This window comes from Drosophila simulans, chromosome 2R (genome assembly GCF_016746395.2).
Source record: "Drosophila simulans strain w501 chromosome 2R, Prin_Dsim_3.1, whole genome shotgun sequence".
In the NCBI taxonomy this organism is placed as follows: Eukaryota; Metazoa; Arthropoda; class Insecta; order Diptera; family Drosophilidae; genus Drosophila; species Drosophila simulans.
Window position 1 is genome coordinate 465,195 of NC_052521.2, and position 101,310 is coordinate 566,504.

Genomic DNA, 101,310 nt, shown 5'->3' on the forward strand with positions numbered 1-101,310 from the left:
TATTGATGGCTTCCCAGGCCGTTGATGCTCTCGGTGATTGCCTCTATTCTTGTATACAGGATACGTTCGAACAGTTTTCGTACTATATCCAGTAGGCATAGAGGGCGGTAGCTGGTTGCAGCAGGTGCTGGTCCCTTGCTTTTCGGCAACTGGACTAGCTTCTGGCTTTTCCACCTTGTTGGGAAGAGCTGGCCACCTCTGCTGGCCTCCAGTGTGGTCTGCTTTGGAAATAGCTCCCCTACTATGTTAGCCAGGACCCCCGGGTCGGATGGGGTTGCCGCTCTCCTCCTTAGCTTGTTGGTAACAAGCTTGAAGGCGAGGCCCCCGGTATCGCTGTCTACGCCATCCTGCAGCTCCTTAAACGACCGCGCTTTGGCAGCCGCGATGCCGAGCTTGAGCTCTAGGCGTTTCCTTCTGAAAGGCTCCAAGAGTTCCGCGTGGTGGGTACTGCCTCTGGCTCGTTGCCCCGTTCTCCTAGCCCTGAGGCAATCAGACCGTAGTTGGCTTAGGGAGGCACACCACCAGTAAACGGGTGGTTTGCGCTGTGCCTTATTTTTCCTTGGCTAATAAGATTCTACCCAAAATATTCATGAGGCCTGCCGCCATACTCTCTGCGTCCCCATTTGGGATTTCCAGGGAATTGATCTGATAGGCCAGCATGGCCTCATCGATCTTCCTGGTGTCCCATGCTTTCCCGGCTGTTCTACTCTGCCGTCTCCTGGGCATGCCCTCCGGGGAAAGACTGAAGGAGATCAGGGCGTGGTCGCTCAGCCTCATGACTTCATGGACCATCCAGTTGTTGTTGTCCACTAGCCCTCTGCTGACAAAGGTAACGTCAATAAAGGACATACCCCTATCGTTGTTAAACGTCGGCGGCTTCCGTCCGTCGTTAGCAGTATAAGCTCCAGCATTCCCATGGCGTCAATCACAGCTCGGCCTCTGGCGTTGGATGTCCTGCTGCCACATTCCACTGCCCAGGCATTAAAGTCGCCGGCAATGACCTTTGAACTTCGCCCTCTCGCATGGTCCACGAGCGCCTCCAGAAACTCCTCGAACTGATCGGTGGTGTCGTTCGGCGGAGCGTAGCAGCTGTACATGTGCACGTGGTTTAGCTTCGCATAAGCGATACCCCGCATAGGTAAAGCAGCCAGTTCCTGGACGTGGAGAGGGCTGCAGCATTTGATAGCTGCTTTACCTGTCTCGTCAAGGATCATGGATGATTGTCCACTACCTGAGACGTAGGGTTCGCTTAGGAGCATGATGTCTACATTGCGCTCAGCCGCAGTCTGGGCCAGGAGGCTCTGAGCTGCTGCGCAATGATTGACATTGAGATCAGATCAGATCAGGCATTTTGGTGCTGCAACGCACCCCTTTGCCTTGTGCCCACGCTCACCGCATCTAAGACAGCAGTCTGCCCTGTCAGTGTCCTTGCAGGTTGCTGATCGATCACCATAGCCCAGACACCTGTAGCATCTCGTGGGTCGGACGTCCTGGGTGAAACGACATCTTGACTATCCAACGATTAAGGTGCCCTGTTTAAGGACTGGTATCGCAACGTTCGCGTTCAGCGGCACTGAAGATATCTGCGTACCATCCCGCATTCTGCGAAGGAGTTACCACTTTCAGTGTTCCCCTGCAGACTTCCCGTACTACGCCTATGCCATCAACCGGGACTCTGAGCACCACCAACACACACAACTTACAGAAGTATGCGAGACAGGGACAGAGAGTTACCACTTTCAGTGTTCCCCTGCAGACTTCCCGTACTACGCCTATGCCATCAACCGGGACTCTGAGCAGCACCAACACACACAACTTACAGAAGTATGCGAGACAGGGACAGAGCGATCTACTTGCGGAACTATGTAGCAAAACACACACATATATATATAAGAGCTGCCTGTGAGCAGCACAATTATCACTATTAAAAAACATTCGTTTTGTTCACTTCAACCAACGAAGACGTGTTTAATTAGAACAGTTTATACATTCCATAACCAATACTACTATGAAACATAGTTACCCTAACCCACGACTGGTAACTGGCGCAGCCGGACTCGTCATTGGACTAGAAGAAGAGCCGAGGACGAAGACCCCACGCAATGCAGATTGGAATAATATTATTAGCAAAATGTATACAAGTTAAGTGCATCGCATAAGAACCAACTAGGTTCCCGAGTGAAACAGGCGCCTATGCCCACTCGCAACGATCAACAAAGGGCCACCTAGGCTCACGGATGAAACAGGCGCCTATGCCCATCCGCAACGAAATGTTCAATCAGCAAGTGTATTCGTTAGCCGTGTTCTATTTGTTCACACGCTATCCTCTATATGGCAGTGTGAGGTGCCGAATTCGTATCGGTCGAATAGTTCGCTTACATTACAGTAGCTGATGTGAACATACATACAAAACGTACAAAAAAATACTTATATACAAACACACATATAATACATACATACACATACATATAAGCATGTATATCAATTCGGCAGTTCTGCGCGACGACTCCGGCGCCTACCTAGCGTCGACGACGTCGCCTGGCTGGCGTTGCGAGTCGCCACCGCCGACTCACGACTAACAGCTAAATACAGCTAAGCCGAGAAACGGTAAATGTCGTCCGATCACGGGTATTACCTAACTACTACCACAGGGTTTGCAACGGAAAAAATTAAAAAAAAATATATATTAAAAATTTTCGTCGCGACATCTATGGCGCCTAAGCCAGCGTCGTCGACGTCGCTGCCACAGACCACAGCTATGGTAAGGCAATATTAAAATTCTTTAGATCATTCAAGAGTTGTCCTCCAGTGAAGCAAGATCGTTGTGAAAATTTCAATTTTGTAGGTAAAAACGCAAATCATATATAAAAATATATAGTAACATTAATTGTGACACAAATATCTATACGCAAAAGACGTGAAAGTGGCATTTGTAAATGCATTTAAGTGTTTACGCTAACAGTGAAACAAAGTGCACAAAGAAACTAAATCGTAAAATCGATACAAAATTCTTCGCCATTTATCACAACCAAACAACAAACCATATTACAATAAGTTAAAATCAAAATATACCATATTCGTGAAAAGGTAATAGCAATAAGTGTACAAATATTCAGACAAAAATTAATAATTTTTATTTTTTATTTTAATAAAGATATACGTTTACTTGTCACACACAAAAATATATATATATTATAAAAATAAGCACACGCATAAATCTATATATATATATATATATAATCCCATATATATAAATCCCTAAATATACTCATATATATATATCCACATGTATAGACATACATACATATAAATTTAACGCACATATATAGATACAAATATTATATTAAGCATAGTACACTAAACACATACACATTTATTTGAAAAACGCATATACATACACACATATATAAACACATATATTCATACATATACATACATATATATATATATATATATATATATAAATAAATATATATTCACACGTACACATAGTTTAAAAAAAAAAAAAAAAAAAAAAAAAAAAAAAACATATACATACACACACATATCCACACACATACACATATATAATATTTCACTACATCCGCATTACGATATCTACTTTTATCAATCTCATATAGTAATACATGTCAGCTAAACAAGGAAGAACCATACCTTTAACGAGAAACCTAGTTAGGGCAGCAGAAAGAGAAAGAGCAATTAGAAACTTGCAACTTACAGAACAAGAGGAAGAAGAAAACAATTTATCCCTAATAAACCAAACCACTATGAACCAATAGAGATGTGATGGACGAACTACAAATACCCGACGCAATAAAACTATTACCCACTTATGACGGAGACAAAGAATTACTAAACAAATTCATTACAAGTGTAGAACGAGTATTGAAGCTGATCACGAATATAGAGAAGACAGCATATGGGGAATTACTATTAGGAGTAATTAGAGACAAAGTTATTGGACATGCAGACAAAATATTAATTCGAGAGAGATTGCCGTTAAACTGGGATGACATTAAACAAGCCTTAACGGATAATTTTGATGAATCGAGAAGCGAGGAAAATTTAATGGATGATCTCCGCGAGATTCCTTATAAAAAACCAGCTATTAAGAATCTATATCAGGAGATTGCAGGAATAAGAGTCGCAATGTTAGAAGTTTTAGAGAGAGATGAAACTAATATTGAAATAAGAAAAATAAAAGAAAGTTCGTATGAAAAAACTTACATACAAAAATTCATCGCAGGCTTAAAGAATCCTTTGAGATGGACAGTAAAGGCACAAAACCCTAAGACTCTCAGACAGGCTAACGAAATAGCAAAGGAGTTGAGAGATGACTACATAAGAGACAGAAATAGAGATGAGTACCACAACCCTGGAGGACGGGGACGTGGATGAGGACAATATAATAATAGTAATAGATATAATTCAGAACAACAACAATACAATAACACAACTAATAACGATGAACAACGAAACAATAATTACAAGAGAGGACGGGACAGGTCAAATGACGATAGTAATAGTAACAGAGGACAACACCAAAAGAGAGGAAGGTTTTCAGGTTCTTCGGACAGAGGACGGAATTATCAAGGATCAACTAGATCTGGAAATGGTACTAATTTTGACAGGAGCCAACAATCTGGCAGTAGTGGACACAACAATATGTTTCACACAGAAGCTAGCAACACTAATCAAACTGAAAATTTTTCAGTAAATGCCTCGGAACCACAGACTATACCGAACAATCAAGATTCGGAAAGGAACTCTCTTATGTCCAGATAAATTCACCATTTGGTAGACAGGTGAGATTCTTGATTGATACGGGATCCACTATATCTATAATTAGCCCCGAATTCGTTCAGAAAGGTACTCAACAATCACTTAGAAACCCAGTACAAATTCGAACAGTACTGAATACACACGATATTCAGAAAAAAATTACGTATAAGATTTTTAATGAATTTAAACAAGAGGGAGACTTTACATTTCTTATATTTAAATTTCATCCATTTTTTGACGGAATATTAGGAATGGATTTCCTAACGAAAGTAGGAGCTAAAATCGATATTGAGGAAGAAAAGTTAGAAACGATAAACGCAACGATTAAGTTATTTAAAAAGGAGAAGAAATCACAAACGTCGACGTTAATACAGGGTCAAACAAAAACCTTGATAGAAATACCAGTGATAAATAAAGAAGGAGATATATACATAAACGAAATATATATACAAGACGGATTGTCCATTACGGAAGGAATTTATAGAGCAGAAAACTACAAGGCAAAAGTCGAAATAATTAACGCATCCGAACAAGATTTGACAATCACAATTAATAAACCAATAGTTGCACATCGGTATGACAGTGAAAACTTCTGTGAGTTTTTATTTATAAATGAGATAACTGAAAAGGAAGTAAATACAGAAAAAGCAACCAAGTTAAAATTAAGAATAGAACACCTAAATAAAGAAGAAAAATTCGCGGTGATAAAACTATGCAAACAATATAGGAATTTATTTTACCAAAAAGGGGACAAATTAACAGTAACAAAGGGCGCCAACCATACAATAAAACTAACGGACGAAAACCCAATTTATGTAAGACCCTTTAGATATTCGCTGAAAGAAAATCAAGAAATCAAAAGACAGATTACAGACCTATTAGACCAGGATATTATAAAAAATAGTTATTCACCATGGAGTGCACCTGTATGGCTAGTGCCTAAAAAGGAAGACGCTTCCGGAGAAAGAAAATGTATATTAGTTGTAGACTTCAGAAAAATCAATGAGAAAACTATTAAGGATAAGTATCCCTTACCACTTATCAGTGAGGTATTAGATTCTTTAGGCAAAGCTAAATACTTTTCTTCATTAGACTTAAAGAGCGGGTATCACCAGATAAAAATGAACCCGGAAGATATTCCAAAAACAGCGTTCACAGCGGTAGGGGGGCACTATGAGTTTATAAGAATGCCTTTCGGACTAACCAATGCCCCAGCCACCTTCCAAAGATTCATGAACAAGTTATTAGGCGAAATCATAGGAAAAAGTTGCTTAGTATAAATGGACGATATCATCGTTTATTCAGCATCGTTGCAGCAACATATGCAGGATTTAAAAGTTGTGTTCAATAAATTAAAATCAGCTAATCTTAAAATACAACAAGATAAATCAGAGTTTTTAAAGAAAGAGTTAGAATTCTTGGGACACATAGTGACACCCGAGGGTACAAAACCTAATCCAAAAAAAAAATAGAGGCAATACAAAATTTTGTCTTACCGACAACTAGGAGACAAATAAAATCATTTATAGGGCTGTTGAGTTATTATAGGAAATTTATAAAAGACTTAGCAAAAATAATAAAACCTTTGACTGTACAACTAAAAAAGAAAAACGGTGGAGATAACCCAAGAATTTAGAGAAGCTTTTCAGTACGCAAAAACATTACTATGCAACGACCCGATTTTACAATATCCAGATTATGACAAACCGTTCTTACTAACGACAGACGCTAGTAACTACGCACTAGGAGCAGTGTTGTCACAAGGAAAAGTAGGAAATGACAAACCAGTAGCATATGCAAGTCGGACGCTAAATAGGGCTGAAGTTAATTATTCCGCTTCAGAAAAAGAAATGCTAGCCATAGTCTGGGCGGTTAAACAATTTCGACAATACTTATACGGGACAAAGTTTACGATTTATACAGATCACCAGCCCTTAATTTATTTAAATAATATAAAAAATAACGCTAAACTAATAAGGTGGAGACTACAGTTAACGGAGTACGAATATGATATCGTTTATAAGAAAGGCAAATTTAATACTAACGCAGATGCATTAAGTAGAATGCAAGTCGAAACATTTGTAAATGAAAGTGAGTCAGTAGAAGCAGTCAACGGGGATGACCCTGGGGATTCAGGAGAAATCGCGAAAATAACGGCAAAACCAATAAACGATTTTAAGATGCAATTTATTTTGAAAATAGGAGAAATTGTAGACAAGATAACTGAAACACCTTTTAAAAACAAAATAAGGATAACATTCGTACAGCCACAATATACGGACGACAATATATTAAAAATACTTAAGGACACCTTAAAATCAGGAAGGCTTTGTGCGATTATGACAAGCAACGATATATTCAACAGAATATTTATGATATATAAGGATTACTTTAAAAAAAAGGGTTGTAAAATTATTCGTGCGACACTGTTCCTCAAAGAGGTGTTAAGCCCTGAAGAACAAAATTCCATATTAATAAAAGATCACGAAAATAGTAATCACAGGGGAATAGATGAGACCATATTGCATGTAAGAAGATTGTAATATTTCCCAAGAGTAAAAGAAGTTGTAACAAAAATAATTAATAATTGTGACATTTGTCAGACTATGAAATACGACAGAAACCCTCAGAAGCTTAAATTTCAATTTCAAGCACATAGATTTGTATTTTATTAACAGCGCAATTATGTTAACAATCATAGACAAGTTTTCTAAGTTTGCAGCAGCATACACAATCCAGAATAGAAATACCATTACTATTATTACGGAATTGGAAAAATTCGTTTTAAATTATGGGTTACCTCAACTAATTATTTGTGATCAGGGGGCAGAATTTAACTCTAAACTATTCAAAGATTTTTGTAAACAATATAACATGCAACTTCATTTTACTTCATTCCAGCAGTCTAGTAGTAATTCCACAGTAGAAAGACTACATTCCACTCTGACGGAAACGTACAGAATAATTTATAAAGTAAAAAAGACCATAAAATAAACTGTGACCACGAAGAAATACTAACCGAAACGTTAATAACCTACAACAATGCAATACATTCGGCAACAAAATTGACACCATTCGAATTATTTACAGGAAAGACCCATGTATTCAACAGAACAGTAGAGTATTCAGATGAACACGATTATTTACAGAAACTTAACGAATTTAAGACAAAATTATACACCCAAGTTCAAACAGAAATGACAGCAAAGGCCATAGAGAGAAATCAGAAACAGAATGAAACAAGGACAGACCCACTACCACTAAAAGCAGAAGATATAGTATTTAGAAAAGAAAATAGAAGAAATAAGATAACGCCAAGATTTTCTAAGCATATAGTTAGAACAGACCACGGAATAACTTTTGAAACGAAAAAAGGACAAAAAGTTCATAAAGAAAAAATAAAAAGAAAATTTAAAGATAGACAAACAGTTTAGAACAAAAATAAAATAAATAAAATAAAGATATAAAATACAAACAAAATAATAATAAATAAAAAAAAAAAAAAAAAAACTCATCACCCTGTTGCAAGAAGCAAATAGAACACACAACACGATAAGCATTATTAATGTAAATAATAATAATATTTATTACAAAAAACACACAAGAACATATATACATATAAGCACTACAATATTAATGTAAATTATAAGTACACTAGCTACACCGCAAGTCGTTCCGTCAAGCATTCCATCTCGCTGGCCGTCACGACATTCTAGGGGGGGAGGAGTTACCACTTTCAGTGTTCCCCTGCAGACTTCCCGTACTACGCCTATGCCATCAACCGGGACTCTGAGCAGCACCAACACACACAACTTACAGAAGTATGCGAGACAGGGACAGAGAGTTACCACTTTCAGTGTTCCCCTGCAGACTTCCCGTACTACGCCTATGCCATCAACCGGGACTCTGAGCAGCACCAACACACACAACTTACAGAAGTATGCGAGACAGGGACAGAGCGATCTACTTGCGGAACTATGTAGCAAAACACACACATATATATATAAGAGCTGCCTGTGAGCAGCACAATTATCACTATTAAAAAACATTCGTTTTGTTCACTTCAACCAACGAAGACGTGTTTAATTAGAACAGTTTAAACATTCCATAACCAATACTACTATGAAACATAGTTACCCTAACCCACGACTGGTAACTAAGGCACCTGATATCTTCAGGATTTATCTGCAGACCCTGGAATTCGGCGACCATGCAGCTGTGGAGCTCATCTGCTGTCGTAGCCTCGTCCAATCCGCTGCAAGATAGAGCTATTCTTTGCGCTCCCGTGCGCACAGAGGCCAGAGTCATTGAGCGCCGCTTCCAGGTCGCTCTTAAACTTGGGAACGCTTTCCGAAGCTTTCCCCTCTACCTCAAGAAACAGCTCACCTTTCTGCGTTCTCTGGATTTTTCGTACGTGACTGCCCAGTTCGCTAAGGCTCCACTCTGCACCCGTGCTAGCATTCTTGGCGACAGATGCGTAGCTGCCTGGCTTGGACTCGTTAGGTCTTTTCTTCACCGTTACCACCCAACGTAGGGTTGCTCGGCTTGGGCGCCTGGACTTTTGGCACTTGCACCTTGGGTACCTGCGCCTTTTGAGGAGCCTTTTTGGAAGGCTTTTGTACCTCCGTCTGGGTACCACTGCTCTTCAAGCGGTGCTCGCTAGAAGTACCTTCGTACAGCTCTATAGCCCTGTTGTTAAGGGCTGAGAGTTCGGAAGCTATGCCCTTTGTCTCTCGTGTCACGTGCCGTTGGGTCTCGAATGCGGATAGCAGGATGTTGATCTTGCCATTCATCCTGGTGAGAATGCCCCTCAGGTCCTCGTTCTGGAGAGCCGTGGTCAGGTCCAAAGATCGATGAGGGGCACCAGCCTTAGAAAGGGGTTCCCACGTAGGCCACGGATTCCCCCCTGGCTTTTACGGATGGAGGTTTATTCCGCCTCGACTCGGACACCAGAGCCTCTGCTTAGGCACCAACATGGTGAGATGATGATATTTGGTCTGTCCGCGACCTTTGTGCATTTTCTCCTTCTTAACGACTTGTGCGCTCCCAGTAACCAGTAACAAAATTAAATTAAATTAAATTTCAACGGTTTAATTTTAAATTTAATTTTGATTTTCGGGCCCTACTGTCGCAACACAACACTGATCACACGGTTGATCTGGCAACGCTCACCCGTTGCGCCAAGTTGGCAGCGCTATCAGCTGTTTTATCCGCTGCAACAATCGCAAACTAATAAATTACCTATTTACCTGAAACAGGCGCAGAATTAACTCGCGTGATTGCAGCGCGAAACTATGGCGCGACTCCACCGTGTGGTTTTGCCAGTTTGCCGCACACACCGGCCGACACAACTTCTATAATTTCGAGTATTTCGCGCAGCGTTAATTTAAGACGTCCGTCTACACGGCGATGTAGACTTGGTCTCTCATTACCAAGGGTGGGTAGGTTTGTTTGTTTAGGGTAAGTGTTACCTGTTTGTACTTTCCTTCGTTTGCTCGTATGAGCCAATTTGCAAGCCATTTTTCTACACAAGTTAGATGGCGTGCTGGTTGCATCGTAGCTTTTACTGGGCATCTGGATCGACTTAGTATTGCAGTGCCATCAGCGAATGTGGATATCGTTAGCTGGTAGTTTGTTGGGATGTCCGCCGTGTATAGGGTGTATATAATTGGTCCCAGAACACTACCTTGAGGCACTCCGGCATCTATAGTACAATCGCTTGAAGTGCTTGAACTGCATCTAACCGCGAAGACTCTATTATATAGGTAAGACTTTAAAAGCTTATGTATGTTTTGAGGAAGCAGTTTGATTATTTTAAGCATAAGTCCATCCAGAAAACTCTATCGAATGCTTAAGCAACGTTTAAGATTGAGCTGTGCAATATTCACGGTGTTCAAAGGCAGTGCGAATTTCTGTTGTGATGCGGTTAACCTGTTCAATGGCTCCATATTTTGCCCGAAAACCAAATTGGTGCGATGGGAGTGCGTTCTGTGTTTTGAGGTGGGGGCTGATGCATATCAGCAACCCTTTTTGAAATAACTTGGATAGACAAGTAAGTAAGCTTATTGGCCTGTATGATTATGGCTGTGTCTTTCCCAGGCTTAGGGATCAAAATTATAACTGATTTCTTCCACTTTTGAGGGAAGTATCCAATTTTAGTAATTGAGTTGAAGAGCAAGCAGATTCGTAGAACTGCACACACTGGGAGTTCGGGGTTATTAAGTCGTATCGGGTTTGTCGTGTGAGATAGTTCCCGCTTAAACCGGACGTGATTTTTAACGTTGCGTGAAATTTAGCTATTTCTAACGACGTCGCCGTCAGAAATAGCCGGAGAGTGTGCAAAGTTGCTTCCCGCGTTTGCTGTACGATCACAGGTAGAAAAAGACGTGAATTCCACTTCCACTTCCTTTTTCTTTTTTCGGTCAATTGTATAAATAAAAACAATTGTTGCAGGAGGCCCGGCTAACTAAACAGCTGATAGTGCTGCCAACCGATCGCACAAACCGAGTGGCGTTGCCACACCAACTGTGATGCCAGACTATGTTCGTTTCGCCCAAATCGTAAAAAATTCAAAATTCAAAATAAATCTCGTGCGAAAAGACGCTCACTACAAAAAAAAAAGGCCTAGTAATGCTCCCGGCAACAAATATCGTACAACTTTTCTTCTTTTTTATTATTAATTTATTCCAAACAAAAAAAAAAAAAAAAACGTTTATATTAATAATATCAAATAATATAAACTTTCGGGAACAGCGCCAGTTTGAGCAAGACAAACGTCGTCTCTCTTTGCAACGAAACAACGCGTACTTACTCGTACGGTCAATCACCCCCGACCCAATCAAAAACCACGACTTACCAACAACAAGCGAGAGAGCGCGGTCTTGCTCTCCATCAATCTCTTGCCCGAGCAAGCACCAAAAACAAATTCACTGTGTGCTGCACCCTCAGCAAAAAAAGTTCATCGACCATACAGACTGGTATAGATCGATACATACAAATAAAGCGAAAACTAAGCCCGTAAAATTCTTCAATGGGTAATAAATCAAAAATAAATTCTGACATAACAAGACAGAAAACTAAGAAACTAAACTAACTAATGCCCAACAATGAGAACCGATTTGCCATTTTGGCCGATGATTTAGACGATTTGCCAAATTCTGACAAAGCCATTAAGAAGACCCCTAAGCCGCCTCCAATCTACATCAGAGAAAAAAGTTCCAGCGCCCTCGTAAACAAAATAATGGACCTTATTGGGAAAGACAGTTTCCACATATTACCCCTGACCAAGGGCAACATTCATGAAACAAAAGTGCAAGTCAAAACGGTAGTAAACTTTAGAGCGTTTACCACATAGGTCAACGATGCCAAGAAAAACTTTTATACGTACCACCTAAAAAGCAGCAAGGGACTACAAATAGTTATTAAAGGCCTTGAGCCTGAAATAAATCCAGAGGAAATATCAGGAGCCCTAACTGAACAAGGTTTTAAGCCGAATCAGTTATCAACATATTTAACAAAGATAAAAAGCTACAACCTCTTTTCAGGGTCGAACTTGAACCATACTCTTGGGCATTGAAGAAAAATGAGAGTCACCTCATTTAGAAGCTGCAATATCTCTTACACCGTACAATCTCTGTTCAAGAGCAGCATAAGCACAAAGGACCTGTACAGTGTGCAAATAGCCAAGAATATGGTCATACAAAAATTATTGTACCCTTCGCAATGTATGTGTAGTTTGTGGTGAGCTTCATAGCTGTGTTAACTGCCCATCAAACAAAGCTGACCCCGGTATGAAAAACTACAGAGGTTGCCCTGTATATAAGGATCTAAAAAATCGGCTACACCAAAAAGTGGCTATGATGCGTGGCCAAAGCACGCCGAGCACAATTATACCCTCAAAACATACACCTGATGTCCACTTAAACAGTCTGACCAACAGGAACGTAACATTTGCAAGTGCGCTTAAATCAGGTCTTGCATCTACAAATCATACAACTCCATTCCCACTCGCTGAACAAAACAAGGTAAATGCTGATCAGCCAACAGGAGAGCCACAAGGCAATATTGAAACAATGATCTTTAACTTGCGGTATGAAAAAGTGTAGTAACTGCGGAGGTAACCAACCACACAGCAAACTACAGAGGTTGCCCTGTGCTACATCGCCGTGAAGACGGACGTCTTAAAGTAACGCTGCGCGAAAATCCGTAATTATAGAAGTTGTGTCGGCCGGTGTGTGCGGCATACTGACAAAACTACACAGTGGAGTCGCGCCACAGCTTTGCGCTGCAATCGCGCGAGTTAATTGCGCGCCTGTTTCAGGTAAATAGGTAATCTATTTGCTGGCGTTTGTTGCAGCGGAAAAAACAGCTGATAGGGCTGCCAACTAGGCGCAACTGGAAGAGGGCGGCGTTGCCAGATCAACCGTGCGATCAGTGTTGTGTTGCGACAGTAGGGCGCGAAATTCAAAATTAAATTTAAATTAAACCGTTGAAATTTAATTTTGTTACGGGATACTGGGAGAGCACAAGTCGTTAAGAAAGGGGAAGAGGCGCAAAGGTCGCGGACAGACCAAATATCAACCTCTCACCGTGTTGGTGCCTAAGCAGAGGCTCTGGTGACCGAGTCGAGGCGGTACAAACCTCCATCCGTATAAGCCAGGAGGAAATCCGTTGCCTACGTGGGAACCCCTTTCCAAGGCTGGTGCTTCGCCTAGGTAACCTTAGGCCATCCTTTAGTGGATGGACAGCTCAGTGGGGGCAGTCCCCCTGATCGCAACGACCCGTTCAGGAGGAGCTCCCGACTTTCGAGATCCCCCACCAGAGGAGTCAGTAACCCGACCCATGGTGACGGAATCTCAGTCCCGTCGGTGGCGAGGGGTGAGCACGCAGGCTCCCAGCCGCCGTTGACTAGCGACTGCAGCGATGCTGTAGAGGTGGAGAACTTGGCTCCTACAGCATCTACGACCGCGACAAGTCAGAAGACGATGGACCACATTGCCGTGCCATCGCAAAAGACGAGAGGGAAGTCCCCAGCTGGTTCCTCTCATCGGTCTTCGGACCTGACCACGGCTCTCCAGAACGAGGACCTGAGGGGCATTCTCGCCAGGATGAATGGCAAGATAAACATCCTGCTATCCGCTTTCGAGACCCAACGGCACGTGACACGAGAGACAAAGGGCATAGCTTCCGAACTCTCAGCCCTTAACAACAGGGCTATAGAGCTGTACGAAGGTACTTCTAGCGAGCACCGCTTGAAGAGCAGTGGTACCCAGACGGAGGTACAAAAGCCTTCCAAAAAGGCTCCTCAAAAGGCGCAGGTACCCAAGGTGCAAGTGCCAAACGCCCAGGCGCCCAAGCCGAGCAACGGTGATGAAAAGGCGCCCAGACCTAACGAGTCCAAGCCAGGCAGCTACGCATCTGTCGCCAAGAATGCTAGCACGGGTGCAGAGTGGACCAAGGTGAAGCCTACGCGCCTGCGTAAAAAACCTGAGGCACTCATCGTAAAAAAGACAGGAGAGGCTTCGTACGCAGAGATGCTTCGGAAGCTAAGATCGGACCCGAGCCTTAGCGAACTGGGCAGCCATGTACGAAAAATCCGGAGAACGCAGAAAGGTGAGCTGTTGCTTGAGGTAGAGGGGAAAGCTGCGGAAAGCGTCCCCAAGTTTAAGAGCGACCTGGAAGCGGCGCTCAATGACTTGGCCTCTGTGCGCACGGGAGCGCAAAGAATAGCCCTATCTTGCAGCGGCTTGGACGAGGCTACGACAGCAGCTGAGCTCCACAGCTGCATGGTCGCCCAATACCAGGGTCTGCAGATAAACCCTGAAGATATCAGGGGCCTTCGCAGAATGCGGGATGGCACGCAGATAGCCTCAGTGCTGCTGAACGCGAACGTGGCGATACCAGTCCTTAAACAGGGCACCGTAATCGTTGGATGGTCAAGATGTCGCTTCACCCAGGACGTCCGACCCACGAGATGCTACAGGTGTTTGGGATATGGACATCGTTCAGCAACCTGCAAGGACACCGACAGGGCAGACTGCTGTCTTAGATGCGTGGGCACAAAGCAAAGGGGTGCGTTGCAGCTCCAAAATGTCTGATCTGCAGCAGCGAGGTGGACAGAAACCACCCGACGGGTAGCTTTGCGTGCCCGACCTACAGAGCGACCCTGAAAGAAGCCAAGAGCCACCTTAATGCACGCCCACATTAGCGTAGTACAGCTCAATGTCAATCATTGCGCAGCAGCTCAGAGCCTCCTGGCCCAGACTGCGGCTGAGCGCAATGTAGACATCATGCTCCTAAGCGAACCCTACGTCTCAGGTAGTGGACAATCATCCATGATCCTTGACGAGACAGGTAAAGCAGCTATCAAATGCTGCAGCCCTCTCCACGTCCAGGAACTGGCTGCTTTACCTATGCGGGGTATCGCTTATGCGAAGCTAAACCACGTGCACATGTACAGCTGCTACGCTCCGCCGAGCGACACCCCCGATCAGTTCGAGGAGTTTCTGGAGGCGCTCGTGGACCATGCGAGAGGGCGAAGCCCGAAGGTCGTTGCCGGCGACTTTAATGCCTGGGCAGTGGAATGGGGCAGCAGGACATCCAACGCCAGAGGCCGAGCTGTGATTGACGCCATGGGAATGCTGGACCTTATACTGCTGAACGACGGACGGAAGCCGACGTTCAACAACGATAGGGGTACGTCCTTTATTGACGTTACCTTTGTCAGCAGAGGGCTAGTGGACATCAACAACTGGATGGTCCATGACGTCATGACGCTGAGCGACCACGCCCTGATCTCCTTCAGTCTCTCCCCGGAGGGCATGCCCAGGAGACGGCAGAGCAGAACAGCCGGGAAAGCATGGGACACCAGGAAGATCGATGAGGCCATGCTGGCCTATCAGATCAATTCCCTGGAAATCCCAAATGGGGACGCAGAGAGTATGGCGGCAGGCCTCATGAATATTTTGGGTAGAATCTTATTAGCCAAGGAAAAATAAGGCACAGCGCAAACCACCCGTTTACTGGTGGAGTGCCTCCCTAAGCCAATTAAGGTCTGACTGCCTCAGGGCTAGGAGAACGGCGCAACGAGCCAGAGGCAGTACCCACCACGCGGAACTCTTAGAGGTTTTCAGAAGGAAACGCCTAGAGTTCAAGCTCGGCATCGCGGCTGCCAAAGCTCGGTCGTTTAAGGAGCTGCAGGATGGCGTAGACAGCGATTCCTGGGGCCTCGCCTACAAACTTGTTACCAACAAGCTAAGGAGGAGAGCGGCAACCCCATCCGACCCGGGGGTCCTGGCTAACATAGTAGGGGAGCTATTCGCAAAGCAAACCACTCTATGGAGGCCAACAGAGGCAGCCCCTGCCCCAGATTTCCAGTGCGTCACAGAACTTGAAGTCGTCGAGGCAGCCAAGCGCATCAAACCTAACAAAGCCCCTGGACTAGACGGTATTCCTGGAGCTGTTATAAAAGCAGTGGCGCTGGGTAGACCTGAAATATTCAGGGCCACCTTCCAGCAATGCCTTCTGGACGGAATCTTCCCAACAAGGTGGAAAAGCCAGAAGCTAGTCCAGTTGCCGAAAAGCAAGGGACCAGCACATGCTGCAACCAGCTACCGCCCTCTATGCCTACTGGATATAGTACGAAAACTGTTCGAACGTATCCTGTATACAAGAATAGAGGCAATCACCGAGAGCATCAACGGCCTGGGAAGCCATCAATATGTCTTCCGGAAAGGAAAGAGCACACTGGACGCTGTTTCGGCCGTTAGTAACATCGCCAAGACCGCTCTATCTGGTGATAGATGGTTAGGGGGCAGGAAGGAATACTGCGCAATTGTGACTCTGGACGTAAGGAACGCTTTCAACACCGCCAGATGGCCCGTAATCCTCGCAGCCATGAACCGCATGGGGATCCCGGAGTACCTAAGGATAGTCGTTGGCAGCTACTTTAGGGACCGGGTCCTATGGTACGATACTGAAGATGGCCCAAAAAGATACCGAGTTTCGGCAGGTGTTCCCCAAGGATCGGTACTTGGACCAATCCTATGGAACATTATGTACGATGGGATCTTGGGCATCAACAGGCCCGTAGGAGTAGAGCTGCACTGCAAATCCTACAACTCCATTCCCACTCGATGAACAAAACAAGGTAAATGCTGATCAGCCAACAGGAGAGCCACAAGGCAATATTGAAACAATGATCTTTAACTTGCAACAAAGCATGACCGAATTCATGACATTTATGAGAACAACCATGGAAAATTTTATGCGTAATCAGGATCTATTAATACAGTTTCTGGTATCGCAGCAGTCAAAATAATCAATGGCTTCCTTACGTATAACTCTATGGAATGCCAACAGCGTTTCGCGACACAAGCTTGAAATGGCTCATTTTCTCCAAGACAAACATATCGATGTAATGCTCCTTTCTGAAAAACATTTTACACACAAGTACAAGTTTCAAATAAATGGTTATATATTCTACGGCACCAACCACCCTGATGGTAAAGCATATGGAGGCACTATAGTCCTGATTAGAAAACGCATAAAACATACTTTCCGCAACGACTTTGCGACAAACTACTTACAGGCAACATCTTTAAATATACAGCTGGGTAACGGACAAATAACACCTGCTGCTGTATACTGCCCAACTCGCTTTATGAAAGCCGAAAACCAATATTTTCAACACACTAGGGGATCGCTTCATAGCTGCTGGTGACAACAATGCATACGCACTGGGGATCTCGTCGTGTAACCCCTAAGAGAAAACAGTTGTACAATACAATTATTAAAGTAAGCAACAAGCTTAGTTGCGCCTTTCCGGGCACACCTACATATTGGCCAACTGACCCTAGAAAGATACCAGACTTGATTGACTTTGCTGTTACAGGAAACATCTCACATAATCATATAAACGCCGAATCCCTCCCAGACCTATCTTCTGATCACTCGCCGGTACTCCTTAATGATCTTCAATGTCCGGATATGAAAAATTCACCCTGTCGATTGATATCCAATATAACTAACTGGCCAAAATACAAGAAATTCGTAAGTTCGCACATTGAACTGAACCCAAGAATCATCAATAAGGCTGACATAGAAAGCACCGCTAAACTTTTGGATTCTGTCCTTGTTGCAGCAGCCCATGCCTCAACCCCAAAAAGACAAACTGTACAGTATATGCAGCGTAAGACAAATGTTCAAATTGAGCAGCTTGTCTTGGAAAAGCGCCGCCTACGACGAGAATAGCAATCTTATAGATCGCCCTTTGCAAAACAAAGGCTCAAAAACGCCACTCGTATATTAAGAAATGAGTTAATCAACGAGCAGGAATGCGCACAACGCCTCTACATAGATTAAATATCACCTTTTAGCACAAAATACCATTATGGAGTGCACACCCATATCTAAACCCCCCGGTAGAATCTGTTGTACCAATAAGAAATTCTGCATGTGAATGGGTCCGCAGCGATAAACTTAGGGCTTCTACTTTCGCGGACCACCTTCAAAACGTGTTTCAACCAAACCCATCAACGAATAATTTCGTATTACAAGAGCAAGCATTTGTAAGCCAAACGACACAGGATCCAATAGAATTTCGACCAACTGAAATTGCTAAAATCAATAAGGAATTAAAACCTAATAAGAGCCCCGGCAGGGATCTAATAAACCCTAAGATGATCATCGAACTTCCATTTTGTGCCGTCCAAACTATTTGCCAGCTCTTCAATGCAATAAATAAAATTGGTCACTTCCCTTCGTTATAGAAATAGTCGATCATCATTATGATACGGAAACCGGGAAAGGATCATACAGTTCCATCATCATACAGACCTGTAAGTTTATTACCGTTTTTGTCAAAACTCTCCGAAAAATATCTGCTGACCTTTATTATACCCTATCTGCGAACTTTTAACAAAATACCGGAGCATCAATTCGGTTTTCAGGAGGACCATGGAACAATCGAACAAGTCAATCGAATCACAACTGAAATTCGAACTGCATTCGAAAAGAGAGAGTACTGCACTGCCATTTTTCTCGACGTGGCCCAAGCATTTGACAGAGTCTGGTTAGATGCCCTAATGCATAAAATTATGTCAACGCTCTGAATGCAACCATAAGCTTTTAAAGTCGTACCTGCAAAATAGAGTGTTCTCAGTTAGATGCGGCACTGTTACGTCTGAGGTCACATCATAGAAACTGGGGTTACTCAAGGCAGCGTACTTGGCCCAACACTATATCTAATATATACAGCCGATATACCAACATCGAGGCAGCTAACAATATCTACATTTGCCAATGACACTGCAATCCTGAGCCGCTCTAAATGTCCACGGCAAGCTACTGCACAACTTGCTCTCTCTCTGGCATATATTGAGAAATGGCTTTCTGACTGGCGAATAACTGTCAATGTACAGAATTGTAAACACGTCACTTTTACCTTCAACAGACAAGATTGCCCTTCGCTCATACTAAATAACACTGTTATTCCAAAACCAAATGAAGTTACGTATCTAGGTATTCATCTTGACAGACGACTCACTTGGCGTAGACACATCGAGGCAAAAAGAACATAACTCAAACTAAAAGACAATAGTCTACATTGGCTTCTTAGTATACGCTCTCCCCTAAGACTAGATTAAGGTCTTACTCTACAACTCCGTCCTAAAACCGACCTGGACCTATGGCTCCCAGCTATGGGGAACGCCAGTAACAGCAGCGTAGAAATCATCCAACGAGCCCAATCGAAAATCTTGAGAACCATCATCGGCGCACCGTGGTACGTTCGAAGTGATAACTTACATAGGGATTTATTCATACTTCCGGTCAGAGATGAAATAGCCAAACAAATGGAAAACTATCGCAACAAACTAGGTGTCCATACGAACAGGCTTGCGAGAGACTTAACACGGCTATCTAGCAGAACCCGACTTCGTCGTATTGATATGCCTCATAATATGACTCATATCATTTGCAATAGTGACTGTTAGTTAAGTACTTTTTAAGATTTGTAAACTTATTGTTAGTCTCATACTGAGAAGCTTCAATAAACAAAGCAACGTATATAAAAAAAAAATATGTGGTAGCCAGGCGATTTTCCAGTCTTCAGTTGCTCTCTAATGACTTTCGTTATCTCGCTTGGCCGAAACTCTACAGGATCTTGTGGTGCTAAGTCAGATGCAGTTAAAGGCGGGAGAGTAAATGAGTTAGTGGCTGGATTTGGTTGAAATACTTTTTTAAGATGATCAGCGAAGACTCTTGCTCTGTCCGTGTCACTGCGAGAACAGTTTCCGGTAGAGTTACGGAGAGGTACAACCGTTTCTGTTGGTGCCTGTAGGTTCCTGTGGTCTTTGTGCCTGTGGGGGTAAGATTCTCGATGTACCTTAGTTGTGCGTCCGCTTCTTCTTTCTTAAGAGCTTTGGTAAGTCTGCGAGAAGCTGCTTTTAATTTACTCTTTGCGCCAGGTGATCTGTTAAAAGATAAAGTTAAGTTTGTGTTGCGGTTTGATGACCTGCAACAATCCTTTTACCAAACGAGTCAAAAAGTATTGTGAATTTTTCCTCAGAGATTGTGAAGCGAGGTGGGCAATAGACAGCAGCCAGAGTGAGAGCACCGTTATGGCATTGGAGGTTTATAGAGGTACTTTGTAAGCAGTCTTCTTGCCAATTACCAAGAAAGTGGTGCTTAAATCGCAATCGTATTAGGATGCCAGTACCTCCATGGGCCTTGCCATCCGGGTGATTCGTAAAGTAAAATTTATATTCTGGTATTTGGAAGTTGTACTTTTCGGTAAGTTGAGTCTCTGAGAGTTTCTGTCGGCTAAGAACTGAGCAAGTTCTAGCTTGTGCCGCGAAACGCCATTAGCGTTCCAGGTAGCTATTATTAAGGGAGTCATTATCCTGTTTTAGAAGAAACGAGCATTGGAATAAGGATGGTTTGGTTCCTCCTGAAGTCTTTCATGCTTTGCTGCATCGAAAACATAATCGCTTCAACGCCAATTGGATGCTGTTGCATGTTCTGTGTGTTTATTTATGTTTATTTGGTGAATTTTATGCTGGACGCTGGAGGTGACTGCTGTTGGTACTTGCATCCCTGATTTTAGTACACTTGCAAAGGAAGAATTTGGCATTGTTCGGTGGCTGGCACACGAAGGGATGTTAGTTGTAGGCGGTTCCATTACTTTGTGAGTTGTTGGTGTGATACGATCCCGAGCTGAATCCACTCGTTTGTTTAGGCGACTCATGAGTTTCTTGTAAACAATGCATCCTCGCCAGTTGGCTGTGTGTTTTTCGCCACAGTTGCTGCTTAGGACAGTTTACAGTACTGTGGGCATCGCCGCAGATGGATTTTAGGGTGCAGTACGCTTTGGTGTGACCATATTCTTGGCAGTTACAGGTTGCACAGGTTGCCTGCGCTTGTGTGGCTCTTCTACGGTTATTCTTCAGTTCAGTAAATACTGTAGCTTATATATAGGATGTACTTCATTTTTGTTGTTTAACTGACTCGATGGCTCCAGTTCGAATTTAAAGAGTGGCTGCGGCACTTTGTTCCTGTTGAGAATGTTGATCACCGTTTTGGCGTTGAAGTTCTTCTCCCTTAGTGCCGCGATAATTTCGGATGAGGTCACTGATGACTCTATTGCTTTAATGACAACCTGCAATCCTTTGGCACTTTTCAGCTGGTAGGTATAGTAACTCTTCCCAGCTTCGTCCAGGTACTTGGTCACTGATCGGTGTATAGGCTCATCCTGAGTCTCCACTTTCGATTCATGTATGTTACCCTTAGTAAGAGGTATAACATGGAACTTGTTTTCTCCGATAATTGCAGCTAATTTGTTAACCAGCGCACTTGATGTTTTCTCAAGTATATATATTGGTGGCGGCTTTATCTTCTTCTGCCCCTGCTCCTGCATTTCGCAGTCATTCAGTAGTGCAAACCTATTTGAGCCTGCTTCAGACACGACGGTGAGGTATGCACTGTTTCGATGTAAAGAGAGTCGGCGCTCGTCTTGCTCATTTTGCCGCTGAGCGCGCAATTCGCGTTGGTTCATTTTAAAACGATCGATTTGTTCGTTGTCCACACACAGAAAATTTTGTAGTTTGATTTATTTATTTATTTTATGTTATCAATTGTTTACTTCACTAAAATCAAGTGATTTTATACCGAGCTCGATGAAATCACGTCTTCACGAGTACACGAATCGAATTAGAAGTTAATTAGTAGTTCTTAGACTTAAAAAAAATTCTTGTTTTGCATTGCCTTAACGGTATTACTATTTAAATATAGCTTAGAAATAGTAATAGCCGAATCTATGTACATCACAAAATAAATTTCGAAAATGACTTTATATTAGAATACTTGTCATTAGGGTATTCAGCTTGCGACGTGTGAAAAATTAATAAGGCAATGATTGTCGAGTGCTTGTGTCCGCACTTCGTGCCTCAAGATATGACTTTTGTAATAAACAGTTTTTATATTTTTATTAATTTTATAAATTTTTATTCCACTACGTATTATTTTTATGAAGTATTTTTTTCTCAATGTAATGAATTCTTTTTGAAAAATTAATGTTTCATATAACAGTAGTTATAATAATTTCCTTTGCATTTGCTTTAATTATTTAGTATATTTATTAAGTCATTTGTATATAAATGATCCATTTTATTATTTTTGATATATACCAATATTCCAATTCCAAAACTCCTAGATTTTTTGAAATTTTCGCTTTAATCGAGTCTATATTCAATTAAAGTCGTTTTATTGCAATAGTAAAGTACGGAAATATAAGCGCGAATAGTAATTGCGATAAGTATTGAAAAATATACTTTAAGGTCATATAATTATAGGACCCCATTACAATTGCAATGGCCGCCCCGTGATGTTCCCTGGGTACCGATTATTGCACACATATATTATATAATAATTATCAACAAAAATATAAATATGTAAACGGTAGCTTATTCGAGCGGCGATTTTAACAAACGAATATTAAAAAACTTTAAAATTATAATAGTCAGTGCGTGAATTTTTAATTATTATTTTATTTCATAATATTGCTACAAAATTGGCCAAAACTCCAGATATGTAAATTCGTTTTATGGATCAGAATTTCGGCCCGAAAATCGTCTTCTTGCTTAATTACGTAAGCAAGCATATTCAATTTTTAGATTTCTTACGCTCTCAGCGTAAGCGAGCGGGGAGAGGGCAATTTTGGCCGTTACCGAAAAAGTGGCTACATAGTGCCAAACCAATTTATGGTCGTTTCGCATCTTGTTATTCTAGTGTCTTTGGCTTGACGGTCCCGTGGGTGATAGACACTTAGGCTAGGAATTACTTTTTTTTTTTATTTAATTTCTTTATTAAGGCATACGGGGAAGTCTTTGTGTCCTTCTTATCTATTAATTCAGCCCATTTGGGCTCGCCGGCTAACTATAGTTAGCTTTTTAAAATTTACAGTAATTTTACTACAATTACATAACAATCACATATAACAAATAGGATTTAAGATAAGCGTCAGCTTCTGCTGACCCTTGTCAAAGGAGATCGGGTAATGAGATCCCTCGGTTGCCTTCTATTGAGCCTCCTTGGTGGGCGAGATCTGTTTACCACTCGCAGCCGGTTATGAGTCTTGCGACCTTATTTTGGATAGATTCTGGATTCTTTTGATTTGGCTTTCGCATGCCAAGCCCCAGATTTGGCACCCATACTTCCAGTTTGGTGCTAAGATCTGTTTGTAAATTGTCAGCTTGTTGGATAGCGACAATTTACTGCGCCAACAAAGTAGCCAGTAGTGCTTCGTCACCTTAGCACGTAGGCGCGTTCTGATGTCGGTCACATGTTTGGAAAATGTGAGTCTGCGATCCAGAAGCACTCCAAAGTACTTTGCTGCGTTCGGCTGTGGCACGGGGGCTTCCTCGATGTAGACGGGCGGTGGCGTTCTCCGCTTTAAATTAAAGCAGACGTTGTTGGATTTACTGCTATTGATGCCAATGGTCCAACGTCTTGCTCATTCCGAGAAGCGGTATGCAAAGTCCTGGCTGCGTCGTGCTCGCATCGGGACCTGTAGGTGACGCACACGTCATCGGCAAATGTGGCCAACATTGATTTCCCGTAAAGGCTTACATCCGGCTGCGGCATGTCGTGGCTATACAGGAAGTAGAGCAGGGGGCCGAGGACACTACCTTGTGGAACACCAGCTGCCACGTTGTGCTCGGTGGAAATTGCTGAATGAAAGAGCACAGCAAACCTCCTTCCTTCCAGGTACGATTTTAGCAACCCAAAATATGGAGCAGGCAGCGTCTGCTTGATTTTCAGTTGAAGTCCAATGTGCCACACTCGATCAAACGCCTGTCGAATGTCCAAGAAGAGGCTGTTACAATATTCCTTAGTGTCGTAGGCAGTCAGAATTTGCTCTACGACTAGATGGAGCTGCTCGACAGTACAGTGGCCAGCACGAAAACCGAACTGGTGCTCAGGGGTAATCCCCTGGGCTTCCATAATCCTTACAATCCGAACAGCAATCAGTCTCTCAAACACCTTCGAAATTGAAGGGAGGAGACTGATCGGCCGGTAGGAGGCGGGCTCCCTTTCCGGCTTGTCAGGTTTGTGGATCATGGAGATTAACTCGGGCTTCCACTGATAAGGGAAGTATTGCAACCTCACAAAAGCGTTGAAAACCAATTGGAATTGCTGTCGACCCACGATAGCCAACTTACTTCTTTAGTTTATTCCTTTTATTACAGAAATCAAACTATTTTGTTTAGGCATTTTATTAAATAGTTTACATTATGGTAACATTAATTTAACACAACATTTAATCGAAATCAACTTTGTATTGAGAGAGAGGTTTTAACAAAAGAGCCCTTTTAAGAGAGAACGCCAACTCTATATCCTATTTTTAACTTCTGAGAGCAATTGTACTTAACGTATTATAAAGCATTAAATATAACGAACTCATCTGACGATTCTACACAAAATGATATGAATGTATTATTTCTATACGGTAGAAAATTTAAAGTCATAGTAATTACAAATAAAACTTATTAAATAGTTGTTGAACAACAGCGAAGACAATTAATTGTAAACCATGTTTATAAGGGCCCAAAGAGATTTACTGCTGGATGATTATCGGCTGTGTTTCCCAAAAATTGACCATATAGTTCCTTATAGCGATCTAGGGAGAGACCGCCACGTTTCCGATCCTCGTCCTGAAAAAGACAATTTCAGAACTTTTTATTTTGTTCTAATAAAAATTGCATTTAAATATAAAAGCCTTTTTCACAGTTTGTCTCGCAAGTTAGTTTCCCGCCCCATTAATAATTATTTCTTACCATTTATATGATATCTGGTCATAAAGAATGTAATTCATTCCTTAATCTAGCCTTTTACTCTGCTACTCTGATCATGAAAATACATACTTCATTACAGATAGATAAATAAGAAATCTTTTTGTTAGTAAATTAGAATCTACTAATTGTGACTAATGCAAATATATTAAAGTTAAAATGTGTTAATGGTTCGCAAAAAAAGTCATCTGACAACCTTAAATACTACATACTCAGAAACAAAACCAGGCAAATGCCCGGCAACAAAATCTTTCGATTACTTAGTCAAGTAGCGAATACTGTTTGAAATCTGCGTTAAAATGTCTTCTAAATGCCGATCACTGGATATGAAAGCACATTGGAAGCAATCCAAATAACACATGAACAGTAACTAATGCATAGTGGTTCCGCTTGTATGGAGCAGCGGCCATTAATACTTCCAGTATAGCTAGAAGCCTAAGATTTTGTTTCAGGCACCTATTAGAGCTTATGAAGACATACGAACAAGTTTTTTGAGATTGGGGCCCTCCAACCCCAAGCTTCTATCTAAAATCACTCCAAGATATTTGTATGATGACTTGTGGTCAATCACTCTTCCTTTAAGTGAGACAGAATGGCAACTACCTATGCGCTTTGTGACGTTTGCGCATTTGTCGGCATTGATGCAGATGTTCCACAGCTCTGCCCATTTCTAGAATGCGTCCGAGTACTCTTGCAGTGCGTCTGAGGCCTCGATAATGCTGTTGCTTTATGTCAGTACCGCTGTGTCGTCAGCATATGTTGCAATCAGCACATCTTTGCGATCTAAGCCAGTGACTGCTGTCCGGGTGGGCGTGTCCGCGGAGAAGATTGAGTATAGAGTGGGGCCTAACACACTTCCTTGAGGTACTCCAGCTTCAATGGCTTTAATAGACGAAGTGCATCCATTGGTCGTCACACAGAAGGTACGTCCTAGCAAAAAGCTCTTCACAAGCTGGAATAGCTGGGGTGTTAGAATTTCCTTTGCTTTATGTAGAAGTCCAGGATGCCACACTGTGTCGAAAGGTTCTTGAATATCCAGAAAAGCTGCTACCGCATACTCTTTCCTTTCTAGGGCTTCTAGTGCAAATTTGTCAACTCTATGGAGTTGCTCAGGTGTTCCATGTTGAGTCCGTCATCCTGTTGAGAATTATCCTTTCCATAATTTTACCATGGGAAGAGAGGAGGATGATTGGTCTATACGAGTCTACCTTTTGTTGGCTTTCCAATCACAAGTGAAATTCGAACTCCTGAGCCGCTCTAAATGTCCACGGCAAGCTACTGCACAAATTGCTCTCTCTCTGACACATATTGAGAAATGGCTTTCTGACTGGCGAATAACTGTCAATGTACAGAAATGTAAACACGTCACTTTTACCTTCAACAGACAAGATTGCCCTTCGCTCATACTAAATAACACTGTTATTCCAAAACCAAATGAAGTTACGTATCTAGGTATTCATTTTGACAGACGACTCACTTGGCGTAGACACATCGAGGCAAAAAGAACATAACTCAAACTAAAAGACAATAGTCTACATTGGCTTCTTAGTATACGCTCTCCCCTAAGACTAGATTAAGGTCTTACTCTACAACTCCGTCCTAAAACCGACCTGGACCTATGGCTCCCAGCTATGGGGAACGCCAGTAACAGCAGCGTAGAAATCATCCAACGAGCCCAATCGAAAATCTTGAGAACCATCACCGGCGCACCGTGGTACGTTCGAAGTGATAACTTACATAGGGATTTATTCATACTTCCGGTCAGAGATGAAATAGCCAAACAAATGGAAAACTATCGCAACAAACTAGGTGTCCATACGAACAGGCTTGCGAGAGACTTAACACGGCTATCTAGCAGAACCCGACTTCGTCGTATTGATATGCCTCATAATATGACTCATATCATTTGCAATAGTGACTGTTAGTTAAGTACTTTTTAAGATTTGTAAACTTATTGTTAGTCTCATACTGATAAGCTTCAATAAACAAAGCAACGTATATAAAAAAAAAATATGTGGTAGCCAGGCGATTTTCCAGTCTTCAGTTGCTCTCTAATGACTTTCGTTATCTCGCTTGGCCGAAACTCTACAGGATCTTGTGGTGCTAAGTCAGATGCAGTTAAAGGCGGGAGAGTAAATGAGTTAGTGGCTGGATTTGGTTGAAATACTTTTTTAAGATGATCAGCGAAGACTCTTGCTCTGTCCGTGTCACTGCGAGAACAGTTTCCGGTAGAGTTACGGAGAGGTACAACCGTTTCTGTTGGTGCCTGTAGGTTCCTGTAGTCTTTGTGCCTGTGGGGGTAAGATTCTCGATGTACCTTAGTTGTGCGTCCGCTTCTTCTTTCTTAAGAGCTTTGGTAAGTCTGCGAGAAGCTGCTTTTAATTTACTCTTTGCGCCAGGTGATCTGTTAAAAGTTAAAGTTAAGTTTGTGTTGCGGTTTGATGAACTCGTTGTACAGCTGTTTTCCTTTAGGGTTCGCTATCCGAGATCCCCAGTACATGTGCTTGGTATTCCAATCGCCACCTGCAACAATCCTTTTACCAAACGAGTCAAAAAGTATTGTGAATTTTTCCTCAGAGATTGTGAAGCGAGGTGGGCAATAGACAGCAGCCAGAGTGAGAGCACCGTTATGGCATTGGAGGTTTATAGAGGTACTTTGTAAGCAGTCTTCTTGCCAATTACCAAGAAAGTGGTGCTTAAATCGCAATCGTATTAGGATGCCAGTACCTCCATGGGCCTTGCCATCCGGGTGATTCGTAAAGTAAAATTTATATTCTGGTATTTGGAAGTTGTACTTTTCGGTAAGTTGAGTCTCTGAGAGTTTCTGTCGGCTAAGAACTGAGCAAGTTCTAGCTTGTGCCGCGAAACGCCATTAGCGTTCCAGGTAGCTATTATTAAGGGAGTCATTATCCTGTTTTAGAAGAAACGAGCATTGGAATAAGGATGGTTTGGTTCCTCCTGAAGTCTTTCATGCTTTGCTGCATCGAAAACATAATCGCTTCAACGCCAATTGGATGCTGTTGCATGTTCTGTGTGTTTATTTATGTTTATTTGGTGAATTTTATGCTGGACGCTGGAGGTGACTGCTGTTGGTACTTGCATCCCTGATTTTAGTACACTTGCAAAGGAAGAATTTGGCATTGTTCGGTGGCTGGCACACGAAGGGATGTTAGTTGTAGGCGGTTCCATTACTTTGTGAGTTGTTGGTGTGATACGATCCCGAGCTGAATCCACTCGTTTGTTTAGGCGACTCATCAGTTTCTTGTAAACAATGCATCCTCGCCAGTTGGCTGTGTGTTTTTCGCCACAGTTGCTGCTTAGGACAGTTTACAGTACTGTGGGCATCGCCGCAGATGGATTTTAGGGTGCAGTACGCTTTGGTGTGACCATATTCTTGGCAGTTACAGGTTGCACAGGTTGCCTGCGCTTGTGTGGCTCTTCTACGGTTATTCTTCAGTTCAGTAAATACTGTAGCTTATATATAGGATGTACTTCATTTTTGTTGTTTAACTGACTCGATGGCTCCAGTTCGAATTTAAAGAGTGGCTGCGGCACTTTGTTCCTGTTGAGAATGTTGATCACCGTTTTGGCGTTGAAGTTCTTCTCCCTTAGTGCCGCGATAATTTCGGATGAGGTCACTGATGACTCTATTGCTTTAATGACAACCTGCAATCCTTTGGCACTTTTCAGCTGGTAGGTATAGTAACTCTTCCCAGCTTCGTCCAGGTACTTGGTCACTGATCGGTGTATAGGCTCATCCTGAGTCTGCACTTTCGATTCATGTATGTTACCCTTAGTAAGAGGTATAACATGGAACTTGTTTTCTCCGATAATTGCAGCTAATTTGTTAACCAGCGCACTTGATGTTTTCTCAAGTATATATATTGGTGGCGGCTTTATCTTCTTCTGCCCCTGCTCCTGCATTTCGCAGTCATTCAGTAGTGCAAACCTATTTGAGCCTGCTTCAGACACGACGGTGAGGTATGCACTGTTTCGATGTAAAGAGAGTCGGCGCTCGTCTTGCTCATTTTGCCGCTGAGCGCGCAATTCGCGTTGGTTCATTTTAAAACGATCGATTTGTTCGTTGTCCACACACAGAAAATTTTGTAGTTTGATTTATTTATTTATTTTATGTTATCAATTGTTTACTTCACTAAAATCAAGTGATTTTATACCGAGCTCGATGAAATCACGTCTTCACGAGTACACGAATCGAATTAGAAGTTAATTAGTAGTTCTTAGACTTAAAAAAAATTCTTGTTTTGCATTGCCTTAACGGTATTACTATTTAAATATAGCTTAGAAATAGTAATAGCCGAATCTATGTACATCACAAAATAAATTTCGAAAATGACTTTATATTAGAATACTTGTCATTAGGGTATTCAGCTTGCGACGTGTGAAAAATTAATAAGGCAATGATTGTCGAGTGCTTGTGTCCGCACTTCGTGCCTCAAGATATGACTTTTGTAATAAACAGTTTTTATATTTTTATTAATTTTATAAATTTTTATTCCACTACGTATTATTTTTATGAAGTATTTTTTTCTCAATGTAATGAATTCTTTTTGAAAAATTAATGTTTCATATAACAGTAGTTATAATAATTTCCTTTGCATTTGCTTTAATTATTTAGTATATTTATTAAATCATTTGTATATAAATGATCCATTTTATTATTTTTGATATATACCAATATTCCAATTCCAAAACTCCTAGATTTTTTGAAATTTTCGCTTTAATCGAGTCTATATTCAATTAAAGTCGTTTTATTGCAATAGTAAAGTACGGAAATATAAGCGCGAATAGTAATTGCGATAAGTATTGAAAAATATACTTTAAGGTCATATAATTATAGGACCCCATTACAATTGCAATGGCCGCCCCGTGATGTTCCCTGGGTACCGATTATTGCACACATATATTATATAATAATTATCAACAAAAATATAAATATGTAAACGGTAGCTTATTCGAGCGGCGATTTTAACAAACGAATATTAAAAAACTTTAAAATTATAATAGTCAGTGCGTGAATTTTTAATTATTATTTTATTTCATAATATTGCTACAAAATTGGCCAAAACTCCAGATATGTAAATTCGTTTTATGGATCAGAATTTCGGCCCGAAAATCGTCTTCTTGCTTAATTACGTAAGCAAGCATATTCAATTTTTAGATTTCTTACGCTCTCAGCGTAAGCGAGCGGGGAGAGGGCAATTTTGGCCGTTACCGAAAAAGTGGCTACATAGTGCCAAACCAATGTATGGTCGTTTCGCATCTTGTTATTCTAGTGTCTTTGGCTTGACGGTCCCGTGGGTGATAGACACTTAGGCTAGGAATTACTTTTTTTTTTTATTTAATTTCTTTATTAAGGCATACGGGGAAGTCTTTGTGTCCTTCTTATCTATTAATTCAGCCCATTTGGGCTCGCCGGCTAACTATAGTTAGCTTTTTAAAATTTACAGTAATTTTACTACAATTACATAACAATCACATATAACAAATAGGATTTAAGATAAGCGTCAGCTTCTGCTGACCCTTGTCAAAGGAGATCGGGTAATGAGATCCCTCGGTTGCCTTCTATTGAGCCTCCTTGGTGGGCGAGATCTGTTTACCACTCGCAGCCGGTTATGAGTCTTGCGACCTTATTTTGGATAGATTCTGGATTCTTTTGATTTGGCTTTCGCATGCCAAGCCCCAGATTTGGCACCCATACTTCCAGTTTGGTGCTAAGATCTGTTTGTAAATTGTCAGCTTGTTGGATAGCGACAATTTACTGCGCCAACAAAGTAGCCAGTAGTGCTTCGTCACCTTAGCACGTAGGCGCGTTCTGATGTCGGTCACATGTTTGGAAAATGTGAGTCTGCGATCCAGAAGCACTCCAAAGTACTTTGCTGCGTTCGGCTGTGGCACGGGGGCTTCCTCGATGTAGACGGGCGGTGGCGTTCTCCGCTTTAAATTAAAGCAGACGTTGTTGGATTTACTGCTATTGATGCCAATGGTCCAACGTCTTGCTCATTCCGAGAAGCGGTATGCAAAGTCCTGGCTGCGTCGTGCTCGCATCGGGACCTGTAGGTGACGCACACGTCATCGGCAAATGTGGCCAACATTGATTTCCCGTAAAGGCTTACATCCGGCTGCGGCATGTCGTGGCTATACAGGAAGTAGAGCAGGGGGCCGAGGACACTACCTTGTGGAACACCAGCTGCCACGTTGTGCTCGGTGGAAATTGCTGAATGAAAGAGCACAGCAAACCTCCTTCCTTCCAGGTACGATTTTAGCAACCCAAAATATGGAGCAGGCAGCGTCTGCTTGATTTTCAGTTGAAGTCCAATGTGCCACACTCGATCAAACGCCTGTCGAATGTCCAAGAAGAGGCTGTTACAATATTCCTTAGTGTCGTAGGCAGTCAGAATTTGCTCTACGACTAGATGGAGCTGCTCGACAGTACAGTGGCCAGCACGAAAACCGAACTGGTGCTCAGGGGTAATCCCCTGGGCTTCCATAATCCTTACAATCCGAACAGCAATCAGTCTCTCAAACACCTTCGAAATTGAAGGGAGGAGACTGATCGGCCGGTAGGAGGCGGGCTCCCTTTCCGGCTTGTCAGGTTTGTGGATCATGGAGATTAACTCGGGCTTCCACTGATAAGGGAAGTATTGCAACCTCACAAAAGCGTTGAAAACCAATTGGAATTGCTGTCGACCCACGATAGCCAACTTACTTCTTTAGTTTATTCCTTTTATTACAGAAATCAAACTATTTTGTTTAGGCATTTTATTAAATAGTTTACATTATGGTAACATTAATTTAACACAACATTTAATCGAAATCAACTTTGTATTGAGAGAGAGGTTTTAACAAAAGAGCCCTTTTAAGAGAGAACGCCAACTCTATATCCTATTTTTAACTTCTGAGAGCAATTGTACTTAACGTATTATAAAGCATTAAATATAACGAACTCATCTGACGATTCTACACAAAATGATATGAATGTATTATTTCTATACGGTAGAAAATTTAAAGTCATAGTAATTACAAATAAAACTTATTAAATAGTTGTTGAACAACAGCGAAGACAATTAATTGTAAACCATGTTTATAAGGGCCCAAAGAGATTTACTGCTGGATGATTATCGGCTGTGTTTCCCAAAAATTGACCATATAGTTCCTTATAGCGATCTAGGGAGAGACCGCCACGTTTCCGATCCTCGTCCTGAAAAAGACAATTTCAGAACTTTTTATTTTGTTCTAATAAAAATTGCATTTAAATATAAAAGCCTTTTTCACAGTTTGTCTCGCAAGTTAGTTTCCCGCCCCATTAATAATTATTTCTTACCATTTATATGATATCTGGTCATAAAGAATGTAATTCATTCCTTAATCTAGCCTTTTACTCTGCTACTCTGATCATGAAAATACATACTTCATTACAGATAGATAAATAAGAAATCTTTTTGTTAGTAAATTAGAATCTACTAATTGTGACTAATGCAAATATATTAAAGTTAAAATGTGTTAATGGTTCGCAAAAAAAGTCATCTGACAACCTTAAATACTACATACTCAGAAACAAAACCAGGCAAATGCCCGGCAACAAAATCTTTCGATTACTTAGTCAAGTAGCGAATACTGTTTGAAATCTGCGTTAAAATGTCTTCTAAATGCCGATCACTGGATATGAAAGCACATTGGATGCAATCCAAATAACACATGAACAGTAACTAATGCACAGTGGTTCCGCTTGTATGGAGCAGCGGCCATTAATACTTCCAGTATAGCTAGAAGCCTAAGATTTTGTTTCAGGCATCTATTAGAGCTTATGAAGACATACGAACAAGTTTTTTGAGATTGGGGCCCTCCAACCCCAAGCTTCTATCTAAAATCACTCCAAGATATTTGTATGATGACTTGTGGTCAAGCACTCTTCCTTTAAGTGAGACAGAATGGCAACTACCTATGCGCTTTGTGACGTTTGCGCATTTGTCGGCATTGATGCAGATGTTCCACAGCTCTGCCCATTTCTAGAATGCGTCCGAGTACTCTTGCAGTGCGTCTGAGGCCTCGATAATGCTGTTGCTTTATGTCAGTACCGCTGTGTCGTCAGCATATGTTGCAATCAGCACATCTTTGCGATCTAAGCCAGTGACTGCTGTCCGGGTGGGCGTGTCCGCGGAGAAGATTGAGTATAGAGTAGGGCCTAACACACTTCCTTGAGGTACTCCAGCTTCAATGGCTTTAATAGACGAAGTGCATCCATTGGTCGTCACACAGAAGGTACGTCCTAGCAAAAAGCTCTTCACAAGCTGGAATAGCTGGGGTGTTAGAATTTCCTTTGCTTTATGTAGAAGTCCAGGATGCCACACTGTGTCGAAAGGTTGTTGAATATCCAGAAAAGCTGCTACCGCATACTCTTTCCTTTCTAGGGCTTCTAGTGCAAATTTGTCAACTCTATGGAGTTGCTCAGGTGTTCCATGTTGAGTCCGTCATCCTGTTGAGAATTATCCTTTCCATAATTTTACCAAGGGAAGAGAGGAGGATGATTGGTCTATACGAGTCTACCTCTGTTGGCTTTTTCGTCCTAGCAAAAAGCTCTTCACAAGCTGGAATAGCTTGGGTGTTAGAATTTCCTTTGCTTTATGTAGAAGTCCAGGAAGCCACACTGTGTCGTAAGGTTTTTGAATGTCCAGAAAAGCTTCTACCGCATACTCTTTCCTTTCTAGGGCTTCTAGTGGAAAATTGTCAACTCTATGGAGTTGCTCGGGTGTTTCATGTTGAGTCCGGAATCCGAATTGGAAATCAGGTATCGCCAATTCTAAAGGCTCAACGTCACGTATCCTGTTGAGAATTATCCTTTCCATAATTTTACCATGGGAAGAGAGGAGGATGATTGGTCTATACGAGTCTACCTCTGTTGGCTTTTTCCCTACTTTCAGTATCAGGATTATTTTTGCAGTCTTCCAGACTTTTGGGAAATAACCCTTAAGTAAAACTCTGTTAAAAATGAGTACCAGAAATCGCAGAGCTTGGTCTGGTGGGAGTTTTATAGTTCTGTTGTCGAGAAGGTCTTGACCCGGAACTTTTTTGACTTTAACAAGGAAACAAGTTGTTTCAGTTCTTCGATAGACAACCCATTTTTTCGGCAAACAAAATATTCTTCCCTCCGTAAAAGTATGCAGCATTTTTTTAAATCAATTATAACATGACCATACATCATAGAAGACTGATAAAATCGTAACTTATGGTCTAAAAAAATATTTTTAAAATGTGGTAAAAATATGAATATGATTTGGCGTTATATACCTCCCCCAGGGAACCACCAAACTCCAACACAACCAGAAAGAAATATAAACAAAGTGTGGAAATGTTAAATTGTTGCAATTATTATTAACTTAAGGTAATGATAATAAACAGTATGATAATAGTTAATTAATAATGAATTGGAGATAAACCAAATTCAAAATATTGAGTTTTTACGTCTTTACTCATATATTTTGCCAAGTTATTAATTTCTGTGGGACTTGCTCCACATAAGTAACATTTCATAGACGAAGAGTCACTTAAGGCGTTGCATATTTTCCCATCCACCATTTTTATTTCAACATTTATCTTTTTATCATTTTTAAATACTTTAGTTGGATTCAGTGGGTTTATTTTTTTAAAATCCATTTTAAATTATTTAAATCGAAGCTTCTCACTAAAAGTATGATGCCTTTGAAGTTTGCTTGCTTGAAGTTTTTGCAGAAATTACAATGCATGCAATTTCGCTTCACAAATGAACACGTTTGAATAACTTTAATTCTATTTTTAGAAAGTACCGTTAGGTTTGAAGCAAAAACTGGGGTTGGCTGGAAATATTTTGACTATTTGGAGACAATTTGGTTACTTTATGCGTAAATATATTTAGATGTTTTTTTTTTTATTTTTGGCCTCTGACGGAACCACAGTGGAATGTGACTATTTTTGGGATCATAAATAGGTGCTCATGCAATTAAAGTCTTAATGAAAATTTTGAGGGGTTCCAGTAAACAGGGAAGTACTCCACTTTAAGCTTCATCTTGGAAAACAATTAAACAACCATCACCAAACTACTGATAAAACATGAAACAGCACAAATTTTCAAGCCATTAGGACTATTTGCCCCAATAAGGATATTGAAGGAGGCTGCACATACTGAAATGTAATTAAATTCTTAAATCATTAAATTGTAAAAAGAAATAATTTTGTTATAGAAAACTAAATTTTTAATATACATAATACAATATGTATATAATATAATACAAATCTAATTAAGCTGACAAAACCTTCTCCATATTAAAGCAAAATAAAAGCCAATAATAGGGAGTACGCTACAATCGGTTTCCTTGACTATCTGATCCCTTCACTCATCAAGTGGTAGTTCTAGGAAGAAATATCAAAATTTGGTTCGCATATCGATAGAAATATTCATGACAGTAAAATAAAAATATTTGTCATACGACATGTAGACGAACCGTTATATTAATAATTTGTTTTGATCGAGACGGGAAATTTTGTGTGGGGCACCCACTTAAAACCTCCGCTCTTCGTCACTTCTTCTTCGTGACGTCGTCACTTTGGAAAAGCTTTTGTATTACTTCGAAGTGGGTCCCATGGTAAAATATTCACATTTCGCAATTCATGTCCTTGCTTTCCGCGTTTTTTACCTATAACCGTGTTCAAAATCTTTCGTCAACGATCTTTTTCTTTCTTTAAATTTCGAAATCAGGTTCCCTATTGTGTCCGATGGACTTCTACAGTGTGCAAATTGTACACTGTATGCTCAGCGTTGGATCCCAGACTACGCACTCATATAGGAGAATTGCGTTATTAACATTAATAAGCAGTTCCCGCCTAGGTGGAAGTGGATCGCCATCGTTTGCCATAAGTCTACTCAGTTTTTCTGTTGTCTCTGACATAATTAGCCCAAATGTTAATTTTGAGTCCAGCCTGAGAACAAGAGACATAATGGTCTCCAAAAGTTATGTCAATAGATTTTTCCCCTCTCTTGTCCTGTAAATCGGTTTCCGATTCTGTAAGTAAATGCGATTATGGCGCATTAGATATAGCACCTGAATCATGCCATTCGTCTAACACTTAAAAAAGCCCTTTTAAGTGTAGAGGCTCCTTTCATGACCTTTCCGGTCGATATCGGATCGCGTTTTTCTTAGCTTATCAAGACCAGCCTTCTTAGTTTCCACGGATCGGGGAAAAATATATGTTGCATTCACTATGTGCTTTTTTTTAGCGATGGCTCTAAAATTTTCGGCCTGGATATTTACGTATCTGTCCAACGAACAAACTTCTTGAGTTTGCGCATTTTCGGCCTTTTTCCAGAAAGTGTTTTTAACGCGGGAATGGTGTGATAGTCAACATTTTCTGCATTTTAAATTTTATTAGGATATGGATGCGGCTGCTGTCAAGTTTAAGGGCTATCGTTACTTTGTGCAATATTTGTTATTTGTTTAGGTCGGGTCTCTGCGAGAAATAAAGATATGTACTCGTCGTCGCATTATAATCTCCAATAAATCATATGGTTGTTTTCCTTCTAAATCCAAACTCTACGATCCATCTTAATAAATGCGATGAGATTGTCAAGAATATCGATACAACAAATTAGAAGACACGGAAAATGTTGTATTATGCAAAGAGTAGTGCATCTACAAGATAAGCAAGTTGAAGTTTTTTATTCATATTCTATTCGAAAATGGAAATGATTTCGGCACGACTGCGTCCTTCTGCGTCGTATGAACATATAGATACTCACGGAATAAAGAGAAAACACGGAGTTCATTCTGTTTATTCTGTACCTTGAAATTCATACGGTCACACTGAGAAAGGTTCTTAAACCCGAAAACATGTTCACCTGTGGTGAAGTCGACAGAAAGGCTTTCATTGGCTCGCTTCTGCTAAGGCGGACCGCAATTGGTCTCAACATCTTAAAAAGCAGAACAAGAAATAATGCTTTAGTCGACTTCCCCGACAGCTATTAGTTGAGAAACATGAGAGAATGCTAAAGTCGAGTTCTCCGATTACCAGATACCCGTAAGTCAGCTAGTGGGAATGTGAACACGAAATTTTATATTTTTTCTGGGATAGATATTGGAAAATAAAATTAACACAAATGTAAAAAATGTTTAAAAGTGTGTGTTGACCGTTTTGCGGGTTCTGTTGGTTTGGTATACCAATAGCATTGGCAAGACAAAGAATAAAACGAAAAAGAAGAGAGAATGCTAGTCGTTCCGTTATCCGTTATCCGTTACTCAGCTAGTGTGAAAGCGAACGCAACATTTTATCATTTTTCTGGGATATCAATAGATATAGCGGAATAAAATGAGAAAAATTTACAAATTTGCTTAAAAGTGAATGCATTACCGTTTTCGGCGTTTTGAATGTAAAAGGATTGGCGTGGCCACAGTGATTTTAGTAATTGGGGGCTTGTACACGCCACGGGTAGTCTTCACAGTAACGAAAGAATATCCAAAAATTTTTCAAAAATGCGTTAAAGTGGGCGTAGCAAAAAGTTATTAAGCAAATCGATAGAATTTTAAAAGACTAATAAAGTTATTAAAAAAAATCCAACAAAAATTTCAAAAAATTGTGTGTGCCAGTTTGGGCATATTTAGGGCGTTAGAGTGGGCGTGGCAAACTTTTTATTTGGAAAATAGAAAGAAATTTACAAAACTAATAAAATTATTTAATAAATATCAAAAACAAAACAGAAATGTAGGCGTGGCAGCTTTGGGCTGTTTTGGGGCGTTGTAGAGGTCGTGTCAAAAAGTTTTTTGGCAAACCAATGGAAATTCACAAAACTAACAAAATTATGAAAAAATATCTAAAAATTGTTCAAAAATGTGGGCGTGGCAGTTTTGGGCGGTTTTAGGGCGTTAGAGAGGGCAAAATCGATAGAAATTTACAAGACTAATAAAACTATGAATAAAAAATATATAATTATGGAAGTATAATCCTGTTGTTGGTATTAAATCCAAATAATAAAGAACATAAATATCCACGGGGAAATAGTACTACTATACTGTAAATGTTTCAAAACGTCTTTTTACCTGATACATTGTTTCAACAATTAACACTTTTACTATTCGAGTAACGGGTATAAATTACTGATAATATCACACATCAAATATGAACTAATATACATGACGAGCAATAAATTAGTGTCAATCACGAAGGGTCACGAAAAAGTAATATAAAACGTTTTGGAATAACAAAAATTCTGCGTTATTAAAATTATAATACGTGTTTATTGTCACCAACACAATTTTATGGTCAATCGAATTAGACAAGGGTATTATATGTAACTTACATTCAACAATGTTTCAAAGGCTTTATCAATTGGAGTAATATCGTCGATGGCTACTCTAGTTATACAGTTATAACGGTATTCTTTAACTCCGACTACTCCATCGCTGTCTATGTCAAGAAGCTTGAAGTTTGATTCAATGAATGCTCTCATTGCCTATAAAATATAAAAAAGAAAATGGATAAATGTCATAACATTATACATTTTTATCATTTAATTTTAACTTAAGAACTATATTTGTCACTCTGAACGCTGAATTTTCCTTAAAAAATGAAAAATTAAGAAAAAGCCTTAAACATTCTTCTTTTGCGGAAAACTCTTTAAAAAGTTACATTTCCCAAACAACTTAAACACTTGTAAAAGCTATAACGATAGTTTAAATAGACAACATATAATATATAATAAAACACAAATAAACAAGAAAGACCCGGAATTTAATTATTGGAAGTAAGAGGGAGTATTTTCTTGGGATATCGATAGGAACTAGCAAGACAGATAGGTATGACCAGAAGAACTTGGCTAGTGATACCGATGAAAAACACATTTACATTTTGTGGTAAAAATGCTTCTTTTTGTGTGTCAAAGTGTAAGAAATAAATAAAGTAAAAGATAGATCTACTCTTCGATCAGATCCCTGTTTATTTTTTTACAAGCCCAATAAAAATATGAACAATTAAAAAACAATTTGCAAAAGTGTCGGAGTGTCAATTTTGGCCGCGGTGTGGACGTTAGAGTGGGCAAGGAAAAAGTTTTTTGGTTAATCGATAAGACAAGACTAATAAAAATATGAAAAAATATCAAAACATTTTTCAATATTGTGGGCGTTACAGTTTTGGAAGGTATGTGGGCGTGGCAAAAATTTTTTTTGGCAAATCGATAAAAATTTACAAAACTAAGAAAAATAAGACAAAATATTACAACATTTTTGAAAAGTGTGAGTGTGACAGTTGGAAGGCGTTTGAGAAAACGTGGCAACATGGGTCAAAAAACTTGGGCCAAGAAACGCTCTTAGTGAATCTGTTTTATTGGTTCGAACCTAGAACAGTTGGACTTCGGAGACCGCGATGTGTTGTACATCAAGAATGAGTCGACGTCGTGCTTCTATCAACTCTTCTGAGGTAAGGAATGATTATCTGTTCCTTTGACGAGAGCGAAGAGTCAGAATAACAGTAGCAAAATACGCGTATGAGACACTTCCATGATCTTGTTTATGCTCTATAACGTTCGGTGTTTACGTCGAGATTAGATAGCACCTCTAACTTACTTGTTGGCGGTAGCTAATCGTAAACTAGTTTGGCCAGCCGTAACGGAACGTTCTACCAGAGTTGATGGTCCAGAAGCTTGTATGGACGCAGTTCTCAAGGCTCAATCCGCAAGATTGTCTTCCCTGCGAACATGGTTCCATCTTGGCTCCCATCTTCTTCTGGCAAGTAATCTTAAAGGCGAGAACTCAATTTTCGAATTTTAAATTTCGCTCTCTCTAGCAGACCAATTAGCTCGTCCTTTAATAGCAAGCGTTCTTAAAACGAATCGCATCCTGTAGGGACATCGTCGACATAGGCACCATGCGTGAGCGCGCTTGCTATTGGATATGGTCGTCGGCCAGTTGATTTAAAACTCTAACCGCCAGAAAAGGCGATGGCGTCAAGACGTAGGTAAGCGTCAAAAGGCGAAAATTAAGTTGATCCGATCCAACGATGCCATCGATCGATCCCGTCGTGCAGATCTGCCTCTACGTAGATGAAGATGTATCAATCAGGAAGCTCAGCTTAAAGTTTGCGCGTCCTCGGGTAACGCCAGAGCTGTTGGCTGCAAGACCAAGAACGGAAGGCCTTGCGTGTACTCGACTCACGCCTATCCTCTAAACAAATGATTCTGATGCCAGTGTAAATATAGATCCAGTATCCAGTAGCATCCTGCACCTCGTGATATTTCCCCAGGCGTGGACGTCTGCAAGAATGGTTGAAAAGAGTACCTGCGATCGTACGAGTTTCCATTGTGTGATTAGTATAATTATTGTCAGTAGCCGAAACGTTTCTCTTATAGTGATCTTGTTGTAAAGACGGGTTGTGTGTATTTGAAGTTTCAACTCCTGAAGTGGGAGTGCGGTCGACGTTGTCTGCGCATATATCATATGGCTGCGTTGAACCATAAACCAGCGTGTGAAGCTAGTGGCGACAGATTTGACATGTGTGTTTTGATGTATAATTACCAGCCAGCGTGGAACTGAGACAATTGCAACTGAGCTTCTTTAATTTGAGAAATTCCGGCCGTGATGCCATCCAGTGCGATTAATTGTTGGCACCTAAACAGTGGATGATTCTGTGTGCACAAAGGATATTTTAGCTGAATTGTGCGTACAAGTTGAAAAGCCTCAAAAGTATCGCAACGAGATGCAACAAATTTTAAAAATTGGTCGATGATCACACCCTTTTTCTTGGAGACCGCTCACTGAGCCCAGGCATCGCGAGTATTGAAAATTAACCAGGCATTTTGTTCCTTAGTCCTGTGCCCGTAACCCCCGAATAACTTCATCAGCGCCGTCAGCCACATTACGCAAGTGGCTGGTGGTGGGGTTGCTAGCAACAGGAAGCGTAATATATATCAGTAGCCGCTCACAAGCTTAACAATAGTTTTCATTGGTGACAGAAATTTGTTTTACTAATGAGAGCGCTTCGTCGTCATTAGCAGTCAGTAAGGCTCACATTGGTGTCAATAGATGCCGTAAACATGCCAAAAAATTTTTTTCAATCCTCATAATTCCAGAAAAAGGTAGGAAGTTTAATTCGCTCAAACTGAAAGTCCATCTTGCTTCTTAGGGTAGTATTTGTAAATTGAACAACGGTCGGGGTACTATGGATCGTACCCTCAGCCCATAATTCTTCGAGGGTATTCCTAAGAATGGCGTATGTAAAGTAATGCTTATCCTTATACGCATCAAGGTCGTCGTCAGGGTTTTTACCAATCATGTTCATCGTGGAAGGCATACAGCTCTTGCGAGTGCCGCACAACCGCATATTATTGTCTTGTAGTTGCGCCAAACGAACTCCTAATTCTTGGACAGATTGAATGTCCTCCACAAACTTGATGGCATTATTATAAGTAAACTGGCTTTAGCATATGCCCCGATGTTGAATTACACTCCGCATGGCGACCGAGAATAGGAGTCTATAGATCACTGTCTACAAAACTTCAATTAGTCAAGCTGTCGAAAATCAAACGCGATGCTGGCAATCCGGCTCGAAAGACCAAAAAAAGTTTATGTTTATAAATAAAACGCCCCTAATGCGTCTGGTTTTATAATATTTATTGGTTCAAACTTCGCAGAGTTGGACTTCGGATACCGCGATGCGCGTGATTGCATTGAAATCAAAAATGTGACTGAAGCGGTGAATGGATCATACTTCAGTTACCGTTTAGTGGTCGTGGAAAAAGTACTGGGAAAGCTCGGAATCTACATGTTAATCGATACATCTGACAATGAGGCAGGCCCACTCAAAATTTGTAGGGAAATAAGTCGTAGCTAATAATTTTCACATCGATTTTTTTAATAATAAATTACTATTCACCACATTGAGAATTGCTGATTAAGAGAGACACTCTAAGCAACCAAAGAAAAGCAAAAAAAAAGTTTTAAGGCCGAGTACGCATCACAAGCTCTTAAGAGAGACGCTGAGTAATCTTGTACTATTAGTACATAGCATATTAGGAATAACAAAATAAAGATTTTTAAGGCCAAGTCCGCATTACAAGCTCTAAAGAGAGGAGCTGAGTAGTGGTAACAGACAAAACATATTAACAAATAATTATAATACATAACAAATAAAAATAAACAAACAAAAGAGAGAGTAAATTATTACAAGCTTTTAAGAAAAGAACTAGGTAATTAATCAGAGTTGCAACCAAAAAAAATAAATTAAAGCTCGGGTGGAGCAGGCTGCCCTCCACAAGCCATAGAAGAAAAAACAAACAAGCGAAAATAACTAAACCCCAAATGTAAATTGGGGATATTATTGAACTGAAGCTCGGTGCAAGCCAAATTATAAATGTGCAAATTGGTTCGAGTAAGATTACTCGCAGTGGTAATAGGTATTAGATCTTTCGATACTTCTACATTGCAGCCCTGATTAAAATGTAGTTCCACGGGAAACAATTGCAACTTGAACCCCAATAAAATTCTGGTATTTATACAGTGCATTGGACTTCAGGGGGATCTTTGAATCATGAAGGGAATCATCTTTGAATAGATCCGACTGGGTCGCAGTACACCTTCAAAGCTACTTAATAATAATAATGGTCTGCGCAACAAGCGCGAAGTGTGGCGGGTCAGGTACGCCGTGGCCAATATCCGTAAGGCCGCTCGTAAGCTGCTGACCCTCGACGAGAAGCGTCTGTTCCAGGGTAATGCCCTGCTGCGCCGTCTGGTCCGTATCGGTCCCGCAGGAAGCTCGATTGCGTGTTGGGTCTGAAGATTGAGGACTTCTTGGAGCGTCGTCTGCAGACGCAAGTGTTCAAGCTGGGACTTGCCAAGTCCATCCATCATGTCCGCGTCCTGATCCGTCATTCATGTCCGCAAGCCGTAGTTCGTCATGCGCCTGGACTCCCAGAAGCACATCGACTTCTCCCTGAAGTCGCCCCTCGGCGGCGGCCGTCCCAGTCGCGTCAAGAGGAAGAACCTAAAGAATAACCAGGGCGGTGGCGGTGGAGCTGCTGAAGAGGAGGAGGACTAAGCAGTGGTAACCAGCTGTAGCCAAGAGAAATACATGGCGCAGACTTTTGATAGAAATCCGTTACTTTTTCACAAGTATGTAAAAGGCAAAATAGAGCATTTCCGACTATATAAAGTATATATATATTTGAATCGTCGATTTGCTCGCGCTTATATCACTTTTTTCTTTAGCGGAGGAGTCGTGGGAATTGGAAGCAATTCGAAGTATGGACCTGCAATCTGCCGCGGTAACGACACGGCTAATAAAAACATATAAAAAATTATATATAGTTTCTTATTATATGAAATACCTAAATATTCCATTGGGCACCATTGGCGCAGACAGTAGGATACCGAAAAGAAAATCATAGTTAAACCGTGGTCCCTTGACAATCAAGTGAAAAGATCACCTGCATGTTATCCTTTAGATTATGCACGCGAATTTGTCACAACAATTTGAATCAGTAGATTTTACAATTAAATTTTTTGGATTTACAAGTCATTAGTCGTTTGTATTGTACACCCTACAAAGGTAATTTACGACAATTTTATGAAGAATTAGAAGATAAGTCAACTATTGTAATTATTAAGTTAGACTTAGAAAACAACCAAATAATTCATCATCATTTAAAAGCAATGGCAACTACAAAAACTGTTCAAAAATTATGACAAATTGCCTAGAAAGAAGGTCCTTATGAAGACCCAATTCCAAAAACTCCAATTATATTCCAAAGCTATTTAAAAACAAAAACTTTCACTCCAATTAAAAATTTGTGTGTTTAATCCATTCATAAATCCCACGCAGATCTAAAAACCAAATATACACAACCAAACCCCCTTATTAACCACATTTCTGTCCAGACAACAGCAATTTGATCAAGCATCATACTTCAAAGCGAACGGTCGTGTTTTTTTTGTTGAGCTCCGATTCTTTTTTTTTTGTCAAACCAGCCGAGGTATTTAATAAATATCTTTTAGTATCATATATTGTAAACATAATTATTAAAGATAAGTTCGCTTCGCGAGTGATTGTTTTTGATTTGTGCAGTAGTTTAAACAAATATACATAGTCTTTTGCATTTTTCGTCTTTGTGTTTTGTTTACTCTCCCTTTTGTGCGTTGTTCGTAGTGCTGTTTGGTGTTGTTTTTTTTTTTTACATGCACATAAACTGCACTTTTCGCTCTCACTCTCTCTCTCTCTCTCCTTCGCTCTCCCTCACAAAATCTAAATTTCTCAGCGTGCAGACTGCTCTCGTGCGGTTCTTTTAACAGCTGGTTTGAATGTTTTGGTTTTGTGTTTTCGTGCACGCACAGTGGTCTGATTTCAGTTAAACATGGAAACCGTAAATGTTGTCTGCTTTTATAAAAATTGTTGCCAGGTTATAAAACCTGAGCAGCCAAAAATGACTTGCATACTAAGTGCGCTGGTTTTAATGGCCGTACAAGTGATGATCTAGCAAAGGGTAAAAATCTAAATTACTGTTGTGATGCTTGCCTTGTGGTTGCGAACGAGATGAAATCGTTTATGCGCCAAACTAAAGGTGGCTTGAAAGAACTGATCAACAGTTTTGGAGTAGCTAGAGATAGTTTTCGTCGAGCTGATGATCTTCTTTCCGCGCTTAATTCACAGTTTAATGGCCTTAAGCTATTAGATGAATCTCCAAAGCGCAAAAAAACCGCTGGTGGTAGGCTGCCTAAGGCCCCGCAACCACGAGCAAATGATCAACAGGACTCCACAACTGATCAGCTGTCAATCGCAGCAAATCCACTTATGCTGCTAAGATCGGCAGCTAAAAAAGATTCGGAGCAATCCTATCAATCCGCTGTGGAGGGGGCCCACCCCGGGATTGCTAAAGATTCCCAAGTGTTTGCAGCTTTTTTCGTCCATATGTTCGGGTGATTTTTGGCCGGATAGTATGGTGGTAAAAGAGTTCGAAGCTAAGATCAAAAATAAAAAAAAATGGGTCCGTGAGAATTAAACTTCCATCACGTGGCCAGACCACTGCACCATCCGCCTCTTCATCTTCTTCCTCTTCTTAAAAAAACTAACAACGAATCTTACTATTTCCTATCAAAATCCAAGAGGCTTGCGTAGCAAATTAAAGAAATTGTATTGTGATAGCCTTTCTTGTGCATCCCATATAATAGTGCTCACAGAGACTTGGTTAAAGCCGGAGTTACTTAACTCCGAAGTCTTCCCAGGTATGTACAATATATATAGGTTTGACCGTCCCTCCAGACGGGGAGGTGGAGTCTTAATTGCGGTTAGATCTACCCTCGCGTCGGAGGAGTTACTTTTGGACGATTCCCGTAACTCGGAATTCGTATGTGTAAAGCTGTCTTTTTCCGACAGATCAGTTTATTTTACGTGCTCCTATATTCCGCCATCTTCTGAATTCCCAGAATATCAGAATCATCTGTCCTCTATCCAGTCCATCTTGAATAAACTTTCTGACAGGGACCAATTGGTAGTTCTAGGTGATTTTAATATAGCTGGCACAATGTGGTCCCCAGAAAAACAATCGAATATCCTTCTCCCTTTAGCACAACATGACTTTATTGACGGCTTGCTCGACTTATCGCTGTCGCAAGTTAATTATATTCCTAATTCTCTTGGTCGACTTTTGGATCTATGTTTTGTAACAAGTCCTGAAAGTGTGTTTCTGTCCAGGGTAGTACCACTTACTCAACCTGAAGATCCATATCATCCTACTTTCGAGGTGGCAATCGACATAGGTACGGTATTAAAAGTAAATTCAGAGAAGTCAACAAAGCGAATTCCCTGTTTTCGCAAGTCAAATTTTCGGAGGCTAAACAATTTTATAGCTGGCTTTAATTGGTCCGATCTTTACTCCTGCAGCATAATGACATTAATGCGGATGCGATTAATATGTTTTATACCGCAATTAAATCATTTTTTGACTCTTGTGTTCCGATGTACTATCCGTCAATCTCTAAACCTCCTTGGTTTAATAAAGAGTTGACACACCTAAGAAATGTAAAGTCCAGACTCTATATGAAATTTAAAAATACCGGTTCTCAGTCCATCCTTTGTAAATATTTAAGCGCTCGGTGAAACTTTACCGTGCTTAATGCTCAGTGCTACAAAAATTATTTAAACCGTTGTAAGTTCCAATTTGCACAGGATCCGAAACAGTTTTATAATTTCGTTAGCACTAAGCGAAAAACAAGTTCTTACCCTTCCTCGCTATTTTTTGAAAACACTACGGTTACATCGGATCAGTCAATAGCCGATCTATTCGCCAAGTTTTTTCAAACAACATATTCAACTTTACCTCATTCCGAACAGCCATACTCTTATGCGGTATCTAAGTCGAATCTAATATTTTGCCCCACTATAAACGAAAGCTCACTGCTTAACGATCTTCAGCGTGTTAAACCGGTCTATTCGCCAGGTCCCGATGGAATCCCCGGCTGTGTGCTCACATTCTGTGCGGAAGCCTTGTTCAAGCCTCTACAGAAACTGTTTACCTTATCTTTGGAATCTTCACAATTCCTTCATATATGGAAGGAGTCCTTTGTGATTCCTCTTCACAAAAAAGGTAGCAAACTGGATGCAAGCAATTACAGAGGAATCTCTAAATTGTCGGCTATCCCAAAACTTTTCGAAAATGTTATCACTCCTCATTTGCAGCACCTTTGTAGATCAATCATATCACCGTGTCAGCACGGTTTTATTAAACGCAGATCGCCAACCACTAACCTCTTGGAGCTAACTTCTTTCGTAATACAGGGCTTCAAAAATAATCTTCAAACAGATGTCATCTACACTGACTTTGGTTAAGCATTTGACTCTGTTAATCATTACCTTCCAGTAAGGAAACTTGATCTATAAGGTTTCCCTGTTGATCTTCTAAATTGGATTTCAAGCTATCTGAATGGCAGGACGCAAAAGGTCCTCTTTAAAAATTCTCTGTCTTGTATTCTCCGAGTCACATGCGGTGTCCCACAAGGGAGCCATCTTGGTCCGCTTCTTTTTACCTTATTCATTAACGACCTCCCCTTAATAATAAAACATTCGCGTGTACTTATGTACGCAGACGATGTTAAATTATGCCTCCAGTACAAGGACACCTCTTGCCATTTGGACTTACAATCCGATCTTGACAGCTTTCAAATATGGTGCCGTGATAACATATTAAACTTAAATGGCTCCAAGTGTAAAGTTATGACTTTTTGTCGTGCCAACCCAATACGCACGACTTACGCTCTAAGTGGGTGCTCTTTGGACAGAATAACACGAGTTGATGATCTTGGTGTTCTTCTGGACCCAAAACTAAAATTTTCTGACCATATTTCGTCTATTGTCAATAAGGCCAGGGGTGTGCTTGGTTTTATAAAAAGATGGTCTAAGGAATTTGATGACCCTTACTTGACTAAAACCTTATTTATTTCGTTAGTCCGTCCGATTCTCGAGTACGGATCACCTGTTTGGAGTCCACAATACGCAGTCCACTCGGATCGCATTGAATCGGTCCAAAAAAACTTCTTACTTTTTGCCTTGCGGCGCCTAAATTGGGATGCAAACCGTACATTACCTCCTTATTCCAGTAGACTACTTTTAATTAATGTACCTTCCCTAGCTAACCGTAGAACTATGCTTGGAACAGTCTTTATATGTAAGCTTATTCGTGGGGATGTTGAGAGTCCCGACATGATTAGTCGGCTTAACTTCTCGGTTCCAAATGGATTCACTAGAAACTATATACCGCTTATCTTAAACCATTGTAGATCTAACTATGAGTTGCATGTATTATGTTCTGACTATAATAGACTCTATCCTATTATCTGTAATCTTGACTTTCTGTGAGTGAGAACGATGAACAGTTCCTCGATGATCAATTACAGCATAAACAAAACGAGACGTATACAAATCAGCAAGATCACCAAGCCGAAAATTTTCAATAGCAGCCTGGAAACCCACAATTACATAGAGATCATGTTCAAAAATCACAGATACCGATGTGTAGTTGAGACTGGATCATCAATAAACATGATGAACTTAAACTTTTTCAATCTTCAAGTTTACCATAAACAAATAATTGTCCGAAGTATGAGGCTATTCAAGATTAAAAAAATTTGTAAATCTAGCAGTCTTTCAGCAAACACAGAAATTCTATATTCATTCGTTTTCCCCATTTATGATATTCTATTAGGAAGAAAAGCATTAATAGAAAATAAGGGTTGTATTGATTATTTTTGATAATCAGCAGTTATTAGTGGACAAATATTCCTCCACAAAAGAACTTGAGCCATGTCATGTAAATTCATCAGAAAATTTTGAAGCATTTATAGAGGAAAACCAATTTACAACAGCATTTGTACAAAAAAACCAATTTACAACTGAAATAAACTACTCAATGAACATTGACAATGACTAGACTCAATGACTAGACCATTTAAACAATGAAGAAAAAATATACACAATTATTAAAATAATTTAAAGATATCCAGTATTCCGAAAAATAAGACCTAAATTTTGCAAGCATAATACGTCACGAAATAAAAACCCAGTTACCAAAGACCCTACTTATATCCTTTTGCTTGTGAAACAGAAGTTAATAAGCAAATTGAGATAATTCTACAACAAGGCAATATATATATATATCCCGAACATGGATGAAATTTTATTAGTAGTGTAAATTCCACTCTAACGCCCTAAAGCCGTCATATCGCCCCCTCCCCAAACAAACTTTTGAACAATTTAAAAAGTTTTCCTCATTTTATTCCCCAATTTCTATCAATATCCCAGTAAAATGATAAAATTTCGAGTTCGCGTTCACACTAGCTGAGTAACGTGTATATCTGATAGTCCGGGAACTCGACTGTGGCATTCTCTCTTGCTTAAATTTACATTAATTTTAACAATAACCGTTTTTTTCTTAGTTACTATATTGATTATATTCCCATATGAGAGCTCACATGCTGAACTTTCGAAAAAATGTCTCCACATTTTCATTGAACCATCATTGTTCAAACGGATGTGGAATATGAATTTATATACCTAATACGGTCGGATGTTCTGGTATATCTTTCTGGTATATATTCTTACTCCTGGAAATCAAACCCGTAAAAACAAAGATATTGGTCTTACCTGTGGAAATTCTTCGTACTTTTTACCCACACATGTTTTTTTTACAGCATCCTTAAATTCTTGATTGGATATTTTGCCATCCTAGAAAGTATTTAAATTGAAAATACAGTTATATATAATGTACTTTATTGCACCAATATAATACATTTTTATCAAATAAAATGATGAAATGAAATGATGAATGAAATGATAATTATCTCTTATTGAGATACCTAAATAATACTTTAAGCAACGTCCCAAATATGGATCTTAAATTCAATACATCTTGCTAACTGCAAGGAGGTTGAGATTAAGAATACGGATTCTTAAGACATAGAGTATAACGAGTAACGAATCATGTATACCCATTTACTCTACGTAAGTAAGTAACGGGTATAAAAAATTAGTATATAAATCAGCAAATTCGCCAATCCGAAAATTTTGCAATGGAATCCACACTTACATAGAAATCATGTTCAACAATCACATTTACCGATGTATACTCGATACTGGATCATCAATAAACACGTTGAATTCAAATAGTTTTCCGAAGTATGACTGGCTAATCAAAATAAAACCAATTTGTAAGTTTCCCCCATTTTATGACATTATATTAGAAAGAAAATGATCAATGTATAATAAGAAAATCAAAAAAGGGTTTAACATGGAAAAGTCCTTTTCTGACCATATAGAGTAAAGTTATTCTTTATCAGGATTAATAGCTGAGTCAATCGGGCCCGAACAGACGGACAGTTCGTCCGTCTCAGGAAACATAAAAGCTGGGAGGTTGAGATTAAGCGTAAAGATTCTTAAGACATAGAGTATAACGTCTGACGAATCAAGTATACCCTTTTACTCTACGTTAGTAAGTAAGTAACGGGTATACAAAATGAATATACAAATCTGCAAATTCGCCAATCCGAAAATTTTCCAATGGAACCCACCATCACTGATACTGAAATCAACAGTAATGAGTGGAGGATGTACGAAGCAAGTATACAGGAAACAAATTTACTGATGAAATAATTAACGCATTGCACAATGACATTAACTCAGAAATTAACCCAAATTCAGTTTGGTCGTCGACCATCGAATATAAAATAAAAAAACTATTAACAATAAATTCCCGATTTTGATTTTTTTTTTTTAACTTTGCTATTATTTATTAAATCTTCTTGAGTAAGAACTAACACTAAGTTTAAAAATCTTAACTATTACACATTTTTTCTAAACAGTTGTTTTATTTTTTCAACTGTTCTGAGATTAAACGTCCCTAAAAATTTCTTCGCTGGGTTGGTAGGTCCTATCGTCGGAGACGGGAACGACTGCTGAGCTGGGTTAGATTTCTCGCTAGGTGGTTGGGGTGCAAGGAAGGCTTGCTATGATATTTTTCCATAAGTTCTGTGATTGCATTAATGACTGGTGGAATATTTAAGTCTCTTTGGATGTTTTCGTTCCGAACGAACCACGGTGCCCCAGTGATGGTTCTCAGAATCGTTGATTGTGCTCGCTGTATGATGTCATTATTGCTGTTGCTGGCGTTGCCCCATAGCGGTGCGCCATAGGTCCAGATGAGTTTCAATACAGAATTATAGAGTAAGACCTTGTGGTCCAGGCTGAGGGGAGAGCCATCGTTGATGAGCCAGTTTAAGTTGATGGCTTTGAGTTTGAGATGGGTTTTGTAGCTTCAATGTGCCTGAGCCATGTGAGTGTTCTGTCAAGGTGTACTCCTAGGTAAGTTACTGCTTTTGTTGTTCAACAAAAGTGGTGGGCAATCCTTAGGCCCAAGAACGCTGCCTTAGGGGAATCCAGCCCTTATTTCGTGGTCAGTGGAAGTGGCAGTATTGCACCGCACTGCAAACTTTCTGTCATATAGGTATGGCTTTAAAAGTTTGTGTGTGCTTTCGGGTAAAAAGGACTTAACTTTAAACATTAGGCCGTCTAGCCAGACTCTGTCGAATGCTTGGGATACGTCTAGAAATACGGCTGTACAGTATTCTCGACTTGCAAATGCAGTTCTTATCAGCGTTGTTATTTGATTCACCTGTTGAATGGTTCCGTGGCTTTCGCGAAAGCCAAATTTATGGGCTGGGATTATATTGTGGGCTCTCAGGTGTGGATTCAGTCGGATTAGTAGGCATTTTTCGAATAGTCCCGATATACATAAGAGTAGACTTATTGGTCTGTAGGATGAGGGAACTGTGTGGTCCTTACCAGGCTTTGGAATCATTGTAATGATCGATCTCTTCCATCGTTGTGGAAAGTAGCCAAGTTTTGTGATGGCTTAAAGAGCTGCTTTAGGTAGTGAACTGCGGAATGTGGCAGCTCGATGATCATTTGTGGGGAAAAAAGTCGTAGCCGGGGGACTTTTTCGGGCTGAGATTTTCATTATTTATGTTAGATATTTCTTTTGGACGAAACACAATTGGGGTGTATTGCTGGTGGCAGTTTGCGGTTGAAAACGGTAGCGCAAACGTGCTAGTAGCCTCGTTTGGCGTAAATACAATTTGTAGGTGAGCGGCAAATGTGGTGGAGCTCCGTCTGCATCACTACGTGCCCAGCCACCTGAGGAATTTCTTATGGGCAAAACGGTTTCAGTCGGTTGGCGAAGAGTTGGGTGGGCTCTCCACAGTGACTTATGTTTAGTACCTGCTGGTAAAAGTTGCTCTATATATCGGATGTGAGCGTATTCTTCTTCTTGTTTTAGAGCGCTGGTCAGCTTCCGTGTGGCTATTTTTAGCTTTTGTTTTGGAGATGGTGATCTTGAAGATTGCCATTTTTTACGTAAGCGTCGTTTTGCGTGGACGAGTTGTTCGATTTGTGCGTTAGTCTTATTTGGATTAATTGTATCGTTTGTGATTTTAGTTGTTGCATTACAAGCTGCTTCCGTAAGAATGGATTCCAGTGTACTGGGGATTATATATTTTTTATACCTGAGCCAGTTTGTTTTGTGCGAAGTCAGTCTGTAAGGTGGTTTTACGATTTCTGCGTACCGGCTGAGATGAATTAGTACAGGCGAGTGATCAGATGACAGATCTGGCAGACATTCAGCTCTAACCAGTATACGGCCGCTGGTGTGAGGTGAGTGTTGTCCTCCAGCTGTATATTGATAGATATGGCCTGAAGATGAATTTCAACAAACTCTTTGTAAAAGTGGTGCTTCATACGGTTAATAATGTTAATACCGGTCCCATCGTGTGCTCCACCGTCGGGGTGATATTTACCATAGAAGTGGTAATCTCTTATTTGAAAATTTTATTTGCTTGTATGTAAGATCAGTTTTCGAAAGAAGCATTACGTCGATATGCTTCTCGTGTAGGAATTGAGCTAGCTCAAGTTTGTGCTGTGAAAGGTAAGGTAGCCGTTATTTATTTTGATTGCTGGGATACAAGCATTTGTATCAAAGGATTTTAATTACTTATCGTGTCTTGAATAACAACCATTCATAAATGTCATAAATTCCATCATGCTCTGTTGTAAATCTTGCATCATAGCTTCAGTTTTCGTTTTTTGCTGCTCAGATGGCCTATAGTTTTGTTGTGTGTCCAATTTTGTGTGTTCTTCATGTGAGGCTTGAGAGTTTTGGGTTGGAGGCGTCATACCTGATTTTAAAACGTTTGCGAAACTTATATTGTTAGTGGTTGGTATAGGCCAAGGAGCGATACTTGTTGGTTTCGAAAAAAGTACTTCTGGATTTGTTTGGATGGTGTTTCTTGGCGTACCTGTACCGTGTTCATTATTTTGTGGAGAGTGGTTTTCAGCTCTTTGTAGATTGGACAGCTTCCGTTGTTTGCTGTGTGATTACCGCCATAGTTACCGCTTTTTATCGCGCTTTCATTTTCTTTATTAGCTTGGCAGTGTGTGGAGACGTGTAGATCTCCACAGACTACACACACTGGGAGATCTCGTATGGCCGTATTCTTGGCAGTTCATAAATTGTACATTATGTGGCTCTTCTACTGTAATCCTACGGTGCATAAGTAGCTGGAGTTTATGAATTGGATGAACCTTGTTATTTTTTAGATGCTTGTTTTCTGGTTCAAGCTCAATCTTAAATAGTTCTTGCGGCTGCCTGTTTCTGTTTTTGATATTGTGTACGCTTTTGGCGCTAAATCCCTTTTCCTTTAGCGCTTCAGCTATCTCTTCGGGCTTTACATCAGGCTCAATGCCCTTTAGTACTACTTGTAGACCCGATCTACTTTTAAGCTTGTAGGTGTAAAAACATGTTTTGTTTGCTAAAATTCGCACAGCGAATCTGTTGTTATTTGCGGGCGCTTCATTGTTGAACAAGGTAGTATTGTCGCATATATTTTTCGGCTTGTTTTCTGTTTTGGAATTTTTAGGGCTAGGCTTCCGCTTTATGGTATTGTAGCGGTCCATTCCAGTCTGCCGACACAACTTTTTTGTTTGCGTTTTGTTTTGTTAGTTGTGCAGCAGTAGCGTTTGGCTCTTGCGCTTTTGTTTTCGCTGACTCAGTAAGAGCGTGAACGGGTGCAGCCAACGGCGAAGTAGAGCGGGCTGTCGGTATTGCTCCAGTTGTTGTTGTTACAGATAGCGGGTCTTGTTTTGGACCTAGAAGTGCGGGAGAGTAAGAGCGCGCTCTTTCTTGACTTTTTGGTACAAGAAGGTTCGTTGGGTTATGCGTTATTGTCCGCTCGTTGCCTGCGTTTTCAGTTGTCGCGGAGACATAAGAAAAGCAGGCGTTGTTACGTTGAATTGAGAGCCGGCTTTCGTCTTGCTCGCGCTGAAGCTGAGCGCGAGTGTCGTTCTGGCTCATATTTAGATTATTTAAGAATTATTTAAGTAATTTTTTTTTTTAGATAAAGAATTATAATATATATATGAGCGACCTTGCATCGCATAGAGCGTTTCGGACTATTTAATCGCTTTCGGATTAAATATTTATTTTATCTTATTAACCGTTCACTGACAAGGGGTTTTTTATATGCTGATCCCGTTCGCAGTTTCACAGAACCTTTGCTAAAAACTGCGTCACACATGGGGACGTAACACAAAAGCAATTTTTGACAGTGATCACGCTTTGCACGCGGAATTGTCGAAAAATAACGGTGGGAAAAAACGGGTCAAGCTCGATGATCGATCGATCGAGCTGCGCGCACGTCTGTCGGGTTCAACAATAATTTCTCAATGACACGAACTTTTCACGACTTGACTCCACGACACGAAACTCAAGCTGGGGTCTAGGCCATCGGCGGAAATCACGATCAGGTGGATTCCGAACATGGAAAAAATTTTAGGCAAGTTATAAAAATGCCAATACTTAACAACAATTGACTTCCCGCAAGGCTTTTACCAAATCGAAATGAGAAACTTTTCTTCTTGCACGGTCACTATGATTACATCCGCATGCAAACTCGAAATTTCTTAATTATTCTGGAATATCGGGGATAAAATGAGAAAAAATTTAAAAATTGTTCAGATATGTGGCCGTGGCAGTTTTGCTCGGTTTTAGGGCGTGTCAAAACGTCAATAGAAATTTACACGACTAATAAAATTTAAAAATTGTGGGCGTGGCAGTTTTGGGAAGTTTTAGGGCATTAAAAGTTTTTGGCAAATCGATAGAATTTACAAAACTAATAATACTATGAAAAAATGTCGAAAAGTTTTTATAAAATGTGGGCGTGGCAGTTTTCGGTGGTTTCAGTGGTGTGCGTGGCAAAATTTTAATTTGCAAATTTGCAACCTTTTGCATCTCGTAGTTCATACGGACAGACGGGCATGGCTAGATCGACTCCGCCGATGATCCTAATTAAGAATATATACTTTATATAGTCGGAAACTCTTCTGCACGTTACATACTTTTCAATGAAACTAGTATACCCTTCTACTCTACGTGTAAAGGGTATACAGCCCTATTTCATCTACTCATTATCTCTTACTGAGCACTTAGCCTCACTAAAGAAAGCTTTTCAGAAGCTTACAGAATCGCCAGTTAGACAATTTCGAATTTTTGTAAACGCAAAAAAATTCTTAGGTCGTGTCAAAGACACTAGAATTACAAGATGCGTAACGCCATACGATTTTTTGGCACACGATTTTTTCGGCGTGGCTCTAGATGTCACTCTAGGCTCTCTCGAATTTTTGTACAAGAGTGAGCGGAGAGCTCTGTAGCGAACAGCTCTTTTCTACGCATACAGTGACAGCCGACAACTGTATGTGTGTACACATATGATCGTGCATGGTAAATTTGACAAAATATGCCCTTCACTTTACAAGTTCTTAGGCTTAAAATCTATATTTTTGATCAATTGGCTCCATTACTTTTTAAATATAGCTTAGAAATAGTAATAGCCGAGTCTATGTACATAATATCACAAAATAAATTTTAAAAATGACTTTATATTAGAATATTTGTCATAAGAGTATTCACCTTGCGACGTGTCAAAAATTAATAAGCCAATGATTGTTGAGTGCTTGTGTCCGCACTTCATGTTCAAAATATGACTTTTGCAATAAACAGTATTCATATTTTGATTTATTTTATAAATTTTTATTTTCTACTACGGCCGCCACGCCAGTAGGTATCACAAGGGGATCAACGCGCCACCAACGGTGGTACGCGCCGTAATTGTGACACACTACTGGAAGTGCAACTACACTCTCCACGCGAGGGCGGCTGGAAACAGGCTCTTAGTTAGGTCATGTCTCTGCTAAGAGTGCTGGCTAATCGTAGTTGGGCTGGAGCTGGTAACTCTCAAAAATTTCCACACCTCCGGGCCGGACTAAGGTGTCATTCGACCCGTACCGAAAGTCTGCCAGGCTAGGGGCCCGTGTAATAACTAGCCCAGTCGATAACGGAGAGTCCGGGCAAGTGGCGTCCGCCCGGTCTAGTTAGCCTTACCCGGGTACTGCGGATCTCTGCCCAGGCGGACTTTTTATTTCTCTGCAACTCATGGGTACTATGAGCAATAGACCAAATAATTTTAAAATACCGCAGGCCTTGACTGCGGGAAATGTCGCAAGACATTACGAGGAGCGTCTCCTTGACGTAGAGCGGCCTACTTCGGTGGTAACACCAAAAAATGCTCCTAAACGGAGCGCGAACGGCACAAGCACGCCCAGTTGCGGGAGGGAAGTATCGGGCAGCCACACCGAGTTACTCGAATGTGGTTCAAGCTGGCCAAGCGGGACGGCCCGGGATGACCCTAACCGTAAGGGGCTAAGCGGGGCCAGAACGAAGTGGTATCTTCGTTACCTTCAGCAGGGCAAGTCAACGTCATCTCTGGCCAAGACACCGCAGCCGCTAGAGCAAAGGCCCAACTCTGCTTCGAAGCGGGCAAACTTCACTCTGACGCCTCCGACGGAATCGCCTAAGAGGCAGAAGGTGGAGAAGAGCAGGCCACTGACTGCTACCTTCGATGGCCCAAGTACCTCAAGGGCTGCAAAGGCAACTGAGGTACGCAAGCCATCGTATGCGACCGTAACTGGGGCTATTAAGGTTGCGGTCGTACCAGAGGGGTACCCCAAAGTCATCCTCAGCAGTGAGAACCTCTCACAGCTCGAGGACGCACTACTGGAGGAAACAGTCCTAGTTTGGAGGAATCCACTTCAGGGTGGGCCACCTGATAGTGGACTGCCGCAACGCAACCATTGCTGAGTGGCTGCAATCAGCAGTCCCCAGCCTCAGTAAGTGGAGCGGTGTCTCCCTGGAGGTAAGGATGGGCGACGATCTGCCATTGTCACACAACATCACCATCTTCTGCCCCAGGACAGGGGGCAAAACAACAAAGTGGATCATAGAATTGACGTCTCATATCAAGGAAGAATGAGGGTGGTGGCTCTGGGGTCGGGGATCTGGCGGATGATGAGGATGCGACCATCATCGAGATGGGGGATCAGACCCCGATATCCTCTCAGGAGCTAGGCATGGAACTAGACCTGCTGAGTAAGGAAGAAGCGATACCGGTGGATGGTGATCTGGGTATCTCCAGATCAGCAACGCCGACGATGGAGACTATCATCTAATGGTCGGAAGTACAGGGATAGCTCAGGTGAACATCCATCGCGCCAAGGCGGCCTCGGCTGTGCTGGCAAGGATGTTCACCAAACAACATCTTGGGCTAGCCCTGGTACAGGAACCCTGGTATAACCAGGGCTGTACGTTAAGAACGCCAAGGTAATTTGGGATCAACGGGCCCAGGAATACGAACTGGGAAGGGTTCAATGCCTCCTTACTGCGGAATCCAGCTTCTGGGGTAACCGGGAAACTCCGTACCACTCTAGAATTGGAGGCCGCCGTAGAAGATATTAACTCGTGTCTTACTAACGCGTTTAGAGAAAACTGCTCCCTTGGTCGAGCCAAGAGGGAAAAAGATGCTCCATGGTGGAACGACCAAAGAGAAGGGAACTGGGATGCCTACCGGAATAAACTGACTATGTACAACCATGAGATCAGGAAAGCCAAACGAAGGAACTATAGAACCTTCTGTGAGGTAATAGTAAACACATGTAAAGGCGCAAGACTTCACAGAGCAATCTCCAAAGGAGTGCCAGAATCAAATCAGGCACTACGTACGGAGGATAACTCCTATATATATATACTATAGGAGAAACTTGAGCTACTACTGGCAACTCACTTTCCGGGAAGCACGCTTCAAACGGATGGGAATATCCCGGTAACGGCTCAAAGTAGACCGTGTGCTACTGATTGTGCCAAAGCAAAATCAATACTAACAACGGAGAGATTAAGATGGGCAATTGGTACATTCCCTACAAATCTCTTGGTCCAGATGGTATTCAGCCAATCCTGCTACAACGAGCGCTAAATCAGCTCGCAGTGCCGATCAGGAAAATACTGATCAGCAGCCTAGTTTTAGGACACATACCTACTGCCTGGAGTATAGCAAAAGTGGTCTTTAGTCCAAAAGCTGGAAAGAAAGACATCACTCAGCACTCTGCTTGTAGAGCATCCGCTCCAACGGACGCAGCATGCCTACAGGGCGGGCAGATCAACTGATACTGCCCTATATCACCTGAAAAGCCTTATTGAGGATTCACTTACTCATAAGGAAGTAGCGCTATGTGCCTTCTTAGACATACAGGGTGCATTCGACAATACCTCTCATGAGGCGGTCAACGCATCCCTGGCAAGAAGAGGACTAGATGCAACAACCAGTAGATGGATCAAATCACTACTGGCATCTAGGCGAGCCATGGCCACTATAGGAGGACAGTCGTCCACAGTATCTACCACAAGGGGATGCCCCCAAGGGGGTGTCCTCTCGCCTCTCTTGTGGAGCTTGCTGGTAGATTGCTGGACAGACTGACCCGCAGAGGTACACTTTGCCAAGGCTATACTGACGATATTGTCATTATAGCCAGAGGTAAATATAAGGAAACACTCTGCGATATCATTCAACTGGGCCTCAACATGACCAGCGAATGGTGCAAGGAAGTAGGCCTGAGCCTAAATCCTATCAAAACTGTTATTGTTCCTTTCACAAATAGGTACAAGCTACAGAGAATGAAGGCAATAACCCTGTCAGAATGTCACATAGAGGCCAGCAAAGAAGTTAAGTATCTTGGGATAAGCCTCGACTCCAAACTTAGCTTCAAAACTCATGCCGATAACACAATTGATAAGTGCACCAGAGCACTTTTCACGTGTAGGAAAATTGCTGGAAAATCGTGGGGAACCTCACCACGCATAATAAGATGGCTGTACCTCATGGTAGTCAAACCCATACTAACCTATGGAGTAATAGCGTGGGGTGATAGAGCACGCCTTAGTACCACTAAGGTGAAACTTCATAAGCTCCAAAGAATGGCCCCATTCCGTATGGTCGCTGACGTGTGAAGACGTGTTTTCATCGAGCTCCGCATAAAATCGGCTGTTTTTAGTGAAGTGAATGGTTATAAACATAATACAAACAAATAAATCGAAAGCGAAAGAGACGCTCTGTGCGATGCACCATCGCTCGAATACATATTCTGTGTTTGAAATAGTATAAGCAAGTAGTTTTACACTATGAGCCAAAACGACACTCGAGTTCAGCGACAACGCGAGCAAGACGACCGCCGGCTCTCATTGCAACGAAACAACGCGTACTTCTCTTACGTCTCCGCGACTTCTGCAGACAGCGAGCGGTCAATCACCCATAACCCGACACGTTTACCATTGCCAACAACTCAAGAAAAAGCGCGTTCTTGCTCTCCCTCCCTACTGTCACAAAACCCCCAATCTCCAAACACTTGCGAAATTTCTTTACGCTTACCTACGGTGACTAGTACTGTGACAACAACAACCACTGCAACTGCAATCACAACAACAACTGGAACGGTATCGTCAGCTCGCTCAATTTCGTCGACGCAAGCACTTGCTCCTACTGAGCCAGCGATCAAAACAAAAACACAATTTAACGGTTCTGCTGCGCTATCAGCAAGCCAAAACGTAAACAAGAATGCCGGGTCCACCATACAAACTGGAATGGATCGCTACATAACAATAAAAAGAAAACTTAGCCCTCAAAATTACAAAAGTCAACAAACAGAAAACAAACCAAAAATTTCACGCGACAATGCTAACATGCTCACTAACAAAACGCCAGAAAACACCAACAGATTTGAGCTGCTGGCTAATTCTACTGATGAAAGTATACAACCGGCAAAGTCACCTAAGAAGGTCAAGCCTCCTCCAATATACATTCGCGAAAAAAGCTCAAGTGCATTAGTGAACAAAATAGCCACACTTATAGGAGAAAACTCATTTTACGTAATACCCTTAAGAAAAGGGAACATAAATGAAACAAAGGTTCAAACTGAAACCGAGGATAGCCATCGTCTACTAACCAAATTCTTGGATGAAGCAGGAAAAAACTTTTATACGTACCAACTAAAAAGCGCAAGGGGCCTACAGGTTGTTCTCAAAGGGATTGAGGCAACTGTTTCGACCACTGAAATCGTAGAAGCGCTCAAGGAAAAGAACTTTAGTGCGAAAATGGTCATGAACATATTAAACAAAAATAAGGAACCACAACCAATGTTCAAAATCGAGTTGGAGCCAGAGCGCCAGACCCTGAAAAAAAATGAAGTTCATCCAATCTACAAGTTACAGCTCCTACTGCATCGGCGTATCACAGTGGAAGAGCCACACAAGCGCAATCGCCCAGTGCAGTGCACTAACTGCCAAGAATATGGCCACACTAAGGCGTACTGTACGCTGAAATCTATTTGCGTAGTCTGTAGTGAAGCTCATAGCACAGCGAACTGCCATAAGAACAAGGAAGACATCTCTGTTAAAATGTGCAGCAACTGCGGTGAAAGTCACACAGCGAACTGGCGTGGCTGTGTAGTATACAAGGAACTAAAGAACCGCCTTAACAAACGCGGAGAATCAATACGCGCTCAGACCACCCACATCGCTCACACCCCGCCACAATCGGGCCCGTCCTACACTGCACCCCCCCCTACACATCATACCAGTCCTAGCATTTCCTTCGCTAGTGCCTTAAAATCGGGAATTAAATCCGTGAATCCGCTAACACAAAAGTCGACTTCTACTCGGGAAGAACAGAAAATAACTACCTCGAACGAACAAACGCAGCATATATCAACTGGCATTGAAACGATGATGATCTCACTCCAGCAAACCCTAAAAGAGTTTATGACATTCACGCAAACCACAATGCAAGAGCTTATGCGAAACCAAAATATGCTGATACAGCATCTTCTGTCATTCAAATCAATATAATGTCTCCACTTCAAATATCTATGTGGAACGCGAATGGCGTTTCACGGCATAAAAACGAACTTGCCTAGTTCTTATTCGAAAAAAATATTGACGTCATGCTCCTCTCCGAGACACATCTAACAGACAAGCACAACTTCCATATCCCAGGATACTTATTCTACGCCACAAACCATCCGGACGGCAAAGCCCATGGGGGCACTGGTATACTTATCAGAGGTCGCATCAAACACCACCTTTATAACAGAACTGAAATGGACTACCTGCAATCCACTTCCATAAGCATGCAATCCAGCAGCGGCCCCGTCACTCTGGCCGCAGTCTACTGCCCACCTCGTTTTGTAGTTTCTGAGGACCAATTCACGGAATTTTTCAACTCACTCGGTGAGCGATTCATAGCGGCCGGTGACTACAATGCCAAGCATACGCACTGGGGATCACGTCTTCTGACCCCAAAGGGCAAACAACTTTACAACGCGCTCATTAAGCCGCGAAACAAGCTCGATCATGTGACTCCGGGTAGGCCTACATACTGGCCAGCAGATCCAAATAAGCTACCGGATCTCATTGACTTCGCAATAACAAGAAAGATTCCAAGAAATAATATTACGGCCGAGTCACTTGCAGAACTATCATCTGATCACTCTCCAGTTCTACTTACTCTCTGGCACCGACCACATATAACTGAGCGGCCCTACAGGCTGACAGGCAACAGGACCAACTGGGCAAGGTACGCGAAATATGTTTGTACTCACATGGAACCAACTCAAACAGTATTCACCGACGAGGATGTTGATCGCCTGGTCAAATCGATAGAGGAAACACTTGTTGCTGCAGCCAAGGCCTCTACACTTCCAGACACACACAAAATGACAAATCATAGCAAGACAAATCGTGAAATCGAACAGCTAGTAATTGAAAAACGAAGACTAAGAAGAGAATGGCAGAATCATAGATCCCCAACGGCTAAAGAACATCTAAAAATAGCAACACGTAAACTAACCAGGGCACTTAAGCTTGAGGAAGCCAACGCTCAGCATCTATATATCAAACAACTATCGCCCACCAGTAAAAGGAACCCTTTGTGGAAAGCACACAAAAGCATACAGCCACCGGCAGAAACAGTCGTTCCACTGCGAGGTCCCTCTGGAAGCTGGATACGCAGCGACGAAGATAGAGCTAATGCGTTCGCCGATCACCTCCAGAAAGTTTTCCAACCAAATCCTGCTAGCAACTCATTTGTACTCCCTGTAGTAACTAAAAGCTTGCCCCCTATAAATCCAGTTACATTCAGCCAAAGTGAGATAGCATCTATCATAAAAGATCTTAATCCCAAAAAATCACCTGGACATGACTTGGTGGCTCCTAAAATGATCATAGAACTCCCACCGTGTGCGGTTCTGACCTTATGCCATCTCTTCAACGCTATTACGAAACTTGGATACTACCCCCAAAGGTGGAAAAAGGCGGTTATAGTAATGATTCCCAAGCCAGGCAAAGACAAAACGCAACCCTCATCCTACAGACCAATCAGTCTCCTAACGTGTCTCTCGAAACTGTTTGAAAAGGCATTTTTAAAACAAATAGCTCCCTACTTAAGAAGGCGAAATACAATACCATCGCATCAGTTTGGCTTTCGCAAAAATCACGGAACGATCGAAGAGGTCAATCGCATCACAAACGAAATCCGTACCGCTTTTGAGCACCGGGAATACTGTTCAGCTATATTCTTAGATGTTGCACAAGCATTTGACCGAGTCTGGCTGGAAGGACTAATGTACAAGATAACAAAACTGCTTCCCCAGAACACGCACAAAGTGTTCGAATCTTATCTCTTCAAAAGAGTGTTCTCAACCAGGTGTAACAGTTCGACTTCACACGACCGCGTTATCAATGCTGGAGTCCCCCAAGGTAGTGTACTGGGCCCCGTTCTTTACACCCTATTCACAGCAGACATGCCTACAAACTATCAGCTCACAACCTCTACTTTTGCTGACGATACCGCAATACTTAGCCGATCTAGATGCCCAGCAAAGGCAACAGAGCAACTTGCCTGCCATCTTAAAATAGTGGAAAGATGGTTTGCGGACTGGCGCATTAAGATAAACGAGACCAAAAGCAGACATGTAACCTTCACACTGAACAGACAAACCTGCCCACCCTGTACCCTGAACAATACACTTATCCCACAAGCAGACGTTGTAACATATCTCGGCGTTCACCTAGATAGACGCCTCACCTGGCGGCGACATATAGAATCTAAGAGGACTCATATGAAGCTTAAAGCAGCCAATCTTCACTGGCTTATTAACTACAACTCTCCCCTTAGTCTGGAATACAAAGTACTCCTCTACAATACCGTGCTGAAACCCATCTGGACATACGGCTGTGAACTATGGGGAAACGCTTCAAAAACCAACATTGAAATCATACAGCGAGCTCAGTCCACGATTCTGCGAACTATCACTGGGGCACCATGGTACCTACGCAGCGAAAGCATCCATAGAGACCTCCACATAAACCTGGTCAATGAGGAAATTCAGTTGAAAAAAAGTAAACATCAAGCAAAGCTCGCCGCACACGAAAATCCTCTCGCGAAGTCGCTTACGCGAGTCTACAGTCAGAGCCGACTGAAGCGCAAAGATTCTCCAGCCCAGCAAAGAAATCCTAGGGCCGTCTCTAACTAATACAATTACTTCATACTGTAATTAATATAAGTTATATAATAAGATTTGAATAATTATTGTTAGTCTCACAAAAAGAGAAGATCCAATAAATAACGCAATAAGTTTAAAAAAAAAAAAAAAAAAGAATGGCCTGCATATGCATGACAGGAGCAATGCGCACCTGTCCCACTGCAGCCCTAGAAGTACTAATGGAGGTAACGCCGCTTCATATCGTCATTGAAATGAAACGGAAAGCCACCCTAATAAGAATTGAGGGAGCAGGAAATGACTGCAACCTTACAAGAAAGGATGCTGAAAGCCTAAAAGGGGATATCCCTTTGCTGATGCAACCAAGGGATGAGATGCCAGCTGAGCACAGGTTCGCTCAGAACTTCAGCACTCATCTCAGTAATAAAAACAGTTGGACAACCCTGGGGAAAGTACACCCTATGAAACCACAAACAATAAAGTGGTATACAGAAGGATCCCTCACCGACGAGGGAAGTAGGCTGGGGGTTGTAGGCCCCAGGTTAAAATACCACAAATCAATGGGCAGATACACCAGCATTTTTCAAGCTGAAGTCTGTGCTATTGGACGCTGTGCGGAGTTCAATCTGCAAAGGAACTATCGTGGCAAGGACATTGCTATACTGTCTGATAGTCAAGCAGCCATAAAGGCGCTCAGCAAAGCAAAGATAACATCTAAGCTAGTAAATGAAGTGAGGACAGCCCTAGACAAACTGGGAGCTGTCAACAAACTCACAATAAGGTGGGTCCCGGGACACAACAACATCCAGGGAAATGAGCTAGCGGACAACCTAGCCAGGAAAGGGGCAGAGAACCCTCTAATTGGGCCCGAACCATTCTGTGGTGTTGGTCACCACAGAGTACTGGGCTTACTTAAGCCAATAAAGGAAGGAAAACGTCTGTCCTTCTGGGAACACCTACCAGGACTTAGGCAGTCTAAGATTCTCCTTCGCGATTATAACCACAAAAGATTTAAGACCTTAATGACACACGGGAAAAACACCGTGCGCATTTTGACTGGCCTTCTTACGAGGCACTGCCGACTTCGCAGTCATTTGCATAAGATTGGCATTGCAGACAGTGAACTCTGTCGCTTCTGTTGCATGGAGGAGGGGAGCTCTGCACATATTATATGTGACTGCACGGCGCTTTCCATCAGGAGGAACAGACTCCTAGGAATGTATGTAGTCCCACGGGAAACAATTGCAGCCCTGAACCCCAATAAAATTCTGTCTTTTATACAGTGCATTGGACTTCAGGGAGATCTTTGAGTCATGGAGGGGTAGTACAATAGATCCTACTGGGTCGCAGTACACATAGAAACCCACTTAATAATAATAATAATATTTTCTACTACGTTTAATTTTTATGAAATATTCTCAATTTAATAACTTCTTTTTGGAAAATTTATGTTTTAAATTACAGTAGTTATAATAATTTTCCTGGTAATGGATCATTTACATACATTATTATTAAGTCAAATGACTGAATAAATATACTAAACAATTAATTTGCTTTAATTGTTTAGTATATTTATTAAGTCAATAACAATTAATTTTCTTTAATTGTTTAGTATATTTATTAAGTCATTTGACTTAATAATAATGTATGTAAATGATCCATTTTTATTATTTAAAATTCAAAAATTTGTTCCCTGGGTACCGATTATTACATATATTACACATAATTAATTATCAACATAAATAATTCGAGCGGCAATTTTAACAAACGAATTTAAAAAACTTTTAAATTATAATAGTCAGGGCGTGAATTTTTAATTATTATTTTATTTTATCATATTACTACGAAATTGGCCAAAAACCCCAAATATGTAAATTCGTTTTTTTGATCATAATTGATTTCGGCCCGAAAATCGTCTTGTTACACAAGTACGCACACATTTACACGTTCTCGTCTATTGTTTTTTCTCACAGAAACAAGCAAAGCTTAAGCGAGCGCACAGAGAGCAATTTTGGCCGTCGCCAAAAAAGTAGCTGCATAGTGCCAATCCAATGTATGGCTGTTACGCAACTTGTTATTCTAGTGTCTTTGATCATACTATAAATCCAAATTATACTCTGGCTAAATAACATGAAAGAACCAAATATGAAATTACAACTTTGGCAAACGAGGCTTAGTGAACACAACATTAAAATAAAATATTTGGAAAGAAACAAAAAAACATAGAGTATCTGAAAGTATTAAAAACTACATGAAAACCCTATATACCGTTTTAATAAACAAATAGAATTTATTAAAGATTCTATAAACCAAGTAGACATATCAAAATGTATCACTAAAACTAAAATCACTATAAAATACACTGAAATGACTCTACCAAATACTTTTAAACCAAACAGTACTGTAAAAAGAATAATTAAACTAAAGGCCATTAACCCTTACGCTAAATGCAAGTCAAAAATCATTATTACTCAACACATAAAGTTATTACACCCTGGTATGCTTTATGCTATTGACAATGAACACTATTTATCCTGTACACTATCCTGTATTGTATCCTAACACCATTAAACCACCCAAAACTGCCCACCGTTTTTAAAAATGTTTGGATATTTTTTCATAATTTTATTTGTCTTGTGAATTTTTATCGTTTTGCCAAAACTTTTTATCACGCCCCCTCTAACGCCCTAAAACACCCAATACTGCCACGCCCACAATTTCAAAGAATATTTAAATTTTTCTTCGTTTTATTGCTTGTCTTGCCAATTTTTATTGGTAGACCAATAAAACTGAGGCCACGCCCCTCCTTTCACATAGAAAACGGACAAAACGGTTACACCCACACTTTCAATTTATTATAATTTTATTCCCCAATATCGATATCCCAAAATGGTGAAATTTCGCGTTCGCATTGCCACCAGCTGAGTAACGGATATCTAATAGTCGGGGAAATCGACTATAGTATTCTCTAGTTTTTTAAATACATTCATACATATTTTCTAACCCACATACATATGTAGGCACATACATCGTACAAATAGGTCATCAGATATACTGTAGTGAACCAGTTCCACCAAATAGCACTATTTTTGCCCATCAATCCAAAGGATATTACGCCATTTGGAGACTGGCCATATTAGGTAGAGAAGCTTTAGAGAAGCTTAACCTTGCCTTAATATGCCTTAGGCTAAGTAGGGGAACCTTCCGTGGACTCCTTGCACTAAAATTTTTATTCAGTAGTCGTCTCCGAATAGTAACGTCGCTGATTCCCAATTTCAGCTCAGATTTTATATCCCCAAAGGAAGCAAAAGGATAGACGTTGCTGTAACGAAATATGCGTCGATCCTCTATATCTGTGATTTTACGTATGGTACCACGGATCTCGAGCTTCCATTCATAGTAAACGGCATTGGATACCAGAACATTCAAGGATTTTTTTAATATCCCCATATGTTTTCCTTCCTTTCTTAGCTTAAGAATTAACATTCTTTTCTCCTGGGAGCAGTGCTGTCCTCTACCCACTAAAATATAATTTTCTTTAATTTTTTTTTTTAATTTATTGCCTTTTTAAATATACGAATTAACTTAACCACACACTGTTATTCTTATGAACAGCCTAAAAGTGGTGAATTTGCTCAAGAATGTAAATAAAAAAAAAGGATAACATGAAAAACTAAACTAAACTATAAAAAGTGGATTCCAAAAAGGGATATGGAAAAATACCTTCGTGTTACTTTGTGTAACACAGTTGTATACCCCAGAAAATATCTATCGATTCCCCAGAAAATTATAAAATTTCCTGTTCACATTCTCACTAACTGACTGTTGGGTATCTGATAGTTGAGGGAATCCAACTCTTATTTTATTTTGTTATTATTATTAATTTTTCCAAATTTAGTTATACATATTTTGTCTTGCAGATGTTTATAAGCGTTTTATTTATTGTTTTGTGAAAGCGTTCTACATCTGTTATTGCTGTTTTCAGCCAAACTTTTAAAGACTTGCTCATAAGCGATAAATATTTGTCTGCTTTTATTATATTGCCACTTTCAACACCTATGTACGTAAATTACGCTAGAATGGTTTAGAAAGTATTTCATTAAGAGGTAATTCCTTGGAGCTTATAGTATTTTTTTAGTAATAGTGATTTCTTAGCTTGATATGTCTAGACCAAGTAGAACCTGGAATCTTTTACAACTTTTATTTGTCTAGCTGTTCAGCTAAAAATCTTTTTTATAGCTATTTTAAAGCAATGGTATATATATATAAAGCAATGGCGATATATTTTTTTGGTTTTAGCGAGCGAGTAGTATTAATTTAGGAATTGCTGGCGGCTGCGATATATGCTCCAGACCGCCGATGGGCCACTGGCACCCTGTCCCTAACCCTGTCCGCCCTGAAGCATTTGGGATTGCGGCAGCGCGTTGGTGGGTGGACCCATGTTGCCCTAGTCAGCATAGCCTCCAGCGAATCTTGGATGCTCAAGAGGGGAAAGCGACTGTGCCCTATTCCTAAAAGTACGCTGCTGATGGCCACAATCATGAGAAGCAATGCCGTCAGCAAAAGTTGATAATGGCATTAGACTTCTTAACCTAGTCACTTTCGACTTCATCCCAATCAAGTTGATTAAGCTCGTTAAGAATTTTTCTAAATGTTTGTTGAAGTTAATCGATCAGCTCCAACCTCATATTAGGAACGAACTCATTAAACAAAATTGCAGAGTTTCATAGGAAGTCCGCTAGACGTTCCACTCGATTATAAATTGCATCTGCCCCGCGCTTCAAAAATTTCATCCTGCTTGCATAATGTTATGTTTAATGTTTCCAGAATTTTCAGCAGGCATGGCAACAGCAACGAAACAGCAGAAACAGCGACTCGAAAGTCGGTTCAAGCGGGAAGATAAGCGCAAAGAAGAATTGGCGAAAGCTTCCGCTATATTTCGTATATATCTCGCTATTTCGTTATATCTCGTATATGTAATCTTCCGTGACCAACGGTTATATGTACTTTCAATGGTCATGCCTTTAACTTTGCTTGAATATTGCAGACACAAATTGTTGTCAACAACTCACTCAGCAACAACAGCGAGTTAAGTAAAGTTAAAGGTTAAATAGCTTTGAATGATTTGCACTATATATTGTTGATACACAAATCACACAGGGGTCACCGCATGCTAATAAGCTTTTCCATCAGCCATTTTAAATTAATGAAGAGACGAGTTTTACACAAAGAAAATGATAATGAGCGATTTAATTGCAGAGCGCACAGCAGAACGCAAAGCCAAAGGTGTAGGTGTGAGAGTACTAGAGAGAGCTCAAGAGATAGGAGCTTATACAGCGGAGAAATTACTGTACAGCGGGCATAGCCGGCGATAATACTACCACAGTCCGCTGTTGTTTGTCGTAATACGGCAATATGTTCCTCTAACCATGCTTGTCGGAGCAAAAGGAGGAGGCTGACCAAGCCTCTTTTATCGGTACCACGGGTTGAGCAGCTATCCAAGACTGCTTATTTTAGGTAGGAGTATCGTGGTTGCTCTGGTTGGTACCCATAACGCGGGTGTCCGACATTTGAGTTTCGGGGCTGGTTGCTCAAAACTCGGGAGCTGTGACCCAGAGATCAGTACAGATATTAGGGAAATCTCGTTTCTCAGCAAGGGGGAGTGTTTGCCGAGCAATAGCTTCTCGGGTCCCGACGTATGTATGCTTCTACGCTTTTATCGCGTATCCAGACACATGCATCATATGTTCACTTGTGGGTGGTGGTTGTAAAACACGTTCAGAGGGATCCGAAACTCAAACATACTGTACAGCTGAGATGCCGTAGAGTTTAACTATCTCCAAAGTTGGCATTTTTACAAAGTATAAATTAAGGAATTGCAGGCGGCTGGGTTACCCAACACTAGTAAAATAGGTTTTTCAGTAATAGTCACAGGGAACAAAACCCACGTCCTCTAGAGCATTATTCACCTTCTTGTTTCACGCTCTTGCTGACTGCTTCAAACCGATTATCGCTTTCTTGAGCGAGAATACCTTGTCTGGACTCTTTGAAATTAGGTACCCTTCAATGTGCCCCATGCAGACGGTCTCGCTTGGATCGCTATTGATGTACGCGCAAAGAACCATTTAATGAAGATTTTATCTATGCTCCCCCGCTAGTGCTATCATAAAACGCACACTCTCTAGTCGATAAGGCTGCGAAATACGGTCACTTGCAAGAGCGTCGTTCCAACACTGTAAACTCTTAGTAAAAACACCTAGAAAACAGCTTATGTATGGAAAGCGGATCGATAGAAGTGGATGCAGATTGACTAAGAGATTAAGAGTAGTACATATTGTAAATAAACAACGGGAAGTTACGTGATAGGCAAATAATGAAATTTCTTGAGCATTCCTTTAAGGTCCAGGGGTCCTACTAAGGTCCTACTAAATGCCGGTAAGGTCAGCCACCTAAGAACATCAGTATGGATCGTGGCGCAACGAGCCGAGAGAATTTACGAAATAGAAGAATCTAAAAGACATCACAAAAAAGGCCACACACAGAGCAGTGTTCAAGTGTTAGTGACGGAGATAACACAAAGATGATAAAAAGAAATGCTAAACGCTAAATGCTGGTGACTTCAGCGACTTAAGGAGATCAGTGTGGTTCGTGGCGCAACGTGTGTGTTGTTCAAATCGATAGAAATTTACAAGATCAATACAAATATAAAAAAATATCAAACATTTTTTTTCAAAAGTGTCGTCCTGGCAGTATTTTACGGTTTGGCGGCGTTAGAGTGGGCGTGGCAACATGAGTAAACAAACTTGGGTCTACGTTTTTTGGATCTGTATTCTTAATCTCAACTTCATAGGTTTTAAAGTTTTAAAGTCACCAGATCGACTAGGCTATGTCACTCTACGAGTAACGGGTATAAAATGGTTGGATATGTATTTCGTTATGTTTATTTTTCGATTACGACGGGATAAATTTAAGCTTTATTTGTAAAAATACCTTATCGTCGTCAGCAATAGCAGAGATTTCATCCCATAAATTTTTCATTAGCTTTTTATATTCATCCAATCGAGCAGTGCTGCAATCACCTTTTCCTTCTACGACACATGCTCTTACTGCCATACAAAGAAAATCATTTTGGTCCAGAAATCCATTGTTGTCAATATCTAAAAAAGATATAATTTTATCAACGTAGTATTATTAAAATAGGTAAGTAACGGGTATCTAATAGTCGATAAACTCGACTATAGCGGTCTCTCTTGTTAAGTCCGCAATATATAAATATTGTTCAAACAATTAGTGTGGTAAAGCTTTCGAACGGAAAATCAATAATTTTCGACTGTATTTTCTTTGAGAACTTTAATATCTCGCAGAAGTATCAATGACTTTTTAGAAAATAATTTAAAAGTTAAAAGTATGTTATAATTAAACACTGGACAAGGTTCTTGTAACAAAAATGGCCTATTATCTATTATATTATAGTATATAATTATATTTTTATAATATTATTATATATCTAGTATCTCTTGAGGAATTCAGAGTTTTGCCTGTATTGAGCTAATAATAAAAAAGTATTAGCTATTTTAAAGCAATGAAAAGACGAGGTTTATATAGTGATTTCTAACGATTTGTTTTTATTGGTTTTAGCGGACGAAGTTTTGCATCGATAAGATATGCACACGTTAACGAAAGCGAATGATAATAGGCGTCCTCATTGGAGAGCGAACAGCAGAACGCCGAGCCAAAGTTGTAGGTTCGAGCTTAGACGCTCACACAGCTCAAATTCATAGATAACAATGATATTGCTGCACAGCTGAGGTGCAGTAAAGTTGAACTGTGTCTCCCAAGTGGGCATGTAAGCAAACAAACATTTTAGGAATTGCTGGCGGCTGCTTGACCCGACAGCCTGATGATGACATGACAGATGACATTATTGTTATCGGTACCTTACTGGACGGGTACCTTACTGGGTTGAAAGTCATTTAGGGGTTTATACCAACGTTCTATGTAGCACTCGGAATTAAGTTAAAAGTTTTTAAATTGATATTTGCATAATTAGTTTTCAATGTACAAGTATCGGATATAAGACACAACCTCTTAAGTAAAGCAGGTATCTTGAATTGTAGCATAGAGGTGTCCTACAGAATACTTAGCTGTTGGGAAAATTTCAGCAGGTCACCGGTTCCCGAAAATTGGTAAAGTATTATGTAAAACTCCGTTAAAAGGATAGCTATAAGTATGGCTATAAAATGTAACACCAAAAATAGTTTAGCGATAAACCTGTAAATGTACGCCTTAGCTAAAATGCACAATTTTTGATATGGTAAGGTTGCCGAAGTAGCGGAAATTTAAAATATATATTCGAGTTCCCAACTTTCAGATACCCGTTACTCAGCTAGTGTGAATGCGAATTCGAAATTTCATAATTTTTCTCGGATACCGATAGATGTTGGAGAATAAAATAAGAAAACAATTGAAAATAATCAAAAGCGTGGGCGTGAACGGCTTGGCTGCTTTAGGGCGTTACAGTTGGCGTGGCAAATCGATAGAAATTTAAAAGACTAATAAAAATATGAAAATATATCAAAACATTTGTGGCAAACCTATAGAAATTTAACAGAATAATTAAAATATGAAAAAACATGGTCAACAATCTGGTCTAGAATCTGTATGCTTAATCTCAACCTTCCTGAGACGTTGACGTTCATGTTGTCACGCCCACTCTTACGACCACAAAGCGCTCAAAACTACCACGGCTACACTTTTGAAAAATGTGTTGATATTGTATTCACATTTTTATTAGTACTGAAAGCTTCTATCGATTTGAAAACAACAATTTTTGCTACGCCCACTCTAACGCCCTACATCCGCCCAAAACTGTCGCGCCCACATTTTTGAAAAATTAATGGATATTTTTACATAATTTTATTAGTCTTGTAAATTTGTATCGATTTCCCAAAAAACTTTATGGCACGGCCACTCTAACGCCCTAAAGCCGCCAAATCGGTCACGCCCACACATTTGATCGATTTAAAATTTTTTTTCATTTTATTCCAAAATATCTATCGACATTCTAGACAAATGATGAAATTTCGCGTTCGTATTCACACTATCTCAGTAACGCTTGGTTGATAATCTCTGGATGAGCTTCCTGTATTGTTTCAAAATCGGAGTCGCTATCAAAGTATAAAACACTGTGTTTATTTACAAAAAACTCTATCAAATACTGTTTGGTATTTTTATGAGTTGGCATTTCCTAAGATATGTTGGTGATCTGTTTTTTATAATAATTCTCCTGTTTTACCTTTTCTGATCCCTTAATGAAAATTACTTGTCTGGTGTAATTATTTACTGGCTTTTCCGTTAGTTTATTGTTACCTTCTTCGGCGCTGTGCTGCGTAGCTTCAGAAAAGAGCGCTTCCCCTATATTAATCCTGTATAGAGCATCTGCTACATAATTTTCTTTGCCTTTAAAGTGTTTAATATCAATATTAGGCTGTCTTAGATATGAACTCAGGGTCCATTTCTATTTGGTGAAACCCTTTAATTTTATCAATTGTAGAAAAAAATGTCCATATTCGCTATTGGATATTTTTCTGCTATTGTTCATATATCATAGTTCAGATAGATGCGTTTACTATGTTTGTTCACTTGTATCATACTCGAATTCTTTACTCCACAAATTGTATTAAAGATATATAGTCTTTCTTTGGAGTTCCCATTCGTATTACAGCGGATCAAGGCAGAAGTTATGCCAGCAACAAGTTCCGTGAATTTTCTTCAACAAACAGGATTGAGTTGCACTAAATAGCTACATATGCCTGTAGATCACATGGGCATGTTGAAAGGGTGATGAGCACTCTTAAGACTATGCTTACTGCTGTGGAAACGAGTCAGCGATCATGGCAGGATGCGTTTTCAGAAATCCAACTAGCCATGAATTGCACCACAAATCGAGTCACTAAAGCAAGTGCTTTGGAATTGCTGATAGGAAGAGAAGCCTGTCTTTTTGGGTTGCTGCAAGTCCATGTGGAAGAAAGTGCAGTCGAAAGAGGCAAAAGTAGTTCGGTATAGGCAAAGACACTAGAATAACAAGTTGCGTAACAGCCATACATTGGATTGGCACTATGCAGCTACTTTTTTGGTGACGGCCAAAATTGCTCTCTGTGCGCTCGCTTACGCTGAGAGCGTAAGAAATCTAAAAAATAAAATTTGCTTGTTTGTGTGAGTAAAAACAAGAGAAGAGAACGTGTAAATGTGTGCGTACTTGTGTAACAAGACGATTTTCGGGCCGAACTTGTAAAGTGAAGGGCATATTTTGTCAAATTTACCATGCATGATCATATGTGTACACACATACAGTTGTCGGCTGTCACTGTATGCGTAAAAAAAAGCTGTTCGCTATAGAGCTCTCCGCTCTCTCACTCTTGTACAAAAATTTTCGAACGTTACCTCGGAATTGGGTGTTCCGGAAGTTTTTGGATAGTAGATGATTTCGTCTCTAGGGCTTGTAGTTCAGGATCAGGTGAGTCCTGAGTTTCGTCCATCACCACCGATGTTGCGCTCAATATGTCCGAAGATTATGAGCTTTTATTATCATCTTTTATTATTTTTTGTTAAGCTTAGATGTTTTATTTTTATATTTATTATATATTTTCTTTGAGTTGCACATATTTTTTTGTTTTACGTGAACTTATTCAATATTTCGTCATACAAATATATTTAGTAGTATATAAAAATGTTTTGTTTTATATCCACTTATTCAATGGTTCGTCATTGACATATTTATAGTAGTATATAAAAATGTTTCTGATATAGTAATATAATTTTCTTAAAATTATTAGTTGAATTATTTTCTTGTTAAATTTTTTTTTCAATTTAAATTTTCACTTGTTTAATAGTTTCCTAATATATCTAGTTTTATGTTTATTTATATCCAGTTGTTCCGCTTCGTTCAGAGCAACCAAAGAAATTCTGGATTTATAGCTCCGTTAAATTCTGGAAATTGCCTGTTGCTTAAACAGCCGTGTGATGCACATTACGTTATCCTACCGACTGCGTCAGTTAAGTATTAGGATAATCGGGCATGCTCCGGTAATCGAATACGTAAGAATTTTACGATTACGATTTGAAATCGTAATCGTAAGAATTTTTCGAGTAAGAATTTTTCGATTTCGATTTGAAATCGTAATCGTAAGAATTTTTCGATTTGTAAAACGGGCACTTTTGTCTGGTCGAAATTAAAAGTAAATGTACTTTTTGGAATATTAAATGAGATCGTATTTACAAATGGAAAATATAGTTTACTCAGTGGTCTACTGATGTTTATTCCCCATCACCACAAGATCATTTTGCCACTTAGTTATTTTATAAAAAATGTATTTCTGACCCCACCTCATAACTTGAAAAACAAAATTTTGTCGCCGGCAACAAAAAGTTTAGATTTGGATTGGTATTAAACGTACGTCGACAAATGTAATCGGGAAGACTGTCAGACTGTTGGTGAAACGAAACAGGCAGGTATAAATGCTTATAAAATATAAAAAATGAATTAATTAATTTAAAGAAGAGCCAAATTGTTTTTTTTTTAAATAATGATATTTAATTCAAATATATAAATATTTAAAGTGGAGTGTAATTGGAATGTATTTGCGAATATCGAAATAAAAACTGTGAAAAAGTTTCCCGGTTTATTGTCTGGAAACAGCTGGAAACAGATTTTTGTTTACTATTTACAAAACATTCCGATACCAAAAATTTGCGAGTCGGAGCACCTAATAACGAAATCGAAAGATTTTGCCGAAATCTCAAAAAAAAGTTACGATTACCGTAGCATGCTTCCGATTTCAAGTCGCGTATACTGAATAAAAAATTAATCACGAAGATCATTTCTGTTAAACCGTTTTATTTGAAGTGTCCTTATATAGGTTAAGATAATTAATGAGTAAGCTTAAGTCTTGGGTGATTATTGGATCACCTATAATCTTTATATGCACATTTAGCATACACGCCGTTATATGGTGGAAAATGCTGTTTTTGCTAGTTTCCAGCACTTTGCTGGATGACCGGTCGGCTTTCTGGCCGCGGTTAGCTCTAGTACAGTTTGATACGTTTTTCAGTTTGCTTTGACCACTGATTCACTAAAGAGCTTATTATTATCACTCTATCTGAGTCTGTAGGCCAGAAGCTTTCGTAATCATCATAATTCTACATTTGGATCTACAACCTTCAATCCCGTGCAAAGACAGTTTCGTGGGAAACCATAATCGCCAGGCCTGCCGTTCACGGACTGCTGCGTGGGACCTCCAAGTGATTACATAATTGGTGCCCCACCAAACAGAACACAGCACAAAAAAAACATTTAAGTGGGCTGATAAAGTCTAAGACAACTTCAAATCACACAGGGAGAAAATAAGCAACTTATGTACCCAAAGTCATAACATATAAAATGTTCAATAAATTATTATCTGCCGTCTCTAAATAAAAATTTTCAGACGCCGGTTATTAATGTAAACATAACTTTCTGCCGAATTAAAATATTAAGTATTCGGCCTCTCAATAACTTGTGCTCAGTTTTAATCAATTAATGGCCTTATGAGTTTCCCAGGCCCAAATAAACCATATCGCAAAATGATAGTGAAGAAGAACTCTGATAGTTTCGCACAACACAGTGCTTAATTTTAAAGCCATTTTGGGTAGATTAGACTCTTCTCCTATGCAGATAAAACATCCTTACGCCTATTACGACCGGGACTTGAGTCGGTCCGTCAAGGCGACCAAACCCTAAAGCAGTACAACGATGAGGTCGAACGAAAATTAACCCTCGTTACAAACGAATTTGTCATGACATATGAAAGAGCCACATTGGTTGATACAGAGGTTAGGGCTGAAAAAATCCCAAAGGGCTGTTGTTTTTCCATCACAAGCACGAGAGGCAGAGGCCAGTATCGAACGAAGCATGTTCGCGACCACATATGCCAGGGCGGTGGAGCAAATAAACCAGAATATTGACTTCAACAAGAGCCAACACCTGAAAAACAGGCCAGCAAAAAACAAAGAAAAAATTCTGGTGCCGACCACGGTCCAGAAAAAAAACCCCCCTTGAAAAAAGCCAAACAAGAATCAAAATACTGGTTCATGGCGCAAACAGGACGACAGGGTCTCTAACCTACCCCAGCAAAATCAATCCCCAGAACCAATGGAGATCCATTCATCGTCTTTAAACCTTAGACATGCCTTGAACTTTAAGCAGGGAAGGAAGAAACATGCCCCTGAAAGACCAAACTACTTTGAGAGAAATTCTAGACAAAGACGCCAGGGGGTTTTCAATGTTGAGCAAGCCGCCAATGCGAAATAAGATGATGATTACGAAAACGCGAAAACGCGCGCGACTCATTGGACTCCTTATCAATTTTTTAGAGGAAGGTCCTGCTTTCTGTTTATTGAACGAATAAAAAAAAGAAAAAATTTATTAATTATTAAAATTTAAAATTTTCATAGATGATTGCACTACAAAAAATTATGTAAAGCCCATAAGGGAGCTAAAAAAAAGGATAACTCTTGTCGACTCCCCATTCACTGTGATAAAGTAAAGGAAAAGTGCTTAATGCACATACTTGGCATAACGTTTTTTTTACTCGATACTGTGAATTTCACAAATATCTATGACGTAGAAGTCCCAAGTTCGATGAAAGCAGAATTCAATAAAATGATACTTAAGAGTATCTACGTAGACGTAATGATAATTTTCTCCGAAAATGCTGCTGACTACGTCATACACATTGACACAGTACTTAAATGTGTGTGCCAAGCTAACATGAGAGTAGCACCTGAAAAAACCAAATTCTTCAAAGAAAGTGTTGAATTTTTTGGGTTTTATTGTTACATCAAAAGGGACCAAAACAGACCCGGAAAAGGTAAAAAGAATCTGATATCCTTCCTAGGCCTTTTCGAATATTATAAAAGGTTCAAATAATGCAAAATTGGCAAAGCCTTAGAGGCTTTAACATCACTTTTAAAAGGCGAAGATAAAAATTAATGAAATGAATTTGCAACCGGAACAAACAACAAATTAAAACAGAACTTAATTTAAAACCCCTGAAATTACAGAAAAATATAGTTTTCAAATTTACCTAAGCAGAACATCCTCACATCGAAAAAATTAATAATTTACTTATAATTATAGACCAATTCGGAATTAATTAGTGACTTAGAATCAATCTGTAACGTGAACTATTTTTATTTCAGAATCATTAGACTAGCTTATCCTTCAAAAATACATTTTCATATTAATGAATAAATATTTAACAGATTATATTTTATAGAGAAAACAAATAAATTAACAAATTTAAACAAATAATAATAGGTGTTAAGTCGAAAAATGCCGTAAGTTCGAAAATATTAATTCGACCCTGCGTCGAGCACTCGTAAGAAACTCGCAAACGTCGTGGACGTGCGAGCTGACGGGGAAAGCACAAATGTAGGATTAATATCGTAAACCAGTGAGTTGACTAATTAACAATGAATTAAGGTTTCGGTGATTTCATAGCTTTACGATCATTGGAGATCAAAGCGAACGCTCGAAATCCGTGTTCTCTGAACACTCTGAAATATTTTCCCTACGACCAAATGACGTTGAGGTCGTCATTTGGAGTCCAAAAGAGTCCCATAGGCATATGGCCACTGCCAAGAGCGCGTGGCCCTGAAGATCTTCACGACTAGCCGGGAACGGATTATCATCTATGCACATAGGCGCACGACAAGTCTGCACAGTCCAGAATTTCTTGATGTGTTCCGAAACTATCGTTGGGATTTTGTGAGATGCTGCCTGCCACACTCAGTTCAGAACTGCAGATCGAGAAAGAGTTGCGGAGTGGACGAATGTAGAAGAATTCACCACGCTTTGCTCTACTCTTATTTATCAAACGACCCCATAATTATATAGGCGCTTAGCCAGTTCTCCTTCACGGAAGGGGACCTTCAAAGGCGCTGTTTCGGTACATACCGGTACTGGTACTACATGGACTAAGACGTATGTTCTCGGAAGGTCTATAAAAGGAAGCGCTTCACTCGCATAATGGAGGCCAAGACCACACACGAAACCATGGCAAAGCGTTGGCAAACTGGCTTAATATCTTGAGGTACGACAAACTGGATCTCACCCTATGGCGGTAGGGCGACTCATACACAGCTCACGCTCCTGGTAAGGTACTATTTACAGTACCTACGATTCCGTGAACGCAATACGTGAAAAGTTTCACCAAGACCTGAGTAACATGACTCTTGTGTTTCTGTGGAGATGGGAAGGTCCAGGCCGTTAAGTTCTAAGCTTCATGCTCTCCAGCCTTGGCCAACTATATAACAAATCAAAATGCAGAACGATTCCAAAGGAGCAGCAGACGCAGCTCATTCACTGCTCGCTTCCTCAGTCCTGCCGCCTTATGATCCCTCGATACGCTGATTGGGCTTCGGTCACTGAATCCAACGAAGACTTCTCCAGCTGACCATATACTCGGCAAAGGCCATCTTGGTGAACAAAGGGTAAAAGCGAGGCACGTGAGCATCTAGACAGCCATCTAGTCCTGATCTTTTAGTGTGCGGAGATTTTTCAAGAGGGACTCTTTAATGATATTCTAGCACTGTCTTCTCCGTTAACGTCGTAGTTGGTCAATCAGTTATGGAGTGTGTGTAATCCGAGCGACTAAAACATCCGGAAACAACCCATCCCAGCCGTTTCTCTTGCGGCGGCAATCAGGGCATAAGCTTGATTTGACCGATGCACAGCAGTTCGTAAAAGAGACTGGCGCCAATCAGTAAATCAAAGCGTTGAGAGCAATAAAACTCTGGGTCCGCGAGCTTAAAGTTTTGGGGTATGTTCCAGCTGCAAATGTCAATATTCAATGACGCCTGACTTTCAATTACATTGGAGGCCATAACAGCAGTGATGTTGGTCAAGAACTAAGACGTTCGAGATCGCATTAAAATTTTTACTGACTGTGGCGACCGGCATTGCCAACAACCAAGCATCGAGAGAGCAGCGACGGGACAGGCGCTAACGATCGCCCAGCGTCGGAGTGAGAGAAGGGATTATTCTGGTGCGAACTGCGAAGCGGCGTGGGTGTGCGAATATCATTTATCCAAATAATCGAACTCAATATAAGCTATAAATCCTAACGTGTATTACTGTGATTAAGCGGGTCATTACATTGGCGACGAGTGGAAAAATCGGTAAATGATAATAATAATAACTAAAACCTTGGTAAATTTGATGAATTAGGGAAAAGGGCGCGAAATTACGGTAAACGACTGGCGTGATATAGGCTGTGCGTGAGTATGTGTGTGTGATTGAATGGGCCTACCGGCATATACATACATGAAAATGTTAAGAAAGAGGAGAGAAGGAATAAGCTGCGTGAGTGCAGATTGCACGTTGCCAACATAAACTGACTTTAAGCACAAAGCAGAATCAGTGATTCTGTATGCACAATTTTTCGCTCACTCTCATCCAACACACATGCACTCCGAAAGATAGGCTGAGTGAAGAGATTACTCTTCGCAAGCTTAAGAGAAGGTGAGTTAGAGAGACACTCTCTAGCAACCAGGAGATTAAGAAAAATAACTAATAAGGCCGAGTAAAGAGTAATACTCTTTACAAGCTTGAAAGATGAGAGAGAGAGAAATTTCTCTAGCAACCAAAGAGTTGCAAGGGCCGAGTACGCATTATAAGCTCTAAATAGAGGAGCTGAGTAGTGGTACAAGCCAAAGCATATTTAGAAAAAAATAAAAGAAACAGAACATTTAAATATATAAATAAAAAAAAATTTGTATAAAAGAATTTAATAAAAAAAAAGAGAAAAAAAAGAAAATATTACAAGCTTTTAAGTAAAGAGCTGGGTAATCGGTTTGAGTTGTAAACTGAAGGTTAAAGGTCGGGTGGAGCAGTATTCTCTCCACAAGCCAAAAGAATTTATAAAATTAAAAAGGAAAAACGTAAACAATTAAACCCCAAATGTAAATTGGAGGTATTATTGAACTGAGACTGGGTAATAATTACAAGCTCCTAAGAGGGCCGGGTATTAATTACAAGTCAAGTCATAAACCTAATAATGTATTTTGTTGTAAACCCCAAGTCTAGGTCCCGTATTTAAAATGACCGACAGTGTCATTAAACCGTTTCTGTGCGAGGTGATCGACAAGGCAATCCTCCGAAATGAATGGGAGAAGTGGTTGAGGGCGTTTACAATATACCTCGAGGCCGAGGGCATTGATACCGAGAAGCAGAAGAGGAGTAAGCTACTGCTTTTGGGAGGAGTCCAGCTACAGTCAGTAGTATACTCCCTACCTGGTGCGCTGGTTGAGACCAGCGACGGAAATAAAGAAGACATCTACAAAATCCTCATCGACCATCTAAATAAACACTTCTCACCGAAGCAGAACTCAACGTTTGAGAGACATCTATTCAGAGGCCTGACACCGTTGGACACAGAAAGCTTTGGGGATTTCTTGCTGCGACTCCGTCAACAAATGCAACGATGTGCATTCGGATCCTCAAAAGCGGAGATTGAGGATATATGTCTTAAGGATAAAATTATAGATGTGTGGGCACCTCTAGACCTCAAGAAAAGACTCCTGGGGAAGGAAAATTCACTAGAGGAAGTTATCGAAGTATGTCAGGTTGAGGAGCAGATCAACAAGGAATCAAAAGAAATGACATCAAGACCAATTGCGGAACCCATCTGTAAAATTGCACATCGTGGTTTCAAGCAGAGTGGGGAATGCCCCAGATGTGGAAAATTCGGACACACACATAATGACCCATCATGTCCGGCAAGAAATGTGACTTGCAATAAATGCTCGAAGCCTGGACACTATGCCAGGAAGTGCCGAACTAACTTGAACAGCCGATTCCCTAAGTCCCAAAGGAATAACCTGAAAAGGCCTCGCACGTATATACGATCTGTCAAAGAGGAGGCCACCAGCTCCAAACTGAAAAAGGGCGAGGCACATTGCTTTCGAGTGTCAAGCGAGGATGAAGAGGAGTTCATACGATGCCGAGTGGGAGGCCGTGAAATTCCTTTAATCATTGACTCGGGGTGCAAGTTTAACCTTATCAGCCACGCGGACTGGTCTCTGCTAGTGAAGAGAAAAGCCACAGTCTTTAACGTAAAGCAATTCCGAGCCTATGCCTCTAATAAATTACTTCGAGTAATGTGTATTTTCGAGGCCCCAATTTCCGTCGAGCCGGGTGCTGAAGGGATTGCTTCATTTTACGTGATTGAAAATGGAGAACAATCTCTGTTGGGCCGAGACACAGCTATCGAGTTCAAAGTCCTCCGACTGGGAAGAAACATTAACCGGATTGAAGAAATAAAGCCTTTCCCGAAATGGAAAAACATTGAAGTAAGGCTCTCTATCGATTATGACGTAAAACCCGTTCAACAACCGGTGAGACGAATCCCGGCAGCGCTCGAGGACAAAGTCATGGAAAAACTGGGGGAAGCCCTGAGTCGAGATATAATTGAACCAGTCAAGGGCCCGAGTGCTTGGATATCTCCCATCGTGCTTGCGTTTAAGGAGAACGGGGACATCCGCTTATGTGTCGGCATGCGACTGGCAAACAAAGCTATCCTACGGGAAAACTATCCATTACCAACTTTCGATTGCTTTATGACCAGACTCAAAGAGGCGAAATTCTTCGCACGCCTAGACCTCAAGGACGCCTATCACCAAGTGGCCCTTGATGAATCGAGCCGGGAGATAACAACGTTCATAACACCAAGGGGACTTTTCCGCTATAAGCGTTTGATGTTTGGAGTTAATTCTGCTCCCGAAATTTTTCAACGCCTTCTGGAGCAGATGTTATCTGCGGTACCTAACGCCATGAACTTCATCGATGACGTAATCATTTTTGGCGCAACTGACCTCAAAATCGACAGCGCCGTAAAAGAAGTATGCGAGATATTCCAGGAAAATAATGTCCTACTGAATAAAGAGAAATGCATCTGGAAGACAGGGAAACTAAAATTCCTCGGACATATTTTATCCGACAAGGGAACATAAGTCGACCCAGAGAAAATTGACGTCATCCGATCTTTCAGAGACCCGAAGAACAAAGAGGAAACACGGAGCTTCCTCGGTTTGGTAACCTACGTCGGGAAGTTAATTCCGGACCTTGCAAGTCACACAGATCCTCTAAGAAAACTGCTGAAAACTGAAAACAAATTCACCTGGGGCGAAGCCGAGAAAAATGCTTTCAACAACCTTAAGAATCTCCTATCCAAGGTACCCAAACTATCATATTTCGATCCAAGTCATCGAACTCGGGTGATTGCGGACGCTAGCCCGGTTGCCCTTGGGGCTGTGTTATTGCAATTCAAAGTCGACAACGAACCATTAATAATTACCTTTGCTAGCAAGGCCCTGTCGGAGGTGGAGAAACGCTACTCCCAAACGGAAAAGGAGAGCCTAGCACTGGTTTGGGCAGTGGAGAAATTTTATTACTTTCTGGCAGGCCTGCACTTCGAACTCGTAACCGATCACAAACCCTTGGAAGCCATTTTCAAACCAACATCCAAGCCCCCGGCCCGCATTGAAAGGTGGCTGCTGCGACTCCAGGCATATACGTTCACCGTTATCTATAAATCCGAAAGAGACAACATATCAGATGCGTTGTCTCGTCTCTGCCAACTACCTACGGTAGAACCAATCGATCTCAGGACGGAATACAGCATCCTACGCGTCGTACAGAGCTCCATCCCAAAATCTATGACAATCTCGGAAATAGCAGAATCTTCCAAGAGGGATGAAGAGATTATGGACGCAATCAGTTGCCTAGAGAACGACTCCTGAAAGCCTGATAGTTCAGTGAGCTTCTATCCATTTCGTAACGAGCTGTCAGCGGTTGGCTCGCTCCTTTGGAGGGGAAACCGCGTAGTCGTGCCAAGATCTCTAAGAATGAAAATACTGGAGTGAGCCCACGAAGGTCATCCCGGCGAGACAGCAATGAAACGCCGCCTGCGGTCCAAAGTATGGTGGCCACAAATAGACCGAGAGGCAGAAAAGTTTGTCAAAGCTTGCAGAGATTGTTGCCTGGTATCGCAAGACATCCGGACACCCCCTATGGATAGAAATCCTTTTTCCACTGGCCCGTGGATTTGGGTAGCGTCGGATTTGCTAGGTCCGTTACCTAACAATGAATATGTTCTAGTCTTTATTGACTATTTCTCACGATATATGGAGCATAAGTTTCTTAAAACCATATCTTCAACGACCCTGATAGAGGCAATGAAAGAAATCTTTTGTAGACTGGGATATCCTGAGTACCTACGAACTGATAATGGACGCCAGTATGTTAGCGAGGAGTTTCCTAACTACTGCAAAGCGTGCGGCATTGAACAGGTTAAGACCCCACCGTATTGGCCGCAAGCAAACGGGGAGGTTGAGAACATGAACAGAGACCTTGTGAAACGTCTAAAAATAGCATACGCAAATGGGAAAAACTACAAAAAGGAAATCCAAAAGTTTATTTTGATGTACAATGTAACCCCACATGGAACAACAGGGTCAGCGCCCACAAAGCTAATGTTCAGCAGAGTCATCCGTGACAAAATACCAGGCATTGGGGATATCTACGAGAAAACCTTAGACTCTGGGGAAAGAGATAAAGACATTATTGAAAAATATAAGTGAAACCAGGCAGCCGACAAAAGAAGAGGGGCAAAGGAAGTCGATATAGAAGTGGGCGACAAGGTACTTTTGAAAAACGTAGTGTTCCCAAACAAACTTACATCAAACTTCGACAAGACGGAATTTACGGTGTTAGAACGACACAATAACATTGTGGTGATCGAAGGGGGTGGTAGAAAACTAACAAGAAATGCCTCACATCTTAAGAAAGTCCCGGCTAGCCAGACGTATCCAGCCTCCTGCCCAACGCCGCAATCAGATGCCAGCCTACCGGAATCAACACCAACTTCGGAGGTCGCAGTACTTCAGCCCACAGAAGGAGGCCTCGGGATCCAGCCACCCCTGCCGCCATTAAAGCTAAAACTCGTCAATAAAGGAGGGATGTGGCGACCGGCATGGCCAACAACCAAGCATCGAGAGAGCAGCGACGGGACAGGCGCTAACGATCGCCCAGCGTCGGAGTGAGAGAAGGGATTATTCTGGTGCGAACTGCGAAGCGGCGTGGGTGTGCGAATATCATTTATCCAAATAAACGAACTCAATACAAGCTATAAATCCTAACGTGTATTACTGTGATTAAGCGGGTCATTACACTGACTCAAAACTAGAATTGCCTATTCCGGTGACACAAGCTGGCGAGATTTTGTTCTCTTAAGTTGAAGCTGATTTGCGAATCGGAATGTTATAAGGTGCAGTTAAGATCAAGAGAATAGAAGTCCAGCCAGTTAGCATAGCATATAGCAAATTTTGAAAGCTGAAGAGGGGAAGCGGCGGTGACCTACGCCGGAGTGAAAGCTGTTGATGGCCACAATCATACGGAGAAATACCGTCACCAAAAGTTGAATTGGAGTTGAGTTGCGAGATCCGCTTTTAAATCTCCCCCCGAACAGAGGAGTTACGATTTACGAGAATGTCATTTAGTTTCTCATTCAAATTACTTTCAATTTCCTCAAAATCTAGTTCTTCGAGCTCGTTGAGAATTTTTCTAAATGTTTGCTAACGCTTATCGATCAGCTCCAACCACACATAAAGAACGGACTAATCAAATGAAATTATTGCAGAACTTGATATATACCTGATATACCTGATATACTCGATTATAAATGATTATAAATGTCACCCTGATCGAATATCGGTAACTTTTCCAGAATTTTCTCGAAATTCGGTTCAAGCGGGAATATGAGCGCAAAGAAGAATTGGCGTAAGCTTCCGTTATATGGCTATGTACGCGCACGAATATAAATGTTAATTTACATATATGCAATCTTGCATAACCAACGGAGTTACTTTCAGTGTTTTCTGCCTTTAATTAGTCTGATTATTTAAGACCAAAATTGTTGTTCAACAACGCACTCAGCAACAATAGCGAATTAATTAAAGTTAATTAATGATTTAATCAGCTGTGCAAGATTTGCATAATTTATTCTTTACGCACAAATCACATCGGGGTAAACAAATGTTGTTTTTTTATTAGTGTTTTTAAGCAATGAAGACGTCTCTTTATTAGGTTTACTTAGAGATTTCAAACGATATGTTTATAATGGTTTTAGCGAACGAGATTTTGAATCAAGACAACGAAAGCGAATAATGAGCGACTTAAGTGCACAGCGAACAGCAGAACGCTGAACCAAAAGTGTATGTGCTACAATGCAAAAGAAAGAGCGAGAGAGGGAAGAGCTTAGATGCTCACGCAGCTGAACTGCATAGATAATGATAATATTGCTGCACATATAAGGTGCAGTAAAGTTTGATGGTGTGTACAAAGTTAGCATGTAAATAAAAAACAATATTAGGAATAGCAGGCGGCTGCCTGGCCCGATAGTCTTCGTGTACACGTTTTTGATTACATGTATTTTTTTAGGGTTTCATGAATTCATAATTTGATCGATAAAGTTATAATTTTTCTAGGATAGATATTGGCGAACAAAATTAATAAAAGAAATGAAATGTTGTTCATAAGAGGCGGCGTGGCAGTTTTGTGCTGTTTGTGGGCTTAAGAGTGGGCGTGGCCAACAATTTTTTGGCAACTCTATAGAAATTTAGAAGACTAATAAAAATTTGGAAAAATATTAACACACTTATTGAAATTGTGGGGGTCGCACTTTTGTGCGGCTTGTGGGCGTTAGAGTGCGCGTGGAAACATAAGCCAACAAACCTGCGCTGCCTCCTTGTCTCTAGAATAGTTCCTGATATCTCGACGTTCATACGGACAGACGGATCGACTCGGCTTTTGATCATGATCAAGAATATAAATACTTTATATAGTCGGAAACACTACCTTCTGCCTGTTACATACTTCTCAACGAATTTAGTATACCCTTTTACCAAAGACATTACAATAACAAGATGCGTAACGGCCATACATTGGTTTTGCACTATGCAGCCACTTATTTGGTGACTGCCAAAATTGCTCTCTGTCCGTTCGCTTACGCTGAGAGCGTAAGAAATCTAAAAATAGAATTTTCTTGCTTGTGTGGGTAAAACCAATAGGGTTCTTCCCACCCAAAATTGCGCGCTTTTTAAAAATATCAAATTGGAATTTAACAACATAATTCAACTGAATCTTATTTGAATTTTAATTAATAAAAATGGGTCGCATATGTACAGTATTATTAAGTCAAATGATTTAATTAATATACTTAATAATTAAAGCAAATCCAATAGAAATTATTATAGCTACTGTAATTTAAAACATAAATTTTCCCAAAAGCAGTCATTACATTGTGAAAAATATTTCATAAAAATAATATGTAGTGAAAAATACAAAATTTATAAAATATATATAAAAAAATGAAAACGTTTGTTTGCAAAAGTCATATCTTGAGGCAGTAAAGTCATTTTTAAAGTTTATTTTGTGATTTTATGTACATCGTTTCGACTATTACTATTTCTAAGCTACATTTAAATAATAATATCGTTAAGGCAATGAAAGACAAAAAAATTGTACATAAAGATATTATAGATTTAAAGTCTAAGAACTAGTAATGTGAAGGGCATATTTTGTCAAATTTACCAGGCATACCTTTACCATAATAATATCGTTATGTGTGCAGTTGTCGGCTGTCACTCTAGAGGAGCCAGCCCGACAAAATTGAGTGCACAAAATTGAATGGCGTTACGTATCTTGTTATTCTAATGTATTTGCCTTAACCTTATATAAGTCTTGCATGCCGGCTGCATTGACCACTTCACACGAAATAATTTGAGAGTGGTCCGCTTGGCCTAACATGACAGTTATCCATGTGACCTCATAATAATAATAATCCTTAACGGATTATAAGAATACATAAATATGGCACAACATTTAAGTTGCCCGATTTGCGATTGTTACATAAATTCGATCCGCAGCAATGGTAAATGTTATTTTTATTATATTTCGCAATTTGTGCTTTTTCAAACTGGAAAAATCCTATCCGATTACCCTAATTATAAAAACATATGTATATCTAATCAGAACCCATCGTGTATTTTGGTTAATTAATTTTGAAGCAGTTCCTAATGAGCTATATGATATTCGTCCCATATTTGATAAAATTAAAATAAAATTTATATATTGTTAAGAGGCAGACTATAGCAAGATATTTCAATTTTTTGTATTTTTCCTATGTCGTTATTATAATATATTCATAGGATTTCGATAAGCAAAATTAAGATTTCAACATGTTAATTGAAATTGTATTATTTATCATATAGTCGCCACTGGATAGTTCCGAAGATATGTATAATAATGCGTGTAATTGCTTTATGTGTTCAATGCAAAGGACTATAAACTTAAATTTTTTGTATAAAACATACTTATGTTTTAAGGAATTTTAGTTCACTAAGGGATGCGTTTATCCCAAGCCCTTTTCTACTCACCATACATATACCGAACGACAAAATCGACACGGTTATCCCAGGAATAAGCCATTATGACGGAATTTGTTTGGAGCTTATCCTCATAAAATTTATATGGCTAGAAATATATACATACCATTACTATCTGAACTAATAAATGTCTATAAATAAATTACATTTTTTTGGTATCTATAAATAGTAATTTAATGTATAGAGATCTTGAATAGTAAATATGAGCTCCTTACCTTCGGAATAGCTTACTTCAGACTAACTAAATTTGCTAAACCTTTTGCCAAAAGTCGTACACTTTGGCAACATTATGTATATGGTATGTATCTAAACATTATACAGACAAACGTGTATTGTATAGAAAGTGCATAAGTATATATTTGTTCCCTTTCAAAAGGTAGTTTATTTTTAATTAAGAGTTTTCATTGTACTAATGGTAATTATTATGTTAAGTAATCTATAATACTGTTTTTAAATCACAATCAATAACAATCCAGTTTTCTACTACCAAATATTTAGACTACCTGTTACGATGTTATTCATGAAAGTCCCCAGATAGATTAGGCTCTAATTAACTATTTTAAAAGGTATAAAATACTTATTAAATGAACAATTCACCTATATTTAATTTTGTATTTGAACACTAATAGTAAAATATATTTAAAATTATTTTATCATTTAAAAGGAATGTTAATTAATTGACATGATTATTAATAGAAATATATTTACTATTTTCACTAGCTTACACACAGGTATATTCACAAGTATATATTTATAGTACATGCATAACCTATTATAAAGCACACATTTTATAAAACTCACAATTCTTATTTTCGGTTTTATTTACATATACATATACATACATAGATAGGAAATACAATATTCAACATTTAAATGTACAATTTTAAGGCGTAATGCCGTTGTGATCGGAGGTCTATAGTTGTCGATTGCTGTTAAGTAATAATATTATATATATATAAATATATGTATGTTTTCTATGCCCGATACACGTAGAGTAAAATAAGATTCGTTGATTCTACGAGAGAATGCTATAGTCGAGCTCCCCGATTATCAGATACCCGTAACTCAGCTAGTGTGAATGCGAACGCGAAATTGCAACATTTTCTGGGATATTGATTGATATTGGGGAATCCAATGAGAAAATAATAACAAATTGTTCAAAAGTGTGGGCGGGACCGGTTCGTTGGCTTTAGGGAGTTAGAGTGGGCATGGCAAAATATTGTTTGGCAAATCGATATAAATATACACGCTTAATTACAATTTGAAAAATGTCAAAAAATTTTTTAAATTATGGGCGTGACCGGTTTGGCGGCTTTAGGGCGTGGCAATCATTTTTTTGTCAAATAGATACAAATTAGTATTGTAACTAATAAGAAAGTGAAAAAAAATATTAACACATTTTTCTAAAGTGTGGGCGTGGCAGTTATGTGTGGTTTGTGGGCGTTAGAGTGGGCGTGGCATGGGTCAAAAAACTTGCGCTGCGTCTTGTCTCTAGAATCTGTATTCTGAATCTCAACCTTCGAGCTTTTATAGGTTCCGAGATCTCGACGTTCATACGGACAGACGGACATGGCTAGATCAACTCGGCTATTGATCATCATCAAGAATATATATACTTAAATTAGTCTGAAACGCTTCCTTCTGCCTGTTATACACTTTTCAACGAATCTAGTATACCCTTTTACTCTACGAGTAACGGGTGTAAAAAATGTTGGACTTTAAATTGAAGTGAGAACAATGTCTTTATTTATGGTAATCCAATTAGCAACTGAACTACTAGGCAAATAGGCATACTAGGTAATAGGCAAAGATGAACTGCAATCTTGAATCACAAGCGCTGGTGGGAGCGGAAACAATTGCCAAACACATTCTGGGAACTCTGCTTGGTAGCTCGGCGTGTGCAGGAAATTACGCTGGCGCTGAGCTTGAATATTGGGTCTCGTTATTCTATTACATTCTGTTGTAGACCAATGTTGACATTATTGTTGTTAACTCTTCCCACTCTAATTTATGCTTGTCCAAGAATTCTCTAGAAGTAACGAATGTTGTTGAACTGAGGTAGCTGATGTTAACTTTTGTTTTCATTCCCGGCATAGGTCCAAGCTGCAAGGTTATGCTTCTTTTCCTTTGACTATAGGTATGAAGGCCCAGGATGATAATCAGAGTAATACCGAAGAGCGTCAGCAGGGTTATGCGGTTGGCCATTAAATGGGTTTTTATGTGCCTTTTATGTATATGCAACGCTTCAAGAGATATAACCAAAGTCTTTCTTTTTCCTCAGCTGTAAATTGTACATGAGGCGACCTAGGAGACAGGGCTGCCGGTTCCAAGTTGGTGAAACGTTGTTGTCGGTTATCATCGAGTCGTTTCATAGCTGAACAAGGTAAGTGAAGCTTCTATGTGAAGCTCTGTGAGGATCTAGGATATGATTCCATCGTAATCGGTTAATATGATGATTCCGTCGTCGACTTCTTCTATTCTGGATAAGTTGTCGGTTGTTGCTAAAACTACACAGATCTTTCTTTCCCAGAACTAACTTTGAAATGCAATTAAAATTTTTTATATTAAGAGTTGTTTTCTTTGGGGAATACTATAGGTAAGATTTTCGAAAACAAAGATTTGATAAAAGTCTAAGTGTATAGTTGTGTTGTTTTTAACTATTGGTTTTACAATTATATCATGGTATTGTGTTTCTTCTAAGCTTGGGACTTTTACGATGCACTAATGTGTTGTTATATTATGTAGAATAGAGACTTCGGAAAACTCCATAGCTTCTTTCATCACTAGTAATGGCATGTTGGTTCTTTTAAATATTCTTTCTATTTCAATTAATTCATCTGAAAACGTTTAGTCGCGCCCACTGGATGGCATTACTAATGTGAATAATTTCTTCTTTTAGGAGTCGTCTAATCTGGTTATGTAAACTACGAACAATTTCTAAACGAACGGAACTGGTCTTTTGTATAGAAATTGCTAAAGCATTAGATACTGTAGTAGATACTTCTGTCTTGTAATTGTTTGTTAACAAGGACTTATTTGTTATTGTTGTCTATGAGCTCTGCTCTATTATGATTAGGTCATCCTGATCTGGAGATTCAAGGACCTAGTTTTCAGAGTATTGGGAAAGGCTATACAATTTTGGAAATGTGTGCATAGTTGTGATTATCTCACGGTGAAGGGTATCGTTTAATGGACTACGTTAAAGACTATATTCAGTGTGCTTATGTAAAATGTCTAGGGCAGTTCGGATTTGGTCGATGTCGATGAGGTGTACCGGCTAAGTCGTTGAAGTATGCAACTTCCCTATACCCCTGGGCATTATTAGTACCTGTGCGTTCTATTAGTTCGTTAAGTTCATCGTTCGCCCGGCGTCGTGTGCAGTCTATAGTAATATCCTGCAAAAAAATGTTATCTTTTGATATGGCTCTCTGTGCCCCCTTTTTTGAGGCATCTCATTATTTCGGAAAGTGTCGAATAGAAGCGTTAACTGTTTTTTTGGTGGGGCAGTATGAACCACTATCTGTGACATCTCCAGCATGAACTTCATTTATTGGGAATTGAAAGCTTTCTCGTTATCCATAATGATATATTTCGGGACTACGAAGAAAAAAAAGGGGTTATGATATATTCGGTGAGTTTAGAATATATTATTCTCGTTTGCGATACTTTGGAAAATGTATCTATGGCTGTGAGGAATAAGTGTCTTTCACTTGACAATGTGCAATATGTGATCTGGGTAATCTAGAATAGGAGTTTCATTAAATTTCTGACTTTGGGTGGTGGGTGTCGTTAGATTGTCTGTATTTTTCCACAATATCTCATGTGGGTGCCGTTTATTACCGACGGGTTGAGATGTTTCTTTAGGTTTATTATATTGTCTGTAGTATATTCCGGACGGTAGATTTCATGATTATGGTTGGAAATGGAATAGTAAACCTGAAGTCGGATCCGTCTGTTTGTAAAAGAATTTTTGATTTTAAAATGGTGTTTCAACATGAACATTAACAGATCATGGCAAGAACTTTCAGCGTTACGGTTCGTAAGAGAAACAGAGTTAATCTGCTGAAAATCTGGAGAAATAAATAATGTGGAGAAACACTCATGCTTCATACTTTTTAGATGAGTGCACAGTGTTTCAAAGCTTTTAATATTCGTGCAGTGCAGTTTTACTCCAATAGAAATTTTTCTGATGGAGTAATCTTGAGTGTTGAGTAGATTGCACATATCATCCACTTGATCCTTTGATGTTGTGAGCACCGTAATTGGCGGGACAAAAGTCTTTTTTTTTTGCAGAAATTTCTGCATTACTGCCTTCGGTTTCAGTAGTATCATCCAGTGCTTGTAACGGAGAGTAATAATTGTTGTTGCTCTGGCGCTGCCCAGTGTCTATTTTCGTCACCTTTCTTATCAGTTTTGGCGACATAGTGTCGCCTGCACTTTTTGGTTGTTCTCTTAATTTTTTTTTTCTGCTCTTTTTCATACATTTTTTCCAAAGCCGATTTGTTTAAAGATGAACACGCGACCTATGAAAAACACGTCCGCCAGCCAAGCCGTATCAAAGCATTCGAAAATAAGAAGATATATCATTCAAGAAAGTGCCATTCTAATAAATGGAAATAATAATGTAACAGTTCTCACTTAGACTGGTCATAGTTACTATCATTTAACGGCACAACTACAATAAATAATATTTCATACACCAATTTGGAAAACAAAATACTTGAGTAAATAACCACTAACCACTTTAAGAATCTGAAAATATCAGATTATATAAAATTCAACAATTCAGAACTTACTCTTGACAACATTAAAATTTTAAGCCCATTTATTGAAATTTACAATTGGAAAATGTCAATTTAATTTATATAATTAATTTTAATAATTTTGTATTTGATTACTACATTAATAATAAAATTCGGATATAGGCTCCTACGGCAGATATAAGAATCATATTGTCATCTCGGTCCTACTTGTAAGCTGGCATTAAGCAATAAGAATCAGAAGCAATCACTCACACACGGAAAATAAGAAAATGAGAACGCGCTGGGCGCGGCATTCGGTGGCGAACATATCAACAGAAAGGTCATATAAAAGAAGTTTAATCAAAGCATCACGACTGTAGCACCGTTTACTCTCGTTTCTCTCAATGCTCTCACTATGCCATCTTCTTGTATTGCTCATAGCTTCTCGCTTCGTGCGCGCACTCTGCTTTCAGCCTTAATTTATGTCCAAATTATGACTAGCATCTCTTTCTGATCAGCCGCATAGCTCTCTTCGGCTTTATAAAGTGTTCTAGATAGAAATGGTATAGGGTGATCATCTTGCTATAGGAAATTTGAAGCATCTGTAGTTATGTGGAACTCCTTATTGAAATCTGGGTTCGTTTTATGCGCGTTGTGAGGAGTCTTAAAACTCCCTCAAATCTAGATGCAGGGGAGCGGCCTAGCAATAACAAAGTCGGCTTCGATGGAGGAAGACTCAAGGGCGGTAGTTAACTGTAGTTAATGGACCTTGGACCCCGGCAAAGCGCAGAGACCGTGAACTAACGGTACCGCGCTGGACCTTGGACTCGAGCCGGCCAAGGCACGGAGGTCGAACGGTAACGGTGCGGACTTTGGACATGCACAACGAGGACGCACTTTGGACATTGTACTCGAACGGGGCGTGCCCAAAAGGGGAAATAACGGGATCTCCGCGGCCTATAAGGGGACGGCACAAGTGCAGCTTGAGGCAGTCAGTCACAAGAGCAAACTGTGGAAGTGTCGGGCAGCAAGAGGGCCGCGGGAAACGGAAGGACGAGCAGTGCAAGTGAAGAGCAATCTTTGGAGTGGAAGAGTGTTTGAAAGGGTCAGTGGAGTCAGGGATCTGCAAAGGTGGTCCCAGGCCGAGCGTTGCCTCAAAGCGTCGACGATACACCCTGCCCCATAACATCCTAATCCCGTTCGGGCTGGCACGTCGTCCGTTGTCAAGAAAGCACAGGACAACGAAGACAAAAGCGTTGCAGGAGAAACGCCGCAGGAGCAACGCGATCATCAGAGTAGTCAGTCGTAAAGAAATTTGATGAAATCACTAGTGTCGGACGAGGTTCGGATCGCTGCCCTAACATTCCTTGTGTGGGTCAGTTTTTGGCTTGGGTCTGCTAACAATTATTATTATTATTATATCTTTTTATTATTATTATTATTATTATTATAATTATTGTTATTAATTTGTGTTTGGGAACGAGACACCCTGTATACGCGAACAAGTCACCCTTTATCTTTGTTTACATTATCATTTGTCTGCAGCTTCAGCGGAGCTTATCAGCGGAATCAATGTAAGCATCGCACCGCTGTAATTGTCCGCGAGCTTGCCCAGTACTTTTCCTAACTTCTAACTCCCTTCTAACTGTAACTTGTTAACGTCTTATGCTAGACTAATCGTATGGCGTGAGTACAGCCAAAGCTTAAGTTAGTCACAATTTTGATCTGCGAGAAAACGTACGCATCGGTGTCGAAATAGTTAATATTAAGTGTCTGAACTAAACCAATAAATTAAAATTAACAGTATCACTGGCGGTTTTATTTATAAACATAAAAATTGGTCCTTCGAGAGCCGGATAACCGGAACTGCGTTTCTTTCGGGCATTTGATTTTGATTATTGGCCTTTTGGCAAACGATGATCTATAGATTCCTACATCGTGTAGAATCGTTCCCTTCTTTCGACCACCATGCGGAGTGTGATTCAACAACGGGGCTTCTGCAAAATCCAAATTACTCGTGCGCATAATAATGCCTTAAAATTTGTTGATGACATTCAATTAGTGCAAACAATAGTTGTCCGCCTGGCGCAACTACAGGAAAATTATTTGCGGTTCGTACGGCTCTCGGAAGAGCTGTATGCATTTAAATCGGAAGCCGATTGGGAGAACCCTGACGAGGATTTTGACGCATATGAGGACAAACATTATGCTACACACGCTATTCTCAGCAATACTTTGGAGGAGTTGAGACGGGATGTCACCTCAAACAGTATTGATGCCACAGTTCAAGCCGCAGACACATCCCAGAGAAGTCATGTCGATTTTCAGTTCGAGCGAATTAAACTTCCGACTTTTTCTGGAAATTATGAGGATTGGAAACATTTTTCGGACATGTTTATTTTATCGATTGCTTCCAATTCGAGCCTGACGGATTGCCAACGATTTCATTATTTAAAATCGTACCGTGCCGGAGACGCGCTTGCATTAGTTAAACATATTCCAGTTACTAATGACAACTATCGGGAAGCATGGGATCGGCTGGAACAGCGATATAACAAACAATCGCTAATTATTCGATCGTTCTTAAACAGTTTCATGAGCCTTCCGAGTGCTATAAATTCAAATATCGGCACAGTGCGGAAAATTGCCGATGGCGCAGACGAAGTTATTCGTGGTCTACGAGCTCTTAATTGCGAAGAGAGGGATCCCTGGCTAATTTTCATTTTACTTTCAAAATTAGATAGCGATACCCGCCAAGCCTGGGCTCAGTGCGCAGAATCCGAGGAAAAGGGTGTGACCATCAACCGATTCTTGAAATTTCTCACAGCACGCTGCGATACGTTGGAGGCTTTTCAATTAACTCGATCAACCCAAGCTCGACGCGCAGCTACCACGCACCACGCAGACACGCATCCAAGACGGGAAGAGCCGAAGTGCACATCGTGCCAGCAGAATCACCAACTGTTTAAGTGTCCTCAATTCATCGCACTCGACATTGCATCTCGCCGAGACTTCCTCAAATCAAGAAAGCTCTGTTTCAATTGCCTCAGCCCGGCTCATATGGTGGGCAACTGTACATCGAGGCATACTTGTCGGATCTGCCGCCGCAAGCATCATACTTTGGTTCATGGCTCGTCGCAGCCAATTCAAAATGGCAACAACATTGACACAGCAAGTGTTGACAGCCGCGATCGACCAGCAGTCTCACATGCGGGATCTACAATTGGCCACAATCAACCGCTAGCTCGAGAAGGTCATCGCTTGGGACGCGAGACTCCCGCGGAAAACAACTTTACGCATCATACTCTGGAGAATATTCCGGCAGCTGGTTCTCAGACTCTGTTGCCAACCATCCTGGCTGACGTCATCGACGCCTGGGGAAACACTACAACCTGCAGGCTGCTCCTGGACACTGGATCTACAATAACCTTGGCATCGGAATCATTTGTTCAGCGAATAGGCGTGCGTCGAACGCACGCACGGATTTCTATTCTCGGTCTCGCCGCCAACAGCGCGGGCGTTACCCGAGGACGCGCACATATCAAGCTGCGCTCTCGTCATTCGGGCCAAACTGTCGAATTGGTCTCGTTCATTCTCACCTCGCTGACGTCATCACTTCCTGCCCAAGTTATTGACACCTCATCCTCTACGTGGAGGCAAATCTGCGAGCTTCCTTTGGCAGACCCAACGTTCTGCACACCTGGAGCAATCGATGTCATTGTTGGATCGGATCAACTTTGGTCTCTATACACAGGAGATCGGAAACACTTTGGTAACGACTTTCCTATCGCTCTCAATACTGTATTTGGTTGGATTCTTGCAGGCTCTTACTCTGCATTCGATGATCACCCTACTTCTGCGGTTACTCATCACGCGGACCTAGACACGATGGTTCGTTCATTCATGGAGATGGACAGCATTCAGCCTAACCAGGCTCTCCTGGACGCCAGCGATCCCACAGAGCGTCATTTTGCTGCCACACACAAGCGCTCGACGGACGGGGTGTACGTCGTCGAGTATCCCTTCAAGGAGAAGGCACCGCCTATTGATTCGACCTTGCCACAGGCCATCAATCGCTTCTTCTCGCTGGAACGCAAATTTCGTCGGTATCCAGAATTGAAGCAGCAGTACGAAGCTTTCCTGGACGACTACTTGCAACGTGGACATATGGAACAACTGACCTCGGCTCAGGTTGAGGAGTCCCCAGACACCTGCTTCTATTTGCCGCACCACGCTGTCATCAAACTGGACAGTCTGACTACCAAATGTCGTGTAGTTTTTGATGGATCAGGAAAGGACAGCTCTGGAGTATCGCTCAATGACAGACTACATATTGGTCCACCGATTCAACGCGATCTTTTTGGCGTTTGTCTACGCTTCCGGCAGCACCAATATGTTTTATGCGCAGATGTCGAAAAGATGTTTCGAGGCATTAAAGTCTTTAAGCCACACACCAATTTTCAGCGCATTGTTTGGCGCACGACTGAGAATGAACCTCTGCTTCATTTTCGCCTGCTGACGGTTACCTACGGATTGGCACCGTCACCATTTCTGGCTGTTCGAGTTCTAAAGCAACTTGCCGACGATCATGGCCATGAATACCCTGCAGCAGCTCACGCTCTTCTGCACGATGCCTATGTGGACGATATCCCTACAGGCGCCAACACATTCGAGGAGCTTATGATTCTCAAGGACGAGCTTATAGCCCTCTTGGATAAGGGAAAATTCAAGCTACGCAAATGGAGCTCTAATAGTTGGCGTCTTCTGAAATCATTACCAGAGGAAGATAGATGTTTTGAACCTATCCAGCTCCTCAACAAATCAGCTGCGGATTCACCTGTCAAAGTTCTTGGTATCCAATGGAACCCTGGGAAGGACGTTCTGTATCTCAACCTAAAGGGATGCGATGCGACCATTTCTCCGACGAAAAGAGAACTCTTGTCTCAGCTATCAAGAATTTATGATCCGCTTGGACTGGTAGCGCCGGTCACAGTTCTACTCAAGCTAATCTTCCAAGAAAGCTGGACAAGTGTCCTGCAGTGGGACGACCCCATACCTGAAAGTCTACGTACGCGCTGGAGAGCCTTAGTAGAGGATTTGCCAGCACTTACGCAATGCCAAGTACCACGGTATATTGCGTCACCATTTCGAGATGTTCAACTACACGGATTCGCCGACGCATCCTCGCACGCCTACGGTGCGGTAGTTTACGCTCGAGTTGCAGTTGGATGCAGCTTTCAAGTAACTCTGGTTGCCGCCAAAACACGGGTGGCCCCGATCAAGCCCGTATCAATTCCACGTTTGGAGCTAAACGCTGCGTTACTTCTATCTCGATTGCTTTCTATTGTCAAAACATCACTAACAATTCCTCTTTTCAGCACGAGCTGCTGGACAGATTCAGAAATTGTGCTACACTGGCTTTCAGCTCCCCCTCGACGGTGGAACACCTACGTCTGCAACCGAACTTCTGAGATATTGAGCGACTTTCCCCGTAGCTGCTGGAACCATGTTCGCACGGAAGACAATCCTGCTGATTGTGCTTCCCGAGGACTTCATCCGTCAAAGCTTCTGGAGCATCGACTGTGGTGGAAAGGGCCGTCCTGGCTGGCCACACCCACCTCTGAGTGGCCACCTTCTACAAGCAAGTTCAGCGTATCTTCAAGTTTCGATGTCAACACCGAAGAACGAGCCATAAAGCCCACGACTCTACATAACTTTCCTGATGAAAGTATACACGAGTTACTCATCCACAAATTCTCAACCTGGACGCGTCTTATAAGGGTATCTAGCTACTGTCATCACTTTATTCACACTCTTCGATCCCATCATAGGAACTCGGCACCATTCCTTACGTCTGAAGAGTTGCTGGACGCACAGCGCCGACTTATTCGACATGTGCAACAAAATTCCTTTGCCAGAGAATATGCGCAGCTAGAGAATCGACGCCAGCTTAACGCTAAATCGCATCTTATCCGGTTTTCTCCGTTTCTGGATGATTATGGAGTAATGCGAGTCGGTGGGAGAATCGAGCAATCTACACTCAACTACAACGCCAAGCACCCGATTCTGATACCTAAAGATACACCACTAGCTGGACTGGTTCGACATTTTCATGTCTCCTATCTGCACACTGGAGTTGATGCAACGTTCACCAATCTTCGTCAGCAGTACTGGATTCTGGGAGCCCGCAATCTCGTCAGAAAGGCAGGCTTCCAATGCAAATCCTGTTTTCTTCAACGAAAGGGCACAAGCAACCAGATCATGGGAGAGCTACCAATTCCTCGAGTTCAAGCTAGCCGCTGCTTTCAACACACAGGGCTGGACTACGCTGGACCGATCGCAATCAAGGAATCAAAGGGAAGAACTCCACGCATCGGAAAGGCATGGTTTTCTATTTTCGTGTGCCTTACTACAAAGTCACTTCACATCGAGGTTGTTAGTGAGCTAACTACACAGGCTTTCATCGCAGCCTTTCAACGATTCATTTCCCGCCGAGCGAAGCCTACTGACCTGTATTCGGACAATGGAACTACATTTCATGGAGGCAAGCAAACTTTGGATGACATGAGACGTCTGGCCATTCAACAAGCAAAAGATGAGGCACTAGCAGGATTCTTTGCCAATGAAGGGATTTCTTGGTACTTTATACCCCCGTCTGCTCCCCATTTTGGAGGGATGTGGGAAGCTGGAGTTCGCTCAATTAAACTCCATATGAAACGGATACTTGGATCAAAGGCTTTAACGTTTGAGGAGCTCTCTACTGTCCTGACCCAAATTGAAGCTATCCTGAATTCACGCCCGCTGTGCCCAACTGGGGATAATTCTTTGGATCCACTGACGCCTGCTCATTTTTTGACTGGATCTCCGTATACTGCATTGCCTGAACCCTGTCGTCTGGATATGCAAGTCAATCGATTGGAGAGGTGGAATCAGCTGCAAGCCATGGTTCAAGGCTTTTGGAAAAGGTGGCATATGGAATACCTGACATCTCTTCATGAGCGGACAAAGTGGCATCTGGAAACCGAGAATCTGAAGATCGACACACTGGTAGTACTCAAGGAGCCCAATCTACCGCCCTCTAAATGGATTCTTGGCCGCATCACCGCAGTGCACGCAGGAATCGACAACAAGGTCCGAGTCGTTACAGTGAAGACTGCTCACGGATTATACAAACGCCCAATTGCCAAAATCGCTGTACTGCCTCTCTGCTGAACAACCGTTCAGGGGGGCCGGTATGTTTGGGAACGAGACACCCTGTATACGCGAACAAGTCACCCTTTATCTTTGTTTACATTCTCATTTGTCTGCAGCTTCAGCGGAGCTTATCAGCGGAATCAATGTAAGCATCGCACCGCTGTAATTGTCCGCGAGCTTGCCCAGTACTTTTCCTAACTTCTAACTCCCTTCTAACTGTAACTTGTTAACGTCTTATGCTAGACTAATCGTATGGCGTGAGTACAGCCAAAGCTTAAGTTAGTCACAATTTTGATCTGCGAGAAAACGTACGCATCGGTGTCGAAATAGTTAATATTAAGTGTCTGAACTTAACCAATAAATTAAAATTAACAGTAACACTGGCGGTTTTATTTATAAACAATATGATTATTATAATTAGTATTATTAATATGATTATTATTATTATTATTATTATTGCCGCGGATCGAACGGTGTAATCGATAGGCGTAGTCAGTATTTCCTGATAGTGATAGTATTTGGTGGATAAATGTGTCCGGGCACACTAATGGCCGCCATCGCAAGACGCGAAAAACTTAGCGTGCAAACGGGCAAACTGCGGTAAGATTTGATTAAGTTAATTTGTACTGAATAATCTTAAAGAACGATCATAGAATAAAACGAGCGAACTACTACTGCCGGAAAAGTCTTTCCTTTCTTCGGGATCCAAGGGGAAGGTTGCCGTTGAAGGCAACTCCACTCGAGCGACGACTTCTTTTATTTGCAGTCCGAGGGAGACTGCAAGGGCAACTTGCGCTGGAATGACTGCTTAGCCGGCCAGTGTCCGAAATTTCAAGTATTTGGCTTCTTGCTGAGCAACGATTAGACTCCGAGATTACAGAAATTGTTCACAAATTGGTGTCAGATGAGTTGGCCGAAAACCTGGCCAAAACGTATGATCTGCAAAAAGGCGTATTATATCGCAAGGTCCAAAGACTAGGTAGAACAATTTATTTATCACCCAGAGCTTCAGTAAACCAGGTGCACGAGTCAATAATGCATCTAGGATGACAGAAGACACTTGATAAAGTTGTGGTAGGATGAACACTCATAAGGCCCACTGTACCATGTAGTAGCATAGTCTTAGGTATGAAGCCCATAGTGGCAGAGAGAAGCATACGATCATATCCCCGTTAGGAATAAGAATATTATTGTTATCT

General features: G+C 40.7%; 2 protein-coding genes and 1 pseudogene across 3 annotated transcripts; 2 read left to right on the plus strand and 1 right to left on the minus strand.

The window, feature by feature from the left end:
* Positions 1–31,893: 31,893 nt before the first annotated feature.
* LOC27207025 (sarcoplasmic calcium-binding protein, beta chain) lies at positions 31,894–88,495 on the minus strand. 2 transcript variants are annotated; one of them, XM_039291381.2, is made up of 6 exons: positions 88,391–88,495; positions 88,167–88,263; positions 70,623–70,789; positions 49,293–49,373; positions 38,473–38,625; positions 31,894–32,349 (listed from the first exon to the last, which is right to left on the minus strand). In XM_039291381.2, the coding sequence occupies exons 2-6, from the start codon at positions 88,216–88,218 to the stop codon at positions 32,233–32,235; spliced, it is 570 nt and encodes a 189-aa protein (XP_039147315.1). In that variant the 5' UTR covers positions 88,219–88,263; positions 88,391–88,495; the 3' UTR covers positions 31,894–32,232. The 2 variants fall into 2 exon arrangements, with proteins under 2 accessions (XP_039147315.1, XP_039147316.1); XM_039291382.2 differs by lacking the exon at positions 88,391–88,495 and adding an exon at positions 88,322–88,334.
* LOC123327119 lies at positions 40,167–43,279 on the plus strand (annotated as a pseudogene).
* Positions 88,496–95,171: 6,676 nt separating the features above from the next.
* On the plus strand, positions 95,172–100,129 carry LOC123327154. Its single transcript, XM_044922755.1, has 2 exons — positions 95,172–95,233; positions 95,509–100,129. The coding sequence occupies exons 1-2, from the start codon at positions 95,172–95,174 to the stop codon at positions 100,127–100,129; spliced, it is 4,683 nt and encodes a 1,560-aa protein (XP_044778690.1).
* Positions 100,130–101,310: the final 1,181 nt, after the last annotated feature.

Coding starts and splice junctions, on each gene's coding strand:
- LOC123327154 (XM_044922755.1), top strand. CDS start 95,172: ATGTCACCTCAAACAGTATTGATGCCACAGTTCAAGCCGCAGACACAT. Junction 95,234..95,508: donor ACACATCCCAGAGAAGTCAT/GTCGATTTTCAG, acceptor GTTCTTAAACAG/TTTCATGAGCCTTCCGAGTG.
- LOC27207025 (XM_039291381.2), bottom strand. CDS start 88,218: ATGGCTTATTCCTGGGATAACCGTGTCGATTTTGTCGTTCGGTATATG. Junction 70,790..88,166: donor TGTCGTTCGGTATATGTATG/GTGAGTAGAAAA, acceptor TATCTTTTTTAG/ATATTGACAACAATGGATTT. Junction 49,374..70,622: donor CTATTGCTGACGACGATAAG/GTATTTTTACAA, acceptor AATACTTTCTAG/GATGGCAAAATATCCAATCA.